This window comes from Solanum lycopersicum, chromosome 7 (assembly GCF_036512215.1).
Source record: "Solanum lycopersicum chromosome 7, SLM_r2.1".
NCBI lineage: Eukaryota > Viridiplantae > Streptophyta > Magnoliopsida > Solanales > Solanaceae > Solanum > Solanum lycopersicum.
The window spans coordinates 4,688,749-4,832,927 of NC_090806.1; the positions used below are offsets into that span (position 1 = coordinate 4,688,749).

Here is a 144,179-nt window from a genome sequence, read left to right on the forward strand (position 1 = left end):
AATTAAATTTATAGAAGGTGATATTCAAGAAATTTCAACTAAATCTAAAAAGATGGGAGATAAACAAAAAAAGAGAACTTACAATTAAAGAAAAAAATGACCGCAACAACACTTGAAGGTTTATTTTCACCTTAGGTTTTACTTTATAACTTATTATTGTATCCAATTTTGTTTTGAATAAGTAATAAAAAATTTGTAGTAGGTTTTATGTAGTATTCTAGTTCAATTGGGTTGTTTTAGCCTAATTTGAAACATACTGAGATTCGAACGCGAGTGCGTTGAGAAATACGAGAGCTTCATTCGCGGCATGAACCACACGGGCTACGACACTTTGTTGAACTAAGAGTGTCATTTATAATATTTATAAGACTTCTGTGTTTATTTTTCAAAATTATATATATATATATATATATATATGAATACTAAAAATTTCCAATGAAACTATGTCGGCTGACCCCCCTTGATATAAGGTGGATCCGCCCCTGTCTAGATTGATACCAACTACTTGCACGTCTAGACACACTTCATGAGATATATAATTGAACATGCACTTTAATTATTCCATTTTGATCGTGCTCAAGTTGGAATATTTTGATTCCAGGATATTTTTATAAACGTCTAACCTCGTGTTAACTTTGCTTTGTGTCTCGTCAATAAGTACTAGGTCATTTGTAAATAACATTCACCATAGCATCTCTCTTTGAATCTGTCATGTTAGTACGTTCATCGCCAATGCAAGTAATAATAAGTCAAGAGTGGGCTGCTGGTGCAGTTACATTATGACTAAAAAGTGTTATAAATCACCACCATCATTCTTGTATCGAGTCTTAGTGCTATCATATATGTCCTTAATCTAACTTCCCTCTCCTATCGTTATGGATAGGTCAATAGTGAAAGAAATCAAGTCAGGAATTTTTTGGATAGTGACAAAAATTCTAGGCCAGGACAAACTCAGACGCAATCTGCGCAAGATGATGTATATGGCAATCAAGGAATGGATTGAGGATAATGTCTAAGCTTGGGTTTAATTTTCTAGTAGCGAATACATTAAGAAATTCATAGGGCTTTTAGAAATTGAATTTAGGACAATTTTTCACTCATTTTTTTTGTCAAATTCTTCGGTAAAGATAATTTATTACTCATTTATCTCATAAATTGATTCTTAAACCTTAGAATCTAGGGTATTGCTCTTGGGAAGGGTCTCAACTCAAATTAATGGTGAAGAAAACTCTTATTTGGGTAGAATGGTCATGAATTGGCTTGGCTTAGAATTTGAGTGTACTTATATTTTTATATCATTAGTTATTGATTGTAGTGTTTTATTATTGTTTTAAACTAAGAACAAGACAAGACATTGAGAATAGGAAAAGCTCGGTTCTTTAGAGTTTTCAAGGGATGATTCGAGGTAGGTGATGGTTTCTGTGTTTTCTAAAGTATATAATGTGTGCTTGTTAACTGCCTTGGAGTATTATTTGTGCGATGTATGTAGAAGAAACTAAAAGGCTAATGTGAAGTGACTTGATTTGATAAACTCATACACTGAACCTTTTATTTACTTGTTTCAAGTTGGTTGTTCAATGTGAATGTGAGTATGCATGTTGTTTGTGATTGATGATTAGCTCGGATACCACACTGATACAGAATACTAATGGTTGCTTAGATACTATGTCTGATATGAATCATTTATGGTTGGCTCGAGTACCACACCAGTAGACTAATATAGCTTGTGTGTGGTTTTAATGAAAGGACCATGTATATGAATTTTGTGATCATCTGGAACATGTTTTATGTATGTACTGGTTAAATTAAAGTTGTCATTGAAAATCTGTATTATGTTATGACTGTTGGTATATGTGTTGGTATGTATTACTATAATGTAGTTAGTTGTGTACATTCACATTTTGGAACTACCATATGAACCTATCAGTACATTATATTTGTATACTGATACTACACTTGCTCTATTTTTGTTAAGTATATGACACATTTCAACGGTTGCTACGAAACCTTAGTTAAAGGACATTTGACCATTTAATCCAAAGTTGAGCTACTCTTTAATTTGGGCTGCCATGAATTTTTCTCCACTTCTTTGTCCATCTTTTCGGACACAAATTTTTTAGATTTCTAGGTTTATGTTTCTAGTTTTCGGGGTTGCATTCTCATTCTTGACTATTTAGAGTTTTGGCATCATGACCTTCAGGTTCTAGGAAATTTAATTTCGCATTGATTTTGTTAATTAACTGAGCTTATGGAAATTCAATCTTTTAGTGTTTTCAAATCGTTTTTCGAACATTTTATATCGTGACTTTGTTTCTTATAATGGTTTGATGAGTTTGGTTTGATAGTTGGTTCTCCCGTCAAAGGGTTTGTGTTGGTGCCACTGCCGGCGGGTTAGGATCGTGACACTTAATCATTCTAATGTAAGTTACAAGAATACCTCTAGCCTACAAACATTCCCATAGAACCTCTTTTAGGACTTTGTCGTATGTTTTTTCCCTAACTTCATGAACACCATATGCAAGTCTCTTTTCCTTTCCGTATATTACTCTATTAACCTCTTCACACGGTGAATGACTTTAATATTCAACCATACTGACATGAATTCAAATTAATTTTAAAATATAGACGTATCCTTCCTCATCGGCTCACTTCCATCACTTTCTCTCAAACTTTCATAGTATGACTTAACAACTTAATATCCACCCCTATAATATTGCAACTCTAAATATAACTTCTATTTTTGTACAAACAAAATCATCCAACACCACCTCTAATCTCTAGTCATCTTCATAGCCCTAAAAATAACATTAAAAATTTCCACGAGTTCTTCATGTCTTGTCTGTATTTTTCTAAAATTTTATCAATATTTTATCAGTATTTTATATCATACACTACATATTAGACGTGACACATATAGTATGTATCACATCCGTCAAAATTATTTCATTCTCATCTTTGATTCACTTCACTTGATTAGATCACGAATCTTCCACTAATTTACCTTGGCTAGTATGTACAATTTCTTATCCCCACCTTTGTCCCCATATTTAAATTCAACACCAATAGAAAAAAGAAAAAAGGACAAATAAAGGCAGGACCCTTGTCCTAACTCCCAACTCCAATCAAACTAACTCATTATAATTTAATGTTGTTTGTCCTGGATCCTCTTTCTCTTTCCTCAAAAGAAGGAGAAAAAAAAAAGAAAAGGAAAAGACCTACTTCATGCTTTGCATTCTTTGACTAAACAATGTGAAATCTCAATAATTGGCATTTCTTTACTTGACATGAGTTGTGTGGTCATTAAAGAATGAAGACTTTGAATACCAACCAACCTACATACATGTGAATGTATCACCAAGTCTTCTTTCTTTTAACTAACATTTTATTAGTAGTAAGAGCCAAATTAAAGGGTGTAGCCTTTACAAACTCTGAAAAGAGGCTAATTTAATTCAGACACGCATAATGAAACATAATATTATGGTGCAGTAGATAAGGTTGTTTCTCCTTTAACTAGAAGTCTTATGTTTGAATCTTAAGTACGACAAAGAAATCATTGATAGGGAGAGCACTTCCGATCCCCAGAATGAAACTCCATGCGTGCAAATCTGGATTAGTCAAGCTTTAATGAAAATATTATTTACATTTTTTATCGTTTTTGTCGTTATTTTCTGATGGTTTTTGGTTTTTGTCTTTTGATGCAAATAACTTTTTCTTCATGGAATATAAATTTTTATTTATTTTATAATATTCTACAAATCATTCTTTTGGCATAAAAAAACTTATGTTTCACTAGACATAATTTAAATGAAAAATAGGATAAAGTAAAATGAAACGGAAGGAGTATATAATTGTAACAATAAAGTAAAATTCGTAAAAGATATTTTTTAAAATATAAAATGTTGTATAGTATTTGATTTTGTGTTGTAATTTTTGATGGATACGAATTGTGCACCTACCCCCAAAACACCTAACTAAGATTAAATGGTGTGCTAAAAGGTGTTAAACATACTAAAATACAAAAATTGTAAATTTAATTATGTCCTTCCTAAACAACAACACAAACAAAATGATACATCACACTAAATAACAATTTTTAATTTCATGAAAACTTTCATTATTAGAAGAAAAAAAAACAAAATTGAATTCATACTTATTTTAAGAAAAAAAAATTATTGATATTATTTTGATGATAAATCTTTTAATTGTTAGAGGTTTTAAAGAATACAATGTAGACATACTTTTAATTTTAATAAAATTCAACCATTTTTGACTAATTCTATATTAGTATATTTAATAATATTTTTTTTTCCATTTGAAGCAGCTTTGATATACAATGAAAATGAGTCAACCCACTTGAATTGACTCAAACTTAGTCATAAAATCACATCCTTCATGTATTCAAAAATCACCTTCCATACAAATTAAAATACATGTACATATTTCTACCTTTTACAATTTTTCCTTTAAATACACATAATAAAATTACACAAATTCCTTAAATTAAAAGGAAAAAAAAATCCTAATTAAAACTACTCTCCACATGATGAGCACATGGACAACTCCTGCTCCTTTTTTCTTTAAAAAAAAAAAGCTATTTACGTTTTCATCGTGATTCGAGCATATCAATCATGAAATACACATGATCTCTTCACCTTTAATTAAAGGATCATGAATTTACATCTTAAAATAGAGAATCTTTTTTTCTAAAAAGCAGGTCCTCCTAAACTGATCATATACGACGCAAATTTTCAGAAAATCAAACGATTAAAAGAAAGTATGACTAAGTAATTTATACATAAATTAATTTGAATAATAATCGCGATACCCAAATGGATGGTTAATAGGAATAAGTGACCCGGTTGATGACCCGACCCTTGAGCATAGCATTGTAGAGGGCGGCCCGATTAGCGGGCATTTCTTCCACTTTCGCCCTCGTGTTTAATTCGTTTGAATTCGATTTTGAAAAAGCAGAGAAGACTTCGTTTTTATTTTCACGACGAAAATTATTATTATTAAAATGACGAAGCTTTCTATATTCTTCACTATTCCCACTTGGCTCCACCACATCTTCTGCAAATTTCACCCTTTTCTTCTTCTTCTCCTTCTTCTTTCTATCTAAAAAAATAAAAAATAAATTTAAAAAAAAAAATTATTAACATAAAAAATTACTACATATATTAATATATTTTAATCCCTTATAACAATTATCTCTCTCCTATCATTTCATATGACAATATTTAATTACACAAAAATTAATTTTACATAAATTGAAATCATTTTTGAAATTTGTGATTTTAAATATAATTTTCTACGATCATCAAAGTATTTTATACGGTATAAAATTAAGAAAAGAAAAAATCAATCACCCCCAATCCTCATTATTGACAAGACACATGACCTTGTGCTAAAGTTGTACATAACTTTGACATAACGAAACAGACTAAAAAGAAAAGCGTGTCATACCTGTAGATATGCAGGATCGAGGAGGGATATTCGAAATTGAATTGAAGGAGAATTCTTGAGTTTTTTGAAGACGAAAAGTGGCTAAAAGGATCATAGTGCCAGCAGATACAGCCATGGCTGTGGCAAATACAACACCTTGAGAAGTCAACAAAGAAGACATAATTGAAAAAGAAAAATTTTTGAAATTGAAGAAATAATGGTGAGGACTTTGTTGGAGTTATAAGTAAGAAGGATTAATCAAAGAAGACAATATATATATATATATATATATATAAATAGTATAAAGTTTGTGGAATTTTTTTATTTTTTTTGAATTTATTAATCTTCTAGATGAAATAAAGTAATGAGGAGGAAGGGTTCAATTATTATTGGTTTAAATTAATTGTTTTGTTGGTTAGACTTTAAGAAAAAATAAAATAAAATGTGGAAGTGAATTTGATGGTGTGGCAAAAAAAAGGATAAATGGAAATGAATATGTCAGCATAAATTTAAAGGCTTTTGGTTAGAAAGAGAGGGTACTAGACACTACCAAAAAATATTAATATTATTTTTCCACCTTTAAATATTTAAATACGTATATTTTGATTGAATCGATGAGAAAAGAAAAGTTAACGAAAAAAAATAGATTTTTTTATTGTTTCAATGAAAATTTATTTCCTCATGCATATTTTATAGAACGTTTTTACTGATTTGTGGTGAGAAAAACTTTAGTTTCTAATAATAGATTTACTATTTTATAAAAAAAAAAATTATATTTTCTTTTACTATATATATAAATTATGAATTATTTAATTTAGCTCATAAAAAATAGAGTCCACCCATAAGGGGTAGGCTAAAACCCAACGATTTTAGTAATTACTATAACCCAAGCAAAAAATTAATTTGATTAGATAATTTCCCCTTTTTTTCTTAAATATTTGTAAAGATAGATAAAATATTATTTGTTAAATTATGATGAACAATATTTAAAAACTAAAAAGTTTATAATATTTAATAAAATAAGTAAAATATTCTTTATTTGATCGTGCACATCACGGCAATACCACGTTTAAAACTACAGTGTGAACTCCGATGTCAATTCCTTGCTAACCAAACAGTTACGTATTTGACCGATCGAAGGAATTATGAATTTATATGAATATTAAAAAAATATTTTTATATATAAAATAAATATTTTAATATTATAAGTATATAATTTGAATTAAAATTATTGGATTCTGTTAACCAGAATTGTAAAGATTAGTTCCACCTCTCCAAAGTCTGAAATAACAATGGTCACATAACCAAGTAAGAAAATATGAAGTAAACTTCAAATTAAAGCTGTCAAAATGGATCGGTTCAGCTCATCCGACTCAATCCTTGCGGGTCAAGAAATTTGAAATGTTAGGGCAGGCGGGCCCTTCATTTGGAAGGGCTTGAAAATGCTCAACCCAAACCCTATCCTAGAAGGGTCGAAGGATGGGGCGGACTAACTTTTTTTTTTCAAACTTAAAATTCTATAACATCAAGAAAATGAAAAGATTTTTGAATCAAATATGACAAAAAACGATGTTGTTTTATAATAGCAAAAATCTAGTGCTGTTAGCATGTATTTCGCACACCGATACGCGATCAAGATAAGAGAATGACAAGTAGGATGAGAGGGAGGCGATCGAGGACGTGATATTTGTCTATGTATCCTAGTTACATGCGAAATTACTTGGATACAGTTTACCTAGAACAAATTAACCTAATTTTAAGTCCATATATTTCTAGATACATATATTTGGACGTACCAAAATTTGGTAAGATTTATAATATAACATACTGTGTATTTAAGTAATTAGATTATATATTAGTGAGATTATTGTATGCTACCTTTAATTAAAGGTTTTGGCCCATGACCGACCCGATCCGATCCAAATCAAACTTCAAAGGCCAAAAGCTTATATGAGCCAGACTTATAAATCCTAATTTTAAATAGACTTAAAAAATTATATCTTAACTTAATCCTACTAACAAATTAGATTAAACCGACATCATGAATTAAGCCCATTTTGATGGCTATAGTCCAAATATTCATACATGCTAATAGTGATTCTTGAAATTGACTTATATTTAAAGTTTGATTTAATTGAAAAAAGTGAAAGAAAAAAGAGAGCTTATAGTAAATGAGAAATAATTCTACTTAATTAACTAATCCATTTGGCAAGTAAACTTTATAATTCTTGAGAAGGTGCTGTGAAGTTTCCTTTCATATATTTTATATTTTATTTTCCACGTTCACCCCTTTTTATAAAAGGAAAAAAAAAAATTGGAAAAAATCGTATCTAGATTTGAGCAAGTCATATTTTTATTCTCCCTTTAGACGTGGTGTTTATTTAATTGTTTTTATTTTTTGGTAATAATTATAGACTTTATTTTTCCATGTGTTCCTATAACAAATTTCTACAATGACATGCCAAATTCAATAATCATTCTTTTATTAGTGAACTAGAAAACTAATTTTTTTTTTTCTTGTGATTGATTAGAAAGAGGAGGCACATTTAAGTAGAGATCTTGGTTCATATCTTTTCAAAATAATTCTCGACGTATAATTTAGATATATCTAGATACATGTATTTTAGAATATTTGATCAAAATTAGATGTGATCTGTTCGAATACATTCTGTTATAGTGGATTTATCTGTATGTGAGATACATAACAAATTTCGCTTGTATCCTCACCTCTCTCCCGTCTCGCTTGTCGCTCTCCTATGTAACTAATATCCATGTACATGTGAATCATACCAGATACATAAATATACTTATATTTAGTATGATTTGCATGTATCTGCGATAAACAACGAATCTCGCTCGCTTCTCTCTCTATTTTAGCGTATCTGGTAGCAAAATCACATGTATCTTAATGTATGATCTTCCTCGGTATATAAAAAAAAAAAAATTAGTGATAAGATGCTTACTATTTAAATACATAGATATAATAGTATGTGATTGTGGAGTATGTCAAATTATGTAATTTTTCCTTTAAATTAAGATAAATTCTTCTTCTTAAGAAATGAGAAACATATACTTATTTTTCCTCCTAAAATATATTGATTACAATTTACACATGCATTGACTTTAATGTTAGTCTCATTCCACTATAATAAAAATAATTTTCAACAACATTAAATATTGAAATTAATAAAGAGTATTAAGGTCTTTACCAGCATTAGTTAAGTGTTATTAGAATCAATTTCGCTAAGAACTTTAGGAACACATACAAAGAGTATCAATTGTCGCTAAAAATACATATTTAACGGCAATTAAGAAATAATTACTGCTAATGATCATTTTAGTTATAGTGTTCTCATAACCATATGGTTACTTACATTACCTTGGAAACCAATTGGAAACTCACAGTATTATACTATTGATATATTACTCGATTCATGTTGAAGTTACATTCCATTAAAAAAATTATTATAATTAAATGTCTATTTGACTAGTTTAATCTTATTAATGATGCTTTAATTTGGAGTTTGGACTCGGAAGTTGATAACTACTACTAATACTACTGTTTCTATAGTTATTTAATACGAAATATAATTTGAGAAAAAAGAATAAAACTCTTTTGATTCATGATTAAGCAATTAAAATGAAATATCTTTTTTGATTATATTTATAGAAGTCAATTTAAAAGAAATTGAAAGAATAATTAATGTTTATCTCAATAAATAATCTTAATCTTAATATAATATAAAGGAGAATCAAAGATAAGGTGATGTGGTATCTCTCTATATCTCCACGTGTGTTTATCTTTTTTCTCATTTTCTTGTTTTTTTTTCTTATTCAAATTAATTATTTATTACAACATTATTTAATTTATTACAATAAGTATTATATCAATTGAAAAACATGTACAAGAAAAACTCTTCACATGCCAACTTACAAAGAGTAATTATTCATAATTCATACTTCTCTAATTCTATAATTAAAAATAAAATATTTTTTAAAAATTTTTTGTCCTTCTTTTAATTACAATTACGAAAGAAAAATATTTTTAAAAATATTTTAAGTATTTTATGTTTATTATTTAATTTATATAAAATGTATATTACTATTTAATTTTTTCCTCTCTTTTTTGAGTTTTTTCATTCATGTTTTTTATTAATCAATTTATCAAAAAATTAATAAACACAATCATATTCATTACATATAATTATATCACATGAAAGTTACAAAAAAAAAAATAATAACAATCATCTATGGTGTTGTTGCATGTCCATTTCTATTTTCTACAACTTCATATTGTTAATATTTTGTTTTATTTTTCAGCTTTTATGAAGATTATGATATATTTTTTTAGAATTTCTTCTTGTGTTACAATAGCCAAGCAAAGTTTATCAAGATGAAGAAGAAAGTTTAAAGGTGGTGTAAGATTCGCCAAAAGAGACGATCAAAAATTAATTTGCTACAAGTCATCAAAATGAAGAAGAAAGTTTAAAGACAGTGGGAGATTCATCAAGAGTTGGTCACAGTAAAGTTTAAAAAAGTAGAAGTTTCAATCATTTACAAATATATAGATGCACTTATTGTTGTGTATATAATTTTTCATACTAATTATTTATCCATCAAGATATGTACCCCTTAAGAATAAGATTATATTACAAAGCACAATTTTTGTATCAAGGACAACATGATCTTCCACGGATTATTTTGTTGCTTAAAGAAAACTTTATATTTTCATTATATAAACTTTTGTCTTGTGCATATACAATCCATATTCTATATCGATATATATTATATATATTACATGTTAATATGACATAATTTCTCGATCAAGAATATTTTTATCATCTTTTATTTTGCTTTATCCGCTTCTTTTCATTCTAATTTAGATGATATAACACATTTCTTTCTTTTGTGGATTTTGAATAGACTAAAAAGGAGATGAGATCCCCTCCATTAAGTTTTTGTTTCGTATTTGTTAACACTTGTATAAAATTAGTTTATATATATATGATTGTGGGAGTCAAATTTCACAGAACATTTAATTCTTCTAATTTGATGAAATTTTCAAAATGAACCAAGTTTATTCTGTCAATATCCAATTACAATAAACATTTTCTTAAGTTATAGAGAAAATTGATATTTGTTTAAGTTATTATGAAACTGAAAAATGAGTTTACTCTCTTCATTAATTAATTTGTTTGGTAACTAAAAAAATTTATAATGTTTATTACAGCTAATTACATCTCATAAATTACAAAAATCTTTGTTTAATCAATTTTTCTACTAAATGACATATCTCCTCAACTCCTTTCTATGATTCTATTCATTATTTTTACATTTCGTTTTCCCAAAATATGATGAATTTAGATTTTAGTCTATCATTTGCACATAAACTATTCAAGTTTTGCACGTAGAACATTTCATGGAAGCATATGTTTTTTCTTTATTTGTGGTTGTAAACTTTTGGTAAAAAGACATACTCTATTTTTATTTAAAATTAATAAGGAAATACTACTATGTTGCTTTATTTTTTTAATTAGCGGGTTGATCCATCTCATGACTTGCATTTTTTTTTATCTTTTTATATTTTTTTGCTAAATAAACATGTCTCTGCAATTCATTTTTACTTAATTTTTTATCTCTCTTTTTAAGACTTCTTTTCATTTTTCTTTCATTTACATCATATATTAAATTTACTCAAAATTAAGTTATTTATCTATTTCATACATGAGCGCTTTAAATAACTTTAAAAACAAATGACTTATTGTCCCAATGATGTTATGTACATATTTTTTAGGCCTAAGTCATACATAACCCCCTAAACTTGTTCACATATTTAATTTAGACACCTCAATTCAACTGTATACCAATTGAACACTTATATTGTAAGAGATTTCTACCTATTAAACATTTTGTGCTGACATGGCAGCATGTGTGTAGTACACACATGAAAAGAGCGTGAAAGGGCATCATTTAACCAAAAAAAAAAATTTTAAAAAAAAATTAAAAAAAATTAGCATCTCTTCATCTTCTTCTTTGACTCAACCACCATTGGAACCACCTTCTCACCACCTCAATCACCAGTGTCCCACCATTAAAGTACATTCCATTTTTTCTCGAGCTGCAATCATTCTTCTTCTTTATGCCACCTTGTTTTTTAATTAAATATGCGTTACCATATCCACAATGCTCTTTTCCTTTATTTTTTCGGTCATCTTCTTCCCCTTGTTTTTTCAGACCATTATTTTCTTTCTCCTTTTTTACCAGCCATTGAACACCACCTCAATTTTTCTCCAAATTTATCATCGTCAATATTTTTTTTTATTTTTAGCTTTTCAAACAATCAATTACAAATTTTAATTTGTTCATTAGAAAACAATGCCACCAATCATCTTTTTCTTTATGCCAAATCAACTCAAACATGAATTGAATCTAAGCTTAAAAATAAAACATTAATTAGATAAAAAGAAGTAGAAAAAATTAGGTGATTTAAGTGTTTTTTTATTAAAAAAAAATGGAGGAAGAAGATGAAGTTGGGGTGGGGTGGGGGGAGGGGGAGCAGGTCTGAGCGGAGGCAGGAACATACATACTTTACGATTTTATTTTTTTAATTATAATTATTTTCAAGCACAAAAGACAGATTTAAGACACGTGGCTTTTTTTAATTAATTAGTTTGCCATGTCATGGCAAGTGCATCACACACACTTGATATTTTTTGTTGATTATCAAAATGTGTCTAATAGGAAAAATTTTATATAAGTAAAAGTGTTCAATAGGTAAAAGGTTAAATTGAGGTGTCTAAATGAATAATGAGGACAACTTAAAAGGGCCAGAGATGACTTTGGCCTATTTTTTATTTAAAAATTCATTTCTTTTATAATTGTTTAACATTGTAAATGAGGGCAAAAATGGAAGAATTTTTCAACATCTCTCTTAAACTTGGAACAATTCACTTATTTTGAACTATGAAAAAATACTCAATAATTTCACTTATTTTGAAATAGAGGGAGTATATATTATTTACTAAAACTTGAGATTTTTAAAGTTTTGTACTAAAATAATCAAAAAAATATTCTATCTTTTTTAGTAATTAAATAAAATAACCACAACAAAACATACAAAATACACAATAAAATAAATTGTAGTGAAATATATTGAGTAAATAAAGATAATTTTTTTTTGATTTGTGAGAAGATGAAAAAAAAATTATAAATAATTTCAATATGATATAGAAACAAACAATAACAGAAACTTCTATATACTAAAAGTCCTACTAATTCTTTTTCTCTCATTCTTTGTTTTTCTTTGTCATTATTTAAATTGTGATTTTCTCTAAATAATTATATATTTAGTGAGTATTGTAACTCCTCTAAGAGTTAAAATATTCACTATTTATTATTTGTATAATTATTCTTTGGTAATTAAAACAAATAAAAATGACTATAATTTTGTATCGAGTTGTTTATTGAAATATTAATATTGATTGCTTTTATTTTTTATTATTACGATTTTTTATAATTTTATATTATTTAATTAAAATAGTTAGTCTTTCTTTCCTTTGTATTACAATTGACATGCTTTTTGTTAATCTTCATATTTTAACTTGCACAATTTCTTTTAAAAATCAAAGATTACGTACCTAAGAAGTATATTGTTTTGTAAAATAAATCATATTAAAGGACCATATTTAAAAAAGTCTAAGTTCAGTGGTTCCTTATATAAAAATAAGTATCCATATTTTTAAAAAACGAGGAGGACAAATTATTTACGTTTCAATTGATGATCCACGACAAATAAAAAATTAAGCAGGAAATTAAGTTAGCATTTTTTTTTAATATATAAAACATGTTCTTTTCATCCTACAAAAGTAATATCTTATTAATTGAAACAATTATTATAAACATTTTATAGTTTTTACTAAGTATTGATCATATTTCTTCTTTTTTCATTACGTGCTAATTTATAAAAGAAATTATTTTTAAAATAGTTATTAGGATCGCGCGAACATGTTAACCCGTTGATAATAATTAAGAAAGAAAATCCACACACCTTATGATTCACATACGAAGTTACTCTATTATCGACACATTTGGGGATCAACCAAACGTGCACGTTATTTTTTTGTTTGACATTATAATGTCCAATAATTTTACTAAACTCTTAACTTCTAGTGAAATTGTAATAAGAAAGTTTGTAAAGATAAAAATATTCTCTTAGTAAATAAAAAAAATACTAATATAAAATACAATATCCATTTTTTAAAAAAATAAATAAAATAAAGATAAATAAATATATATTTTAATTTCTTTTTTTTTTCAACCACCCCTTTTTTTTCCTTGTTGCAATTGTCTAATATTATTGGTGAGACAATGTGAATAGAAGACGTAATTGGACATTTTTAATGCTTCACAGGAAGTTTGTACTGTTGCTTAAGGTCTTTTTCTTTTCTTTCACTTTCGAAAATTGTTTTGACTTGATTAATCTGAATTGATATCAAACAGATATATTAAAATGTTTTCTATATAATTCATATTCTTAGACTCAAACTTATAATTAATAACTCATAACCTAATGTATAAAGATTAAATTTTGAATTCGCCTTAACTATTAAAACGATCAAAGATTTGTTATATAATATTATATATGTAATTGAATGTGTATTTTGCTCAATTTTTATATATTCAAATACATATTTAGAATAATTCAGAATCTTAAACCATTGAAATTAAAATTTAATTTCAACTTTATTTTCAAACTGGCTAAAAATTTGGTATTTGTTTACATATTTCTCATTTATTTTTATTTTCATGAAAGAAATATGTTTTTCTTTTGCGTGTTTTTTTTGGGAACCATTTGTATATTATTTGGTTAATCAAATTTTCAACAATTATTTGTTTTTCTCTCTTTTGGGGTTTTTATTATTTGTATACTATTGATTCTTATGCTTTCATCATTTTTATTATGGAAAATCTTTTTTCTATCTTGGTCTTCAATAAATATCATGTTTTAAATTATGGTAAATAACAAATACACAATTGGTTATACAAGTTTTATAATAGATATACATTCTGAGATACATATATGAAGAACAAATTAGCTCATATCATGCTTAAATTCTGTTAAATAACTAATATATGATCATGTATACAAATTTTATAATAGATGTACATTCTAAGATACATGTATGAAGGACAAATTAGCTCATATCATGCTTAAATTCTGTTAAATAACTAATATATGATCATTTATACAAATTTTATAATAGATATACATGATGATATACATAGAATACAATGAGACATACACAAATCAAGTTTCTTGCCTTCTTTCTATGAGGGACAAGTGAATACCTCTTATTATCGTGTTTATTAGTAGTGGTATATATTATAATATACAATTTCTGTTTTCTGTTCGAGGAATATATAGAGTTTGTTACATCAACAAATTTTATTAGTCAAAATAGATTTACTTAAACTCATCGATGTATACAAACTCCTTTCATTTCCTATTCATCCCCATTTACACACACAAAAATAATAAATATATAACACTCAACATACATTTTGGTATAATTCAAACAATTTAATAGGTACTTATAAACAAGACATTCAAAAATCAAAACTACAAGATAGTATACAATTGCTAAACATACTTCTAGTAGCTACTATATGAACTTTATTTATTACTACTACTCTCACACATGTTGACATTAAAATAAAAGTAGACACAATTTGCTTACACTTATATATGATTGATGATGATTCAACAAAAGCATGAATAAGCCCAATGTGATTTCTTGGATATGTATGGAGAGACATAGTTGACAATAGAAGATGAAGTAGAATCCTTTTGTGTTGGATCAAGTACCTCTGTCTTACCAGAGGCAATTCTCTTTGCTACAACATTAGTGTAGAATAGATTGGAGATTGTTGGTACAAATACATCAGCTTGTGTGCATACTTGGAAGTCAATCACTTTCTCAAAATCAGAACTTTTTGTGATTTGGTACTTAGCCTTCTCATATGCTGGAATGATAGCATCCTGTTGCAATTGCATAACAAGAAGAGTGTTGTTCAATTAGTGACTCTCTCTTTATTACATTTTATATGACATATTAGTCTGTTTAAAAAGGAACGACACAATCTTCATTAGAAAAGTTTTTGATTTTATGTGTTGCATCATAAAAATGTTGTGACATGTTTAACACCTAGAGCACGAGTTCTCAAAATACTTTTGATATGTGTTAAAAGTCTGTCTTTCTTCTTATACTTAATTTTCAATCAAACATTGTCATATAAAAAAACTAAGAAAGGATAGTTTTGTGTATTCTTAGCTTTATTAGTTACTTTCTTTGTTCCATTTTATACGATACTCTTAATTTGATTGAATAAAAATGACATATTTATGTATTCAAAGACTTTCTTAACTTTAAACTTTTCGTCTAATCCTTAGTTCTCAAGCCCTTATAGATATAGAGATGTCATGTAACTATTTAAGATCTACACAAAAAGTTCTAAAGGTACATTTGGTATAAGTGAAAAGTCAGTTTTTTTTTTCTTAAACTCCGAGTTCAGTCAAACATCGTCAAATAAAATAAAGCCAAGAAAACAACTAATTCATAGACATAAATGTTACCTTGGTGAATGTGTTGGGGAAGATCTTTCTGAAATCATCAAGACTGCTATGCCATCCACTTTGAGTCAAGTAAATAGTAGTGTGCCTTTGATAACCAATCTTCTTCAAGAACTCACCAATGTCTTTGGCCTCAAAACAATCCTTTGTTTTAATCACATTCCCTTTGCACAATTTTCCCAATGATTCAACCTTTAAGTCCATAGCAACAAATTGTCCATTTGTTTTATAGCTCAAACTTCTTAATGTCCCAATCATTGAGCTAACCAATTGATTTAACTCTTGTTGTAACTCAAGGCTCCCAAATATTGCTAAACATGCATTAGGGTCCATCTTTATATTGTCTTTTCTAATGATCTCTTTAGCTTTTGACATAGTTGAAGGTGACAAGTTTGTTGTAAGCATTAAGTTTCCTTTGGCTTTGAATAGTGGCTTAATTTTGGATTCAATGAAGTCTTTGGTCACAATGAAAGGCACCTTTATGTTTGTGATGTTCACTTTTGATGCTTCCATTGGTGGATCTTTCACTACTTGAATTGTGCCATCTAAACTTGTCATGAATCTCTCTATGTCATAAATATCACCAAATTGCCTACAAATTTAGACAAAAAATAATAGAAAAATGACATGAGGATTGTATATTTAATTTAAGTTATTATAACTTGTGAATCAAAGGAGGGAAAAATATACCTTCATTCCTTTTCAACCAAGATTAGACTTTGAGTGAGATTCTTTTAAGTAGGGTGTGCTTATTAGGGAGGAACCTTACATAATTTTCAATTTTTTCATGTCTGATTGGTCAAATTTTTTGAAAAGCATTTTAGTTCGTAGTAAACAAATTCCTTAGAAATAGAAAAAACGACTTTCTAGATGGACATGAAAAAACAAATTCGGTAAGTGATATTCCAGTAACCATTGATTGTCTCCTTTTCAACCTCCAACACATTCCACCACCCTAGCCCCCACTGCCATACCGCATCCCTATTTTCTTAGATTAATTATTTCGAAAAAATATTTTCAACTTATCAAATATTAAACGAAAAAGGGTCTGTTATATCCCTCAACTTTGTCATTTGGAGCTGATATACCTCTCGTTATAAAAGTGGCTCATATATGCCATTACCGTTATACAAACGGCTCACATATACCCCTGTCATTACAAAATGGCTCACATATAACATTCATTTAACGGAAGTTAAAAAAAATAGTTTTAAATTTATATTTATTATTTCTAATTTTTTTAAAAAAATTATTTAGGGGTATATATGATTCTTCTATCAAAGTTCAAGGTATATTTTAAATTTTTTTCATACATAAATTATTTTTTGACTTCTTTTATTATAATTATTTGAGTTTCTTATTCTTATTTTGTTTTTTTTCCTTTCATTCCTTAGTTTAAAGGGGAAAAATTAAACTATTTTTTTGTGTATTGTAATTTAATTTCGTATTCGAAGAAAAAATTTGGTCATCTACAATAAGTTTTACAAGAATATTAGTGAAACATAATTAAATTTGATTATCAAAATATACTTATAAATTAGTCATTGAAACAAAAAAAAAGTCAAAAAAAATGTTTGACAAGGATTAAATTTACTCATATAAGATTATATTTTTTAGAAAAAAATAATAAAAATTTAGATTAAAATTATTATTTTTTCATTTCCGTTAGAGAAAAAGGGTATATGTGAGTCATTTGTTTACAAGTAGGGATATATATGAGCCACTTTCATAACAAAGGGTATATCAGCTCTAAATGACAAAGTTAAGGGGTATATCAGACCCTTTTTCCAATATTAAAACATATATAAGTAATTTATTTTTAAATTACTTTTTATGGAAATATTTTCTTCTATACCAAACACGCCATCTTTATCAACCACCTACTCTTGTTTTTAAAAGAAAAATCCTTAAAAAATCATTTAATTACAAAAATAAATAGTTGATTTGTAAAATTATAGATGGTATAGTATATAGCACTATACCTTATAAATAAGTTTTATTTTTCCTCTTTTTTTTCTCTCATGTTATTGAATTTGCTAAATAAATAGAATCATTTTCCACAAAAGAAAAAATGTAAATAACTAAAATTTACCTCTTATGCCCTGTTTGGCTTCCTTTTATTTCAGGAAGGACTAGAGTTGCCCCAACATATTTGGCCACAACTACTGCATTAGCAATCTGAGATGCATAATAACTAAAGTTATATCGAAATTTATTTATTTGATATAAACATCGACAAACATTTACCATTCAATAATAATAAATTTATTTTCTATCTTAGAAAAAAAAATAATTAAAACTATTCTTAAATTATTCAAAATACGACGATATTATGTCATTAATTTGCTTTTTGACACAAATATGTCAAGTGGTGCAAAATTTCATAAATCAAATAATGATTAAAAATATATAATATGTTTTTTTTAATTAATTTTTACTAACAAAAAATAAAGAAGAAAAATGATAAAAAATTAAAAAGACAGCAATGATGCCAGCTAGTTGACTCGTGGCAGCTTCTTGTAACTCCCACCCCCTTGCTTATTTTTGTCCTTTTGTTCCTTTTAAATATAATTATTTTTTTTAAAAAAAAAATAATTTTTCAATTTAGTGTTTAAAATGACATTTTAACGTGTTATAGTAAATAATTTATCTTATTTTATAAATTGTCAAATCATTAGTTATATTAAAGTGGTATAACTTTATAGGTGAATAATTAAGTACTTTATAAATATCGAACGTGAATAAATTTATATTCTTTGAGATTTTTGATAAATTTATATAAATTTTTTTGAATTATCAGTAAAAATAAATGAAATTTAATACCTGTGTAATATGATCTTCAGGGTTGTCTGTTAGATTAAAAAAGATGTAGCCTTTGCCCTGTTCTTCATTTGCTGAAAATTAATTAACAAAAAGTTAAAATTAAAAGGGAATTAATTTACTATCATTCAAACAATATTGACAAATGGTTAAACTTTATTTTATGAGTTTAACTATTTTTTGTTTTATTGAAATTTTTCAAAAATATTCTCTCTGCGGTAAAATTTACGTACATTCTATCTTTTCAAATAATGACAATAAATTTTATTAATCTTATATGTATCTAATATTCATTCAAGATATCTGAAATCATTGAATCACAATAACATATTATGTTAAAAATGTTCAAAATATGCTATTTAATTATTTTATTTGTATATACAATATTTTTTTCAAAAAAGTACATGTAGCTTCGCCTCTGCTACTAGAAACATAGATTTTTCTCGCTGTAAATTAATGAAAAATTTGTATTATAAAACATTATTTTCCTACTTAGTAAGTTATTTTCTACTGAACCATCTCATTGAGAAAGAAAAAATTGGAAAACGAATATAATTTTTTTTTCTTTTCTCACTAATTCAATCAAAATGTTCATAGAAATAGTCTCAAGAAAAATTTTTAGTAGAAAATTTCAATGATAAAATAGTAATTTTTTAGTAGCTTAGTTAGTAAAAAATAATTAAGGTGAACTTACTTGTTGATAATGGCTTCCTCCAACAAGGTTTAAGGGCAAAATTTTCCCTCCAAATCCCTCCTTTGTCTGAGAGTTTAACAAGACTTTGCTTTGAAACTTTTACCAAATCATATTGCACTGAAAGATTTTCCTATAACAAAAAAATAATTTAAAGTTTAACTTTTACGTACTGACATAATTAAAGAGAAAAAACAAATTATATTATCAGATCATCATAAAGAACAAAATAATCCATAAATTTGATTAATGCTAAGTAGTGTTCAATTGAATAATTTATTAGTGTGACTAATTAGAAGACTTGTTCATATACTTTTTCTTATTCTTTATTATTAATTAATACTTAGCTTTTGAAAAAAGTTTCCAATTATTATTATTTTTTTCATTTAATTCCAAGAAATTCTTCAGAAACTTTGGCCTTATAAAAGGAAAAAAAGAAGGAAAATTTCATGACTTAGAAAAAAGTCATGATGAAAAATGAGGGAAAAAGAACTATGTATTTCTTTTTAGAAAGTTAGCGTTATATTTACTTTTATAAAAAAATAAAAAAAAATTAACAAGCATAGTACGTTAAAGTAAAACTATTTATAATAAAATATGTAGAAAAAATTCCATTTAAATATCTTTCATTTTATTGGAATTTTTATGTGTGCATATGAAGATGATAAAAAGAAATACTAAAATCTTCCTAACTTATATCAAGTTCAAATTTTATTCACCAATAATATATATATAAATAAATATGTTATATGTTATAACAAATAAAAACAACTCGTTAGTATTAAATTAAATTATATTAGTAATGCATATAATGTATCTGTTTTTTTTTTTTAAAAAAAATTATTATTATTTTTTATATGATATCATGAACTTAGTTTGCCAACTAAAATTGGTGCACAAATTTTAACGGTTAACTGTTAAAAAAAAAAAAACAAACATCACCAAGTCAAAACTTTCTTTTCCTTCCATCGGGTGCGTTCTCTATTTCTGATTAATTTGAATTCACGTTATATCAAATAGAAAATATTTTCTATAAAGAATTTTTTTATTTTTTATAATCTCTATTAAAGATGAAGAAACTCTATCTACTGCAATATATAATGATGAAAAAAAATTAATAATTCATACACTTCACTTAAAGCCTAGTTTTCGAAACTCCTGAAAATCACCACCTCCTCATCATCATCATCATCATCATCGCAAAATAGAATTACAGTTTCAAAAAATCGTTTTATTCATTGCTAAGAAGTCTACCTACATTCGAGGTCTGTATATCTTCTCCACCCCACCCCCCAAAACAAATACTCATTTTCCAAAATGGAATTCACCTAAAACAAAGATCAAAATAGGAATATTGAGATTTGAGAACATAGTTTTTGATTATAACTAGATAATTTCTAAAGATAAATATAAATTCACCCCAAAGCAAAAAAAGGAAGAAGAACAACAAATTGAAGAAGATATTGTTTAATAATTAAAATAAGATTATAAAGATTTCATTATTCTTACCACATAAATAGGATCAAAATGATCTCTTTTAACCATATTGCAAAGCATTATAAGCATTGAACCTGTTAATAAACCAGCCACCACTTGCCTTACATCTCTTGCCATTTTTTTTTATTTTATTTTTTTTCAAATTTCTATAGTATATGTCCTCTTTTCTCTTTCTCTAGTAAGATTATATCATATATAAAGACATGTATATATATACATATTTAATACTTCCTAGGTCCCATTTTATATGGCCTTTTCTTTTTACTTTTTTAGGCTGTCCTAATATTTTAAAATAATTTAATTTTTTTTAAATTCTCAATGAGAGGATCTTACTTTAAAATAATATATTAAAGATTAGAAGCTTCAAAGATACTTTTAGCGTATAGTAAAGTTCTTAAATTTTTGTTAAGTCAAATACTATCATATAAAATAAAATAAAAAGGATATTAATTATTCTCTTGCAAGTTTGTATTAAATATAATAAAATTTGATCCAAATATAAGTGTCATTTTAGAAAATCAAAAGAATGTATTAATTCTAATACATTCTTTGATCTATATATGCTATACAATTTGCTAAGGTCTTTCCATGAACATTTATAGTAAAGAGGGAACACAATTTAGTTAAATAACTCTTATTAAAGTTCTATTATTAACGTACTAAAGCGACTCTTATTTTGAAATTAAAATTTAAATTTACAATATAAAATATGACTTCAGCCGAGCCTAGCAACTTCCACTCATCATATTCCAAATATATGCTAAGACTTCTATTTATATATACGTATCAAACACACTAACTCAAATAATTAATCGATTTAATCACATCTCAAAACACTCGTAAAATTCAAAAACTTTATGATATAAAATATGACTACAGTCGAGCCTAGTGACTTCCACTCATATTCCAAAGAGTTTTACAACAAAATCTCAAACATCACACTAACTCATATAATTAATTATTTTGATAACATTTTAAAACTGTAATCATAAAGTTCGACTTTTGAATCTACCTCGATAATATTATGTTGTGTGTGAGGAGGAAAAGACAAAAGTATACCGAAGAAAGTTAGGTAAGAGGATGGTGTAGAGAATAAGAAAAAGAAAACACACATATATATATATATCATCACTTCAATTAAAAGAGAAAATGACAAATTAAAGACAGCTATATAAAAAAAAATGCAATTCATGCACTCTATATAATTAGCATTGTGTCTTTTCATCTATATTGGATCAACATAGACCGCTCTATATATATATGAAAAGAAAAATTGTATAAACATAATTGACATCATCATTTAATTTAAAACTAATAAACAATATTGCTTGCACACATTATTCATTTCAATTTTGTTTTCTCCTTTTATAGGATACATAAGTTTTGAGTTAATTAAATTCTCAAGTAACTATTCAATTTTGTATTATATAGATTGACTTTTTTTTTGTTTTGGGGGGGGGGGGGGGGGGGAAGGCATTTGTGATTAGGCTTAGACATAGGTTTAATGTCTCACTTTGTTACTATACATGAGATACAAATGCATTTTTTTTTTTGTTAATTTTATTTTGCTAGACATAGAGAATTAGGTTAACTTGATAGACGCAAAATTGTTCGATAGAAAGTTATAAGTTTAACCATGTGAAATAAATTCAAATTCTCAACACAAACATTAATATGATTATTTAGAGTCAAATTATAGTAATATATATACCACCTATAGTTTTGAATTATAACTAAGGATAGAGATTATAAAAATGGAGATAAGAAGTTTAGACTTTGGAAAGAAGATGAGAGGAACGTACTGTTTCTTCATAATAACATAACTCTTCTATCTAACCCTAGACCTATTTAGGGAAAACTTATATAAATTTCACTAAATTAGGAGCTAATTACTTGAACACAATCTAGTTTGTAATATTATGTATTCTTATCAGATTTTGATGCCTCAAGTTACATCATCTAGATACATGTATCTCAGATATATTATGTCAAACATAGGCGTAATTTGTTTCAGATACTTTGTATTCAACTGGATTTACACTCGTGCACCACCTTTGCCTCTCGTATATATGGTATCCTAGATACATACAAATACAAGTGTGATTCATATGTACTTAAATACATATGAATCTCACTTGCAAAAATACATGTATTTAAATGTAAGATACGTATGAAACTCTTAATTGGTGATAAAATATATATTTTGAAAATATAGGTAATAATAGTATATGTGGTAAAGTATATCATATTATGTACTTTTTCTACTATTTTACCACAATTGGGCTTGGATCCTATATAAATCTCTCTAGTATTTTTTTCGAAGTAGACCAAGTGAGAACCAAAGCTCAACCACCACCAACAATTCTTATTAAGCACTAACTAATGTCAACCACTATACAATAAGATATTATCTATCGAGGGCAAAGTTAAGTAGGTGTTTAGAAAAATTCAATTGTTTTTTCATAGATTTTATATTTATATTAGAAAATTAAATAAAAATATATGTATTTTAATTTGTAAATCTCCTAACAAAATTGACTAATAGCTCAATAATAAGGAAAATGCTCCGCCTTTGTTCCAACAACCATTATCAATCAACACCATCTCAAATCGACATACAAATAATTTAACCACTTAGAATATTACTGAAATATAGACCCAATTAATTTATCTTTTACCTACCCGTAAAATGTATTTTTTCGCAATATTAAATCTAATAATAATTAACTAATATCGATAACTATTTTAACATATAGTGTTTATTTAGTGTATATACTTATTGTTATTTTTCTTATAGCGATTATAAATCCAATGATAAATTTGAAATTTATAAATTTTAATTCTAGCTCCGCTTCTAAAATGTGTTGAATACACTCTGCCATCTGTCATTTTGTTTTGTTGTACGTACAAAAAGACACATATTTTTGGGGTTTCCTATTTCCCTTTGTAGAAATTAAATGTGAAGCCATCAATTAACAGTTGTCTCCTCTAAAGGCTGACATACATGATTCCTCAACAAATTACTTTTTCAACAAAAGAATCCAAAACCTAAAATAACATTATTTTAATATATTTTATAAGAAAAAAAATCATAATTATTATTGTAATCATAATTGTTTTTTGAAATATATTATGTTTGTTTGGTAAAAATTTGACACATTATATTATAAATTTATTAAAATGTATGAAAAATGTATTATCCACCATTAAAATTCGCATTGTATGTGAATAATAAATTGTTCTTTGTAATATGTATTAAAATTGGATTATAAATGAATTAGAATTGTTCAAGTGAATTTTTTTTATTATTGCTATAAATGGTAAATATTTTTTTATTATAGTATATTTATGTAAATTTTCCATTATTATATTTTCATATTGGATGTCCATAATTATATAGTCTTTTTGAGTAATTTCGAAACAAATAATCTTAATGATACAATACAAATATTTCCCTGCTCAAGTCTCTTTTGCTTTTTGCTTTTTCTCGTTCTATACAAATTCAAATTGTATATGATTTCTCTTTTTCTCGTTTTATACAATTGGTTTTATACAATTCGCTTAAATTGTATATGTATAGCGAATTATACAAATATATATTTGTTATGGAGCGCAATTATGTAAATTTTACTATAACTTACAAATATAAATTTTGTATTTGTTATATGTGAAAATTGACATATAATATATCATTTATAATTTTGCAAATAATAGTTCAACATCCAGATGATAAACTTTTTAGCAACTGTAATTTTATATTTTTCAAAGTGTAAATTAGGTATATAGCATATTATGTAGTCATATTATCAAGTTATGGCACAAGATTTTGATTTTCATTCAATAACATATAATATATCAACTTATAGCATTTCTTTAAATTAAAATATATTAAATATTTATTCAGTTAAATTAGGAAGAAAAAAAAATTATTAATAAAAATTGGATAACTACCGTGAATGTAGTTACACTTTTTAACTGATAACCAAATTTGCACTTTTTAAGGGAATTTAAATATATTAATTAAAGATATGCTCCTTAATTAGCGAAATCCATTTTAATGGTAATTTTTTTTGATTTTTTATCCTAAAAAAATTCTATTCTGTTATCTTTCTTTCCATAAACGTGTTTTAATTTTTTTTTCCAGAAATTTGAGTATATTCATAAAACAATTAAAATTGAAGGTTGAAAAAGTTTAGATTTGATTTGATGGAGAAATTTGTTTCAATTTTAATTAAACATGGTGGCAAATGGAATTCATCAGGTTAGTTTTTTTTTTATATTTTAGTAATGTGTCTTTTTTTTCCTGTGTTATATTGCATATGTTAAATTGATATATTTTTTTTTGAAACATTAATTTAGTGTTTCTACTAATAAAAATTTCGTAATGTTAAATGTATTTTCATGTGTAATTAAAACGAAGAGTGATGGTAAATATGATTACCCGTTAAAATTTAATATTTTAAAGTTTTTGATAAATTTAGCAAATTTTTTGTTTTTGAAACATTAGAACATTATCTGACATTTTGTATTAACAATGTATACATTTTGTATTTTAATGTATATATATAAAGTATGAACAATATATACGAAAATCAATTGAGTATGAAATTGAATTAACTGTATATTATTTTTTATATTAAATTGGATAAATGACTATGAAATTGTATTTTAGATTGTATGTAGTAGTTAGTTGTGTAGTATGCATTATGTATAAAAATTGTTTTAATTTTGTATTGATTTAAATTTTTGTTATTGTATATATACGTGTCTTGTATATAATTTTGTGTGATTTGTGTATTAATTTTGTAGTAAACAATGTATTAATTGTGTATTAAATTATAATAGTGTACAAACAGTGTGGTAATTGTGTATCAAATTATGTATAAAGTGTGTATTATTTTTTGTACAAACTGTATAAAATGTGTGGTAAACATTGTATGATTTGTGTATTAATTTTGTATAAAATGGTATTAAGTGTGTAATAAACAATGTATTAATTGTTTAGTAAATTACAAAAGTGTATAAACAGTGTAGTAATTGAGTATTAAATTGTGTATGAAATGTGTATTATTTTTGTATGAAGTGTATGAATTGTGTGGAAAACAGTTACTTGTATATAAATTGTGTATGAAATTTGTGTTACCATGTGGAAGATTTCAACATTATGAGATACCATGTGGTCATGCAATTGCTGTTCTCCGGTACAGGAAGTTACATGAAGCAGATTTCTGTTCTGCTTTTTATAGCCTCAAGAATTTCAAAGATGCTTATGCCATTCCTGTCGAGCCTTCCCGTGCGAGAGTACATGGGATATACCAATTTCAGATCCTAAATTGATGCCGCCTGGTCCAAAAAGAGCAGCAGGAAACCCAAACTTGAACGGTGGAAGGGATTCGCAAATGTGAAGTTCAAGAAGACAAAAAACATATGTAGTAGATGTCATCAGGTTGGACAAAATAGGAAGACTTGTTCAAATTATCCTGTACAAAAAACAATGATGTCGTAATGTTAAATCTGTGTTATTGAGACATTACATTGTTATAAATGTGTTTTTTTATTGAATAATATTAATATTCATACAAATGTCATACAGTATTCATACAGTTTTCATACATTATTCATACCAGTAATATACATACAATTTGTTTGTGTTTGTATTTTGAAAAATATATTTTATAATTTGTCATAATTCATATATTTTTCATATATCATTTCTATGTACTATATATCAAATTTTAATATGACATTCATAATTCATATAATTTTCATACAGTTTCATATATGTTAAAGTGAGACACATTTAGTAATAATCAGTAATAATTTATATAAAATCATGAGTAGTCAAAATTAAAATAAAAACAGAAACAAATTGTATGTATATTAGTGGTATGAATAATGTATGTAAGATGTTGATACACATTTACTAATGTATAATTGTTGATATAATTCATACATTTTTCATACAGTATTCATACCAGTAATATAATTAATATAAGTTTCTGTTTGTATTTTGAAAGTGTATAGTATTCAATCAAAACAAATTTCAATATTACTATGTACTATATATCAAATTTTAATATGACATTCATAATTCATATGATTTTCATACATGATTCATACAGTGTTCATATATGTTAAAACTGAGACACATTTAGTAATAATCAGTAATAATTTATATAAAACCATCAAAGTATTCATAATAAAAAAACTGGGAAAATACATAAATTGTTCATAAATTAAAAAAAAAAGTCTTTCAAATAAATTATCTATGTGCCATGAAGATTTCTACTTCCTGATACGGAATTTTGGAGTAGGATAATTGGTGGTGTCCATAACTTGTTCTTTATGAGTTCGAGGTCCACCCTTCTTGCTAGCAACTGTTCCTGTAACTTCACTTTCACTGATTGCGCCTTCATCATTCTTTGATTTTCCATAATGCCAAAGTAATGTTGCATATCTTTGACGATGATATGTTGAATCAATATCAATATGTGACATATCAAAAACACCATTGCTCATGTATTCGGCAAATAGAGATGTGTATAAACCACAATCAAAGTAAAGAAATTGAAAAAAAAAATTGTAATGAATATTAGCAATTTCAATTTAAAATGAATAAAAAATAATGTAAGAAATATACATACTTTGAACTTTCTTCTTGTTGAGGAACATGTGTAACATTCTTGATACTTAGAGGTTCAGAGTGAGATTTCTGTTAATAATCAGGGAGATTATTCGCATACAAATCAAGCCTTTTGCCATAAAACCGTGTGCTTGATAAAAAAAATATATATAATATAATGAAAAACAGTACCCAAAAACTTGATAAAAAAAATTCATACACATCTTATATATACAGTGAATCATACAGTGAATCATACAAAATTCATATAGTGAATCATACACAATTTATACAGTTACCATACACAATTCATACGGTGAATCATACATAAAAAAAAACATTATTTATTTAAACAGAAATTTCATATAGGGAATCATACACAATTCATAGATTATTTATTTTACACAAAAATTGTATTTTAACTATTTTATAGCCAAATAAAAGAAAAAAAATAACAGAATATAAAAAAATATTAAAAAATTAACTTTTACTAACCTGTCACGACCCAAATCGGGCCGCGACTGGCACCCATATTTTACCCTCCTATGTGAGCGAACCAACCAATCTAAACCTTAACATTTCAATATAATATCAACAGAAAGTAATGCGGAAGACTTAACTCATTAATAAAATCAATAACTATTATTATCCCCAAAATCTGGAAGTCATCACCACAAGAACATCTATGATCAAATGACTAAACTAAGAGTATTCTAAAAGCTAAAAATACATAAGAAGCTAGTCCATGCCGGAAGTTCAAGGCATCAAGACTTGAAGAAGAAGATCCAGTCCAAGCTAGAAGCATTAGCTCACCCTGAATTTCCGATGTAGTAAGACTGGCTTGAATTACTGTTGAGTCGAAGACAACGGCACGTTTGCTGCACTCCACAAATAAACAAGAAGAAAACATAAAAGTAGGGGTCAGTACAAAACACGGGTACTGAGTAGATATCATCGGCCAACTCAAAATAGAAAACAGTATATATTAAGCAATATCATAAAATCAACTAATATCCTTAGCATGCAGCATTTACAGTTACCATAACCCTTGGTTGCAACACCAAGCACATCGATGAGGACTCACGCCTCCTCATCATACTCATTTGGGAATTAGGTTCATTAGATTTGAATATATTATCATCTTTCAAGATTCATTATCTTTATTCCCCTCGTGTCGGTACATGACACTCCGCTCCTCATATACTATCCTGGTGTCGGAACGTGACACTCCGATCCTCATTCTATCCTGGTGTCGGAACGTGACACCCGATCCATATTCTATCCTGGTACCGGAACGTGGCACCCGATCCATATACTATCCTGGTGTCGGAACGTGACACTCCGATCCTCATTCTATCCTGGTGTCGGAACGTGACACCCGATCCATATTCTATCCTGGTACCGGAACGTGGCACCCGATCCATATACTATCCTGGTGTCGGAACGTGACACTCCGATCCTCATATTCTATCCTGGTACCGGAACGTGGCACCCGATCCATATACTATCCTGGTGTCGGAACGTGACACTCCGATCCTCATATTCTATCCTGGTACCGAAACGTGGCACCCGATCCATATACTATCCTGGTGTCGGAACGTGACACTCCGATCCTCATATACTATCCTGGTACCGGAACGTGGCACCCGATCCCCTAATCTCACTACTTTCGTTCATCAAGCCTTCTTTTATACCAAGGCATCATCATTAACAAAGTAGATTAGGGTTTCTTTTCAAGATTCAGGATTCAATAGCTTCATCATGCTTATTATATCATAATTACATAATCACATTCATGCAAGCATACAATTAAGCATATAGAAGGGTTTACAATACTACCAATACATATCATTCGCTATTAAGAGTTTACTACGAATAGCATAAAAATAACCATAACCTACCTCCACCGAAGAATTGAAATCAAGCAAGTTAATCCTCAAAGCTGCTTCGTTCCTCTCTCTCTTGATCGATTCTCCCTCTCTTTGTTCTTTCAAATTTTCTTATTCAAAACCCTCTTTCTCTTACCCTAATTAGTATATAATTAGGTATAAAAGATGGAAATAGTAGTCCACTAATTAACTCAAAATTACCTCTTTTATCCCCCAAGAAACTGAGTTATTAATGTTAACCCACAAAATTTATAATTATAGCAGGAATAGTCCAAAACGCCCCTTTAAAACTTAACCAGAAATCCGACTCCGCCTGGGATTACGCAACCTGTGACGGTCCGTCGTGCCTGTGACGGTCCGTCGTGCCTGCGACGGTCCGTCACGCAGGTTCGTCATGGACTAAATTTTCTTAACAAGTCTGTGACGGCCCGTCGTATCTACGACGGTCCGTCCTGCACTTCCGTCACGACGTTCAGAGAATCGTTCCCTGTACCAACTTTTCAAGAGTTGAAGTGTTTTGAAACGAGAGCTCACGAAGGTCCGTCACGCCTGTGACGGTCCGTCCTGCCATTTCGTCACGAAGTTCAAAGAGTCGATTTTCAGTACCCAATTTCAGAATTTCTAAGTGTTTTGGAACGAGACACCCTCGACGGTCCGTCGTGCCTATGACGTTCCGTCGTGGGGTCCGTCGCTTCTGCCAGTTTTTCCAGAATTGAAGTCTGCTACTCAAAACGACTAAACAGGTCGTTACATAACCTTTGAACTTTTTTTGGGTTTATCAATTTCTTCTTCTTCTGCTCTTGGTTTTTTGGATTTTGATTTTATCAACTCTTCCACAAAATCAGATTCAGACTCTGATGATTCCTTGATTTCTTTTCCTTTCCTTTTCTTTCCTCTTTCTTTAGTCGTTTTCTCGGATTCATCTTCTCTTTTGTTTTCTTTCCCTTTTCTCTTCTTCTCATTTTCTTTGGATTTTGTGTTTGTGATAAAATTTTGAAAGATGGAGCATGAAAATCGTCTGAACTTGCTTCTTCATTCAATCTTCTACTTTTTCTTGGGGTTTCGTTGCTTCTTTTAGACATTGTACGGTTTGTTTATTGCAAGATTTAAAGATTTGAGTGCTAAAAATTAAGATTTGAATGGAACTATTTGAGAATTCTTGAAGAATAGTGTTAAGAGAGATGGAATTTTGAGAGAGGAATTAGGCGTGCTAAGATGGTGAAAGCGTGTGAAAATGTTGAAAGGTTTTGAGAGGCGTGCGATTGTAATGATTTTGAAAATAAATGGGGAAGAACAAAAATTTTGGGTAATATAAATATTTTTTTTTTAGATACTGTTTTACAGTTTTAAAACTGTAATTTTTTAAATTTTGATAAAAACCCTATAATTTTGTAGTTATCTTAAAAAAGATAACTAAATAATATTTAATTTAAATAACTTTAATTAAGTGTTTTGTTTAAAAAAGGTAACTTAAAATAATAAGTGTCATTAACTACATTGGTTTAAATATGGTAATTGAATTATTAAAATAAGTTAATTATTATTTTAAAAAATTAATGATAATAATATAATATTTCTTAATATGCTATAACTTGATAATAATATGCTATAAGTAGTTTAATATTGAAAAATTTGTTTATAACTTGATATTTAACATCTTAAAGGTGTGTGTAGTGTTATTTTTATTATTTTTATTTAGCTATTTATACTTTTATTTGAAATCAAACTTAATAAATATTATAAGATAATTTTATTTGTGGATTTGATTAATAAGTGGCAACACTTATTTCATGTAATATTATTTTGTCGATATGTATGATAATAACTTTAAATTATAATTTGATTTAATAAATATATATTTTTTTAAAATGAATTAACCCGACAAAGCTCGTAGGCTTACATATTTATGAGTTGAGCTGGTCATTTTCTGACCCACAAAAAAATAGGTCAGCTCAACCTAGTCCGTCAAGTTTCAAAACATGTGTAAATTAGCTCGAATAAAATAGTCGAGCTCATATTAACAATTTTAGTCATTTTATTTGAAACTCTAATTATGATATTCTCTCCTAGTCACACCTCGAAAAACGCTATCAAATCTTTCTGACTCAAAATGATTCGAAATGTTTTCAAAATAATATTTTTTTTATAATATAAAAATTATCATTCAATCAATTCATATATTAGAATGAGATGGACTCGTAATTTTGGAAACAAATTAAGAGAGGAACGTAAACAAGAAAATCGTGGGACGCTTTAAGTTTTCCATAAATTTTCTTAATCGTCAAATATCATTGAAAAAGAAATACGAAATACGTTAAATTATAAACAAATAGTTATCTTAAAATAATTATCTCACCTTCAATATGAAATTTGGAACACTTCATAATTTTATCTTAACCAATTACTCCCTCCGTGTCACGTGATACATTTCGTTTTCTAGAGTTAACAGTTCAAATATTTTAAAATGAAATTTATATATTAATAAATTACGTAAAAAGTATTATAAGTCATAGTAATTGATTATTCAAAATATTTAATATATTTGATCAAACAACCATTGTTTTAAAAGGCGAGGCCTTTTATACAGTATAGGGCGAGGCGTGTTATAGTTTTAATACTAAAATAAGTAAAAGTAAATATTTTAATGATTTATAATTTTTATTTGAGACAAGTATTAATAATCAATAACAAAGAAAAAAATATTATAATTATTATTTGAAAAATATCGTTATATCGATAATAAAATTCAAAAGCAAAAGAAAATGAAAAAGTAAATTTAAAATGCCTCGACGTACATTTTTACGCCCATAACTTACATTTTTATACTCAAAGCTTACGCCTCAAATTTTAGGACTTACGTTTTGTGAATTACAATCTTTTATTTAGATAGGTAGTAGTGACAACATTTTTCATTCATTTGTATCATGGCAATGGTGCAGAACTTGAGTTCCTTCATTCAATCCATAAAAATAACTCCACTAAAGATTCACATTTTCACTTGTTCTGTAAAAACCAAAAGACATTATCATTCATCTCAAATCTCATGTAATTATAATCAAAAATTGGTTTTAGAATTTGATCCCAAAATCCCTATTGAAGAAGCTATCACCCCACCAAGTTCTTGGTACACTGATTCTTGTTTTTACACTCATGAACTCAATCAAGTCTTCTTCAAAGGCTGGCAATCTGTTGGTATAACATTACTTTTTTGTTCAAAGATTAATATCTTTGGATAGTATTTTCTTGATTTTCCTGAATCTATGTGTGTGTGTTTTTTATTAGATTTATTAGTATACTGTAGCATTTCCATGTTATTGTACTTTTCACTTTTGATATCTATTATCGTTACCATCTATACTCTGTTTGGATCATTGTTACTCATTGTTTCATCAATGTACTGTATTGTATTATACTCTATTGTATTGTATGGTATGGTAGATACAATGTTTGGCTGGATCGTATTGTTTCTCGTAATCTTTGCATTATTTTGTGTAAAGATTAATACTTTGGATAGTATTTTCATGATTTTCCTGAATCTGTGTGTGTGTGTTTTTTCTCTATCCTTCAGTTTTTTGAACTGTAATTATTAGATTTATTAGTATACTGTAGCATTTCCATGTTATTGTACTTTTCGCTTTTGATATCTATTATCGTTACCATTTACATTCTGTTTGGATCATTGTTAGTTTCTCGTAAGCTTTGCATTATTTTGTTTGCTAGTTGCTATTATGTTTTCTATACTATTTTCTTATTCTTTGTACTTGAATTTGCTGCTCTTGAGGCAAGTGGTGTTTCGTCAAATAGATCTACCTCAATGAGGTAGTGATAAGGTTTACGTATAGGGTGGAAAAATCACTGTAGTTGGCATAGATGTTGGTATTTCAGTCTTGTAATATAGCTATTCTGTTCTACGAATGTGAATTTTCTTCAATTTCAGGCTACGCTGGACAGATCAAAGATCCCGGGCAATATTTCACTGGAAGGTACTGATATGACACAATTTCATTAGATTATACTCATTGATATATGTGAGTTGCAAGTGATTCATATCCAAAGCTTTCATCACTTAAATGCCTCGTTCGTGTTATTCTTGATATGTACTTAGATGCCTATCTGTTCTGTTCAAGTAGCTAATCGTTGAAATACAGATTGGGAAACGTTGAGTATGTTGTATGTCGAGATGATGCTGGAAACATACGTGCTTTTCATAATGTATGTCGCCATCGTGCCTCTCCTCTTGCTTCAGCAAGTGGGAAAAAATCTTGCTTTGTTTGTCCATACCATGTAAGTTTTTCATTACACTCAGTTTTCGAGCTTTCTTGATCCTTTATGTACTTCGACATTAGCCTCGTTGATATAGAGGAGGAAGTACCATCCGTTATGCTTCATTTTTATCGTAGGGATGGACGTATGGATTGGATGGAGCACTTCAAAAGGCAACTCGAATAACAGGAATCAAGAACTTCAGAGTGAATGTATTATAAATATATGTTATATAACCACATTCTTCGTTCATTGTCTATACGTAAAACGTTAAGGTGTTTTGATCTTCTATATATTTCTGTATGAAGGATAGGAGATGGGACTAGTCCCAGTGAGAGTAGCTGTATGGGGACCATTCATACTTCTCAACTTCGAAAATGGAGTTTTGCCCGAAAATGAAGCTGATTTTGACTTGGTTGGAAATGAATGGCTAGGTAATTCATCCCAAATCTTGACTGATGGTGGAGTAGATTCTTCATTGAGTTTTCTATGCAGACGTGAATACACCGTTGAGTGTAACTGGAAGGTTAGTTCTTTTCTAATCTTCGGCTTGGTAAAAAAGCATTTTACTATCTCATCGATTACTGATAATGATGATACGCTCAGCTAAACTTTCGAACTTGAATCAATTCTAAAGTTTCAGACAAGTCTGTTCTATTGCAGGTCTACTGTGACAACTACTTGGATGGTGGTTATCATGTACCGTATGTTCATAAAAGCTATGCTTCGGTTTTGAAACTCGACTCCTACTCCACCACTGTATGCCTAACACCATCTTTGTCATTTGAAATGAAATCATCTTATTCCAATATCCGCTTTAAACGTTTACTCCTCCTACTAATGAATCAGATACTTGAGAAAGTCAGCATCCAACGATGTGATGCAGAAAACGACCTAGATTTTGATCGAATTGGATCAAAACCAGCGTTATATGCATTCGTGTATCCCAACTTCATAATAAGTAGGTATGGTCCTTGGATGGACACGAATCTTGTACTGCCTCAAGGACCTCGAAAATGTCTAGTGATATTCGACTACTTTCTTGATTCATCTCACAAGGTACGTAAACATAGTACACAATATATGCTATCTTACTCTTTAAGATAGTAAATTTCATCTTCTTTGCTTAACAGAGTGATGAGAGTTTTATCGCACAGAGTCTCGAGGATAGTGAGACAGTGCAGGTACAGTTTCAACTTTTGTCATTGACACGTACATTTCTCGCGTATATGTAATCTGTATGTACGTATTCATACGCGTAAAGCTCATTACATTTGACAGATTGAGGATATGAAGTTATGTGAAGGTGTTCAAAGAGGCCTTGAATCACCTGCATACTGCTCTGGCCGTTATGTGCCACAAGTTGAGAAGGCCGTGCATCATTTTCACAGCCTTTTATATGAAAGTCTTTCTAATTGATCTACTTCTTTGCATTGATAAGATACTATTATCTGAAAATTATCGAGGTTTATGTGTTTGGAAGTATGACAATCACGAGCTATAGTGCCCTTTTCATCCTTCCTTTTTGATTCATTTGTATCCAGAAGAGAATTTTGTTCTTGTGTGTTTGGGAGTATTGACAATCACGTGCTATAGTGCTCTTTTCATCCTTTCTTTTTTGATTTATTTATATCCAGAAGAGAATTTCGTTCTTGACCATACTTGTGTGTTCGGGAGTGTGGCAATCACGTGCTATAGAGCTCTTTTTATTCTTCCTTTTTGATGTACTTATATCCAGAAGAAAATTTCATTCTTGACCATACTTGTGTGTTCGGGAGTATGTCAATCAAGTGTTATAGTGTTCTTTTCATCCTTCATTTTTGATTTATTTATATCCAGAAAAAGATTTCGTTCTTCACCATAATCTTAATTATTACATCCGTTAAAAGACACAACTCTTTGTGTTTACTCGAGTATTATAAAATCAAAATTGCGGAAATGAAAAAGAATAATAGTGTTATTTAGCATAAAAAAATAAATGAAAGAAAAGAAGAGAACATAAAAAGGGTTTGAAATTCATTCAATTAATTTCAAACATTCAGATACTATTTAAATTATTTTGCGTTGTTAAAAAATGTATTATATTTGTGAAAATATAACAACCATCGAATTTATAATAATATATAATATTGAATTTGAATTGTACTATACGTATCGTTTATATTTAATATTACTTTTTTCAAAGCTTGACCTCTTCTTCTCTGTTGAATTACCACTGTCTGACTAGTGACGGAGCCACATACAATTGATACAATTGAAAGGTGTGGATCAACATCCCTTCGCGCATCAGATTAGTATATTTTGCGTGTTAAATTAATGTATCATGTATAAAATATACATTAGATTTGTGTATCTTGTGTAAAATATTATGTATCTTACTTAACTATTAATGTATCTCGCACTTCAGATTAATTTATCAGCATTTATATTATTGTATCAGTTTGAGGAATTCTGTAATCATAAATTTATAAAGGACAAAAAATAACTTTACCTTAAAAATATGTGATTTTTGTCCTTTGTCCAAAAATATATTTATGTACATATATTATACATTAACACTCCTCGACTTCTACATAATTTAATTTTTTTATATTTTCACTTTTGGTAGAAGAAAAGAATATATATGATTAATTTGTATAATCATATATAAAAGTCAAGTTTCGAAATGACAAAATTAAAGGGTAATCCAATAATTTTCGCATATTAAACTAATTTTGTCCTTAAGCTAAAGGACTAAAACTAGTATATTATCTTTTCATATTTCAATAATAAAAATCTCAAATCAGTAGCAAAATTTAAGATCATGTTACTATTGTTTGGCCTGCAAAATACACAAATAATTTGAGCCTAAAACATATCCAAAAAAAAAAAAAACATGGTAGTGCTACAAAAATTCACTTCTTTTCATCAATTCAACAAACACAAATTATCTTCTATTCAATTTTTCACTTGTCCTGTAAAACCCAAAAAACATCATTTTTCATTTAAAATTTCATGTAATTATAATCAAAAATTGGTTTTAGAATTTAATCCCAAAATCCCAATTGAAGAAGCCATCACCCCACCAAGTTCTTGGTATACTGATTCTTGTTTTTACACTCATGAACTCAATCAAGTCTTCTTCAAAGGCTGGCAATCTGTTGGTATGACATCTTTTCTTACGGTTCATTTTTACTTGTTCAGTATATTATTTCGATATGTCGAATTAATTTATAAAATCAATGAGTAATTTAACATGTTAAGGTCTATTTTACCCTTGCTATTTAGATGACTTGTATTTAATACGAATGATTTGATAAAATTACTCAGTTATCAATTACTGTGTCGAAGTCAATAGTGAATAACTATGGTTGGACGGACAATATCTTTGAAATTTTGTGTAAAGATTGATACTTTGGATAGTATTTTGTTCTTGCTTTGTCTTAATTTTTGTTTGAAAATTGATACTTTGGATAGTATTTATTCTTAGCAGCTCTTTAATTATAATTTTTCGTGTGTCATGTTTACGATTATAAGATTATAAGACATTTTTGATACATTCTACCTATCTAGTTTAAGGCCACAAAATTCAAAAGTGTTAAACTTGACAAACAAATTGTAACGGAGAGAGTACTATTATACATGGGAGGGAAGGTAATACTTGTTGTTGGTGTGTGTGTTCTTTTTCTTTGTGTTTGTGTAATTTTTCGTTTGTAAGTGTATTTCTGTGATGGGAATAGAGAAAAATTTAGTGTAACGTTGTTGAAGTGTTTTGTGTATACTGTTACGAGAGCTCTTTTAAGGCATATTTGAGTGCAATCTGCTATATCTTAGACGCGATGGTAAGACACCTGATAACGGGGAACGAAAAACTAAGTCTCATCGTAAGCAATCTTAAACACACATAGTTATTATAGTGTCACAACACTTGCATCAAAATAAACTTATAGTCTATAACAAAGTATTAAAAACCATGTCCTCGAACATATGAGGACATACCAAGCGGCTTGAGAGAAATCTACCTCCTAAGCTTCAACTATGTGGTAGGTGTATTGACAACAGGACATGTAAAAAGAGAGTATTGAGTGTTATTCTGCTCTCTGATTTTGTGAATTTTCTGCAATTTCAGGATACACTGAACAGATCAAAGAGCCTAGGCAATATTTTACTGGAAGGTGCAAACTCTCGTTCGTGTTATTCTTGAGGTGAACTTATATTGCCTTATTTGTTTTGTTCAAGTAGCTAATCGTTGAAATACAGATTGGGGAATGTCGAGTATGTTGTATGTCGAGATGATGGTGGAAAAATACATGCTTTTCACAATGTTTGTCGGCATCATGCCTCTCTTCTTGCCTCAGGAAGTGGGAAAAGCTCTTGCTTTGTTTGTCCATACCATGTAAGCTTTTTATTACTCAGTTTTAGAGCTATCTTGATCCTTTTAGCTGATTCCGTTTTCCTTGCTTCAGAAAATGTGAGTGAACTAGCAGATATTGGCTGTAAATCTAAACTCGTTCTACTCCACTAGTCATCATGTAATGTCATTTACTAGAAGAAGAGACTATTGGGGTAAAACGAGTTCAGATTTACAGCCAATATTGTTTTGCTTGCACCGCATTTTGGTTACTGGTACGACCAGCATGTATAAGTTCATTTACCATTTAATACAGCAAGTAAAAATTAAGAGTTTCGACTTTGCGAGGTCCTTCATGTGTTAAGCTTGCAAATGAAATACGGTACTACAGTCAATCCTATTACAAAAGATATGCTAATTATTAGAGTATATGAGTTTGTATTGTTGTCTTGTGATATTATTTAACAGAAAATTTAAGACCTATTCTTTTAAATCCGATGTCGTTCAATGTATGATCTGAGTAAAGTAGATATCAAGGTTACAACAATAACATACCCACTCTAATCCCACAAATGGGGTCTCGGGAGGGTGTTATGTATGTAATCTTACCCCTTAATACCTTGTGAAGGTAGAAAGGTTGTTTCTGATACTCCTTTCGCAGGGATGGACTTATGGATTGGATGGCGCACTTCTAAAGGCAACACGAATAACAGGAATCAAGAACTTCAAAGTGAATGTATGTAATAAATTATATGTTATATTCTCAGTTCATAGTCGTTATGTATAATGTCGGGCTGATTTGATCTTCTATATTTTTCTATATGAAGGATAGGAAATGGGACTAATCCCAATGAGAGTAGCTGTATGGGGACCATTCATACTTCTCAATTTCGAAAACGGAGTTTTGCCTGAACAAGAATCCGATTTTGACTTGGTTGGAAACGAATGGTTGGGTAGTTCATCCCAAATCTTGGCCGATGGTGGAGTGGATGCTTCATTGAGCTTTTTATGCAGACGTGAATACGCCATTGACTGTAACTGGAAGGTTAGTTCTCACCTTATGTTTTCTCCTTTTATTAGCTATGCATTTTAGTGTAAACTCTTGTCGAGAAAGGTATTTTGACGTCTCTATTCTTACTATGATGATTAGCGTTTCATCCCAGAATTTCGAACTTGAATCAATTCAAATTTCCAAACCAGAATGTTATCTTGCAGGTCTTTTGTGACAATTATTTGGATGGTGGTTATCATGTACCATACGCTCATAAAGGTCTAGCTTCGGGTCTGACACTTGACTCGTACTCAACCACTGTATGTCCAACGTCAGCTTTGTCATTCTATATGGTTAACGTTTAATTCTATCGTTGCATTTAACTCCTAATAATGAATCAGATATTTGAGAAAGTCAGCATCCAACGATGTGAAACTGGTAGTTCGGGGAAGGACCAAGATTTTGATCGACTTGGATCAAAAGCTTTATATGCATTTGTGTATCCCAACTTCATGATCAATAGGTTTGTGCTTCATTAACATATAGATAAACCTCATGACCTGCAACACTTGTAAAACTGAACTCTTTAAACTTCACGAGGAGAATTTAGGTACGGTCCTTGGATGGACACGAATCTCGTACTGCCTCAAGGGCCTCGGAAATGTCTAGTGATATTCGACTACTTTCTTGATTCATCTGTCAAGGTAAACGTTTGTTTTTCTTATCTCAACGATAAATGTATTAGTTTGAGCAATTTCATCTTCTCTGTTCACAGGGTGATGAGAGTTTTATTGCCCAGAGTCTCAAGGATAGTGAGACAGTACAGGTACAGTAAAAACGTGCATGATTTGATCGTCACATCAATTGCATATATACGATACAATTTTTGTATGTTTTCATACGCGCTCACTCATTATAACGTTGCTGATTACAATGAACAGATGGAGGATATAAAGTTATGTGAAGGTGTTCAAAGAGGGCTTGAATCACCGGCTTACTGCTCTGGCCGCTACGCGCCACAAGTTGAGAAGGCTATGCATCATTTTCACAGCCTTCTATATGAAAACCTTTCAGATTGATGTATGTTGTGAGATTTCCAGAAATTTTTCATGTTATATTGACAGCAATTGTACTGTAAATGGGGTTATGTTATAGTTGTTTAATTCCTCATCACTTGCTACAACATGTAATGTTTTATAAATAACAAGCTTTGAGGAGTTTGAAATTCAATCAGAACAACACTGGGTGGGTAAGATGTAGGATTCTTGTCTAATGGATCTATGGTTTCAAGTCCACTCGTTGATTTCGAGAAAACCGAATCAATTGGCTTTTTTGCTCAAATCGTTCATTCTCCCTCTCAAGTGGCTTTTGAAAGCTCGACAAGGAAGAACAAAGAAATAAGTCACAACACTATTCCCAAACATGGGAGGCAAAATAGGGGGCCCAATACTATACGTCGTGCTCCCTTGGAACTACACATTACATCATTCATTCCTCCTTTTCAATGGCTTTTGAAAGCTCGACATGAAAGAGTAGACTATGGTCTAACACTATACCCTAACTTGAAATCCATCAAAGACTTTAGAGACAAAATATAAGGGCCCACACTGTACATCATGGAGCCTTATGACTACTACACATCACATCGTTCATTCTCCCTTCCTAATGGCTTTTGAAAGCTCGATATGAAATAATAAACAACTAAATCACGATATTGTTCCCAACTAGAAATCCATAAAGGACTTTGGAGACTATAGAGGGCCCCAACTACACATCGTGGAGCCCCATGACGACTATACATTAAATCAATCAATTCTTCCTCTCCAATGACTTTTGACATGAAAGAATAAAGAAATAAACCACAGCCTTGTGACGAGTGCACGTTACATCGTTCATTTTCCTTCCCCGGTGGCATTTTGAAAGCTCGACATGAAAGAACAGAGAAACAAACCCTAGAAATCCATAAAGGACTTTGGAGGCAAAATAGAGGACCTTATACTATACATCTTGCACATTACATCGTTCATTCTCCCTCCCCAATGGCCTTTGAAAGCTCGACATGATCCTATACTAAACATCCTACTGCCTTAAGAGTGACTGCACATTACATCGTTCATTCTCCCTCCCCAATGGCCTTTGAAAGCTCGACATGATCCTATACTAAACATCCTACTGCCTTAAGAGTGACTGCACATTACATCGTTCATTCTGCCCAATGGCCTTTGAAAGCTCGGCATAGCCCTATACTAAACATCCTACTGCCTTAAGAGTGACTGCACATTACATCGTTCATTCGACATGAACGAAAAAAGAAATAAGCCACAAAACTATTCCCGACTCGAAATCCATAAAACAACTTTGGAGACAATAACGAAGCCTGTACTATATACATCTACATCATAGCAGCACAACCGATGTTTTAATCACCTAACACTATTTCAGTGGAATAACAATAAACAGAAATGATGTGTACTGTGTAATCGCCACTATCAAAATTGGCGAAAAACATCTCCACCTTCTCATTGCAGAGGCAAAATAATGTTTTAATCAACAGTGCACATACAAATGGCATTAGCACAAGGAAAATTTTTAAGTAATACAAAGCGGTAATGAAGAAGTTCCATCTTTATATGAAGAGCACAAAACGGCTTCCTCGACAAGAACATGAGAGTAGAAAAGAGTTGCAGGAAAACTAACATCTGCTGCAAAAGGTTGACTGCATCCCCAAAACTTAAAAGACGCATATTCAAGATATATAATTATACTGATTCTACTACATCCACAAAATGAAATATTAGCGGCATATTCCTGTACAGCAGCGAAAGAAACACCACTCTCACAAAGCACGGCATACTTTTGGTTAGTTAAGTTTTGTGTATGTGTAGATGTCTATGAACACTCCTGTCGATTTCTTCGTTTTGGTAATTTCTTGGAAAAATATTCACTAAATGGCTTCTCAGGGACAGGTATCAACTTGCCAAGAACAGCAAGGGGCCAGCTGTTGAGCAAAAACTAACTTCACTTAGTACCGGAAAAAATTAAAGATCAATTATAATGCAGAGGAGAAAACCAGACTGACCTTATTACTCCAATGACAATGGAAACTAGCCATAATTGCCAACTCAATCTCACAGTAGAAGTGAATTTTCCAAGGAAGAATATAATGATAACCTAAGCAATAAAAAGATGTTATTATAAAAAGGTCGATGTTCAGTGCCAAAGAGAAGGATAGGGATGATGTATATTACCTGAAGCACCACTGTGAGGCCGACGATTGAAACAAATAGACGGTTTTTGAGGACTCCTTTGAACACATTCATCTCATCTGGCTTCCGAGCATTGAATTCATTGAACACCTGCGGTTTTAAGTGTCATTAGCAGGGATTAAATACACAACCAACATCCTAAAAAGGGAAGAGATCAAATACCCCGTCCATCCAAACTTGGTCGCCCACTTTTAATTTAATAAGGGAAGAGTAGAAAAATATGAATTGTTAAAATCTGTCGAGTAAACAGATGGAACATGTTTTGATGTTTTTATTGGTGAATGAAGGAGAAAATTATAACAAGGTGGAGAAGAACGGAGGCTAAAGTTATAGTGATGTTTCAAACATATTAGACTTAAGAAAGTGGACAACCACAATCCAAAAGCATAAGTAGGACAAATATCCTGGGATAGCAGACATGCTTGAGTTTGCACCAAGTACCCACAATAGATAATCTTTCTCATGGAAGGAAAAAGACAATATGGAGAGTGCAAAAGTCAATCATAGGATAGTTTTTATCAGTTATATTCTTACTTGGCAGAAGACAAAAGCGTTGAAAATCAAGGTGTTCTTCACTTCAATAGCCCGAGCGCTCGTCTCATGATCCAAATGCAGAATTTGTTTACCTCGGAAATTGAGAACCAGGAGAACTGAAACTTGATACAGAGCCTGCAGATGTTCAACCAGGAGTATTAACCTCAAAAAATAAACCTCAAAAAATATAGAAAAAATGTTTCTAATCTTGGAACATCGCTGTTAAATTTATTTTACCTGTATTAATAGGTTTCTCCACATGATATTGGTGACTAGAGGTTCCCTGAGATAGAATTAAACAAAACAATCAATTGATCATGCGCCCGTGAAACATTATAACTATAGGAACATCAGCTAGTAATAAAGAAAGAAGCTGAAAATAAGTTGATCCGATTGGAAAATCATTGCCTGGAGTTGCAAAATAGTTTCACCACTAGACGTGTTTAATACAAGATGGATGTACAAAAGTACCAAAGCATGAAGCGTCCTAATGGTGAAAATTAAAGTAGGAGGAGAATCATGAGGTCTCAAGTTAAAATCCAGCGGAGACAAAAGCACTGGGTGATTTCTTCCCTTCTGCCCTCTTAGCCTTAGTGGACAAAGTAATTGTTGCTGGTGGGAGGTAGCATGTATCCCATGGGAACTAGTCAAAGTGTGTGCAAGCTTGCCAGACCACCATCGTTATCCAAAAAAAGTACCAAAGCATTAAAATGAATGGCTGAAGGTATTTGAGAATTATAGAAGTCCCTACAATATAGTAACACAAGTGGAAAGAGTCGGAAATGTATAGAATCCAGCTTACACTATAATCACATGAATGTTGAGAATGTAGTGAGATTATTTAAACCCACTGCAACAAGAATATGCAGAAGAATGGTTTTCCTTTTTTTTTTGAGCAAGGAAGAATGGTTTTCCTTTAGGGAGGTTTTCGCTCATTTCAGCACATCATAGGGCCAGATGTTAAATAGGTCATGCTATTTAATATATGGGCAGCATCCAAAATCTAAATAGGCATGGTGCGATAACAAAATATGGATAAGAGTAGAACGATTATATTATAACATTGATGGGCAGGCCAGATTGTGCGCACCCCAACTATTCCATCGGATAACTGCTATCTCTTACCTCCCACCGGCAGAGGTACCAGGTAACACTGCAACCACCTAGTATTTTTTGTCTTTGTTCGATTTGAACCCTAGTCTCAAGGCTTGAGTCCACTTAATTTTTTAATGAAGCAACATGGTAGGCCACTAGGTCACATCACTCACACATCACTCATACAAATCTTCTTCCAACATTTATGCAAAAGAAGAAATTCCAACAAACCATCGTGCATAAAGGCTTCCTAATAGGAAACCAAGTGCAGAGCCACACGACAGATTAGTTATCTTTAAAAACCTAGCTCATCTGTAATACTACAAATAGGCAGATAAAAGTAGAGAGTCAAGCTAAAGTAACTTGACGTCACAAACACAATATCCTTGCAATTAAAATGTTGAAGCAAGCTACTTTTTTCAGAAGATTAATCTACAAACTAACCTTCGACCAACAGGTTCTCGGTGCATAAGGTGATCAGTTGGTGGTTCTGTGGCCAGTGCAAGCGCCCCCAAGGTGTCCATAATAAGGTTTACCCAAAGTAGCTGCACAGGTGAACGGGAAAACGTCAAGGATCAACATCAGAATGTAATGTAGAACACTAGGAGTGCATTTGCTAATCACACTGATCGATGATATAAGGGCAGATAAACAAAACCTGAACAGCATTCAATGGGACATCACCAGCAGTAACCGCAGCAACAACATTAATTATAAGAGCAGCAACGTTAACAGTGAGCTGAAACTGGATGAATTTCTGGATGTTAGCATACACGGATCTGCCCCATCGGACAACCTGCATTTGGTGAGATAAAAACAATAGAAATAATTATACCGCGAACTGGTTTGAAAATTTAGAACTTCAATCAAAGCTAATAGAAAAAAATACAAATGGTTTTGCAGAATACATCAGCTAAAATAGATTTGACTTCAGAACTGCTGAAGGCACTTTAAATTTTCATAGAGAAAACATGCATTCTGAAATCGGGAACTTGGTAACACTAAAACATTTAGGGGAAGTTCTCATAAAGTAAGAGATGACTAGCACTTCTGTCATAAAGTAAACTTATCCTTAGCAGCATCTTGTTTTAGGTTCAAACTATATAAACACGACTCTTCGGTATACCTTCAAAGCAGTTTAGTCAAACATGAGAGTCAAGTTAATCTTTTACAGTTTTACTCTAGAAAAAAGCCTGATAACTTCCTTGATAAACTAACCTTCACAACAGAAGCAAAATTGTCATCCAGTATGATGATATCTGAACTTTCTTTGGCGACTTCAGTTCCAGCAATTCCCATAGCAAGACCAATATCAGCCTACAAGACAGCAATGAAGGAAATTTTATTAGCAACTATGGTGGTTAGTTTTGAAGGTAAAACTGCTATCCCATGAAAGAATCACAGAGAGCAGACAAGAACGTTTGATCAACAAAAAAAAACAGAACGAATTAAGTGGGCAACTGACGTATCCAGCCACGATAAATGCATTTTAGATATTCATCCCAAGGCCCTATGTGTGTGTATCACCACAAGTAACTAGAGCAGAGACTTCAAATATCACAGGTCCGGCAAATTACCACATAGCAACAGAAGGAAAATCCTCGGGCCGAAGGAACAGCAAACAGGATAAAATGATTCAGAAAGAAAAAATACACCTAGCAGACCTCATGTTTTCTATAATCACATAAGTACTTTCTCAACCAGCCAAGAAGAGCACCTCGTGTAATGCAGGAGCATCATTAGTACCATCTCCAGTTACAGCAACAACATGGCCATTGCTCCTTAGTGCTTGAACAAGCAAGAGTTTGTCATTGGGCGACGATCTTCCCATAACCTAGACATGGTGTTGAATTTAAAGTGAGGAAGAGCTTTGTTGAACGACTAAAAACAATCTAGTTTCATTCCATACCGATATTTTATCTGCCACGTTCTTTCTTTCCTCATCAGACATAGCTCTAAACCTCTTTCCTTCAATCAGATTTGGCTCAGTTGCATCAGCATCAGATCTAAGTATCCCACATTCCAAAGCTATTGCCCTTGCAGTTTGTAAGTTGTCACCAGTAACCATCCTTACCTGTGAATTTGACGGAATACAGTTATATGCAATCACATATTGTGGAAGGTATGGCAGCTAATATTATTTAAAAAGATTTGGAAGAAAAAGATACAACAGTACATCCTATAGTGATGGACATCCTACACTACAAGCATATAACACAGCTCCCCATGCTGGGACTTACTAAGTTCAAATATGAAAAGGGTTAGATCATATACAAGTATGGCCACACTCGAAGCTTTTCGGGGATTAGTCAATCATTTCAGAAATCACTATGCATGCAAGAGGAACACAGCTTGTCAAGGAAAAACATTCTATAATACACTCCTAGAACAGTCGGTCTGGTGACACAAGACAAGAACTTTACAACAAAATCACAAATTAACAAGTAGCTGAGGTGCCTAATTTGTTTTAGTGCCATGTGAAAAGATCTCTAAGCAAGTGTACCAATAACAGGAAACACTATTTCAATTCTTTATAGTCAAGGCATCACACTATCCGTTCGAAACCACAACTACAATGAAACCAGTGAAAACCAATGTTTATGCATTACAAAATACAAGTATCACAGACTCCCTACCAAGAACAGCCACTTAGTCATGGAGTTTGCAACTTTCCACATTGTTTCTTTATGTCACCAGAAACCCAGTACTGCATTATATTTAACTCTCAAGTATCTTCCATTGGATTAACTGTATTGAAAACTGACAATCTGACGCTTTAACAAAACGCCATAGACAAACACAAGCAGGACAGTGAATAGAATAGAAAATAAAATACAGATATACATAGAAGCAACAAAAGATATTTATCTTAATAAGAAATACACAAATAGGCTTACGACAATACATATATATATATAGGCAAATTCCCAGTATTAAAAAAACACAAAGGCTTTCTTCACGATTTCTCCTATGAAATTAATAGCACCAGCACATCAATGTAACACTCAAAACCCATGAAATTCCATGTTTGGAAATAGAACACAATTTCTACAGAAACCAAAAGAAACTAGAATAGAAGAACCATTTTTAAAGTAAAAACAGAGATGCGAGCATCATTGAGCTAATAACAGAATACATGACAAATCAAAAAACTAAGGCAGGATTACATCCATTACAATTTTATATTTCAAAGAACTAAATGCAAATGCATCATTCTAATTACCTTCACACCAGCATCAATACATAACTGAACTGCATCTCTTACCCCTGGTCGGCATGGATCCTATAATACAAATATAAAGAGTTAAATTACATGTGATAAGAACAAAGTAAATGATACTTCGGCATTATATATTCTTAAAATGGAAATGAAATGTAGATAGAGCAGGAAGTCAAATAAATTGTAACTGCAGAAAAGGCTATGACACAGTAAGTAGAAAAACTGAGCACACAGTTCCTCTAATTATCCAGGCTAAAAGATAAAGCTGTCACTTTGTTAGGCTTATTCCTTTCTCATCAGAAGGCAAGCTTGCTTTTATTCACTTTTCTGATGTTGTGCATTACAAATATTTAGAGAGGAAACATAGTGCTTGTCCAGTGGCCCCTAACCACCCCTCCTCCTATCTCTCCCTCCATCCTCAAACTTCCTAGCCACCACCACTACTGTTGCTCCATAGCATAGTTATAGGTTTCACTAACCACCATTGACTGCCATACTATTGTGCATTGCAGCTGGAAAACATAGATTAATTTGGAAGATCTCATGAAATCAATGTCAACAAAACTTTGATCTATCATCTCCAACCTCGACCTTTGGGATTTGCATTCATAGACATACTATGTATGGCTAAAAAGTTTTTTCAGGTAAGATAAAGCCAAACTGAAAATTAGGATTTCTGTTGCAGTCTTGATAGTCAAATTCCAAAGTTGTTTTATCTGTCTGCCACCCTAGATCAGCCTTGCACACAATCTCAAGTTCATAAATCATCCCCATTGTATGAGCTCAAACCTCAATTTTCAGTCAGCCAAACACAAAAAACAGTTCGGACAAGGATCAGTTCAAGATGGCCCATAAATATCTCAGCTTGGTTTTGACTTGGCTCAAATATTTACACCCTTTAAACAGACAACCAATATAATTAAATAACTTGCGAGTTCCGTAACATTTCCATCTGTGTGCTGCAGAAAAAATCCCCTTGGAGCATAGAAGAGAAAAAGACGTCAACATATAAATGAAGGGGGCAGAAGAGTTTACGAGTACCTTAATGCCAACAATTGCAAGCAATATTAGGTCACCCTCAGGTATTTCCCAGTGATCTATTTCTTCCTCAGTAGGTACTTTTTCCACCTCATATGGCCGGTATGCAATAGCAACACATCTCAAACTTGAAGCAGCCATGTTGCTAATTGCTTCCTTGAGAAGTGACATCTGTGGACCGTAAATAAACTTATACTCAGAACTAAAGCCAAAAATTTATAAAATAATGCCAAATCATTTTGAATCGGTAAAATTATGCAATCTCCGGCAAAAAATAACATGCAGATAATAATGGGCAATCTCTTTAAGTGCCCATTTCAGATGCAGTGGTTCATATGACAATTTTCCCCGAGTGATAATTGACAGATATTCCTCAATATGAGAAAGAGAACATCACCCTTTTAAAATAGGATAAAATGCTAGTGATTGATTAGTTTCTAGCTATTAAACAGATCAACTGCTTGATCAGACAAACAGTTCCACAAACCTTATCATCGCCCAGAGGAACTACCGACCCATTCTCATCAATGAAACTTGTACAACAAGAGAGAACAATTTCAGCAGCTCCTTTCCAGTGCAAGTGAACCTCAGAATCCTGCAAAACAGCAAACCAAACACGAAGGGTCACCACATTTCGTATCAAGAAGCACAGCATTGGTATCACCTGAGGCATCATCCAGATACAAATCCCTATTTTATAAGGTGCTTTTTCCATGACCAGAAATCTCTAAGATCTAATTTAAAACATCCGACCTTCCAGATAGCTTCAGATATTTTCCTATCAGGAGAAAATCTTATAGCATCCATAGAAGAGGTAGGACTTTGTTTTTGGACAAGTAAGGAGAGATGGACATAGAAGCAAATGTTTTTGTTTGAGTCATCTGGATACCAAATAACAGATTTTCTGAAAATCACCTAAGCAACTTATGGTCTTTAGCTAACCATCATGTAGAAAAAAGATACAGCGAGTCAAGTTCCAGAATGATTAAAACTGAAAGCACAGACAACTTTTACATTATAAGCCTGACTCTTCAAGATGATGCGGAAATTGCTCTTCACAAGCTGGTTGGAGAAAGAAAATTGGAAGAAAAGAAACAGCACATGGCTACTATTCAGAAGCAAGGATAAAATGGGAATTGTATGTCACTTTTCTCTTAGTTTGCTTTACCTGTGAAGTCCTCAAGTAAAAGGTATAATCACACAAAATCTATGTTGCTCCGACTTCCAAAAATGCCATCCGTGTGTGTCGAATCCTCCAAAAGTGGTGTATTCTTTGGAAGATTGGACACTGGTATGGCAACATTTTTTGGGAGTCGGAGCAACATAGCTAAAAGTAAGTCCTATTATATGATAACAAAAGAAGCTTCAGAATTGAGCATTGCATTACCAGCTTCACAGCAACGCCACCTCTTTTTTTCTCTGAGTTGAATGGGAAAGCATGGATTATAGATGCTTCTGATCGTACTGCATCAAAATTCATCCCTAGCTATAGAAGAAAATACCAGTTTACTTCAGAGAATTCAGGGATCAATTACTATAAGCACAAAGCATAGCGTAATTACATTGAGACCCCATTGGAGGATAGCTTTCTCTGTCGGCGATCCAGAAATCTCAACAGCACCACCACCCTATCAGAAAATGAAGAAGCACATGATTTTCGATTGCAGTATGTTCTCTATCAAAATGCATAAACGTAATCCTCACAAAGTGAAAAAGTAAAACCGGTAAGACCACCCCTTAACTGATTAACACGAACTCACACCATAAGGAACCAAAGGACTCCAAGGTTCTTCAGTTTGATTAGAAAAATCACTCTCATAACAATCTGTTCTTTTCTTTGATAAGTACAACATCTATACACAAGCATCACCAGCACATGCCCTACGGAACCATGTTGGACAAACATATCAAGCAGTATCTCACCCAACAAAAAGGATTTAATCTGAAGAAAACAGTACCTATGCCTCCACTTAATTGTACTATTCGATAAGCCACCATTTTATTTAACCATTGATAATTTCCATCCATACGGCAGTTCATTTTCCTCTTACTATCTAAAAAAACCTAGTGTGAACCCCTGTCAACTTGCAAGTAAGCTTCCACTAATTGAAACGCTATATTTCAAGGCAACAGGTTCATGTCAAAACTGCCAACACCACTTCTAGAAAGACCACAAGGACAACACCAACATACAGCTCAAACATATCAACTACCTTATAAAATCTGGAAAAGCTATCAATATAAGCAAGGAAAACATTTTCTGCAATAATAATGGAAGAGCATATTAACAACCATTCAGAGTTAATAGAACACAAACATCAATAATTCCTCAAACGTAGAGAGTATGTGTCAACATCGCATTGTCAAGGAACAAGTGCAACCAAGAACTCTTCTCCATTCACCATAATCAAGAAGCAAGAGACAGGTGTTGGTGTAACTTGATTTTACTTTACCAAAAGAGTGAGTTTTTCAAAGTACGGACAAATAAACACCCATTCAAAAAACATTGCTACTAACTGAGACCATCAGCAGGGACCAGCAAGTGTTAAGCCAAAAACTAAAAAGGAATGTAAGAATAATCAAAAATGTCATTAAAATTAGAGCATTGCCACTAAAACATCTTATTACCCAAATTATATCAACTTCTAATAAAAAAGATAGATATCAAATAAAGGCTCCAACTAGACAAAGCAGACAATTTTTTATTAACTTGCCTGTGGTACAAAAACGCTGCCAGTTGTATTCAGTCCCACTCCTTCATGAAGCAGAGACAACACAGTTGGGGGCACTTCAGATCTATCATCAGGTGGATCAATCTTTTTACCAGAGATGTAGGCCTCAACCACAGTCATCTACAAAAAAAAAAAGGTGGGAGGTGGCAGGTGGGGGTCAGAATTGAAGCTAGGCAGCATCTTAAAGCAAAGTTGTATACAGTATAAATTGGCTCTTCCAGTGTTATCAAAGACGAAAAGCGTAAAAAAGCTCTGAAGTCAGTGGGGGCTTTAAGCGCAAATAAAGTGTAGGCTTTAACGAAAAAAGGAGCAAAAGTAGAAAATAACAAATATACATGTTTAGTCCAAGACTACTAATTATAAACATGAATGACAAATATATGACTAAAGAAATTGAAGAAAAATTATGATTAAGTGAAATATCAATTATTTAGCTTCACTTATTCATAAGAGGCTCATTGGCAAGGAAATATTTGTCTTATAGCCTTGATGATTACACTAAAGCTCACAAATAGCAAGGCAAAGCGCTCAACACGTTTTGAGCCTCGCTTCAGGGCTTAAGCATGCTTAAAGCGCGCCTTTGATAACACTGGGCTCATCATCCACAACATCAGCACTAAAGCCATCCAAAACCAAGGGGAATGAAAAGAGGAAATGGGAAAAGTAAAATACAATATGATTTTGTATATTCAACCTGATTTAAAGTCAAGGTTCCTGTTTTATCACTGCAAATTGTAGTTGCAGAGCCCATGGTCTCACAAGCAGAAAGCCTTCTCACCTACAGTTAAATATTGTTTAGAACACAGTAATCTTGAGAAAAGAATCAGAGAAAGATGACTTATCCTACCAAAGCCTTATCTGCCATCATTTTCCTCATAGAATAGGCAAGCCTGCAAGACAAGTCAGACACTACTTCAAAATACCAGTTGTGTAACAGAGAATTATATTGATACAAAGTCCAATAGTAACGCAAGTTGATGAAGAACAGAAGGACCAAACTGATCAATCACTTGGAGATCTCCAGCAATACACGTGACCTTCACAACCATACTCAAATTTGTCTTTAACAACCAAGGAATCTAAAAGATAGGCAAGAACTGAAAGACCAAACTTACGTTAAAGTAACTGCCAAAGGAAGCCCTTCAGGCACTGCCACAACCACAATTGTAACCTACATTTCCACAGGTCACTGGTGAGATGACAAAACAATTAGAGAACATAAAGGTCATTATAAAAATACACATACAGCAATAGTGAAGATTTTTATAGCTCCATCTACAGCCTTGCCAACTTTTGTTTTCCCAGCTTTAAATTGAGGAGATCCGTCCGGGTTATAAGTATGACCAGTAAAGAATCTGTACATACATTCTTAAACTAAGACTCCTGGAGCAAAAGAGGTAAAGTGAAGGATAAAACAGCATCAATTAAATTCTGCCACTACCTGATCATTAGGACAATCAGAACAAGTAAAGCTACAGTGAGCCCAACTATGCCAATGAAGGTTGCCACCCCATTCAGACGAACCTAAAATGAAATACGCAAACAAATTGAAGTCATAAAAATGTAATTCTTTCAGCATAATCATAACATTTCACACTCAAATAACCTGCAATGGTGTTTCCTCTCCATTATCCTCTGTAATGCTTGCCATCAGCAATCCCCATTCTGTGTTTATTCCAACACCTACCACCTGTACATGACGTGTATAAAATCATTTGCAAATCAATCAATAAATCAAGCATGCCTCGGTCTCAAAAAAAGTTTGGGTAAACTATATGAACTCCTTGAATCATTCATCTCAATTCAGGCCCTAATTCCAATGTTTTGCTCATGTAACCATGTCTTATTACAGCAAATCAGGGATCTCTAAAGCCATTTGAATATCTGAAATTAAAGTTTAACAGGAAACGACCAAAGTAGGCCCTTCTAACACAGAGACATCATGCAGAAAAAGAGCATACCAGCATCATTCCGTACCCATCAGCTACTTTGCATCCAGACATTAGGAAAGGAGATTTAGAATCCTTGTGAACCTGGACAACAAAAGTAATACCAGTTAACAAGGAAGTTGCAGCTGGTGCGACCTAAGAGATTACTAGAAACACTCACAATCTTGCTCTCTCCCGTCATGCTTGATTCATCAAGTGCGAGAGATTGACCCGAGATTAATATTCCATCTGCAGGTACCTGCAATCAATGTAGAGAAAAGAGGTTCATAGAAAAGATGGCATACTTACAACATAAATTAAAGGAAGAAGAAAGGGAAACTGACCTGGTCACCTATTTTCAGAGGTACAACATCACCAACAACTACATCAAATATTGAAACAGGAATTCTTCGCCCACCTCTAACGACCTGTGTTAAGATTAGACTCTCTCAGAATGTTCTAACAAAAATAAAAAGGAAGGGAAGGGAAGGACGAAAAACGGAGAATGCCATAAGCAATACCAGGAAACAGTAGAAGACAAACCTCAATTTGTATGTTCTGCTTCTCTTCATTGAGATTTTGGAATTGAAGTGATTGTTTATAGTCACTAACAGCTGCAAATGCATACCGGAGACTTGTGAGTTACCAACAGGAGAGCACAAAATGAACTTTAAGGCTTTATTCATTTGTTAGATATAATCCAAATGCTAAAATAGTTTTTATGCAATGGCTTGCATAAATAAATAGACAAGTAAATGCATATCAAAATTGGATATCTTTTTTAATCAGTTATTATGACGTAACTGAAACTACATTTGCTCCGAACTCATTCGATAATTTCTTGTACAATTCATTCGTCTAACTAGGCAGAGATCACAGATTTGACAACATCTACATCCTTATTACAAGATACCGTGATAATGCTTTAAGTAATTTGGCATCGGAACTGAGCATAGAGTTGTCGTTTACCCTATAAGTTGATTGCAAATTGGACATAGTACTTAACATAAACCTAAATGAAAAAAAACAGATACTGGAACTGTTAATATTTGTAAAAGCATTGGTCGCTAAGAGAAGAAATCAAGCTTCCGAAACTTGTAGGGAGAAATGTTTATTCCAGTGCAGGATATTCATCCAGAGCTCGAGTCTAAAGGTACCACGAAACTCTCGTCTCTCTTCTACATCATTTCTAGTATAGTGTGCAAAAATAGTGATCTCATCATATCCCATCTGACATACCAAATGACTCCTAATTGGACTCTACTATGTAAAAAGCCTCTAGGTACCATTTGAGTATGCCAAATTACAATGATCAGTATAATTATCGATCAACTCTCAATCTTTCCCCTTTATATTAAATGCAGCTAACCTAATCAGCCTGAGTCTTCCCCATTTTAAATCAAATCTCAACTAACCTTATAGTTCCAACGTTTGACATGAAATTCGAAGACTATCAACTGGACAATCGAATAGCCTGTTTGGCTTCTAGGATGTTAGAAGTGCTTATTTTAGAGAATTTGAGATGTTTGGTCGAAGCTTTTAGAAACAAAATAAATGTTTTTGAGTAGCAGAAAAAGCTGTTTTTCAGAAGCTAAATGAAGTAGCTCTTCTCCAAAAGCACTTTTGGAAGCACATGTTAATGCTCTAATATTATGGCAAAAGTGCTTTTGAAATTGATTAGTCAAACACAAACTGCTACTCTACAAAAGTTCTTTTTGAAAAGCACATCCCAGAGTAAGTGGCTAAACGGGCTATAAATTACGAACCCATGTTTTTGATAATTGTTCAGTGTTGATAATTGAGGGACATTGCACATTGCTTCATTCTAGCCAAACTAAACACAAGTTCAACATCAAGAGCTCTATTGAAATAAAATCGCTGCAGAATCATTCTACCTGTCACAACTATGACAATAATCACTGCCAAGGCAATGCTTCCTCCATCATACCATCCTTCTTTTATACCCTAACAGAGAAAGCTTAAATTAGAGCACGAGAAGAGACTCGCAAGCAGATATTAAACACTTGTTTGAAGATGAAACATACTGGAAAAGCCAAGACATAATAGGCCCAAAAGAATGTTGGGAAAAAAGAATAAAGATGTTCACGGCCAAAAATTGGTGGATATTGGTGCATTATTCTCTATGTATAGTTATATGCTCCCTCCGTTCACTTATACTTGTCACTTATGAATTAGGCACACCCATTAAGAAAACAATAATTAACATGGCTATTTTACCACACTACCCCTAGTGATTAATGTTTAGTATTAAGTATTGAAAAATGATTTAGAGAATAAGTAATTAATGCTAAGGGTAAGACATGGAAGAAAATAGTTGACTTTTTTATATGTAAAAGTGGACAAGTAAAAGTGAAAATCTATCTTGGGAACAATGGACAAGTAAAAATGATCAGCGGGACTACTTTGCATATGTGAAAGTCCCATAAAAGACAAAATACTTGAGAGCCTTTACTGATAGGTATGAACATAGGAGATTGTATTAACACAAATGTGTTTTTTAAGATCTATTAAGACTACGCCATTCTCACCCCCAGCCACAGTTGTGTCTTCTAACTATATTTCCACTCAATATCAACAAAGAAAGACAGGACAGGAACTCTTTCTACTGAAATTTCAATAAATAGTTCTCCAATGCAGAATTTATATCCTAAAATGGTGACCAGAAGTTAGCATGTGTTCAACAAACCTCAGTCTTTATGCCCAGCGCCAATGATGCAGCTGCGGCTACCATCAAAATTATCAGGGTTGTATCACAGCAAGCTTCCCAAACAAACCTCTACAGCGGAGAACAAACGAAAAGGGTAAATATGTTTGATGACAAATAATGTGACATTTATTCTCAACAGTAAATCACGGCATTAAATGATGTAATAACTGTAGCACGTACCCAGAAACTCCTTCCTTTCTTCCGAGGATATGTGTTGGATCCATATGCATTCTTTCGCTTCAGCAGATCTACTTCATCTCCATCAATTCCTTTATCTAAATTTGTTTTCAACTTCTCGGAGACCCCTTTAACCTGATGTTACACCATTGCACAATAGAAATAGCAAAGATAAGACTTTTACTTCATCAAGCAATCGTATGACTATAAGAAAAAAAAAATTAAGGCTTATGAAGGTGAACTTGCCCCTCCACAATTCTGCAAAGCAGTAACATCATGCTCTCTAGACATAAAAGTCAACTCCTCCTGGCTGATATCAAACTCGCCAAGAGAGGGAGTAGTTGGAGGCAACCTTTGAAGAGACCCATCCCCTAAAACATAAAAAATGTAAGACAAAATAGTACTATACCATTTGAAAGTACGACTAGAAATTCTAGGCTCAAAGTTTCACCTATAGAAAACCTTTCAAACTATGTTGCTCGGACTCCTCAAAGATGCCCATGGGGATGTGTCTGATCCTCCAAAAGTAGTGCATTTGTGGAGAATCGACACAGACGCGAAAACACTTTTGGAGAGTCTAAGCAACATAATTCAAGACTAAAATGGAAGAGCCTAATGGTTAAGACTCCCCTTTAAACACAAACCAACTCACTGATACCTCCAGCATAAATTATCAGCAAAGATGTAACTATTGCAGTTAAAAAGTAACTAAAGAAAAAGGTCCAACTTCATTGGACTATTGTCCTACATTCTGTGATAAATTCTTCGCAACAACAACTACCCGTCAGTAATTAAATCTGCTTCTGTATTTGTGATTTGCACCAAACAAGGAAACAAGAACTTTACTTCGTCTTCTTGAACTATTTCATTTAACCATAAAGCAAATTCGAAAGGTATCTGACGGATATCTGTCGCCACCTTCAGCCGGTTACCACACCAACTTAAAAGACGAGATATTACATATTAATTCCCTCCACCAGAAAAGGCTGATTAGCATTCCAAACATACAAAGGGAGAACATAAACTTCCAATATATTGGTTCAAGCTTGTTGGTTCAAGTGATGTAACAAACAAATAACCATGAGATATTTTTAGCTATCATCACCCACTTTCTCTCACCTACTTCAGTATTACAGTATTTAGACATGGATATGATTTTTTTAGGCTAAACAGTTAGAGCTGTCACAACATAGTTTTCACTCAATGACTTAAAGTAGCATCAGGAAGTGTTTACCATTGACTGCTTTCCCTGCTTCTTGAAAAAGAACAGCCGCCTGATTTAATGCAAAGAAAAAAGGAACAAAGAATATTTACTTCCATTTAATGCACAATAGGGTAATGTGAAATATTCTAGAGTAATGTTTACCCGAATGACTTGTGCATGGGTTCTTATCTTAGCAATCAATTGCTTTCTTTCTTCTTCCTTTTTTAAGTCCAATGTATATCGAAATCGACGAGAAGCATTAAGGACAAGTGCAGCTTGCTGAGAAAAGATAACTCAGGTCAGCAAAAGTTTATACCCGTCCCAAACCACAGAAAGAATCACAGTTTGCAAAGGCTTTTTTTAATAAATAAATTAAACTTATAAACAGAAAAGGCACGCACGCAGCAATTGTCAAACTAGCAAAGAAGCAAGAATGCTAACACACACTTCTCCAACACATAAACAAATCACATAACCAGGAACCAAACTTTTCTCTGCTATTTTATTAAAAAGAACTAATACTCTTCCTGCAGGCATAGGTGTCATTTTGGGAAGGCTTTATTATGGTCCAACCACTGTGGTCGTGTCCATCCATTTTACAATAAAGAATATATCACCCTTGAAGTAAGTTAAGAACATAACACTGTTATATAGAAAGTGGACACTGATAGCTACATTGCATTGGGTAACAGAAAACGTTAGTACTCCACATTGCATCTGTTTATTGATGTTGTAATTTGCTCCCTTTGTGACTCGAAACCACAACCTTAAGGTTGGAGGTGGAGGTGCTTCCACTTGAGCTACCTCTCTTATCCGTCAATACTCCACATTATATCCCCTTGGTAATAAAAATTTGGATTCAGTGTAACCGTCATGAAGACCATACCATAACCACTTGGGTTTTGGCAACAGTTGCAAACCGAACTTCTTTGTTTTGGCATATAAGGAATTCATTGCTAGATTTCCTTTTTTATGTTTATCAGTTAACTCACAGGATTGGAATCCGAAGACCAATTTTCCAGTGCATCATGTCAGATGTAAACTAAATCGTTCATGATAGGCTAATAAAAACGTTATATTTAGAAAAATCTCAAACATAAAAATGAGGACCGAAGACGGAAAATCAATCTCTCTAACAGTGACACGTATAATAAGTTCAATCCCATCTCAAACTTCTCCCTCCAGTCAATTCCTTAACTGTTGTCAACAGGATGATTCAAGTAGGCCATATTTTCCAAAAAAAAAAAATATGAACGAAAAAACGTGAATATAGAAAGAATGGAAGTTGGGAGACACCTATCCTTTTATGACGAGCCAGTATCAAATTCAAAATTCACCGACATTTAACCCAAATGAAAAACTATAATCCATTTCCCCATAAATCTTGACCAATGCAAATTATTACTCTCCACGGTTCATTTAAGCCCCTGCTAAACACGACAACTCCCTCACGACTCGACCAATAGAAAACCAACACCCAATCCTTCTAATAAAAGAAACAATATACGAAAACTAATAACACCGTAAACAAAGAACAAGCCAAAAGCATGGATCCTTAAACCAATCAACACACAAAAACACAAGTCCAATTAAAAGGGGAAAAAGAAAAATCAATGGATAAACACCCACATGAGCATCCAAAAAATCACAAAACATTACAGCAAAAATAAAACAAGTAAAAATAAGCCCAATGTACACAACAACATATCAAGTGTAATCCCGCAAGTGAGTCTGGGGCTCTGGGCAAAGTAGAGTGTACGCAAACCTTAGTCGCTCCAAATCGGCTCAAGTGCAGCAAATCAAAGTATTCCGTACTCACCAAAAACGGAATATGACGGTGAATAAAACATGTCAATTAATAAGAAATCGTAACGGCGAAATAAAACGAATACCTAAACAAGATTTCACTCAAAAATACCAAAAAATTCACCAATTACGAATGATGCAATTCAATATACATATCAACAATAATTATAAGAAATCAAAAAAACACTTACCCTCCACCTTTTCAACCGATCAATAGGTGCACTCTTAGTCCTTGGAATATCAAAAGGACTTCCACAATCATCATCAATAGACTTGCTACTACTTCCAGCTTCCAAATCCTCATTCTGATGCCGCCTATACGGCGACCCTTTCACATTCTCTTCACTCATCGTTTCCACTTCCAAAATTCCTCTACTGTCGCAGGAGAGATGACACCAGATTTGACAATAATTTTTTTCTCAGATTTTCTCTGTAATATTTCAAACATAAAAAAACAAACCCAAAACATATAAATCTAAATAAAAAATCAAACCCAGTTTCATAAAATCTCAAATTTTCACTAGGGTTTATCGCCTTCATCACCGACCATATACTATCATATTTACAATACCAATAAAAAACATCAAAACTATCAATATTCAACCAAAATCACCATTTTCAACTCGAACTATGTGCAGATAAACAAACATATATATAAATAATATACTATACTTTATTGTATTCACTGTAAATAAACATTTACTGAAATATTTTTTTATACTAAACCAATAAAAAAAATGAAAAAGTTCTATAGAATTTACCTATATTCGAAGAAACCGACAGAATTTGGGAGATTTGAGAAAAATAGTTGCAGATGCTACATAGAAAAGGCGAAATTGCGATGCATTGCTGAGGAAAGTGTTGGGAAACTTCGTTTATTTTATTTTTTCTTATTATATACTTTTCTGTTATGATTTTGACAGTGTAAATATTAGTGGGGTGTAGCATAGTAGTTTTCAAAAAAAATATATTAAGATTTTATAATTCCCTTTTTTATAAATAAAATCTCAATTAATTCAGATTCACCGTGAGCAAAGGAAGCGCTCTTTTAACAGATTCGTATTTCGGGATTTAAAGTTCTAAGTTTTAATTTAGCTATAGATTTTGAAGTCATATTGTAGAATTTAAAATTGTTATATTCATTGTATTATAATTCTTGTCGATTTTTTTTAGGTGTTTGGTAACTTCATTGATAGATAAAGAAAATGAATATTTGAACTTAAGTTAAAAATAAGATATTGAGAAGTTAAAATTTATGAAAATATACTTGAAATTTTGTGAATAAAAAGTTTGAAACTTTTTATATATGTATTTCAAGTTTGTTGTTGAAATAATGAATTTTTTTAATATAATAAAGAAATACGTTGTAAAGTATTAGATGTAGATTCAAATATAGCAAGGAGAGAATCATTACATAAGATATAGCACATCTTCGTATTATCGAAGATACAATTCTGCATAAGAAGGGACAACAAACACATAATGGTAAAAAGATGATAGAATTATACAGAAAAAGTGTTGTCTTAACCTACGAAGGTGATATATTTTCCTCTTTCTTTTTATCCGAATTTGATATATTTGAATTGGAGATCTTTCATAACAGTCTCTTTACTAAAAAAAATAATTTAAAATTCGAATATTACATACGCATTTATTTTTTTGGAGAAGAAGCAATTTAATTAAACCATCAAATTATTAACCTACCCTAACCCTCCTGCCCTATAATTTCTTTATCCCATTAATTAAATGCGACGCCACTGCAATTATTTTACTTTAAATAAAAAAGAGGATTTTCACATGAAAAATATTTATCTTAAAGTTTTACCTAATTTAGTTGGCTTAAAACAACTTCAACTAATTTTGTTAATTAAATCCATTTCACAAAATTCAAATTCAAAATCATAACTAAAAAAAAAAAACTATCATTATTTACTTATAAATACGTTCTATCTAAGTAAATATCATTCACTGGTAAAATAAATTGCGCGAGTTATAAGTAATAAATAATAAAGTAATAGTAATTTTTTAAGATAATAAAAATAACAATAAATAAGTTAAAAGTGGGGCCATGAAATGTCTTAAAAGAAGAACACGAGTAACTTCACTTGTACTGAATTAGTAGGACCATAGAAATCAAATATTCTTAATTTTTGAATTCAAATATTTAATCAATTAAATTATTAAATTTTTTGATTTAGATTAATTTTTTAAAAAAAATAAATAAATAAAAAAACGCGTCATTTACTTTTTTTTTTTAAGTTAAAAGAAGTCCTAAAATGGAGGCACGTTGAAGACTACGTGGTATCCCAATCTTTAAGGAACTAACTACTCATCCATAACAATTATTAAAAAATAAAAACTATAGTATAAAAATATAAATATACTTTTTATTAAAGTTTAAATAAAACGAAAATGCCGTGACTATTATAACTTTCTTTTTTTTTCTTAATTAATATTTACTGATTCAATTAATTTAATATATTTTTCAAATTATTATAAATGATATACACACTCACCATCATATTTTTGAGATATTAATGCTCCTGTCATCCATAAATCAAAGTATATATGTCATTTACTCTAACAGAAGACTATTTCATTCGTCAATCAATATCGGATCGATAGATAAGATTACGACATATCTATTTCCATTAGTATAAAGAGAATAAATGCTCTAATTTTTAAACTACAGAGGTATTAATATCTCGAAAGTATAATTGATGGTATTTACATATCCTTTATGATAGTTTGGGGATATATTTATCTTTTTTTCTTTATTTAATTTATGTACACTTTTTCAAAAACTCAACGCGTATTCATTTCGAAAAGACTTCTATATGACGTATAAAATTAAATACTATTTTTATAAACAGATTAAATAACGATATCAAAATAAATCGTTCCGTCACAAAAATAGTGATATAAATTGTCGATAGGGACAAATGGGTCACATGCAGAGACGCAAAAATATAAAGGACTTGTATTTTGTCCCCCACATGAATATGACCTTTAATATATAAGTTTTTTTTAATTTAAATGTTAATTTCCCCTTTTTGGGGGGTTAATTACGTGTCTAGAAGAGGAATTTTATATATATTTATATTTTAGTATTAGTTGTGTAGATAAATTAATTAAGTTAATTAACTGAAAATGACAACCTAAAAAAAGTGTATCTAATTTTTTTCTTCAAAAGTATTATTTGTTTATTTTGTGTGATGATTAGGTGGCATTTTTTGTAGTTAGTTGAGATGATTTGAGTCTTTTTTCTATTTCAATTAATTATAAATTATTTAACAATAATTTAACTAAAGGATGATTTGATAAATTTCATCACTAATTTCACATTATTTTAATTTATATTGAGAATATTTAAAACTTACACGAAATTAACATGCACGATTAAAAAAAATCCAAATATAAATTGTTTTATTTCTATCGACAATACTTTTACGATATATATATATATATATAAATCGTAAAAGTACTTACGTATAATACATTTTTTTTATATCATTTGCCTAATTATCAATCAATGTTCTTATTAGATTAAATTATTTTGAAATTATCTTATAATACATTTTTTTATATCATTTGCGTAATTATCAATCAATGTTCTTATTAGATTAAATTATTTTTAAATTATCTTTTAAATAATCTGATGAGGTGACATTATATTATATTATAGTGCAGAATAAAACCAAATATACATAGCATTCTCCACCATGAACATATAGTATTAATATTTTTCGAAAATTCTGTGAAATCTATGTTTCATTTTTATTTTCTATTTTAAAATATTCATATATGTACAACTATTGACCCAATAACAAAAAGAAAATCAAACTAACTCCGTTCAAATCCTAACAAATAAAATTATTTAATATCTATGAAAATAACAATAATATATTTGATATAATTCTAGGTCAAAATATGAGAATAGTGTCTCGTACCAATGTACTCGACCTTGTGAAGAATATAAAAATTCTAATTTATTTTACGTCTATTTGATATTTGACGATTGATAAAAGATAATAAATATTATTCAATATTATTCTATACAAGCGTAGTCCGTAGAAGACTATAATAGATATGCTATCAATTGATTTGACTTTGTGAAAGGTATAGAAAACCTAACTTCCCTCACCCTAATTTGATACGAATGATACCATGAAAAATAACAGATATCTCGTGAAAATAGTTTGATATATAAATTTAGACACTCAATTTTTTTTAAAAATAAATAAAATAAATGATATGGTACGTACCACCTCTTAGAATTGCTTCTCCTTCTTCTTCAACTTCTAAAAATTGCTAAATTATATAGCTGCAAATTTATAGATTGAAACAAATATATGAATGTTTATTTCAAACTCTTCAAGTCAATCATATAATAAATAAAATATTAAAAGAAAAAAATATAATTACTTCAAATATTTGACCAAATCTAACATTATCATTCCCACACACACAAAAAAAGAGATAGAAGTATGAAACTTTGAAAATTAATTGTTCACTTCCACAATAATCATCAATGACCCTTTTATATCTTTTGTTTAACACAAATATATAATAAATAAATATGTCTTACTTTATTATTTTTATAATAATGTTTTGTTCCTCTTTAGTGATGCTTCATTAGAAAGAAAAGAATTTCTAAGAATGCCAAATGTTTATATTCTGAAATCACTAGATGCAGGCCCTTTAAAAATAGTAGTAAGTTTATATTCTCCCTCCTTTTACTTTTTATTTTTAAATTTTTTTCTAAAATTAGTTACAATAAAGTGTTCTAAATTTTTTTTTAAAAAAAAGTAAACTTATCTGTATCAGGTGTTTATATCAAGTCAATACATGTATATTGTGTTGTTGAAACTTATTATTTATTTTATTTTTATTAAATCATATAATAATGAATATTGTATTTGCTTGATGTAAACATTTTTACGCGGATAATTTTTTTTTATAAAACTAATGAACATGTATTCTTTTTGTTCCAGCTATAAAACAACTCATGATAATATATATTCCAAAGCAAGAGAAAATCTAGCCAAGATATGATAAAATTGTATATATTGTCACACTATAATGATTAAGTTGTTTAGATATTAAACATATTTTTATTTATTTAATCTTTTTTTTTCAATATTTTGTAATTTCAACTCTCAAGTAGTAATAAAGTCAAAAAAAAATAAAAATTATCAAACGAATTTAAAATGTAAAAAAATAAATATATAAAATTTTGAAATTGAAATTTTAAATACGTACGAACAAACAAAAAGTCAACAAAAAAAGCTCAAACATCGTTAGATCCTACTTGACTCTATCCTTTATTTCAAACGACTTGAAATAATAAAAGATAAAATTAAAATTTGAAATTTATTAATATTTATAAAATGATCTCGTAATAATATATGTTATTTAAGAATCATATTTTAAAAAATTATACAAGTTTAAATTATGTGAATCATGTTATAATAGTTATTTAAGTGTCTTATTTATCATAATTCCTTCACTTGATTTTATATATATATATTAAGTGTTTAAATTTATAATTTACTTTATTCAATTTTAATTAATTAATATATATTTTACTTTATTAATTCATGTAATAATAGATTTTGATATAAACATTCGATGAAAATAATTTATTTTATACAAAAATAATATTCTTATTATTTTTTTTTCCATTGTGTAAAATTTTCTAAGAAAAGTGTAGAAATGCAAGGTGTGAATGTGTGGTGAGTCATGACTGACAGTTTTACACGTTTAGCGCCTGTCAAGGGTATGAAAGCCAGCACACCAAATTTATAAAGCTTTGCACCAAAAACAAGCAAAGAAGAAAGCGATTTGGTTCGGATGATAAGTATTTTTTATTTTTGATTTAAATAAAAATATGAATGAATCGCTAAAAAAAATACGTTTATATTTTTCATAAATATCGTAAGTACTGGAGAATAGTAATACATTAGTTAGTTAACTACCTAAAATCTTAAGATAAAGCGATAAAATGTAGTCGAATTCTTCTTGAGTACCAAATACCAATCCATAAAGTCATTTTATTGAGATTAAAGGCTCGTTTGAAAAGTCACCCTGATAATTATATTGTCTATTCTGTTTAATTGGTCATATAATTACAGTTTAACTGTGAGTGTAATTGTACTTTCCACTTCATAAAGGGAGACTGTGAATTACTGATAATTATATGTCAGATTACTTTTTAACCTCTTCCTATTAATATTTGTAGTTTTTTAGTTATAATAGTATCTCTTTTATTATTTAAATTCATAGATATTCATATTATTATAATATTTTTTCTAAGAAAATGAATTTTAATTAAGATATACTAAATTAAACAATATAAAATCTATTATTATTATTATTTATAATATTAGTTAAGTATGTTTATTAATTAATATATTTTTATATAGATACGTGTGTGGAAATTTTTAATTCAATATAATTTATAAAGCCTTGTCTAATATAAATTTTTAATTGTAAATAATTAATTTTTAATTTTAAAATTCAATGTTACTTATGGTTAGACTTGTTTAACCAAATAGTACATATGTTATTATAGTATAATTACACCACAATTATCTGATGGCTTTTCAATTAGATTCTAAATAAATTTATAATCGAGAACGGTATAATTAAAAATTATTTTTAAAAAATCAAAAAATAAATATATTTGCACGAATAATTTTAATATATAATATGATTGTAGTACAATTTTTATAAGAAAATTATGTGGTAAACAAATATCTTTTTCAAAATATTCTTTGACGTGGGCGGCAAGGAATAACAAAGTCTGGAAAATGAAAGGCTTTGTGTAGATACGCAAAAAAATGAATTTTATAATATGAAATCTAACGTTTTTTAAATTTTGAAATTTTAAATTATAAATTATGAACATGTAGGACCCACCATTTTGATCATAATTATTCACTTTTTTTTGTATCTTATTTGAATATTAGTAATTGATGATAATTTTTGAAAATAATAGACTATAATTTATTTTTATCTCTTTTTTCAAATTTTATTTAAATACGTTAAAAACATAAATATTATTTTAAAAAAAAATATTAAACTAAATGATTTTATTTTTAATTCTAATCAAAAACCAAACGCATACATGATTTCAGGAAGCTTTATTGAATTACTCTTCGTGGTTTAATTTATTTTTTCTAATTTTGATTTGACATAATATTTAAAAGTACTAAATCAAAAAATATATAGAGAGAGAGTTTAAACAAAAGATTTAAATTTTATGCTCTTAAATATGAATAGTTGAAATTCGAAAATTGTCAAAAATAAAATTATAATTTTAAATATATAAAAAGGAAAATAGTTAGGGAGAAGCAAATTCCAATGGCTAAAAAAGGTGTTTGGTCATGAAATTTTTTTACTTTATTTTAATATAAAATTACAAAATACATTTTTATCATAAAAATTCAAAGTTAATTGAATTCCATAATTTTAAAGAAATTGGAAAAAATAACAAAATAAAATTTAATTTACTTTTTTTACTCTAAAATTCTTACAAAAGAAAATCTCTTACCAAAGAAATAAATAAATAAAACAACTTCAGTTTGTAACTTTGTATGCAAATATCATTCTTTACTTTAAATTTTACAATTAGATGTTATCAATTATACCATGTTCCGAACAAAGTAATTTTAAATATGCATAGATTTACTCATATTGATGAAAATAAAAATCAAAAAGAGAAAATAAAATTAATTATTTATTTAGACTCAACAACTAATTCGAAATTATTAAATCATATAAAGTTGTTGAATTATGTATTTTAAAACAAACGAAGTTAAAACTATATTGTTAAAAATTGATAAAAAAAAAAGATTATAGAATAATAAATTTAAATTTCTTTTGAAAGAAAAGATATGTACGTTCATATAAAAAGCCAATTTGAGACTGAATCAATAATATTTCAAGTTAAACATGTGCTTTAATATTAGTAATTTATATTTTATACTATAGTTAGGGGGATCAATTGTTGATGTTAAAAAGTATAGTCACTTTCCATTTTGTACTTGTCTTTGACTTGTCACTTCAAGTTAGTATTCCCTCTTTGTATATGAAAAAAAAAAAACAACCTTTGAATTATTGTACGTGATGTAAAAATAATTTTCGTCATATTTTTGAAATATTAATATTTTTATTATTTAAAATAGAGTATATATTTTTTATACTAATAATTATACATGGGTCATAATTATATTCATGATCTGATATTTATTAATATTGAATCAACAGATGATATTGTATTACATGTTCCTATTAAGTATTGTGTTAAAGTAAAAGAGATAGTTTTGAGAGGTCGGGGAAGGGGGATGAAGTAAAAATAAAATAAAATATAGGTAGGAATACGGTAAGAAAAAGTTAGATATTAGATAATGGAACGTGATAAGAAAAATATTTTGTATTTTATTTTATGAAAGAATATTATTACTTTGGAATATTTCTTTATATATATATATATATATACACACACGTCGTTTATTAATTAATTAAAGAAAATAAAAAAAATTATGTTTAATTAAACAAAGTCACATGAAAAAAAATAAAGAAAAGGATTTAAAAAATACATCAATTTTGACCAAAATTATTGTTACGATATCAAACTTTATGGAAAATTTTATATCCCTGTACTATTTAATATTTGTATTTTAATGATATATATACATATATCAATGTGCACACATCATACATTTAAAATACACTATTAAATAGTGTAGCAATAAAAAAACCTTTTCAAATTTAATATCGTTACAATTTTTAAATTAAAACTCAAATATATTTCAAACTTTTTCCCGACTTTACGCATAATTTACAGGCAGTAGAGACTAATTAATTATAATGATTTTACTCTAATAATTTATTTAAAGAGGAAATTTTATTCGATGGGCTAAAACAGACGTGCATGCACTTTAAGAATTGTAATTACATATTTTAGATAGGATTAATTAGGAACGTTGTTTAATTATCTTAATTTGTGGACGGTGGGTATTGTTCTTATTATCTCTCCTTGGAAGAAAAAAATTATTTTCTTTTTTACTTTTGCTTCTGCTTTTTTTAAGAAACAGAAATTTTTATTTTTTTTTAAACGTAAAAAAACGGTTTCTATCTCTGTTCAATAATATTTTTTTCGTCCCTTTTTATATGTCACTTTAAAATAATTGATATATAATACAATCAATGTATAAATTAATATATTCTTTCTTTTTTTACCCTGGAGAGTTATTAACCTTGAAAATATATATTTGATCAACTTTCTACAAAAAGGAATCCCAAACACCAACAAAAGAATTCGTTAGTAAATTAATTGGCAAATTGAGTTACCAATCAAATGTCAACTTATATTAATCCGTTGCTAAAATGTTTGTGGGTAAACATTACCAACCGATTTTAGTTTGTTGGTAAACTTACCTACCAAGAATCAATTGGTAAAACACGACACTGTTACAAAATTTTGAAACTTAGTTATTCAATTTCATTGGTTGGCGATTTTAGTAATGAAAATTTATGTTGGTAATTTACCAATAATTTTTATTTATTTTTTTGATTTCCCATCCGATGCCATGCCGGGAAGTCCCACATTGGGGGCTAAAGCGCTCCCTAACAAATTTGACTCTGTACCCAAGAGAAATCTAACCCGAGACCTCTTGGTTAAGGATAAAAGAGTATTTACCACTCCATGACAACCATTGTTAATAAGGATGAATGAGTACTTACCAACTATTTAATGATGTTAGAGATTTATTAACTACAATCTTTATTCGTCGGGAAAATTTCCAACTAATTGGATATTGGTTGGCAAGTTTATCAACAAATTACATTTTGTTACTAATTTACCAACACATTTATATTTGGTTGGTAAATTTAGCAACACAATCTTGTCGTTGATAAATGTTTGGTTAGTAATTCATTGGTAATATGTTAATAAATTATATAAACAATTTTTTTGTCATATTATCAACCTATTTATACTTCGTTGACAATATTACCAACAAAAGGTGTGTGTTAGTAATATTCAGTTGGTAATCCATTGATAGAATGTTGCTAAATTTGGCGTCACTTTTTCCGCCGTATTTACCAACTAAATACTTAAGTTAGTAAGTTTTTGGTTGGTAATCTGTGCGTTTTAAAATTTAATCCAGTCAGAAATATGTTGGTAATTTTTAGTAGAATACTAACCAACGTAAATTTTAATAAAATCTGTTGGCAATTTTAAATTTTTTTAGTGTTAGAAAAGCTAAGTAAATAAATTCATGTCTATTTGTTAAATTAATTAAAATAAATAAATTTAATCATATTCATTGATCGAAAACTTGAGTTTCAAAAAAAAAAGATCAAAAGGGTAAAGTTACATCATTTCTTAATATAAATACAAAATAAAAGGATGACATATAAAATAAGACGGATGGAGTATTCATTATTCCCATGAAATGAATAATGATTTTTTTTTCCTGTTACTTTTTATATATCGAATATAAGCACAATGAGAGTAATGTTTTCAATTATGTCAACATTTACTATACTAATTGTAGACTTTGATTTTTTATCATATGCATGCATGAGAAAAGTGGACTTAATTTGCACTATAGGCTAAGTTATAAAGAGTTGTTGAATCGATTAATTTTAAGTGTTTTTAAATTAAAATAAATTTTAATATTTTTAAAGTGTATTGAATAACATAAAAGAATAATTTAAATTATTTATTTTAAAGTTAAAATGATAAAATAAATCAAAAATTAGAATTTCTAATTTATTTGTGTTTTTAGTTTAGGTCAAGTCTCCCACTAAAGTCAAAGTAAGACTTATTGCATTGTCGTACCATAAAATGTATGTCCTTTTCCCCTTTTCTCCCTCACTTTTTCCATAGTAATATTAGATCACATCGTTTCAGTATGATGTACGAAGGATTTTTACTTTTACGTAAAATTTAAAAAGTTATATAGAATCTATTGCGACTATATAAAAAGGAAACTCTTTTGGTGTAAAAATAAATAATAATAATAATAAAAACAGTATATGAAAAGAATCAAATAATATACGATTATATTCATATAAAGTGATATATACTTGCCTTGAGTGATTTGTGAATAACCTAAAGATGAAGTTAAAGTCCACCAGAATCATTAAGTCCTATATACACAGTAAGAGACAAAGAATAAAAAAAATATATAATAAGGTTAAGAATAATATATTTAATAAAGAATCTCAAAGATATATTGAAAGATTTTAAAAAAATGAATGCGCGTTAAATTTAAAAAATAAAAAGAATAAAGGAAAAAAGAGGACTATACTTTAATTTAAAGAAAAAAAAATGTCTTGTTATTTTTAGATGGAGTTTCACCCTAAGATTTTGGAAGAAATATATAAGTGTTTTTTAAAAAAAAATATAATTTATATTCATAAATTTTAAAAATAACTAAAAATACGTAAGTTTGTATTGTCATTTAATAATGATTTTTTCCCGTAAAAATCCATTACTATGAACATAATCGATGTGAATTTTTGACCCAAAAAAAAGGAACATATCGTTGATTTGTATACGAGAAACTACTGCTACTATTTGAATTGGAAGTGACTTCAAATAACAAGCTCGGATAAAAAATGTATATAACATTATAAAATTTTTGTACAATAAACTAAGAATGAAATTTAGTTCAAAACTATAGATGACGAGTGTTTTTATAAAATAAAAAAAATATTGGGAAATACTATAATATGGCCCAAGTTCTTGTTTTTTCTAGTACTTAGAAACTTGAGATATTTTTGAAATATATTTGTCAAAAGTAATGATAAGTTATATGTTCAAACACTAATTTTTAAATTTTTTCGAAATATATTTATGGTCAAACGAGTTGCATATAATTTCATTCGATACTAAAAGTAGCTTATTTGATTAAGCTTTTAAACAGTCAATATTTCACCTAACTTTTTAAGTATTTTTGTGTAGTAACCTAAGCTATTTTTTCAAAAATTAAATAGTAATTTTTCTTATTTTTAAAAACTTCATCAAACACAATTGGTGTTTTATATATATTGAGAAAAACACTTTGAAAGCCTAACACAATTTTTTACTTTTCAAAGGTACTTCTTTTAAAAAGCACTTTTCATAAAATTAAAAAGAAAGACATTTCAAATTTATAGATATTCTCTGATAAATGATAAATAATCTTTTATAACGAGTTAAATTATCGCGATAACACACAAATTCAAAAAAATAGTGTAAATTTTAAGAGTAACTTACCACACTAATTTCTTTTCTTTGATTCTCTTACTCAAAGGAATCACTTAAGTTCAAAGTGGGAAAAAAGGCAATAGATTATTCAAAATAAAACTAATCCTCTTTTCCTTTTATGTTTTTGTTTATTAGTTGAGAAGTCTTGGTCATATTTTACTTTAAGAAATTTCTAAGAAATTTCTTGGATGACCCCATCAAGACTTAAATTCAAGAAACATGGATATTTTATTTTTATTTTTTCCATAAAAGATTAAAAGTTGATTATGCAAATTAATAAATTAAACTTCAAGAGTTGGTTTTTAATCTTAGTTTATAAGATGTATTGATCATGGATTAGGTTTTTTGTGCACTTCTCTAGTTAATTAATTTTAGTCCTATGATGTGCATTCTTATGTGTTTGTGTATCAATCTTGTAGTATTTTATAAGTTTACTTTTAATTATATGTTATAAGATATACTCAAATTTTATACGTAAGAGATTTGAAATAATCATTTCGTTTGTTTATATATGTATGTGGTTAGGTTAAATAGAAGCTACAATTATCGATTCTATTTTTTGTTTTTTTCCCTATTGTCTATTACTCACCTTATTGTTGATAACCAGTTTTTCTTTTAGTTGTTTATCGACTCATGATCGCTAAGTGATATCTTCTATTTGGTTAATGGAGGTTATTTTAATATTATTTTTGTTTTTTTAATCATATTAGTGACAAATCAACATTCTTTTTGTTCGATGAAAGTTATTTTTATCTCTTTACTGAATTTATTGTTTGATCGATAGAAATAGTCTGTACAATTTTTAAATAAAAAAAGAAAGGGGGGGGGGGGAGGGAGGTTTCATTTCCTTAATTTAAGACTTAGGATTATAATTAAAATAAGGTTGGTATTTCCCATCATTAATCTAGTCTTCCCAACCATAATCAAACTTCAATTGTAATTCAACTTTCTTCCATTTAATAATCATAATGTATCGACTAGTTTATCTTCATCTTTACTAATTTCACTTGATATCTGTTATTTCTTTTTAACAACAGATATGAGGTAACTATGTCTATCAAGATTCAAAGAATATTTAATAGTAGGATATTTTACGCATTTGCTAGGAACAACAATTCATATATAAAATCATGTAAATTAAACTTATGTTTGGAGGATCCAAAGGTTATTAGACTTTGATCACTACCAAGGGGTGCGGTAAAATGGATGTGAATTAGCTCTTCAACCTTAATCAAAGGTTTCGACTAAATTTATGTCTTGTAATAAAAAAAATTCTACTAACAAAACGTTTTTTTGTCTTGTAAGAATAAAAGACAAATCTAAATCAGATAAGTCGATAGACTCGATACTAGATAATTTTTAATCCTCCTTTTACTAAATTATGCTTCCGTATAGAAATTTTCTTATTGTACTTATATGTGGCGATTTTCATGCATGTAATATCATGTATTTTATTTAGTAGACCATGCTTTGGTAGGTAAAGACTTTTTTTTGGATAATCAAAACAAAAAGTAATATTTTTAATATGGAAAATAATTGAAAATACATAGCATTTCTTTGTTAACAAGTTTTAAAACTCTCTTGGTCTTTCTATTTTTAAATTTTAGTGGAAAGAATTATATGATATTCATGTATGAAAGTCGTTGTTATAGTTACAATATGATAGAATTTTGATTTAAATTTTATGTTATCACCTAATATGTTAAAATAGACAAAAATCCCTTCAAACTATTTGTCAATATATTTTTAACTATACACATATTCTATACGAGCGTTTTATCATCCACCTGAACTATTTAAATAGTAATAATCACCTCACTAAAAAGGCATAACCAATTTTATGTCAAAGTTGTATAGCACACTCGAATCACTGTACATAGGGGTGTACAAAATCGAACCAAATCGCAAATCGAGTCAAATCGGAAAAAAAATTCGACTAGTGATTTGGTTTGACTTGATTTGGTGTTGGAAATAAAACCCAACTATATTTGGGTTGGTTTGGTTTCAACTAAAAAAAATCAACCCGACATCATATATATAATTTTGAAATTTTATTTTATACATAAAAAATACTTACTTTGATATAATTTTTAAATATCTCTTATATTTGTTCAGAGTTTTTATCTTTTAATATGTTTATTTAACATTTGGAAGTTAGAATTCTTAAAGATATAATAAAGATTATAGTCCATACATGTTGGTAATTATAACAAAGTTTATACAAAAATCAAATTAATACTAATGTAAAAAGAAAATCAATTCAACACTAAGAATGACAATAATATTGAATATTTCTTTTTAGTTTTACGTAGATTTAGACAATTAAAATACATGATCTAATTTTACTTTCTTTTAATATTTAGTCATGTAACTAATACTTAACTAAATTTATTTTAGCATGATTTAGTACTTTAAATTATGATCAATTTCATTATGGCTTATTAATTTGCAACATTTATTTTACGCGATTTTATTATTATTTTTTTGTTGGATATTTTAGTGTCATTCATCATATCATATTTTTTTTGTTATTTTCTTGATAAATAATTTAGATAATTGAAATTTGGTAGGACTAAAGAAATATTTGAAGTATAAATAAATTATATGTTCGTATGAAAATTTTATCAAAAAAGCCCGAAAATCCAAAGAAACCCGAAGTTAAAACACCCGAGTTTTATTGGTTTGGTGTGGTTTATCAATTCAAAAGTCTGACACAAATGATTTGATTTAATATTTGGAAAACCCCAATCAACCCGGTTCATGTACACTCCTAATTGTACATTCAGTTTATTTTTTTGAATCTTTTTCTTTTTTTTCCCCCCGTAAATCATAAGCCTAATCAAAATAATAATCTAATTATCCCTCCTAAAATTATGTAAAGTTTCTATTTCTATCAAACCTAGAAATTAAAATTTACGAAAAATGCTTTCAAATAAAGATTGTTTTACAAATGTAGGAGTGAAAAACAAATTTGGTAAGAATGAAAGTAATTTCAAATTCATCATTGTTGGTTCATCGTGATTTGACTTTTTTTTTACTTTTTTTTTGCTGAAATTACGAAGAAAAAACTTGAACCCCATTTTTGAGCTTCATATATGAAAGTTTTTTATGACTTAGGTGATTGTTGTTGCTAAAAATGGTTGATGTATGATTAACTAAGCATAAATTAGTAGTTAGAAACTGATTTGGAGCTCCTAGCGACGAAATTTAGAAGACCACCATTGAAGGACTTTGAAAAAAACTTGAAGAAATCATGAAATGGGTATCGGAAAATGCTCAACTACCCTCTAGACTCTGACTGAAATTCCAAAGAAACGTCTTAACTAAACTAAGGTCCTATTATCCCCTGAACTTATTTTTTTTATAATGTTGTGCATCATTTAGCTTACTCGGAATCCAAATATTTTCCATGCGCTTCAATTGCGTGGAGTCGAGGAGTGTGCTACGTAAGACAAAAGGTGTACAAAATTACAAAAAAAAAATAAAAATTCAGGGGGTAATAGGACCTTAGTTTAGTTAAGGTGTGTCTCTAGAATTTCGGTTATAGTTTAGGGGGATATCTGTGCATTTTCCCAATGGGTATAACAATTTTGTGATATTAGGGAAAGAATTTTAAAAATGAAATACTTATATAATCTTTAATGAGATACCGCCACATGGATTATTTAGTTCAATTTTGTTAAATTCTTACGCGCCTACAAAAGGTGTATTCACCTTCTTGGACATGACAACGTTTAAGGGTCACAAAATATCAAAAATAAAAAATTCAGAAGATAATAGAATCCCTGCAAAATATAAATGTATAGTTGAGAATTAACTAATAGATTAGTGTTATTTGACCATTTTCTCTTTATTTAAAATCTAACAAGAAAAAGAACTATGGTACCACACTCATAAATTGTAAAACCTAATTTCATTTATGTCAGTAGCTATGGTTGTGACAGGTGATAATTAAAACCTACTCCCTGACTTTCTCCGTCCAACAATAGTTTTGAACTAATGATTTAACACATACCTTAAGAAATAATGATGTAATATTTTTATATTATCCTTTGATAATATTAAATTTAATGTTTCGTGAAGAGAAAATGCATAAGTACCCTCCAACTTATGCCCGAAATCTCAGAGACACACTTATACTATACTAAGGTTCTATTATCCTCCTAAACTTATTTTATAAATAATTTTCTATCCCTTTTCAACATACGTGACACTAGCTTGAAAAAAAATGTCAACATACGCTGAGCCCACAAGATAGTACCGCGTAGGCCGAAAAGGGGTAGAAAACTATTTATAAAATAAGTTCAGGGGGGTAATAGGACTTTAGTATAGTTTAAGTGTGTCTCTGAGATTTTGGACATAGGTTAAGGGGGTATTTGTGCATTTTCCCTTTTGTGAAACGTATTAGATATTGAATAATATTTAACAACAAGGATAAAATAGACATGAAAGGTATATTATCTCTTAATTTTCCAAACTGAATAAATATTATCGGACAACTATTTTTAACATAGTAAACACATAAAAAGAAATAACAAGAATATAAAAGTAATCAATAGGGGCGAAGTTAGCGCGTAGAAAGCGAATTTGTCTAAACACCACTATTATCCTATTTCTTTTTTTAAAAAGAAGTTAAAGAGAGAAGTTTAAACAAATCTAGGGCACACATGTTGTACATTTTATTAATTTTTTCCCTTTCTCATGTGTTTTTAAGTTTTAACTAAAGGTATTTTGGATTTTCATGGAGAAAAATATTGATTCGATTCCAAGAAACATAAGATGAGTGACTTTCACCGTTCATTGCATTATTTTTCTTTTTTATCGACGGAATGGAGTTAGGTAGAGTTAAAAGGATTTGGACGAAAAATTATACTATTTATATATATATAATTAAAATTATTTTTCATGTATATATAATATACATTGAACCCTTTCAGCTCCGTCTAAACAAACGTACCCCAAGCCCTACGTAATAGCTTTTATTTCAAATATGTGTTGTAGTACAATAGTGAGGATGTTTTACCCTTAACCAGGTCTCATGTTCAACTCCTGAATACGAAGAAAAATCTTGTTGAAAACAACACCCTTAAATGACCCTTTCAGTCTGCGATTTGAATTTACTCGGAGCTCTTACGCGGAGGGTGGAAAAAAAAATTGTACTAGTAAAATTGGTAGAAAAGCTTATAAAATTTCCAATGGCCTGATTCTTGCTTAATTTTTTTTTTTGTAAGCAATTGAATTTATTTTTTTTGAAAAAACAAAGCTGATTTAAATAATGGATGATGATACCATTCACACTCACAAGACCAAAACACCAATTTCAAATGATGTAAACCAATCAATGGTTTTTTTTTTCTTATTAATGTGAGAAAAAAAGGGTCATTTTTTTTGTACTGATTAATACAGGTCAACTAAATAATTTAAACAACACTACTGTATGGACTTTTTTTTTAAAAAGAAAAAAAAAAAGAAGAGAAATTCAAGATTTTCCTAGAAACTCATTTGAGAAATATTTATACTTGTCTGGTAATTTTCAACATAATCTTTAAGGGCAGGGTCCAATGAAGGGTCGTACCTGGTGTGGTGTAAGCAACCTACCCTAGTGGCTTCATCACTTATAAACCACATAGAAACGACGGTTATTTTAAAGGTTTGCTTCACTTCAAAGGGTCGTTTGATAACCAAAGGCATATAGCTACATGGTCGTCAAAGTGTCCTTCCTCGGTAAAAAATATTATGTATATAAATAAAATGACACACAAAATAATTAATTAACATATTTTGAATACCTTTAATACAGCAAATTGTCATAACCTAGTGGCTTCAGATGCTTGAAATGAAATAATGCTAATGTGTTCAAATCTCACTCGCAATATTTAAAAAGAGCTTTTTGTTATGCCATTCCTGTGAACGCCCTTAGTGAAATTGCGGACTCCGCCACAATTTGGAACAAGTTGTCTTCAGTATTCACTAATTTAATACTTCTAAGTTAGCTAGCATAGATCAGCAAGTTTTAGAATCCAAAAAAATATAAATTTTATTGTTGAAGAGAAGAGATATATAATTAATTCATACATACACATCACATGTCACCTTTGCCACAACATAATGGCCCATGGAGCTCATTAATTGTTCACAACAAGCTATTTGAACTTCAAAAGGCACAAATACTATAATTTGGCCTTTCAATTTTTTGATTAATTGACTCAATAATGAAGATTTAAGTTCAAAAGAAAAATAAGAATCTCAGCTCTCATGTTGAGAGATCAAGACACTAGGTTGATTAAGCTAACGTTTGGCCATAGAATTTCAAATATTCTTGGCAAATATTATTTGAGTGAAAATTTGGATGAAATTTCACCATGTGTTTGGCCATAAAATTTGGGAAATATATTTCACCTTTTTTGAAAAATATGATTTATACACACAAGTTTTATAAACTATCAAAACTAACTAAAAGTTTGTATTACAAGTCAATTGAATGTTAGTTACAACAATAACAAATAATGTCCATGTCACTGAAGCAATGTGGTAATTTGGAGTGAGTGCAACAAGAATTATTCCATACATCGTGAAGTAGATAAAGTACATGACTTTGTTACCTAAAGCCAATTTTTAATAATTTTCATCAACAATCATATCATTATTTAATATTCACTAAATATTTCATCACTATTTTGGTGTTCACGTAAAAAATGATGTAATACAACGCAAGCAAATACTAGAGAGGGTGTTTTTGTAAAAGATAAAAGATTAGGATAAAATTTTAATTTTTAAAATATCTCAAATAATGATATTTGGCCCAAATACTAGAAAAAACTAGTATTTGGAAATTTGCCAAAAATATTTGCCAAAAATATTTGCCAAATAATGACAAATTGTATGGACAAACATTATTTGCCAAATTTTTCCCAAATATTATTTGAAAAATTTATGGCCAAACGGGCCCTAATATTTAAATACAATTCATGAATTGACACAATTTCTGGGCTCAAAAACAACTTGAAGAAACTAACAAGAAAATGCTGAGGTCTTTCTAGCATAGGTATCAACTTCAAGTTCAACGAAATCTTTATCGTTCTCTGCTTAAATAATCAAAAACCCCACAACGGCGAAAAATAATTCTATCTTCTTTGTAAAAAGGATGAAGAGGCTCTCCCTGAAAATAGGGTTGAAACAGGCTACTCCTCATCTGAGTAGTTGAACTTGACGGAGTGTGATTGCAAGTCAATTATCCCTCCTCTGTAACTGCCTCGCTTCTTTTTGGTTTTCTCATGTCGGAAATCCCTAGAAAATAGCATGATAATTAAGCTTTGCCAATTCGACAAAAGTAGAACCTATGAAGACCATCAGCACGCTCAAGGTTCTCACTAGAGAGCATAGCACTTAATAGTTTCAATAACCTCCACGCACCCACCCACCAGAAAAAAGAGAAACACTGTAACATGCCCTTCGTTTAACTACCAGGAAAAGAACTAGTGATCTTTTCATCCCAATTTACGTGTCACTTTGACTGGGCGCAAAGTTAAAAATATGAAGGATGACTTGAATCTTGGGGTCTTAAACTAAAGAAGTGTGCCTTAACTTGCCAGGTAGGATGTTGAAATTGGAAACTTACAAAAAACAAAAAGAAACACTCTTTTTGGGAAAAACCAGAAAAAGAGAGAAAGACACTAATTGGGACGAAAGGAGAAATACTTAACAGAAAGATGAGAAGAGGGGATGGAAGAAGGGAACAATAGTAAAAACGTTGGTGCAAAATGAAATTTCGTGCTACGGAATCTTGATTAGTATACTTGTAAAGACAATTTGTAATTTTTCTAGGCATTGCAGCATTAACAAATGTAAGCAATCTAGTATTTTTCCCTACTTCCCCTTGACATCTGACTTCAGAAATTTATAGTGTACCTCACGCGAGAAGAGCTGTCAACTAGGTAACCTCTATTTATACATTAATTTATCTTTGTCAAGAGTAAATTCAAGTTCGTTAAACTTCTGGATAGAACTAAAGAGAAAATATACCTTCCTTTCACCTGGCCCAAAACCTCCTGTGCCTTTGCACCATAGCCAATGTCTGCACCATCCTGCAACAGTCGTACGTGGAGAAGTGGAAAAGTTAGTCGAATGGTAAATGATGAATACCCAACATATGCTTAATGAACATAAAAGTGGGAAGACGAGAATCTGATCATACCTTTGCCCAATAAGAATTATCTTTAAGTCTATCATCTTTAAACTCCACTTGATCAATTTTCACTCTTTGAAAGGCATTTACGGTTTTTGGCTGCAATAGCAATCAAAATGCATTTTTAGAACATCAGTAATAATATAACAAGCACATTCATAATTCTTCCCAACAACAACAACCATATAAATCATCTTTTTTTAAAAAAAACTGACCACCACATAAATCATCTGTTAGCCAATGTAACATAGCCACACAAAATTATGCAGGAACGACAGGACATGAAACCAAGTAAAAGAACAGTGTACGACAAGCTGCAATCATCAATTTTCATATGAAAGAACAAAAAAAATACTATGTCAGGATGACAGGAAAGCTTCCCTCCACCCCTTTCTATAATCAAAGATAAAGAATCCCCATCAATTTTGCCTCAAATATGAAAAATTCCAATAAAGTTCATTGTGTCGGCAAAAGTGGAAAGCTACCCATGCAGTGGAAAGACTGCAAGGTTGGGCCTTAACTAGGTAAACATGACTATGTTTTGTTTCACTGTACTTTTGGCTGTTGTGAGTCTCAAACTTACAGTGGTACAGTTCTCTTCCTCAAGATTGATACTTTCACACTATCTAACTTGAAAAGAGGCAACTAAATATGTCTGGCCTAATATTCCAATTAAACTATATTGTCTGAATGGTCAAAATAGATACTCTCTTTGTTTTAATTTATGTGGCTTGATTCGGAGGAGGGTCAAACTAACTGAAGTTTGGTGTGAATTCAAAAATAGATCATCATTTTTTTAAGAACATATTGAGAAACTACATGAAAAGTATTATAAGTCACAATATCTAACAATTCAAAATATTTGAAAAAACTATTGTCAAGAAAACATCCTTTGACTCTCCAAATAATAACTAAGACACATAAATGGTGGAGGATTTAACAAGACTTATCTTTTGTGTTAAAACAAAGGAAAAGAATATGATGAGGAGAATTATGAGCTAAAGTTGATTTAGAAAGAGAGAGGAAATGAGAGAAACTAAAGGAGAGCTCATATGTTACATGAACAAAAGCTTAAGTTCCTTCCGCCCAAAACTATGAGGAGATTGTTATCCCTCATTGTCCATCTATTAAAATGATAGCTAGCCTCATCCTTCTTCAGACTGTTCCGTGATTTCTCACAATCTGGTTGAACTAAAATCCTCACAATCTGGACCTTTTTCTTTTCTTTTCTATTAATAAATCCTTGTATCAAATCATATTATGATGTCTCATTATCCATAATCTGCAGCATTAAGTCCATAAACCAATAATAAAAATAATGCCCATTTAATCCTTCCACACAAGGACATATAAATACTCTGGAAATGCCCAAGTTTACTTGCTGAAGTCCCAAAGATCAAACAATTGAAATTAACTCAAGCATGCTTCAAGATTATTTATTAAAACTTTACACAAACATGACGGGAAGTAATTTTGAAAGATTCGAGATTATTCTGCAATTAGGAATTCTTTTAGATCAATTTTCCTTGGTACATAACACACAATTTAAAGAATTGTAATTTGAGAAACTGTCAGGTAATCACCATTTCAAGAGATGTACTACGACATTAAAATGTGAATTACGAACCTCACTTGTTAAAACGTTGGTACAAATTGACAATCCAAGGCCAAAAAGATAATAGCAAAAGGACGCGAACATACCTCTGCTGACCCATTAAAGTCTTTCCTTGATGATTTCTGCTTAGCAGAGTTGTTCAACTCATCCTTATTATTACCATTAGAGTTTGTTTCAACAACTTCACCATTTTGTTCAATTCCATTGTCCGTGCAAAGAGCCTTCGTTTCTTCCAAGACTTCGGTCTTTCTGCGCTTTGATTCTTCGGTTTCAACCCCATCAACTCCTTGATTTGCATTTTCATCAGAAGCTAATCTTTTTCTCTTCTTGGAATCCTTAGAATCAGTAGCTCCACTCTTTTCCTTGGACTTCTTCTTTTTATCCTTTTTAGTTGTTTCCGCAGTAAGATCATTATTATCGTTGTCGATAGGGTCTACACTTTCTGGGTTCTCCTCAGTTTTCTTCTTTTTCTTCTCCTTTTGCTTCTTCAAGGGCAGGTCAGCCTATAATGGAAAAAGAGTATCATCAGCACTCTTCTTATGCTTTAGTTTTTCTCATGATAGCTATCTAAGTCGCTCGTATTTTTTTACATGTGAATTTGATTGCTAACCTTATCAACTGCTAAAACCTCTTGAGCAGCAGCACCATTTTTCATGGGTTTATCAACACTTTCAAGATGAGACACATCTGGAACAGCAATATCATTGTCTTCACTTCTCTTTTTCTTCTTTTTCTTGCTAACTTTTTCCTGAGAGTCTGCATCATTGCTACTTATGTTGTTTCCCTTCATGCCGTCTTCACATAGCACTGCAGACCAAATTGTGAAAGATAAAATCAAGTTAGAATATCACCTGTAACATCACAAATACAAGCCTCATGAAAGAAACTAAGTTTTAGATGAATAAAGATATACGATAAATTACCTGGCTCTTTGTCGCCCTTTGATATTGTATCATTATCAGTGCTGCATATTTGAGGAAGGTCAAGTAGCATGAGAGAAGGAACTGGAAAGTAAAATTACTATAAACAACTGCACAGACAAAGTAACATCCCACATACAAGAAATGTCATATTCATTGTGTTGGACACAACTTACCCACCACCCACCCCAAACAAAAAATAAAATAAAAAAATCTTGCTTGAGAATCATTATAGTTGTGTAGATAAGATTATGCTAGTTAAGAGATTACTTCTCAACATACCTGTTGCTTACATACTTGCCATATAAATCCTCCAAACTAAGGGAGCAAGACTTCCAACTGTCACCCTGCACCAAAAATTCAAAAAGCAGAAAGACATGAATGACTGTACCAACATCCAAGCATATAGCAAGTTGTAGATTCAACAGAGACATCACAGATCAAGCTTTATCAATCAAAATGAAGTAATCAACCAGAAAGTACATATGAATTTTCCAACAAACCTTTACACACTAAAGGAGACCTAGGACATTCATCAATCCATGAAACAGAATGCCAGAAGTGAAGAGGTTTCTTCAACATAGTAACACTACCAGAAGTACAGAGACCTTCAATTCTTTCTTTTTTTCTTCTTCATGAAACAAAAACAATTTTCATCTTTGACTATAAAACACTGTCATGCAAAATACGATTGAGAACACAATTAACAAGTTAAAACAACAAGCTCCTTATTGAACATTTCCATGCCATGGGATAACACACAAGACAAAATCAAAGAAAAAGTGCTCTCTAGTTTATGAGAAAATTATTGTTTTGGCAACCTCGTAGTTTAACTTATTATTTTCCTAACCCTTACTTCACATCTCTCTTCCCTCACTTGTTCCTATGAGTTGATAAAACATATTCAGATTCTACCAAGACTTCTCGCCATACACTCAACTTCTTCCAAACAAAACAAACTATCCTCCTTCCCTTTTTTGGTTAGATAAGGGAAACCAACCATCCAACTTAAATCAACAAAATGCAACTCATCAAAGATAAGACATATAGTATAAACAAAGCTAAAAAGTGCAGTTTATACAGCAAACCACAAGCTCGAGCAAACCAGAGTTATATTTTATATCCCTAATTCTCAATTACCCATGAATTATACTCCCTTGCTCCATATTCCTACGACATTGCTACTATTTTTATTTGATAAGTGTTACTTCTAACTATAAAAATCATGTGACTTGTAATACTTCTCAGAAGCTTTTGTTTACATAAATCTTATTGCAAAGTTAGAAATATACAAAACATTAAAAGCCAGAGGGGTAGCTGAAAAAGGTAAGCTCCCTCCACCTTCACCTTCACCTCCACCTCAAACCTTAAGGTTACACGTTCGAGTCACCAATTCAGTAAAAAGGATGGAACTTCCTAGGCAGAGGCAACAAAAAAAGCTTAAATAATTCCACCCATCAGCTCCAAACAACAGTAACAATCACATAACATAAAAAAGTTCTAAAAATCTTGGATAAAAATCACATTTTTACAAAAGAAAAAAAAGAAGGGGGTTATTAAAAAAACAAACCTCAGTTTGAGTTTCTTTGAGAAAATATTTGAGGGTTTTGGAGAAACCATTGAGGTGAAGATAATGAAGTATAGATTGTTGTAAACCAGACTTGTTTTCTTGATTCTGCTCCTTCTTAGCCATAACAAGATTGGATTTTGATGACTCTGCTAGAACTACCTGCCTAGGTTTGAAGGCTAGTAACAGAGCAGCAGCTGCTGCTGTTGAGGATGATGAGGTACTAGGGTTTTGCTGCTGTCTGGTTTTTGTTTCTAGCATATATTAAGGAAGGAAGAAAAAGGGGTTTTAGGGCAACGGATAAAAAATCATTCTTGCCTCGCAAATATAAATATTTGGCTCGAATTATCAAAATACCATCTTTATATTTTTACCTTTATTAGAAGAACACTTAAATTTATGATTTTTAATTGATCGAACTTATATGTTATTTAAATACATATTTATTGTCTGAATTAATAATTAAATTTTAAGACGAATTAAAATATAAAATAAAAGAGAAGTAATTCACTATCTTTAACACTTGTGTTCTGTAGTATTCATGTGATTGAAGTGGACAAAATTTGATGACAAAAATCGCAAACTACAGTTTGATGAGCAACTAAAGTTGATGACATTGTGGTGGATCCACTGATATTGTGGTCTCGAAAGACAATCCTCTCCCCTCCCCCCCGCCTTTTTTAAGATGGATCGAAAGCTCAAATATTGTTAAACTTACTATATGGGATCAGAGAATTCAATTGACATGTATAGTATTTTTATGAAAAAAATTAGATTGTGAGTATTAACGGATATAAGATGAGACAGTCATTATAAATATATGTGAACATTATCGATGAATTAGTTATGATTGTAATTTAATTATATCAATATCATAGTGTGAATAGAGTGACAAGTAATATAGAATAGATCGTGTGGTATAATAAATAATGGCTTCATAGGAGTACAATGAGATTGAAGCAAAAAAAAAAAGGTTAATTTGAATCGTAAGAAAAGATTGTGATTTAACTATATCAATTTCCAATTTTTTTTTTTTTTTAATTTGATATATATAGTTTCCAAGGTAATTAACAAGACATGGTTATTGTCGGTTCATTTTGAAGAATTTGACACAAAAAAAATAATAAATCAAATTAGTACAAAAATAATCTATCAAAGGTAGAAACTTAATTAAAAGTATTCGAACACTAAATTTAAATATTTTATTCAAATAAATTGTCAAAAATTTTCCTAATCTACGTATTTTACTCTTTATAACAATAATTTTTAGTAATTACAAAATATATTAAAAATTCTATAATTTTATAACACGTATAAAAAATTACGAAACATATAAAGTACAGATATCGGCGGCTATCCCCAGCGTTGTTAGGGCTGAAGTGTCTATTACAGCCGTGTCACCCACACTCCTTTCTCTCTCTTAGGGTATAATTTACTTTCTCTCTCTAACAAATCTGCAATTTTTCCATTCAATTTCAGTTTTTTCCCCAATATTTTTGGGTGAAATTTTGGGATTTGGGATTCAGATCGGTGAAATTGAGGCATCATGTCGGACAGATTGACACGTATCGCCATCGTTAGCGACGACAAGTGCAAGCCGAAGAAGTGCCGCCAAGAATGCAAGAAGAGCTGCCCAGTTGTTAAAACTGGTATACTCTTCGATTTCCTAATGTTAAATCTTTGTTTTTGGTTTGTTCTGAAAATTTTCAGTGTTTTTTGTGCTAAAAGTTGTCTTTTTTGGTGTTTTGTTTGTGTATTTTGGGCTATGTATATAACAAGACTCTGTTTTTCTATGTGAATTTATTGGTTAAAGTTGTATCATGTATGTCTTTTTTAACCCTTCTCTAGGAATTCCAAGTTTTACTTCCTTGGTGAGTCGAATGCACAACCTTAAGGTTAGAGGTTTTAGCCAGATGTAGTAGCTATTCTATACAAAATCAAGTAACACAGTTATTATAAACAACCCATTAACACATTCGAGCCATATCGGCAACATGTTAGCTAGGATCGGATCCTTTTTAAACATAAAACATATGTCCCTTTCTACTTTTACTCCCTTTTAATGTCCACAAGTTAAACATATAATGGACATATACTAGATGAGCTACCCCTCTTGTCTGTATCATGTATATTGCTATTGGTATTTTTGCGGGTAAACCAATGATTTTTTTCTTCTTGGATTAAGTGTGTATATTTTGCTGTTTACCCATTTAATGTTTTGAGCTTTGAATGATTTGAGTAAAAAAGGATATGTATTTACTACTCTTTGCATATATGATTAAGGAGTATATGATTGATATGAGCTATTGGGCTTAAAAAGAGGTTTTGTCGTGGAAGTTGATGACTTTTTAAGTAGTATTTCTGACTTAAGTATATATTGTCGTTTGGACTATAGATTTTAGCTTTATGTTTACAATGAATTCAGCCTAGTGGAGCGGACAGTTCTGTTAATATGTTCAGTGAATTCTGAGGTCTTTTCGTATTTTATTGAACCTTTATTCTTGAATTTTGCATATAGCTATTATTATATCTATAAGTAGATGTCCTACCATGTAGTTTTCTGTGGATAGGCATGCATTACAGTTGCCCCTTAATACCAATAAACCTAGAGAAAAGGTAAAAAGAAACAAGGGCGCTGAAAAGCTTCCTCTGTTACTCTGAGGTTGTGCTGGAGTCATTGTTGGGGAAATTAGGATGTGGCAGCGAAGACTTGGTGAATGGATATTCGAGAAGTATATGTGGAGTTCCCATCATGACTAGGTAGCTATGGATGGAATCTCCTTCTTGTTTGTGAGGACGAGGATAAATTGTTTTTTAAACCAAGGGGTTGTATCCCCTGATGTGCAGTAGCAGAACTATTAGCTCTCAGGAAAAACAGGAGCAAGAATTTTGGTGTATGGGGTCTTTATAGGTATGCACAAGATCAACCATGGCTATATTGGCGAAATTCCAAATGAATCTACTGTTCCCCATCTATTCATTATTGTTGTAACAGAGTACAAATAGACTATTATGTTGGGTGGTAAACTGTTCTTTATTTTCTTCATTTATTTCATTCTTTCTTGATAATTAAAGTATTAATAGTGGGTGAGGCTCTCTGAATCAATGTGTTTTGTTGAAGAATAGAACAGAGGAAGCATGTGCCCGTTTAGATTATACCAGCTTATAGTAATGAAGGTTTAGTCCTTGTTCTTACATTTACACTAGGGTCTTTTTAGTTGAATCAAATACTTGTACATCATTTAGGGATGTGTGTAAGATAAGAGAACTTCTGGTCACGGAAAGTTATCTAGAATTTGAATTAAATGGGTCCGAGTGGAGTGGGGTTGCGGAAGACTCATGTAGTCGACCTGTATTTAGGACTGAAGTGTAGTTGTGTTTCAATCCCTGAGATTGAGGTGTAGTTGATTGACCGACAAATCAAATAATCAATTTGTGGAGTATGTAATAACTGATCGTATATCACGGAAATATGTTTGCATATTTTCATTTTATGGTAACGTTAATATATGTTTTCTTAAGTCAATTAAGCTTTGGTTTTGCAGGTAAGTTATGTATAGAGGTCACTGTAGGCTCGAAGATTGCTTTCATCTCAGAGGAGCTGTGTATTGGATGTGGTATTTGTGTAAAGGTTTGTATATATCACAAATGTGGGGATACATTTTGCTGCAGATTGATCATTCTGCTTGCTGACTGATATTTTATTTGTTAATACAGAAATGCCCATTTGAAGCAATTCAGATCATCAATCTGCCAAAAGATCTAGACAAGGATACAACCCATCGTTATGGTCCCAACACTTTCAAATTGCACAGGTATGTTTAAGCTGCAGCTCTTCTGGAGAAGTCTTTTGCTAACCAAATATCTGTTTGTAAAGTTATTTTTGAAACATTGTTGCAGGTTACCTGTCCCTAGGCCAGGACAGGTTCTTGGTCTGGTTGGCACAAATGGTATTGGAAAGTCAACTGCCCTGAAAGTTTTGGCTGGAAAATTGAAACCAAACTTGGGACGCTTCACTGTACTACTCTTTTGCCATCACTAGTCAATTCATGTCTATACTACTTGCTTATGCTTTCTTTAATCTTTCTGTGGCAGAACCCTCCTGATTGGCAAGAGATCTTGACTCACTTTCGAGGATCCGAATTGCAGAACTACTTCACTCGCATTCTGGAAGATAACTTGAAGGTGACTTCTGATTCAGTGTTTCAGCTCTTCTAAATGCCCAGTCTTTGAGTTGGTTTCTATGCGAGTATCACTCACCTTTGGATATACATAATGCCTCTTGCTCCTTTTAATCGTGGGGTACCTGCGTAATGTTTGAAATAAACAAAACATCTACAACACAATGGATTTAGTTTTCTGACTTGGAGGGCATGGTATATCTCCAGAAAAGGTTTTTCTTTTTCTGTACCATTGTGATTGGTCAAATCATTACTAGTTATTCACCTAACTCTAGGTCCCAACTGTACCTGTTATGATTTTTCATTGTTCCAATGGTAGTACGGCGGTGTCCGTAACTTGTGTAGAATTCTGGAATATCCTTTTTTCTACTAGGGAGCAGCAAGACACCCGGTACACCTGAATAAAATATTCAGTAGGTCATTGCCGGAATAATAAAGGATGCTCAACTGCTCATGATTGAATGAATCATTCAAAGAATTGTTGAGCAACTTGAATTTTAAAATTCATCACACCATTCTATAGATAACCTTTTTCTTACTGGTTACCTTATTTTTTAAAAAGAGCTGTCTTTTTTTCTTTACCCGTTATTTGTTGCGTCTAATCACCTTTGCTTTTGACCATGTAGTATTTTACTCATTTGTAATTTGAACCTTTCTTCAAACAGGCAATTATCAAGCCTCAGTATGTTGACCATATTCCAAAGGCAGTTCAAGGAAATGTTGGACAAGTGCTTGACCAAAAAGATGAGAGAGACGTGAAGGAAAAACTCTGTGTTGATCTAGAGCTGAATCAGGTTTTGGATCGTAATGTAGGTGATCTATCTGGTGGAGAGCTTCAGAGGTTTGCTATTGCTGTTGTTGCCATACAAAATGCAGAGATATACATGTTTGATGAGCCTTCAAGTTACCTTGATGTGAAGCAAAGGCTTAAAGCTGCCCAAGTTGTCAGATCCTTGCTTCGGCCAAATAGGTTCTAGTCCATTCTCTTCTGACTTTTCAACAATCAAGATTTTTATTTATTAGACCACGTAATGAAATAATCTTCAATGTTTCAGCTATGTCATCGTTGTGGAGCATGATCTTAGTGTGCTTGATTATTTGTCGGATTTCATTTGCTGCTTATATGGAAAGCCCGGTGCGTACGGAGTTGTGACCCTACCCTTCTCAGTCAGGGAAGGAATTAATATATTTTTGGCTGGGTTTGTGCCTACAGAAAATCTACGTTTTCGTGACGAGTCTCTTACTTTTAAGGTAGGACTCAGATTTTTTTATTACTCACATGTCATGGCAAAAATATTATCTGAACGATATCATTTTTCCATAGGTTGCTGAGACCCCACAAGAGGCTGCTGAGGAAATTGAATCATATGCACGTTACAGATATCCTACCATGACTAAGACTCAGGGTAATTTCAAGCTTAAGGTTTCTGAGGGTGAATTTACTGATTCACAGATTGTTGTGATGCTTGGTGAGAATGGGACTGGGAAGACAACCTTCATTCGTATGCTGGTATGTTTGCTTCACAAATATGTCATGTCTGAAATTGCTGCTGTTTTCAGTCTTCTGTGTTATAAAGACTCTTCCACTTGTGTTTCTGTATATTGCAGGCTGGTCTATTGAAGCCTGACGTGGTGGAAGGATCTGATATTGAGATGCCAGAGTTCAATGTTTCATACAAGCCCCAGAAAATTAGTCCAAAATTTCAATCCACCGTGAGACATTTGCTACATCAAAAAATACGTGATTCTTATCAACACCCCCAGTTTTGTTCAGATGTGATGAAGCCTCTCCAAATTGAGCAATTGATGGACCAAGAAGTTGTGAATCTTTCTGGTGGTGAGTTGCAAAGAGTTGCCTTAGCCCTGTGCCTTGGAAAGGTAATCCTCTCCCATTCTGTAGAACTGCTGCTTTGGTTGTTTTATACATTGATTCGGTAGATGTCTTGGTCCAAACAGTCCTTTTTTTTTTAAGAAGAACTGGTAATGTTGTATTACTCAGCATTCCTCCAAAAAGGTGGCAACCAGCTAAAACAAGAAAGTAATTGTAGTAATCCTAAAAGATCTTCTAACTGTTCAACATTTGTGCACAATGTTCTGTACACCAAAAGTAGATAATTGCAGTAGTCTTCCTTCTTTTTTCTTTTTTGGCTCTATATGACAGATTTTGGGCCTCCTTTCCGTTGGTATTTCTTTTTTTTCCTTCTCTTCATTTTACTTTATTGTATCCTACTTTTGCGGAATGGCCTTGCAAATATTAGCTATCAGGCCCTAATTTGGATGTTTTGGATATATTAGAGGTGGAACTGTAACAGCCTTGTCAAAGTTTTTTTCTGTATTTTGCAGTACCTTCTTGGTACTCTATTAATGAAATTTCCTCAAGTTACAAAAAAAGTTAAGATCTTATGGCAATGTAACGGTATCTGATCCAAGAATGTGAATGGTCTCTCCATCTGTTTGTTTGATGTTCTAGCATTTTTATAGGTTTGTTGTTTTATCTCTTCCCTAGTCTACGGTGTCATGTTCAGGGTTTTGCCAAGTTAATTGACAAAACCAGCTAGAAATTTCTATTTCATCGTGGATTGCGTTGGCTAGTTAATATCCGTATTGCATCTTGCTGCTTCTCTGCCTCCATTTTGTTATTTATAAAAAAGTCTAAACATATGCTTTAATATCATTAAATATCTGTGTTTCTTACTGCACAGTTATAATTATGTTGCTAAAAATATGTTTTTATCACGTTACTCTAAAGCCATTTAGATAGGGGTACTATTTATAGTGAAGTGTAGATGAAGAGGAAAGTTTGTCTGCAATAGCAGCATATGAAGACTATTGCACTCATCTTTCTTACTCTAATGATGTATTTATAAATTGTAACCTAACTTACTCACTTAACTCTGTGCAGCCCGCTGATATATATCTGATCGATGAGCCAAGTGCCTATCTTGATTCTGAGCAGCGTATTGTAGCTTCTAAAGTCATCAAGAGATTCATTCTTCACGCGAAGAAGACTGCATTTGTTGTAGAGCATGACTTTATAATGGCAACTTACCTGGCAGATAGAGTCATTGTATACGAGGGGACGCCTTCCATAGATTGTGTTGCAAATGCACCTCAATCACTGTTGACTGGAATGAACTTATTTTTATCAGTAAGCCTTCTGCATATATCTTGCCTCATTACTTGAAAGTTCTATTACTAACATATTCGTTACTCCAAGATTCATCTCGTCGTGTAGCTCATATTTTCTCAATCAAAACAAATGTTGTTTAGACTACTGCATTAGCTTTTATATTCTGGTATGTTGATTGGATTTGTGTTCTTATTGATGTGTGTGCTATCCAAATTGTGTGCAGCATCTGAACATTACGTTTCGAAGGGACCCAACTAATTACCGTCCAAGGATCAACAAACTAGAATCAACCAAGGATAGGGAGCAGAAGTCAGCTGGATCTTACTATTATTTGGATGATTAACCAGAACAGGTTGTGCATCCATGATCCTTGCTTACCTCTTTTAATTGGCACCTTGATGTTAACAGAAGCTCCACTCTTCCTTAGGTGCTAATTGATGATCACGAGCAGCCTCTGGGCATTTTTATACCATAGACGTCTGACGTGATTATTAAGAGGTTCACACAGATGATTGGAATATCGCCTTTTGTTTTCGTCGTTGATTTAGTAATTATTACTGGTATTCTGTACTCATAAATGTAGTTTTATTCACCAATTTTGACAGCAGATGGAGTAGTTGATTTCCATTTTGTATGTTTTATCTACTGGCACATGAATGAGGTGTTTGATTGGGTTGATGAAAAACTGGATTGGCATTTATGCAGTAAGCCACTCTTTATTTTTTAATCTCTCATTGGGCTAAGTTATTCAAGCGTTTGGTGGTTGTTCAAGAGCTTTTTATTTTTTATTTTTTATTTTTAAAACGTTAGTTGTTTTTTCTCCAAAAAACTGATTTCTGTCATAACTAAAGGTGTACATAAATCAGATACATTGTATTCAAATGGATTAGTATTCAAATGGATTAATATGTATTTGAGAAAATAACAAATCTCGCTCGACTCTTCGCTTCTCTCCCATCTCGCTCTTCACTCTCCTTTGTATCTAGTATCCTAGATATATGCAAATAACACGAGATACATACATATACATGTATCTAGTGTGATTCACATGTATATGTTATGAGATATATAACAAAATCTTGTTCACCTCCCTGGCTATCTTGCTCACGTCTCTTTCTATTTTAGTGTTTATGGTAGCATACATACAAGTATATCTTTTTCAATATATGTTAAAAAAAACTCATGATTAGTGGTATGATTCGTAATATTTTGAGAATTATAGTATATATGAGAGTGAAGTATGTTTAATCAGGGCGTATACAACATGGGGTCACCAAATTCACGTGAACTCATGCCTCCTCCCGAAATTATATATAGTAGTGTTGTATTTTTAAATATAGATGTGTGAACCCACATTTGAAGTATCATATTAGCGATAAGAATCTAAATATCAAACCGATCAAACTTATATCTTAGATCCACTTTTCCGTAATAGTGCATCCATGATCTCAAAATTCTGAATACACCAATCTAATTATGTTGTTTTCCAATGAACTATTGTATATTAATATTTAAAAACTATGTTTTATAAATAATATGTTTTAATATAATGTTATAACTTGGTGTCTTACTAAACGCAATATGCATATACCCCTTTTTTGGAAAAATTTCTTAATTACACATCATTTGTTATCATATTTTCTTATATTCCCTATTATTTCAAAAAATATCAAAAATCCCTTCTTTTTCTTTCAGCATCTTCTTTTCCTGATACATTAACTTGAAATCTCATACCCATGATTTTCTTGCCTTTTTTCATGCCACAAATCTCTCTATAATTACATCAATTAATATATTTTTGAATTTTAAATCTTTTTATTTCCAATTAATAATTTCAAATTATTCAGTAGGTAGATTTCTTTCCATCTCTTCAATCTCCGATTTCTTTTATTATTATTTTTTACCTTTTCATCTTAAAAAACAAAAACAAAATTATCTCCTCCCCTTGACCCCATTGAAATCTTATTGAACCTTTGTAATTTTAGTTAATCATATCGTCGTTGAAATTTTTTCTTGAAAAATATTTATTTTCTTTTAATGTATCTACATTTAAAAACGTCAAAAAAATTGTTGAATTTGCCATTGCACGCCATCACTGTCAAAGATACATAATTTAAATGTATCTCATTTATTTAGAGTCTTAAATTAGTCTTAGTGTTATCATTGATCTGATACAGTGCTACAATAATATTTGTTGTATGCAATGTATCATGTTCATATATAAGGTAGATACATAACTCTAATATTGTTGAATCTTCAATTAGTGTTTATCATGTTCAATATAAATGTACTTGATACATAAAATTTGTGTTATGTATCACATACAAAAAGGAAGCTAATTTGATACAAATACATGTATAATGTATTTTTTTTAATTTTAAATTATAGAATTTCTCAAACAAAATAAAATACATAAATAATAATGTATCATGTACTAATTTTTTTAGCTTTGATATATAAATTTGAATTTATACTAAATGTATATGATACATAACAATTGCCAAACAATAATGTATCGATCTCAAATCTAAAATCTTATGAACAACACTTTCTTATTTAATGTATCTAGTAAAAAAACGACACTTATTTGGATCAGTACAAAGAAAGTGAAATATAAGAATAAAGAATCAACAGAAAGATGGTCAAGAAATAACTGTTCCCAATGACTACAAACTGAGAAAACAAAGTCTACAGCAAAAATAAGAGTTTTTTGCTACATAGGTTCTTTTCGAAATTTCTTAACAGGAAACAAAGTAACTAAATAGAGATTTTTCGTGCTTTAACTTTCAAAAACACAGACGTTCTTTTTGCCAATTCCCTCAATTATGGACAAACCTTCTAATTAAATATCTTTACAACTTATTTTCTCTTGATTTTGAAAGGATCTTCATGATGTATCTCCTCAAATTTTTCGATATTATGAATAAAAATTTGAAAGGATCTTGAATGAACTGGAGATGAATTTTGAATCTCAAAATTTTCGGCAATCTTGTATCAAAATCGAAAGAATATTCGATGAACTTGAAGATTCACAAAAGAAATCATTTGTCCAAAAACAATTTCATCACTTTTGTATCCTTCATAACTCACCCTGCTTATCCAAAAATTTGACAAAAGTTTTTATGAAACAGAGAAAACGATTAACAAGAAGAAATTTAATTTTTGATTTTTTTGGATAGTTACACTATATGATTGAATTCTTGACAATATGGAAGGGAATAACGTAATTTATGGGACTTATATTATTTTCAACTTTTTCCCCCTTAATCAGTGTAACAGATGGATAAGATCGTAATTTGATTTTTCAATTTTTTTTCCTTAATAAGTGCAACAGATTGATACAGAATGTATCAACATTAATCCTGATCCTTTATTATGTATCAAAAATACCTAAAAAACATGGGATTTATGTAATTAGAAAAATAATAGGGATAGAAGGTAATTAAAATCTTACACTATGGGATTTAGGTAAGTTATACTATAATTTTTTCATTTTAAAAGCAACCCAACCTATATACACCAACTTGGGCTCAATCATCATATTTTAGACCCAAGCCCAAGGTCCAAATATGAGGAAATGATTAGATTAGAATGACAAATCTACCCCTCAGGTATTGAAGAGACAGAGTTAAGAGGTTTAAGCTAAGGTTCAGTCATTTTCTTCTGCACAACCCAAATCTCGACGGCGATTTCTGGGTCTCTGTCGAGAATCAGAAAGGTTAGTGAAAACCTATTTCTCTCTCTCCGTTTCTCTGTTTTTGGGTTTTTTCTTTTGTTTTTTTGGTTTCAAAGATTTAATTTTTTCTTTGATACTTACTGTTAATTTTGAAAATTGAAAAAAAAATAAAAATTAATCCAAATGGTTCGGGTTTATACAGAATCTGTTAGTTGTATTTGATTGTTTTGTATGTGGGTTGAGGTGGGTCGGTGTTAGTTTTGGGTTTTGGGTGGTTGATTGAGAGTTGATTGCATTGACTTCTAAGGGGGATTACTGTTTTTGCTGCTTTTAGGTTGTTAAATGATTGAAATGCCACTTATTTAGTTTTACTAGTAATGTCTATGTACTTGTTCTGGAAAGGAAGAAAAATGTACGGAATGTACTTGATCTGGAAAGGTTAAAAAATGTATGGAGTTTGAATTGGGGGTTTAATTAGATTGCTGTTTGAGTAATAGTAGCTTATATAGTCAAAGAAATGTATTAGGCCTTAATTAATTTGTGGGGTTGGGTTTCAGTTATGGTTTTCTTTGGATTGCATTGACTTCCAATAGTTTACTGTTTTGATATATTTAGGTAGTCGAATTATTGAAAAGCCACTTATAGTAATATCAACAAAATGGGGTTTACAGTAGACAATCTTGTTTGAAGTTTCACCAGTAATAATTTCAATGTACTTGTTCTGGAAAGGAAGAAAAGTACATGGAGATTGGGATTAATCTGTCTATTTGTGTATTATTTTGCTTTGATAGTCAAAAGAATATATATTAGGCTCATAGTATTCATGGGGAAAATGATACCAAGATAGACATTGCTGACCGTGGAGAAGTATTTGTGAATTTGAAAACTATGAGGAACTTATCAGGAGAAATTTCAAGTCCTTCTATCAATTTAGAAAAAAGAAAATAAATTTCAGTTTTATACTATTATAACTCAATCTTTCATTTCAGGCCCGAAGTTGTTTACAAGTTTAAATATGTTAAGTGTTGTTAAAATTGGAACAGAATAATTTCATTTAGTCTTCTTCTGGATACCTTATGATTCTGTTTTCATCGAGAATGAGCTTGTATATGGTTAATGTTTGTAGATATTCTTCTAGGATTGTTCTTCGTGTGAACGAGCAAGGGTATACAACTAGTTGAAGAAAGGCCGTATTATTAAGATTAGAAAACAAAGAAACAATTTCGATTAGAAAACAAAGAAACGATTTCACTTAACTTGTTGATGGTCCAAATTTGTCTACTGCAAATACAAAATTTCATGTTGCTTGATTCTGGTTATGGTTTATGCATACTGGGAGAAAAGTGGTATTTCTTCCATAACTAACTGTGTTTCTTTCGATCATGCGGGCATAATTAATTGGATGCTCATTGTTCATCAGTATTGATCAGGGTGATTTCATTTGAAGAAGAGATGGAGCAGAGCCCGGCACCATTTTCCGAAATCGGCAGGCGGGCAAGAGGTAATGATTCACCATCAATTTAATGGAGTACTGATGCTTCTAATACCTATTAGGAAGGTAAAATGAATTAAGGAAAACATTTTCATGTACTAATACAATTATTAAACTTGATCTGCAAAACCAATTGGAAGAACCAAAAAATTTCTCCTTCCTATGCTGTTTAGGTAATTGAACCTGTCAAAAGTCAGCCAGCACAAACTAAGTACCCTACCATGCAGGAGGGTTCTCTTGATTTTAGCCCCATGATATTGTATATTTAGGGTCTCAGCTTCAATTCCCAATGGAAGCAATAATACTAGGTGATTTCTTTCCATCTGCCCAAGCCTTGGTTGTTAGAGTTTAAGAGGCATAGTTTGCTATGTTCAAGTTCTTTCTGCATATGAGCTGATGTGGGAGATAGTAGGTACCTCGTGGAATCATTCGAGGTGTGCACAAGCTAGTCCGGTTACCATGGTTATAAAAAGGAGATACTGTCTATTTTCTATTTGGAACTTCACATTTACTGGAGAGTTTCCAAGTGTATACCAGTACCATTTTGAGCCAATTCACATCAATGTTTTGGTTCTTTGGCCTTACCTACTCTACACTCTCCTCTTGGAATCAGTTACATGTTTCCTCCCCTATTAAATACGTGATTGTACTGTATAAGTTATAGCACATGTATTAACACTAATTATCAAGAGTACAGTAAGTTTATTCTTCTGTAGGTCTTCTATTTTCTGGTATACTGTTTGTATATGGGTGAGTTTGGCCCAAGCTTCAAGCCTTCAACACAAGTTATTTACCTTGTGTAATATGTGCTTTGAGAAGATTCTGTGCTCAAGTACTCAAAGGGAAAAGGGAAGACTTTATGGTCAATTTAGTGTACAGATTGCACTTTCACCATCACTAAGAAAATATGCCAAATACATATTTATATGTGTATGTGTGTGTGTATATATATATATATATTATTTTTTTTTTATTTTTTTTTTAAATTTTTTTTTTTTAAGTATGCCGATTTATAGGCCTTTCAAGCTGGGTTTGCTCAAACTCGCCTCCCAAACTTGTTGAAATAGGTTATACGAAGCCTTGAATAAGAGTAAGTCAGGCTGAATGAGCTTGCTTCAGGTCACTACAAAGCTTGCTGAGATTGCAGCAGGGAGAGCGGAGCTCAAACTTTAACCATTTTGCTTATATAGCCTGCAAATAACCTATTTGTTTCATACTGATTTTTTCCACCTAGATTGTTATAACAACTTAACATGGTGAAGTATATAGTTTTGAATTTTGACTGTTCGATTATCATCAAAATTCCTTGAATAGATTTGTATTTGCTCATTTAAAGATCTAGTCATTTAACAATTTTAACAACTTTTATCCATCTCTTAAGATAATCTTTTCTGGTAGAGGGCTTGCATTTTTTTGCTATATGAGAACTATCTAATGGTCTGTGCAATGCTTACATTCATGCAGATCTACTGACCAAAGATTACAGTTATGATCAGAAGTTCACCTTCTCTATTCCGAGCTCCAGTGGGATGGTACTAGCTTATTCTCTCATTTACTGTTACTCATTAAGATTATTTAAGCTGTTGAATCTTCTATTTGGGCTTCAGAAGGCTGCCAAAATTTTCCACCTGCACACGTTATTGTAAATTATTTATTATCTTGATATTGGAAATATGTACTTTAAGTTGCTAAATCATTTGATTCATTCTGAAATATATTATTATGTGTCTTCAAGTCTGATATCTGTCCTTCGTACTAGATTTTTTTTTAAAATTTTTTATGAAAAGGGTGTTTGGGCCAATTTGCACACCTCGACTTATCCACTGAGTACCTATTACCATACAAGTACAGGGTATTCTGCCCATCAAGGCTTAAGCCAATGGGATAAAATCACCTACTGCTCCCATTCTAGCAGTACTGGGTTGACAAATTACACCCCATCTAAACATGGAAGGTCCTTTTTCTGAAAGGAGAATAGGATAAAGTAAAATAAAGCAAAATAGAAAGGAAAGATTTAACTGTGTGCACGTATACACACCCACACGCTGACACACAAGTTTTTCTGTAAAATTTATATGAGGTTTTGAAACTTCTGTACTTTTACAACATTGTTACGGGATACTGACTTTATTCCTAATAGCCTAATTTTGAGGTAAGACATCCTTTATTCCACATGTGGCTGACACAGTTGTAATTGCTGCATTTGCAAATTGATAACTAAAGTCAATTCATATTAAAACCTGGTCACATCCACTTCTATATAATTATTATTTTTGGTCCTGAAGTACATGCAAGGCTTGTAAGAACTTAATTTGGTTTTGAAAATTACCAATCCGCTATTTTCCCTTTTGAGGGTACAAATAATATTTTCTTACTGTTCTTGTACTGTGTCCGAGTACTGGTTTTATAGGATGATCATTCTTCTTTTATTTATTTATTGAGAAGGAATTCCGTAACATTATTCAGTGTCGTGAGCTTACGTAATGTTTGGTTACAACTCAAGGAAATCCTTTGAGAATGAAATATAAATGGAAGAAAGATGTTCATAAGAACATTTGTGTTCTTGATTCTTTAGAAAATGTACTTGCATCCTTTGGTTTTGGGAGAAATGGAAATTGTCCTCTACTTTAGTCATGATTGGCGACTTTACCCTGCTATATAGTTTGCAAGGAGAAGAGGTATTCGGACCTCACCTGATCTCACTTGCATTGTCTAAAATAACAGTTTGCATGTGCTAATATCTCTTGATTCCACTTGATTATGGTGTTCCATTTTGTATATCCCTTGAAATTGATCTAGAAATGTTTCATGTCTTGCATAAGTTTGCAATTTGTTTGAAAGTGACGTTGGTGAATTTTATCGGCAATCATACTTGGTATGCTTCCATTTATTGTGACTATAGAACCTTCCCCAAATCCCAACAGATGGTGTTGGTATGCTGTAAAATCTGGTGTTTCTGACGTTTATCATTGCTATGTACTGGGCAATTTTTTCTGGAAGTTTTTAATTTAGAGTTATATCTGAATCCGATCCTTACTTCTGTCATTTTCTCATATTAGGGAATAACAGCTACTGGTGTGAAGAAAGATCAAATTTTTATTGGTGATATAAGTACTCAATATAAGCTTGGAAGTACAGTTGTTGATATCAAAGTTGATACCTATTCCAATGTAAGAGCAGATAGCCTGTCACTTGCACCAGCAATTGCTTGTCCTCTTGATAATCTACTTTGTGATCCTGAGATATATTTAAACTCTTGGATCTCTTATTTGTAAGTGCAACGAATTTCTTATGTGATGTTTATATGTTACCTTATATGCAGGTCTCAACAAAAGTTACACTGGTTGATGTTTTCCGATCCACGAAACTGTCCTTAGGCTTCAACATACCTGATCACAAGTCTGGCAAGGTTAATAGTTGTGCTTTCTCAAGTACTGGTCTAAAGAATCTCTGGTCTGTCTGATACACATCAACTCATGTATGAGCCAAAGAAATAAATTAGTGCTTGTCATGCTACCACAGATATTATGGGCGAAGAGACAAAATAGAGGATAAACGATAGCTCATTTTTAAATTGATTATTTCCAGTTATGTCTTTGTTTCATTGGTAGTACTGGTACACACAGATAATGATTTGTGAGACTTTGTGAAAGCGTCACTGGCTGCTAAGTGAACTATAATTAATGTGCTACCTACTAAGTATTATTCTTAAAAAATTTCTGTAGATGCAAGTAATTCATATAGGTCTATATCATATATTATCACCAATTACATTTTCACCTTATCCCATAGCATCCTCTATTCCCTGAGCATCATCATCTTAGGTAATGTTAATTATCATGCAGTGCAATGTTGAACCTTAGAGTTGGACACATGGACTTGAAACATTTAATGAATTTTCATTAATTTATTTTTACTTCAATTCTGACTTGTTTTTGGGGGATAATGTGCTAATTCCAGACTCCTTTATTCACACAACTCAAAATTTGAAATCTTATGAAAGATACACATGTGAAGACGGGTCTATTTGTTAAGTTGTCTTTGAAAATGGGAGTCAATGCTTTACTTTTTATCCCTATGGGCATGCACTTAGTGATGACAATTTGTGGGTCATCTAGATTACTGGTTCTATTATTTTCAATAATCAGATGATGCTAAATTGAAGTTGTGAACGGTATAAAAATCTCAGTTTATTTCTATTACATTCTCTTTTCCAGCAGTTAAGTGGAGTGGAAAGAAAGTAATTGAACCTATCGTGTCAATTAGACGAGCAAGCTACCTGTTATAAAATAGTGTCTAAGCAATATCTAGATTTTGATAGAACTACCTTACCTCATAAGGAAAAATAGTGTGACACGTTTTTTCCAATGTCCTATGATTTCAAGCTGTTTCTAAGTAGGAACAGTCTGTATATTATTTGGTTTGTGAATTCAATATCAATCTCTGAATCATTTATTTTGTATTTTCAGCTCGATGTTCAGTACCTTCATCAGCATGCTGCTATCAATTCCAGTATTGGCTTAAATCCCTCCCCTCTATTGGAGCTCTCGGTTGCTATTGGCAACAAGGATTTAGCCCTTGGTGGTGAAATAGGATTTAATACTGCTTCATCTTCTTTTACGAAGTGCAATGCTGGGCTTAGTTTTAACAAACCGGATTTTTCTGCTGCACTTATGTTGTAAGTATTCTAACGTCTTTTTCTGCTTAATATACTCTTGGTGCTTCTGAGTTCTTCAAATGTTTTCCTGTTAGCTAAGTAAAGGTGGGATGGTTAATCCAACTATGCAACATGCAGTTATATGCTTTTTATTTATTATGTCAATTGCAGAAATAAAAATAAGTTCTACATCTGTAATCTACTAATTTGACTGTGAATAAATCCTTATATTGTTTTATATAAAAGAAAAAGTAGTTTTCTTGACATTCTCAAGGGAAGGAAATGGAGAGAAATCTTGTGTGAGGGAATGCATGTAGTACTAGTTTTAGGAAAAAATTAGCTTTGCTGGTTTGGTTTAAACTACATAAATTTTCCAACCAAATTTTCACCAATTTGAAAGTTAAAGAAGTATATTAGAAACCAATCTCTCTACCCAACAAAGTTAGGGCTTTAGGGGTAAGGTCCGCATATTCCTCACCCTCCCCAGAACCCACTTGTGACTCTGGGTATGTTGTTGTTTAAAAGTTCAAGAAGTGATGTTGTTGAAGCTCTGCAAAATTCAACTAGAATTATTTGAGAAAAAATCTGCCAGAGTTAATGGATGCAATATAATCTTTAGAAAGAACATGACAGTAATATCTAATTTTTTGCAGCATGTGTTCAAAGCAAAGTTTGAAAAATAGGCACTCAAATAGGTATAGGAAAGTGGAAACTAGGTTATCTTTCGAATTTTATTAGCAGTATTTAGGAAAGCGAAGCGATGCGAGCCTTCTACGCTTCACAGACTAGAATGAGTGTGCGAGCGCTTCATCGCTTAAAGCGAGCGCTTCATCGCTTGAAGTGTGAAGCGGGGCCTTATCGTTTTTTTCTGCTTCACGCTTCCCTGAACACTGTTCATTAGTTGGAATCCCAGATCTGAGCTTTAGTCTCTTTATGATCTATCTTTGAAGGGCATAGATATAGTTGGTAAATCGATAGGTTGAAAGTTTAGAAGTGATATGAAGAAATTGTTAGTGATTAGTATTAAGAAATTAAAACTTTGGTACAAGATGCTAGCTTCAAAAAACATAAAACAACTTATTTTGATACTTAACCTTATTAAAAAAAAATAACTATTTTTCATCTAAATCAAGAAAATTAAAATTTGGTATTATGCCCGTGTATTTACATAATATATGAATTGAAATAGTGAAATATGGTCATTGAGGGTTCATATAGCCGACCCCCAACTTAGTTGGAACTGGTGTTGTTATTTGCACACAAAGGCCAAATAAATTCTTAGCACTTTCTGGTTTTGACCTAAGTTGCGGACTCTTCACTTTTGATGCCGCACCCATATCGGAATCTCCAAAAATACACTACAGTTGGAGAATCCAACACACACATGTTGACATTTTGAAACTTTTGGGGAAGCCACTATGAAATGAATTACAATAATTTGTCTCAATCCCAAACTAGTTGGGGGCGCAACTATGACATGAATTACAAAAAGTTCGATTTCTGAAGGTTCTTTTCCGGAGCTAAAAGGGAAGATTTTGTTACAAAAATGCCAAAAGGGCAAACTAATTCAGAAAAAAACCAAATGCACATGGCCTCACATGCCCCCTTTGTCCCTTAACGGCCAACTAGTAAATGTCAAAGGCAAGGCACATGACCACATGCCTTATAAGGCGCAGGGGCCGTGCGCTTTACACCTATTGGTGGCCCCCAAAGGAAACCACAAATTTACCCTAGTTAGGAAATAATTAGGGAAGGTTGAAGAAAAAATAAAATAAAAGTCAAAACAACAACGAAAACATTATCTTTATTCCATTTTGGTAAAAGTATTTTTAAAAAATCAGTAATTGTATTTTGCGAAAAATACAGTTTGACACAAATATTTTTCCTTATTAAGAACATTTTTTTTAAAAAAACCCTTATTAGCTGTTTATATGAACATTTTATAGAATCAATTTGCCCTTCCTCTCTTCTTTTCGCCCCGTGGTTCCCTTCTCTTTCTCTAGATTTTTTCCTCCCAACTCTTTTCCTACATTTATAAAGTACTATGTTGCTTTATATGAAGAGACAGAAATTGCTTGAGTTTTATATCAGAAAATTCACTTTGGGTATGACATACTCTATTTAATTTATTTATCTTGTTTCTTTTACTCATAGAAATTGTTTTAAATAAATTTACTCATTATGTGTATTTCATTTGTTGTGGTCATGTGATTTTCCTAGTTTACTAGGTTTTCTGGCGACTGAAAGCAGGAACACCGGAAGGAAAGGAAATATTAGAAGTATTTGAATTGGGGAGGGGGGGGGGGGGCTTTGTTTTAAGGCGTGTGGGGCAATGCGGCCCTTTTGGCTCCGGACTCTTGAATTCTGCATGTCTGGGATATAGCTCTCTATATGGTGTAAGGCCTGTGCGCCTTACACCTTATTGGTGAGCCCCAAAGGAAACCACAACTTTTACCCTAGTTAGTAAATAATTAGAAAAGGTTGAAGAAATAACAAAAGAAAAGTCAAAACAACAATGAAAACGTAATATTTATTTCATTTTTGGTAAAAGTACTTAGAACAAAATCAGTTATTGTATTTTTCAAAAATACATTTTGACATGATAGTTTTCCATATTAAGAACAACTTTTTTTTTGAAAAAAAATCCTTTATCACTGTTTATGTGAACATTTTATATAATCAAATTGCCCCTTCTCTTTTTCTGCCTGTGTTTCCCTTCTCTTTCTCTCTCTAGATTTTTTTTTCCCCCCAACTCTTTTTCCTACATTAATAAAAATACTACATTGCTTAATTTAAGAGAAAGAAATTGACGATACTTTAGTTTTATATCAGAAAATTTACTTTGGATATCACACTCTATTTAATTTACTTATCTTGTTTCTTTACTAATATAAATTATTTTAACTCATTATGTGTATTTCATTCTGTTGTGATCATGTCATTTTCCTAGTTTACTCAGTTTTCTGGTGACTTATCAAAGGTCACAAAAAGTTGATGAGAGCAGTGAGCACCGAAATTGCAAGGAAATATTAGAAGTAATTTGATTTTTTTTGGGGGGTGGGAGTCTTTGGGAAAGAAGGGAATTGTCCCACCAATAAGGTGTGGGGCGATGTGCCTTGCCCTTTTGGCTCCGGACTCTTGAAATCTGCATGTCTGGGATATAGCTCGCGCTATATGGTGCTTTGCAATGAGGGTTTGTAATTGTAACTTAATTCCATTTCTCAGTTGTTTCTTGAGCGCATAAAAAGTTGGTCTAGATTAAGTGTATGATCGAGAACTCATACGATGGCTGAAACACTTCAATTTTTATTTTCCTAATTGATGATGTACATTAGCTTTATTCATCCTGTCAAAAGCATCTCAAGTATCTAATCTGCACTTTTTGTTGCTATCCATGTAGAACGGATAGGGGACAAGCTGTGAAGGCATCATATGTACACTTGGTAGATCCAACAAATGGAACTGAAGTAGGTGCAGAGATGATACACAGATTATCTACCTACGAGAACAGCTTCAGCATCGGGAGTGCTCACAAGGTCGACTCATTAACATCGTTGAAGACTAGATTTTCTGACAATGGGAAAGTTGCAATGCTTTACCAGCGGGAATGGAGGCCAAAGTCACTTGTTACTTTCTCAGCCGAGTACGACACAAAGGCAAAGAGTTCAGTACCCAAGTTAGGTCTTGCCCTTGCTTTGAAGCCATAAAAACTGCACTCTCTCTAATTCATCCAATTTTACTTTGATAGCTTGACTTTGTTAAAAATTCTTTCAAAAGGCCACAAGTGTTGTTGCCCTTTACATCTTACATCATTTTTTTTTTTGGTTTGTTTGTTAAGATATCATATAATGATGATAAATTTGAAAGAATATGTTGTTACAGTAGGCATTGTTGCATAAGCTTTTTCAAGGTTTACTGACTTTCTATTACCTTGAAACTATTGATAATACCATGTATTTTTTTGGAGAATGAAATATTTTCTGATGCTTCGCGCTTTTCGCAACATTTTGTTGGGAGCTTAATCTTGCTTCCAACTTCTTATGATATGGATTTTTGTGTATCATGAGCTATATACTCTTTAATTATCTGCAGAAAAATTAGGTGATGAGTAATATTAAATCAAGTAAGCTTTATTTTCAACCTTATGGTTGTATTTTTGGTATATAATGATATGTATCATCCATGAAAATAGTGGTTGGTTATGATAGAAATGAACTTTGTAGTTAACGTCCATAATGACATATAGTGATGTTTAGTGAAGGCCTCAACTAGCTTCACATTAAATTTATGGCATGTAATGTTTTTGAGCTGTCGAGAATTGTTTTTCTATCTTATAACGATAGATATAAGATTCGTTTACATATTTTCGGACCATGCCATGATACGATATAAATTTCAATTAATCGAATATTTTAGAATTTAGAGTATATAAAACACTACATCTATGTATGAAAGGAAATAGACAAATACCTTAATTAGTAGCTCAAGAATAAATGACTAAATTATTGTTTTAAGATAACATTTGACAAAGAAAAAGGAAAGAAATTAATTGGAAAACAAAACCAAAAAAGGGAAAGAATATTCAATATTCGCTTAGTCTCGTATTAGTTATGAACATTAATAAAATATCAATTCCAAAATATTTATCGATTTACAAAATCAAAATTAGTTAATTATATTTTTTTTTTCAATTTTCCTTAAAATCAATTATTTTAAAAGTAAAATATATTAATTATATTGTTAAGAGTTAAGAGTAAATTGCTAAATACATTTCTTGTTTATGATTTTTTTATAAGTCATGTGAAATCAAAAAGAAATATTATGATTGTGAAACTTTTGGAGCTCACAACACTAAATATATGTAAGTTAACAAAGAAAACAAAGCATGCAAACAAATACTCCCTCCGATCGGTATTATTTGTCATTTTGCATTTTCCGAAAGTTAATTTGACTAATTTTCAAAGTTAAATTAGATCACATTAAGTTGATATTTTAATCAAAAAATTAGATATTCTAAAACTATATAGAAAGTACTATAAATTACAATTTTTTGCATATTAATATTGATGACCAAATACATTTTAAAAAATGTTAGTCAAAATTTTTATAGTTAGACTCTAAAAATAGAAACCATGACAAACAATACCGGACGGAGGGAATATATATTAACTATTTTAGTATGAAAGTAGGTAATTAAGCTGTACCAATTTGTTACATTGTGTATAGACTTATTTCAAAGTTTTGACCTAGCCAGATTTAATTTTCTTTCATATACAAATAAATTATTATTAGTATATTATTAACAATATATGTTAGTGTATTAATTTAAGTTATGTTTTTGACTAGTCATTATGTTAGGTGAACATGTACATACACTTCTGCTAACGTAATATTTCCACATGAATCTTTATACTTGATAGATTAAATTATATTGATAGTATCGATATTTTAATCGTCCAAAATTGAATTACGAAAAATCGTTATTTTCACTGACATATTGATTTTAAAAAAACACAATTCAATTTGTACCCTCTATCATTACTGTAAATTATTGTATATAATAAGTAATATTTTAAGTTTTGTAATATGAACACTACAAAAGTTATACACATAATAATAGTTTATTTATTAGGTATTTATAGCTAAATATCTTTATAGCATTAGTAATTACGTAGTCTCATTCTTTTACGTGTGTTTTACAATTTGTAGCTTTATTTTGCAATTTGTTTTTTGATATTTCATTGCCTTTTTTTAAAAAAAATCCTTCTATGAATAGCTTTTTTTAAAATCAAAGGGTCTATCAAAATAACGCTCTGATCTCTACGCCATAAAAATAAGAATAAAATTTATGTTCATCTCATTCTTACCAGATTCATTGTATGAGAATACACCAGATATATATAACTGTAATTATAACACGTAATATATTACTAAAATACAAACTCATATCTTAAATGCATAAAAATAATGAGCTGGCCAAGGTAGCTAATCCACTTTTTCTTAATATATATATATATATATATATATATATATATATATATATATATATATATATATATATATACTTTTGTAAACCATTTTATTAACAAACTCCAAAACAATCTATTAATTTACTTGACCCCTCTACCATCACCTAATTAATCCTCTTGCCTTTGTCTATAACTTACCAATTCCCAAACAAACCAAAGATAAATATAAAGATCATTCATCTAAGTTATACCTATAAGTCACCTTCTATTTTCTCTCTTTCTCCAAAAGCAAAAACAAAAGATTATGGAAAAAATGATCAACAAATTAGAAATTAATTATCATGATCATAATCATGATCATGATCAATATATTTTTAGATCAAAACTTCCTAATATTTACATCCCAAATCATTTACCTCTTCACAAATATTGCTTTGAAAACATCTCTAAATTTAGTTCACGCACTTGTTTAATCAATAGTGCCACGGGTGTGACATACACTTATTCCGATGTTGATCTTGCTGCCAAAAGAATCGCCCTAGGGCTCCACAAACTCGGTATCGAACAAAGAGATGTCATCATGATCTTACTTCCAAACTCGCCCGAATTCGTGTTCTCGTTCCTCGGGGCATCGTTCCGAGGCGCGATAAGCACGACCGCGAACCCGTTCTACACTCCATCCGAAATTACGAAGCAAGCGAAAGCATCGAATGCGAAGCTCATCGTAACGCAATCGTGCTACGTCGATAAAATCAAGCTTTACGCCGAGGAAAATAGAGTTAAAATCGTGTGCGTGGACGATTCCTTGCCGTTGCCTGATGAATGTCTTAATTTCGCTGAGTTATTATTAACTACCACTCATCCATCGGACGAAAACAATTCTAATGATGACAACATCATTTTATCTGATAGTGTAAAAATTCTTCCTGATGATGTGGTGGCATTACCTTATTCGTCCGGTACGACGGGGTTACCAAAAGGAGTGATGCTTACACATAAAGGACTTGTTACAAGTGTGGCACAACAAGTTGATGGTGAAAACCCTAATCTTTATTTGCATAGTGAAGATGTGATCATGTGTGTTTTGCCATTGTTTCATATTTATTCTCTCAATTCAATTTTGCTTTGTGGATTGAGAGTTGGTGCAACTATTTTGATAATGCAAAAATTTGAGATAAAAAGTTTAATGGAATTAGTGGAAAAATATAAAGTAACAATTGCACCATTTGTGCCACCTATTGTATTGGCTATTGCAAAAAGTCCATTGGTAGATAAATATGATTTGTCATCTATAAGGATGATAATGTCAGGGGCAGCACCAATGGGAAAAGAGCTTGAAGATACTGTTAGAGCTAAATTGCCTAATGCCATACTAGGACAGGTAAAATCCTATTTTATTTAATTTTTTTTTGTATAATTTATAAAAAAAATATTTTATAAGTTTTAATTTCTAGTGTTAGAGTAGTAGGATATTTGCACTCAACTATATAAGTAGCCGGCCTAGTGATTGGGATGGACAAGAGAATTATAAGTAATTTCGTCCGATATATTTGAAAGACAGATTTACGTAATATCTATATTTGTATGAGTTATTAGGATGTAGTTAATGTGAAATAGTTGAGGATATGCGTGAGAGTCATGACTTGAACACCGTCATCATGATTAAAAGAACAAAATATTTCTTTTACGGTATAAAAACATAATCTATAATAAGTTGAAGCACACTAGTGGTATATACTTTTGTCCCGTTTCAATTTGTTTGTTTGAATTTAACTTGACACAAAGCTTAAAAAGGTAGAAATCGACTTTTGGATCTTGTGATTAAACTTATGATATGTACAATATACCAGAATATTTTTTGATCTTCTTGCTTGAAACATGTCATGGTAGAATTAAAGAGTTGTCAAAAAAAGAAAGAAATATTTTTATTGAAAGGGACAATAAAGAGTGAGTGTATATATATATATATATGTATTTTATATAACATCGTATATAAGTTAAGCTTTACAACTAAATAGATCTGGTTTGCGAGGAGAAAACAATGACAGGAGGCGATCTATTCATTATTTCCATGTATATTCTTTTATCTTTAAACTGTCTAAAAAAAAAATGATACATTTAGTTTGATTTTCACCTTTTTATTTTCCAAAGTTATAAATCTCATTTTTATGGATCATTATAATTTTCATTTAGATGACATGATAGTACTACTATTGTCAGTATTTTATTACATCAAATGTCAATTTTAACTTAACAAAACGGCATTTATTGCAAAAGACATATATAGAGCTAGAAAAAAAAAAAACAAATCATGTACAATTTGGGCTAAAGTCTATAAACTAATGTTGTATCTTATTGTGATATACACATTAAATTGAATAGGGATATGGCATGACTGAAGCAGGCCCAGTTTTATCAATGTGTTTAGCATTTGCAAAACAACAGTTTGATGTCAAATCAGGGTCCTGCGGGACAGTTGTTCGTAACGCCGAGATGAAGATCATCGATACCAACACCGGAACACTCCTTCCCCGGAATCACGCCGGAGAAATTTGCATTAGAGGTGATCAGATCATGAAAGGTAATTTACGTGTTCCCGTTAATTCTAAATATTATGTATATCGAGAGAGATCATAGTCAAGCCCAATAATGTTAATGGCCCAAATAATACACTTTATTGCTGTGTTTTGATCCAAGTATAATGAAACTTAAGAAGTTTTCTGGCCCATTAAAATACAATATATGGGCTTCAACAAATGTTTAGCCCATATTTATTGGCTCAAATATGAAATGTTTCTTTTCCAAATTCCTTTTAATGGAGGGGACTTTCATAAATCCCACTAGTTTAGGAGCTAATTACTTGCATACATTTTAATTTACAATTTGATATATTTTACTAGATTTTAGTGCTTTCAAATACATATATCTCAGATACATAAGGTCAGATTTAGGTGTAATTTGTTCTGGATACATTGTATACAAGTGGATTCGTATGTAACTGAGATACATCTAAAATTTCGCTCGCCTCCCTCACCGCTCTCCCATCTTGCTCGTCACTCTCACATGTATCTGGTATACTAGATACACACACACACATATATATATAGTGTATATCTAGTATGATGCACATGTATCAGGATACATACGAATCTCACTTGCCTCCCTCCCTAATTCCGCTCGCCTCTTCCCCTATTTTCATGTATCTGCTAGCAAAAATACATGTCTCTAAATGTAAGATATATGTAGAGAATTCTTAATTAGTGGTAAGATACGTAATACTATGAAAGTATAAGTAATAATGACATATGATAGTGACATATGTCTAGTTATGTTTACGGATCAAACTTTTATATACAACAGTACATTCCACATACTCTCTTCTTATTTTCGTTGCATATAAGTTTATACCGAATTAAAATAAATTCGAATTTTGAATATGGATAGGATATTTGAATAATCCAAAAGCAACTGAGGAAACAATAGACAAAGAAGGATGGTTACATACAGGTGACATTGGATACATAGATGATGATGATCAAGTGTTCATAATCGATAGACTAAAAGAATTAATAAAATACAAAGGATATCAAGTGGCTCCTGCTGAATTAGAAGCTATGCTTATTTCTCATCCAAATATTATTGATGCTGCTGTTATACCGTAAGTCGTTACGATAAAATTAATTTATGAAAATATTATATTTTTTAAAATATCGAATTAATGATCTGTCCATTTTATTATAGGATGAAAGATGAAGTAGCTGGAGAAGTTCCTATTGCATTTGTAGTGAAAGCAAATGGTAGTAATATTAATGAGGAAGAAATTAAACAATATGTATCGCAACAGGTAAATATTATTTTTTTATTAGTTCGTTTAAAAAAGATAATTTTTTTATATTTAGAAACAATTTAATTTAATTATACGTGACAAAAAATAATTATGATGCGTACAGGTTATATTTTACAAGCGATTAAATCGAGTATTTTTCATAGAAGAAATTCCAAAAGCTCCATCAGGGAAAATACTTCGAAAAGATTTAAAAGCTAAGCTTGCAGCAGATTTAGCTAGTTGAATTTTATTATAGAAAAAAAAAGGTATTCTATATGTTTTTTTTCTTTTAATTATTTCATCATAATATAGGAATTTGTAAAAAAAAAATATGAACCAAATTTATGATATGCTTATAATTGTTTGATTTGTATATTGAACCAATGGAATCACTTTTGGCTATATTTACTATGGTGTATTTTTTTTTTTTTTATTTACATTCCTCTTCCCCTTATCTCCCTCCACAAATGTAATTATTTATTTATGTTTTAATATATAATTAGTTTTTTTTAAAAAAATTTGTCATGATATTTACTTAGATACTGGAATTAAGTCTTGTACCTTTTCAATTCATTCGTATATTATATAATTAAATTAAACATATAAAATATGTCATCTTCTTTAAGTATAAGCATTAACTTCAAGAAAAAAACGCATAAAATTTTATTGGCTAATTGAAGTGAATGTATATAACCCGAAAGAAAATGACATAGTACTTTATATAGTTAACTTAACTATCTCATAGACGGATAAGAATACACAATTTTTAAATAAAAATATCCTAGCAAATTTATGAAATTGTTTATGTATTAAAGTTTTTTTTGAAAAGCTATACCTATAGGATATACAATTTGCATATTGCATACTTAAGTAAAATACTGTGATTCAACTATATTTACAATTTTAATACTATGTTAGTCCTTCCATTTTAATTTTCTTTACCTATTTTGACTTGACACAAAGTTTAACAAAAGTAAAGAAGATTTTTGAATCTTATAATATAAAATTAATGAAAGAAAAAAAAATATACCCTTGAGTTTTCAAAAATAATACACATATACCCTTGGTTATACTTCTGAGGTTGTATATACCCTACCCGTCATTCTTTTGGGGCATATCCTTGTACCAAACAGAGAAACATGTGACAACATCTTAACAATTTACCCAACTTTTAGGTAAAAAATAAAATAAAATAGGGTATATTATTAAAATGTCGCCACATGTTTCTCCATTTGGTGTAAGGATATATAAGACTCAAAAGTATTACGATAAGGTTATATATAACCTCAAAAGATAACAGAGGATATATGCATACTATTTTTAAAAGTTCAGGGGTTATATTTGACCTTTTTTTTTCCGTAAAATTAAAAGTAAGTGTAAAGTATCAAAATGAACTTTAATTTCATGGTCTTAAACATACCATATAAAATGGGAAAAAAAGACAAATATACGCTGAACTATCGTAAATGGTATGCAGATACCCTCCGTAATATTTTTGGGACATAGGTGTCCTTACCGTCCAAAAACTAGAGCATATACACCGTTTATACTAACGGATATATATGTGTCATAACCCGTCGAATAAGATTGCACCACGTGTCTCTATTTAATCTTTCGTTAGAGTGAAGGATATATATCCTCTAGTTTTTGGATTAGAAGGATACGAATGTTTCAAAAATATGACGAAGGTATCTGCATATCATTTACGATTGTTCGAGAATATATTTGTACTTTGTCCCTATAAAATGACATAAAATGGATAATTTTGAATGTTGGAACTAAATTTGGGCCTGATTAATTGGGCCACATAGAGGCCCAAAACTAAGAACTTATTCTCCAAAAACCCTACTACATAAATCAAATGAACTTAACCTCAGCAAGTTCAGAGAAGGAAGAACTCTGCAGAGAAGAGACGCCGCCGCAGAAATCCATAGGGTAATCAAATTCTCATCTTCGCTTTATGTTTCTCTTATGAATTTATCAATCTTCTGAGCATTTCACAAAAAAAAAAATCATCTTTTTTGAGCTAAAGGTAAAGATACTAGGCTTAGGCGTTTTGGAATGAGCTTGTTGTGTATAAAGTTTGAGCATTTGATCGATTCGTTGATTTGGGTTTTAGATAATAGCCTTAGTTTTTGATTTGTTGAAATGGGTTTGTGTCAAAAGCTTCAATTTGTTTGATTCTTGAAATTTTTGTGTGTATGTGTGTGGGAGGAGGAGTGGGGGGTGGGTGTTATCTGTTTTTTTCTGTTCAGAGTATTTCTGTTTCTCTAAAGTTGTATTTTGGTGCTGTAGATTAGAGATATGGGTGAGGGAGGTGTAGTAGTTCCAGAGTCTGTATTGAAGAAGCAGAAGAGGAATGAGGAGTGGGCTCTTGTAAAGAAGCAAGAGCTTGCAGTTGCCAAGAAAAAGAGTGTTGAGAATCGTAAACTTATCTATAACAGAGCTAAACAGTATGCTAAGGAGTACTCAGAGCAGGTGATTTATAAACTCAATGTCTCAGAAAATGATGCTGTTTTTTTCCCTTTGTTATTGAGGTATTTAAGAGTTTCTGTTTATGCATTTAGGAGAAGGAGTTGATCCGTTTGAAGCGCGAGGCACGATTGAAGGGAGGATTCTATGTTGATCCAGAGGCTAAGTTGCTCTTCATCATCAGAATCCGTGGGTAAGATGTTGCTGGATTGTTTAAATCTGGGATTTGATGAATTGATTCCTGTTTATCGACTTATCATTTTGAATTTTCAGGATTAACGCAATGCCTCCTCAGACTAAAAAGATTCTGCAGCTTCTCAGATTGCGACAGGTGAGTTTTTGATGTTTCCTGTTTAATATGTATATAAATATGTAAGAAGATGCTGGTTCGAGTTTTGGACGTCACAAAAATATGATGATCAAATTTATGTATTATTGGATTATGTTTTCCTTTCTCTAGTTTCCTTGCCGCTCTGTAACTTTAAGTGATTCAATCTGCTCAACTTGGCTGCAGATTGCAGCATTATTAGGTCAGTTACGTGTTGTTTTTAATCCAAAAGCTTTAGAGTAGCATTTAAGCTTCCAATTTCATCTTTTACATCCATGCCAAGATAACCTTTGACATTCAACTTTGATGGAGGAGTTGATTCATTCATTTCATTTTCTAACATCTAGGCTTTACATTATTTAGTCGATTCGTTCATTACACTTTCTTATCATGTAACTTTGCGCATAGTTTTATCTTTTACCCTGTGATAGTACATGATTGGACTGCCATTTTACTTGGTACATAATTTTACTTTTTGTGGTTACTTCATGATTTCTACTAGTGAGTTGTTACGAAGACTAAGTTGTGTTGCGGAAGGACATACCAATCTCTGTCCCGGCATTACAGCTATGCTCTTGTTTTAGACTGCCAGTTACTCTTTTCTTTAGATCTTTTCTGAAGATGTGATAACTTGCTATTGAATTGCATTTAAACTTTTGCACTTTGGATTTATGTTTGTTTTTCTTTATTTAAGTCTCTTATTGTTCTTGTTTTAGTACTTACCCAGCTCATTTTTGTCTGTCTAATGAGATGACTCTTTGCTATATGACAGATCTTCAACGGTGTCTTCTTGAAAGTTAACAAGGCCACCGTGAACATGCTGCATAGGGTTGAGCCATATGTTACATACGGGTATCATTCTATTCTTGTTTTAATGCGTTGTATCCTTCTGAGGTTAATTTTGATTTTGGAGTTCCTCTATCTGTTATTGATTGATGAATCTCTTCAATTTTCCCAGCTATCCCAACTTAAAGAGTATCAAGGAATTGATCTACAAACGAGGTTATGGAAAGGTAGACAAGCAGAGAATTGCTTTGACCGACAATGCTGTCGTTGAGCAGGTTGGTCCAAAGTATATTTGAAATTCATTCATAGTGTCCCGACAAACCGCTCTTTAACATTATTCGTCTGGATATTTCTTTGGCTATAATATATAATATAAAACATAACATAAATTCAAGAATCCCCTAAGCTTCAAACGAAAGGATACCCTAATCTCTACAGCTTTTTCATCACAATGCGCTCCCATGTTGTAGGTGTTGGGCAAACATGGAATCATTTGCATCGAAGATCTCGTTCACGAGATCATCACTGTAGGACCACACTTCAAGGAGGCTAACAACTTTCTATGGCCTTTCCAACTCAAGGCACCTCTTGGTGGACTAAAAAAGAAGAGAAACCACTACGTTGAAGGCGGTGATGCTGGAAATCGCGAGAATTTCATCAATGAGCTCATCAGGAGGATGAACTAAAACATCTCTCACTAAGCAACAGTTTTGTTTCTTTAGAAGTTTGTTTTTGGTGTTTTGAACTGTTTGTAATATTGAATTAGACACATTTCTGCCTGAGGTTAAAAATTGGTCTTTGGATTAAGTATGCTAATTGCCTCTGGTTTTTTCATTGTTCAATATTAAAATGGAAGTGTGCTTTGTTCAGTTTATATTATGGTTTCTGCCATTGGGCTATGAACATTGATATTTCTTTCCTCCGTTTCAATTTGTTTTTTGTTTATTGATTTATTTTAAGTACTCTATTATCTAAATGAAAAATAATGATGGGATTACAATGTAAGTAATGTTGAATCATAGATATTTATCAAAATAATTATGATCCGCTGATTCAAACAAATAAAGATTGAGAAGTTTGATATATTTAAAAATAATTATAATTGGTCATTATTTTATAAGAAATGTATCCATACTTTAATGTATGAATTTGAAACAGATCAATATGCACACTATTATCTTGAGAAGTACTAATGAGTGACTTAATCATTGTCGCTCTTAAAGTTGTTTGTATATTTTACTTAGACATTTTAATTCAGTTTTGTACCTATTAAATACATAAATCTTTAACAAATATAAACCTGTTTGACATATTAGTTTGAAAAATAAATATGTGGATATTTTAGACACTTATAAATAACAAACATACCAATAAAATAATGACACATGTCTGACATTGGATCCAACTTTCTTAAAAACTCTATTTAAATAATTTAAAATGATTTTTTCAAAAATAAAAATCTATTGTTTTGAATTACCCTCCCATGCCGCCTTTTCTTCTTTGCGACCCATTTTAATAGTTTTACGCGCCAAAAGAGAGTGTAGCACACAATTTTTGACATATTAGTATTTTGTATTTTATAGGAATGACTTTTGAACAAATACAATGTTCAATTGGCACAAAGATAAGTTAAAGTGTTCAAATGAAATTGCAGATAAATTTAAAGAGTTGTATATCACTTAAGCCGATAAAAAATATTTTACAATAATGACATACATTAAATTTGATAGGTTTTAATGAAGTATTATTTATTAATTATAGTTCATATATATATATATATATATATACTAGGTAATTGTTTCGCGCTTTGCGTGGTTATAAATAATAATTGCATTGAACTTGCAAATAATTTTTTATTAATATCCATATATTAAAAATAATGGAAATAGGTTCTTAAAAAATATTAGAAATATTCTAGCATGAATTTGATTATTTGTCATTATCACATAACTCATGAACCTCTAATGAATGAATTATTCACTAAATAATAAATCACACTCTTTAATCTCATTAAAAGAAAAATAAAGAAGAAAATAATAATATATACACAAAGGCATTTCGGTAATAAAAAGAAACATTTAATTTGTATAGATTATATAATTGTGACATATGTGTTAGGTTAAGATTCAAAAAATTGTTAACATACTAAAAACATAAATTACATGAAAGCAATTATAACTTTTGAACTTGCCTGATGAATTTCTTCAATAAATAAGTGAGAAATTTCATATCTATGTAAAATAGATCAATATGTAAGCTTACATATAGTACTTTTAAGTTAGATAATTTTATATAGAATATCAAAATATAAATTTTTGGAACTGAGTATAATAATTATTTTCTACACAATGAATATACGTACTATATGTGTATACGTTTAATGTAATCGGAGAGAGTAACTTTGCAGAAACATAATAACAAAGTTTAAAATATGTACTCAAAAACAACAATTAATATCATAAGCATAAATTAATGAGTGCAAAATAAATAAATATCAGAATATGTAAAAAAAAAAGAACAAAATAGAAAGGAAAAAATCGAGTCCACTAAATGCACAATGTCCCTTAAGAAAACTATTCTCCTCAAATACCAGAGGTTTAAAGAATTTCATCCTCTCACGATGAAACAATTTTATTCACCAACTTATTGATACAAAAATAGTGATGTCAGTAAGTCATTTAACAGGAGTAAATACACGAATATTTAATTTTGCGGAAGCAGAAGAAGAAGATCAGAATTTTTGTTTCTATTTAGAGACAACTAAGGGTAGTGTGAACAAATGTTTATTGTGCCTTATCGGAAAGGTTACAACTATTTTGAAAAGTTGCAATCCTTCAAAAAGTTCATAACCATTCATAAAAATCGCAATTCTTCATTAAAGTCAAAATTTTTCATAAAAGTCGCAACTCTTCATTAAAGTCGCAAATTTTCATCAAAAGTCACATCTTTTCATGAAAGAGGAAGGCTATTTTTGAAAAAAAAATGAATTTAAAAGGAAATTCTTGCTTGTGGTGACGCCACATAAGCGGGCCTAGAGTTTTCATATATATATATATATATATATATATATATATAATAACATAGTGTTAAACATGTTATTTTACCATTTTAACTAAATTCTGACCAAATTTTTTGATTAAAACGATTTTTCATATATATATATATATATATATATATATATATGAAAAATCGTTTTAATCAAAAAATTTGGTCAGAATTTAGTTAAAATGGTAAAATAACATGTTTAACACTATGTTATTATACTTTTTTAAAAAAACATTTTTACCCTTTTAAATTTAGTATCTTTAATTAAAAACGAAAAAGGATCAATTGATTTTAAAATAGAAAGAATATTGTAGACTATATTTAATATCTTTTAATTAAAAATGAAAGAATATATATATATATATATATATATATATATATATATATATATATATATATATATATATAAAATCGTTTAGTCAACGACATATATAAGTCAACATAATTGCTAGGACCAATATGAAAATTTCATTATGAGATAATCAATTTGTTTTTATATTTCATTAAATAATTCTCAAGTTCCTTACCTTTTTTTTATGAAGGAAAGAAAACAAAGTCAAAGATAGTAAAGGATGGAAACAATTTACTTAAGTATATGTATATAAACATGGTATATCTTATAATTTAGTCAATGATATATATAAGTCAACATAATATTGTGTATACTTTCATAATAAATTGTCAATATGATCACAATCTCCAATTGCTTGGACCAATATGGAAATTTCAATATGAGATAAATCATTTTTTTAAAATTTTTTATTAAATAATTGTCAAGTTCCTTTCCTTTTTTCTTATAATGGAAAGATAATAAACATTATTTCTTTTTAAGCTAGCAATAAATGGAAACAATTTAATTAAGTATATATTCTTTTTTAATATTAAAGTCAAAGATCCTTAACTATTTCTCACTATATAAATAACACCATCTCCATCTCACTTATCACAACAAATATACACATCAACTCTCAAATATTTCTACTATATAATATTATAAGCATGGCCATCAAGAGTATTTCAGTTCTTGTTTTCATGCTACTTATACTTTTCATTGGTATTTTAAACTATTGTTATTATTATTTTTTATCTCAAATAATTTTCAATTCTCACATATTTTGGCATTTTAATATTGGACCTATTTATTTTAAAATTTCAATTGTTTACAATGATAAAAATCTAAAATATCAAATTGATGAATTGTATCTTAGATTATTTTTTTCATGATTGTGAATCTATCATCTCAAAATTTGAAATACGTCTCTGTTTGTAGGTCGCAATATTGATGCAGATCAAAAGTGTTGTAAGGATCACCCAGATATAAGTCCATGTATAGCGGGGAAAGATGATAATCCAGAATTGGATGGCAAATGTTGGAGATATTGCAATGATGAACCTGAATCATGTGAGCGTGGAGGAGCTTGTAAATCAGTTGGGGAAAAGACTTTATGTCATTGCACTTGTTCTTAGTTTAATTTCTGCAAAAATTGAAATTTGAAATTTATATTTAATCTCATTCATTAAAGGGCACTTTCGTCCTTTTCGATGAATCATAGTGAATGTTTTAATTCTATAAAATATATGTTTCTTTTTAATAGTATGAAGTTAAATGATTTTCTTTTGAAATAAATTAAATTTATTACTCTTTAAGGTAATTATGAGAGGAGTTAGGAATTTAGTCATTAGTATTAGAGCCTGTTTGGCTCAGCTTAAAAGCTGGTCAAACTGACTTAAAAGCTGATTTTTGACTTATTTAGCTGTTTGACAATCCTCAAAATAACTTATTTTAAGTTAAAAAAAACTTATTTTAAGCCAAAAGTTAAAAGCTGGGGTAGGGGTGCTTTTTTTTTTCCAGCTTATAAGCTGTTTTAAGTTGACCACATTTTTACCTTTTTACCCTTAATATTTTTATACAATCTCCAAATTACCCACATAACCCTAACATCTCTTTCTTCTATTTTTCCCTTTTCACGTGTGGATGATAGACAATTACTATTACTAATGAATGACAATAACATAAATCCTAAATCTTTCAAGTGATCTATTCAAATTATATATTATTAAAATGTAAAATAAGTTGCACATATAACTTAAAGGGATAATGCCCAAGTACCCCCTCAACCTATGCCCGAAATCTCAGAGACACACTTATACTATACTAAGGTCCTATTACCCCCTGAACTTATTTTATTAATAATTTTTTACCCCTTTTCGGCCTACGTGGCACTATCTTGTGGGCCCAACGATGGTTGACTTTTTTTTCCAAACCAGTGCCACGTAGGCTAAAAAAGGGTAGAAAATTACTTATAAAATAAGTTCAGGGGGGTAATAGGACCTTAGTATAGTATAAGTGTGTCTCTGAGATTTCGGGCATAGGTTGAGGGGGTACTTGTGCATTATCCCTAACTTAAATAAAAATTTATATTCCTCTTATAAATAATTTGTGATAATAAAGAAATATGTGAATGATAGACTATTATTATTACCTATGGATGAAACTAAAATAAAATCTTAAATCGTTCTTTGATTTATTCAAATTATATATCTTTAAAATCTATAATAAGTTTATATTTCTCTTATAAATAATTTGTGATGAGAAAGAAATATGTGAATGATAGCAAAATATAATTATTTATGGTTGTAAAATATAAATTAGTTAAAAAGCTGTTTATCAACACTTATTTGCCAAACACATCAACAACTTTTTTTTAACTTCAGCACTTTTTCAAACTCATAACTGCTTATTTTAAAAATAAGTTTCGACACTTTCAAAAGTACTTTTTTAAAGCTGCTTTTATTAAGCCCATCCAAACGGACCCTTAGTTCAATTTGTTCCAAAATAATCATTCAACTAAAAAAAATAAAAAATAAACATATGGTCTATTGAATAAATTATCCTTTCTAAGTATTCATTTTTATTTAAATTTTTGTGGTATATATTATAAAATATGTGGAAATAATCATATACACAATAGTTATATGAGAAAAATACATTGATAATTAATTCTTCAATGCTTCCAAAATATTACTAGAAATACTCGAACATGTTCGTAAAGAGTAATCCTCTAATAAAATAATTTGTAATAATTGTCTGTACTAAAATGAACATTATTTTCTCATATGAATTTAGAATGTGACATTTCTTTTTGATATAATTTCAAAATTACGATATGATAGAATAGTTCAATTGACTATAAAATATGTTTAAGACATGTCTGAATAATCAAGTCACTCATTCGAGATTGTTTGTTTTTTGATATAGTGTTGATCGTTGTCAACTCTAAGCTCTGAGAAATTTAGAATTTTATCTAATGATTCACAACACCCTCAATGTTCCAGGAATCACACCAATCATTCAAGATTTTAAAATCACCCTTGACATGTCACGACCCAAATCGGATCGCGACTGGCACCCACACTTACCCTCCTATGTGAGCGAACCAATCCATCTAAACCTTAACATTTCAATATAATATCAACAGAAAGTAATGCGGAAGACTTAACTCATTAATAAAAACCAATTCAATAACTTCTAAAATCCAACATCTATTATTCCCCAAAATCTGGAAGTCATCACCACAAGAACATCTATAAATCAAATGACTAAACTAAGAGTATTCTAAAAGCTAAAACAAGTAAAAGCTAGTCCATGCCGGAACATCAAGGCATCAAGACGTGAAGAGGAAGATCCAGTCCAAGCTAGAAGCATTAGCTCACCCTGATATCTGGAGTAATGAAGACTGGCTAGAGTTACTGTTGAGTCGAAGATGACGGCACGTTTGCTGCATTCCACAAATAAACAAGAAGAAAACGTAAAAGTAGGGGTCAGTACAAAACACGGGTACTGAGTAGATATCATCGGCCAACTCAAAATAGAAATCAATATATACCAAGTAATATCATAAATCAACTATGATACTCAACATGTAGCAACAACAAGTACTATATCATTAACAATTACCGTCAAGTTCACACATGAGGACTCAAGCCTCAATACATACTCATTTGGGAATTAGATTCATTAAATTGAACATATTAACATCTTTCCAGATTCATTATCTTTATTCCTCTTGTGTCGGTACGTGACACTCCGCTCCCTTACTACTATGTGTCGGAACGTGACACTCAGATCCCCTAATTCTACGTGTTGGTTCGTGACACCCGATCCCCTAAATCTACGTGTCGATTCGTGACACCCGATCCCCTAAATCTACGTGTCGATTCGTGAGTATCATCCTTGAGAAGGAAAGAGAAACGATAGAGAGAGGATCGAACGAGAGGAAAAACACAAAGCTTGGGAAATCGCTTGCTTGATCACGAATCTTCGGTGGAGGTAGGTTATGGTTTATGCTTTCATAGTAAACTCTTAATAGAGAATGATATGTATTGGGTAGTATTGTAAACCCTTCTGTGTGCTTAATTGTATGCATGCATGAATGTGATTATATGATTGTGATGAAACAAGCATGATGAAGCTATTGAATCCCAAATCTTGATAAAAACCCAATCTCTTGTTAATGATGATGCCTTAGTATAAAAGAAGGCTTAGTGAACTAAAGTAATGAGAGTAATGATGCCTTGGTATAAAAGAAGGCTTGATGAACTAAAGTAATGATATTGATGATGCCTTGGTATAAGAGAAGGCTTGATGAATTGATAGAATGAGTTTAGGGGATCGGGTGTCACGAACCGACACGTAGATTTAGGGGATCGGGTGTCACGAACCGACACGTAGATTTAGGGGATCGGGTGTCACGAACCGACACGTAGATTTAGGGGATCGGGTGTCACGAACCGACACGTAGATTTAGGGGATCGGGTGTCACGAACCGACACGTAGATTTAGGGGATCGGTTGTCACGAACCGACACGTAGATTTAGGGGATCGGGAGTCACGAACCGACACGTAGAATTAGGGGATCAGAGTGTCACGTTCCGACACATAGTGGTAAGGGATCGGAATGTCACGTACCGACACAAGAGGAATAAAGATAATGAATCTTGAAAGACGTTAATATACTCAATCTAATAAATCTAATTTCCAAATGAGTATGGTATTGAGGCTTGAGTCCTCATGTGTGAACTTGACGGTAATTGTTAATGATATAATACTTGTTGTTGCTACATGTTGAGTATTATAGTTGATTTTATGATATTACTTGGTATATACTGTTTTCTATTTTGAGTTGGCCGATGATATCTACTCAGTACCCGTGTTTTGTACTGACCCCTACTTTTATGTTTTCTTCTTGTTATTTGTGGAGTGCAGCAAACGTGCCGTCGTCTTCAACTCAACCGTAATTCTAGCCAGTCTTCAATTACACCGGATTTCAGGGTGAGCTAATGCTTCTAGCTTGGACTGGGTCTTCCTCTTCACGTCTTGATGCCTTGAAGTTCCGGCATGGACTAGCTTTTACTTGTTTTAGCTTTTTAGAATACTCTTAGTTTAGTAATTTGATCATAGATGTTCTTGTGGTGATGACTTCCAGATTTTGGGGATAATAATAGTTGTTGAGTTTTTAGAAGTTATTGAATTGGTTTTTATTAAGGAGTTTAAGTCTTCCGCATTACTTTCTGTTGATATTATATTGAAATGTTAAGGTTTAGATTGGTTGGTTCGCTCACATAGGAGGGTAAGTGTGGGTGCCAGTCGCGGCCCGATTTGGGTCGTGACATTTAGAATTTCATCTATTGATTCAGAACACCCCCAAATGACTCAAGAATGACACCAATCATTCAAGAAATTAAAATCACCTTCAATATTAAATAGATTTGTTAGAAATGAGACTCAACTTTGTTAATTCAAAATGTTGGCTTTGGTTAATTTTTTCAAATTTCTAGCTTTCAAAAATTGAAATCTCCACCAAACGTCACTCTATCACCTTAACGAGTCGTATCATACTTTCTCCCAAATCATAGGTATTATATAAAACCATTTACAAAAGACTGAATCCGTAAACATAGTCTAAATAAGTACATGACATGTTAAAAATGTATAATTTACACATGAAAATAAGGAAGTTGTTCTATGAAGCTTCACTGAACTTGCACCCAAACTACGACACGTGAAATAACAAGATTAGTATCTCGAGAACTTAAATTCTTCAATTTTTTTAGAGTGAAATCACGCTGAAAATAATATGTTTGAGTGTGTGAGTGAACAAACCCAACACTATGGAAACTTACATATCGCTTAGGGATCATTAGACCCATGACGAAATTCTGCAACAAGACGCAAGAATCTCGACGAACGCTTGATCCTCTCCTTTTTTCTCTTCTCGAATTCTCAACTAAAATCCTAGGCATATATTAGGATTATTAAACTGAACCTAATAGGATTACACTCATAAAATATTACTAAAAACGAATTAAATCTGATTGAGATAGGAAAGACCAAAATACCCCTCACCATCTTCGGCTAACTTTATTTAACTGGACAACCTAACATTAAAAGACCATATCTTACCAAACTTGACACGTAGCGAACGCGGCGGCATTGGAAAAATAATTCAAAGATCTTTCTTAAGGTGTCTTTTAGCACACACTAACTCATCAGGTACTAGTAGTTATTGTCGTTTGAAGTTAACTAAAAATTCATACTTAGCTTAACCCTCCAAATTTCAGATTTTTTTGTTATTTCCAATTTAGTTCCTTGAGAACTCAAGGTGCTACATCTAGGGATCTTAACACTCAATTTTTTTTAATTCCTTGGTAAAATCTAATTCACTATGAAGAAAGGTTCGAGACTTGGTTTAAATTTTTGTAGGGGTGTTACAATTACAATCTACGGATCGAAAAATAAATTTAGGGAGTGAAAACCTTACATGTAGCCTCATGAATGGTGGGAAAATGTCAAGAAAATACCTCGGTTATTTCCTTAGCTCTCAAGTTTGAAAATTACAGAATAAAATGTTATTGGGCTTTATTTGCAACTTTATATCAAGTTTGTCCTGCCATAGCAGTACTCACCCCGCTATAACGGCCCTGCCTTGGCTGCGAAAATTCCGCCATAGCGGCTTGCACAAAAACAGTGAGCAATGATAAGAATTTCAAACCTCTATTTCACAATACACCTTCAACCAACGACACTCAAAAACTATCCGTTCACACTAAGGTCGATTTTGGGAGTTCTACTTGCTCAAATTTAATTTCGTAATGTCGTACACTTTTCTTAACGAATTATCTATCTAATCATGTGATCAAATTCATGATTAAATCACCCAATTGCTAATATATTTCCCTACACCTCACAGATTGTGATTTCATCCAAATCTAAACGAGGTTGGAAAATCCCAAGTTACTGTGAGAATTTTTTCGGCCCAAATTTTTTCTCTGTGGACTTTTATATAACGATGAAACTCAATCATTATAAAACTTTAATTTATGAATTTTAAAAGATCAATACATACAATCAATGATGTTATCATGTAGATAGAGTGATTCAACACGTTAGCATTAGTTCATCTTGAGAAGTAGTAACGAGGGGCTTAATCTCTTAAAGTTGTCTGAATATTTCACCTAGTCACCTTAATTCAATTTGTACGTATTGATACTTAAATCATAATAAATTTATACCTATTTGATACAAAATCACAATCAGATACAAAAATGCGTGTATTTAAAATTTTGTGCATTAAAAACATATCAATAATATGATGACACATGATATATATCCAACTTTTTTAAAAATCTATCTAAATAATCCAAAATGAATTTTAGGAAAATAAAAATCTATTGTTTTGAATAACCCACTCACACTGAGTCTTCTTCTTCGAGACCTATATCCATAGCCATTCTTGTAGTAGAAAATATCATTTTCAATAGTTTTACGTGTCTAAAGAGAGTGTAGTACACATTTTTTACATGCCAGTATTTTTGTCTTATTGAAATGACTTTTGAACAAATAGAGTGTCTCTAATAGATACAAAAATAGGTGTAGGTGTTTAAATAAAATATGCGAACATTTTTAAGATACCGCATATGACTTAAGTCTAACAAAAATATTTTAGGATAATGATATACATTGAATTTGATATGTTAAAATGAAAATTGTAGTTCATATTTTTAATTCTACTACCGATCTTTTAAGATCATATATATTAGTGTATTGTACAGCAGGTTAACGTGTATATATATATATATATGTATATATATATATAAACATGGTATACCTTATTGTTTAGTCAATGACATATATAAGTTAACATAATTTTTTGTATGATTTCATAATGAATAATAATTATCATCATAATCTCCAATTGCTAGGACCAATATGGATATTTCCTTATGAGAGAATCATTTTTTTATTTTTCATTAAATAATTATCAATTCCTTACATTTTTTCTTTAAATAGAAAGATACTCAACATTATTCCTATTTAAGCTAAGCAATAGATGGAAAATTTTTAATCAAGTATAATTTTTTTTAATATTAGAGACAAAGATCCTTAACTATTTCTCACTATATAAATAACACCATCACCATCTCACTTATCACAACGAATATACACATTAACTCTCAAATATTTCTACTATAATAGTATAAGCATGGCCATCAAGAGTGTTTCAGTTCTTCTTTTTACCCTCCTTATACTTCTCATAGGTATTTTTAACCTACATTAATTAATTATTTCATGTTATCTCAAATCATTTTCAATTCTCACATATTTTGGCATTTTAATTTTGAACCTATTATTTTAAAATTTCAATTATTTTTCATGATAAAAATCTAGGAGACAAATCGATCAAATTTGTATCTTAGATCCATCTTTCATAATTATGCATCTATTGAAATTTGTATCTTAGATCCATCTTTCATATATTGAAATTCTGTATACATCTCTATTTGTAGGTTGTAATAGTATAGTCGATGCAGCTGGAAAGTGTTGTATGGATCACAAAAATATAAGTCCATGTATAGCAGGGAAAGATGATGATCCAGAAAACGATGGCAAATGTTGGAAATATTGCATTGATTCATGTGAGCGTGGAGGAGTATGTAAAAAAGTTGGGCAAAAGACTTTATGTCATTGCACATGTTCTTAGTTGAATTTCTACAAAAATTTAAAATGAAACTTATATTTACATTTATTCATTAAAGAGCATTTTTGTCCTTTTCGATGAATCATAGTGAATGTTTTATCTCTATTAAATATGTTTCTTTTTAATAGTATCAAGTTCAATGATTTTCTTTTGAAATAAATTAATTTTATTCCTCTTAAGGTAATTATGAGAGGAGTTAGGAATTTGGTAATTAAAATTTGTTCAATTTGTTCCAAAAATAATCATTCAACTTAAAAAAAAGAGAAAAATATGGTCTATTGAATAAATTATCCTAAGTATTCTATTTTATTTAATATTTTGTGGTATTATAAAATATGTTTAAGATATGTGGGAATATGTAACGACCCTCTAGAAAAATGATTAGAAGAAGAAATACCATGTAGAAAAATAAGAAGAAGATACAGTGAAGACCAACAAGGGGGGAAATTTTCTCTGATTTCTGACTTAATTTTCATCGAACAAGAAGCAACTATTTGACCAACAAAGGGGAAAATTTTCTCTGATTTCTGACTTAATTTTCATCGAACAAGAAGCAACTATTTGACCAACAAGGGGGAAAATTTTCTCTGATTTCTGACTTAATTTTCATCGAACAAGAAGCAACTATTTGACCAACAAGGGGGAAAATTTTCTCTGATTTCTGACTTAATTTTCATCGAACAAGAAGCAACTATTTGACCAACAAGGGGGAAAATTTTCTCTGATTTCTGACTTAATTTTCATCGAACAAGAAGCAACTATTTGACCAACAAGGGGGGAAATTTTCTCTGATTTCTGACTTAATTTTCATCGAACAAGAAGCAACTATTTGACCAACAAGGGGGAAAATTTTCTCTGATTTCTGACTTAATTTTCATTGAACAAGAAGCAACTATTTAACCTATTACAAAATAACAGAAATGGTAAATTAATTTAAGAGATAACAAACTTCTAACAAACTTTGCCCACCTATATAAATTCTAGAAGAAACATCTAATAAGAGAATCTTATGTTATGTACAAAAAGATGATAAAATGTAATGGGATATCAGTGAATGGGCTTTCTTGACTGATAATGTTGATATGAATGTTGGGTCGAATTTGATTTAGGAACACGTCCTGCGACCTGTTTCTCTTTATTCTTCAAATGAGACTTGTCTTTATATGAGACTTGACTTAGGGTACAGGTCCAGCGACCTGTTTCTCTTCATTCTTCATATGAGACCTGAATTTAGGGATTAAGACCAGGGCCTGGTTTTATGACTGCAGCCTGACCTGGTTTTCATGACTGAGCCCGGACTTTATGATATTTCTCTTCTCCTTGTCTGAGGCTTCTTAGAGATTTGTGAGGTAGTTGTTTGTCGTCTCAGCTGACTTTCTTTCTCCTTAGTTATGACCTTGTTATATTCTAGAAACAAGTTCATTTGAGACTAGCGTTTCTTTTAAATAATTTGAAATACTTTAGAGACTTGTGTACGTGACAACCAGATGTTTTGAATTGATTTTGAGATTTTCACATTTATTGTAATGATTGAGTTTTAGACTAATTTTTATTGGTGGGATAAGACGAGTGTCATCACATTCATCTTTGGGTCATGACAGGATATACCCAATAGCTATCCGAGAAAAATACAATAATAATTAGTTCAATCGAAGCTTCCATGCTCCCAAAATATTAGAAATATAAAATATTTGGGATTCATTTATTTAAACATTGTCTAAGCGACTTTTTTTTGTTGTTGAAAGCCACCCCATATGTGAAGAACAAATATCAATAGTATAAATTAATTATAGGATATGTTTAAGATATATTTGAATAATCAAGTCACTCATCGGAGATTGATGGTCTTGATAGAGTGTTGATCGTTGTCAACTCTAAACTCTAAAAAATTTAGAATTTCATTTAATGATTAAGAACACCACCAAATGACCCAAGAATGACACCGATCATTCAAGAAATTAAAATCACCCTCAATACAAATTAGATTTGTTAAAACTGAAACACAATTTTGTTAATTCAAAATGTTGGCTTTGGTGAAACTTTTCAAATTTCAAGCTTTCAAAAATTGAAATCTCCATCAAACGTCACCCTATCACCTCAAGAGTCGTATCATACTTTCTCAAATCATAGGTATTATATATAACCATTTACAAAAGACCGAATCCGCAAACATAGTCTAAATAGGTACATGACATGTTAAAAATGTACAATTTATACATTAAAATAAAGAAGTTTTTCTACGAAGCATCGCTATACTCACTCCCAAACTACGACACGTGACATTACAAGATTAGTATCAGTACAAATACACATAGACATTATCGATCAATCCAAACCTACGACATATTAAAAATAGACATACAATATGAAAAATTCCACCACCCCAGTCCTTAACCACTTGCTTTTACCATCCCTACCTCATTCCACTCCCTACTCCACACTTTGACATTCAACCCTCCAAATCATCTTCCAAGTAATCCACCACCCAAGGATCCAACACAGGTATATCACATAATAAAACGTGAATTCTATTCACTCATGGAACCACAAATACACACCCAATCCTCTCAAGGGATCCAAACCTAGACTATTAATATACCAACGCGATACTCGAGCCAATAAGTATTAGTGTTTATATCAAACATGACATCTAAGTCAATCGTTAGTATTTCTGTATCGACGTGATACCCAAGCCAACCAACAATCACAAATAATCATGCACAAACACTATTACAATGAACAATGACACTTTAAATCCACAAGTAAAATGAAACAAGTTCATTACATGAGATTATCAACATAATGTCATTACAAATCATTTCCTATGATTTCCCTAACATGCATAACAAAAGTTATACCATGAAGCAGTAAATATGCTTACATACATATATTAGACAACATACAACTATCAACTGTATCTCAACAACTTGATAGAAAACTATCTTACAATTACATAAATACCGTCTCAACAATAAAACTCAAGGTTAACAATCAAGAACTAGAGAACCATTCTCCCTAGTCATTGTCTTTTTCCTCCACAACAACAATAAACAACAATCTTTAGCCATCCAATTTTACTAAAAATAATTATTGTCATCTAAATAAAAATTAATAGCGGAATTACAACATAATTAATGTTGCACTATAAACATTTATCAAAATAATTATGATCCGCCAGTTCAAATGAATACAAATGAAAGAGTTGGTTTGGTTGTTGTGGAATCAAACTAAATGGAAGATGAATTAAACATGAATATTTGGTAGGAAGATATTTAGTACAAAATAAAAGTCAAAGATAGTATTTTGGTAGGTGAAGTTTAGGGAACTATAAAATGGTTTCATATTTTTAACCTTGACATTTTTGACATATATTGATGTCATTGATGACATCAATAGGATGAATTTATTCCTATAAATAAATAGCTCTTAATTCATTTTCAAATCATCCTCTCACTTGCCTCTCACCTTCTAAGGCATTTGTGTTCTCTCTCGTAGTATTTCACTTGTATTCTTTGTAGAGTGAAATAAATATTGATGCAGTTGTTCTTTGGTGGACATATAATCAATTTGATCCAAACCACGTAAAATATTGTTGTTCTTCCTTGTTCTTTAACTTCACGTTTCCACTAACAACAAATTTGAAAAATTCATAAATATGAAAATAATTATAATTCATGTAACATCGTGTCATTATTTTACAAGAAATGTATTTAAACTTTAATGTATTGAAAAAAAAAACATATACACAATCAATGAAGTTATCATGTAATAGAGTCATTCAAATAACTCACATATATTTTTAAATACAAATAACTCACATATATTTTTTTATATAATAGAAATGAACAAATCAATAATTTGTAGTTTATTAAAAGAAAACGTTTATATCGGCGTATATTTAATTCTTCTCCCATATATTTTCTTTTTGCTTCATTATAGAAACGTCATTTTGAATTTATTATTTTAAAAGTCAATTTTTATTTTTTCACTTACTTTCATGTAAAATTTATCATCTATGCCCAAGCCTTTGGTTTTTATATACACAAAAAATAAATTACAACATAGTCGGCAAAAATATTTTTACCATTTTTTCTCACCTTTTTCTTTTTTATTTTATTTCTCATATCTAAAACTAAAGAATAAAATTGAAAAGAATAAGAATAAAAAACTCCAATAATGATACTCAGAGCAATAAACAAAAAACATAATGTGAAAAGGATCAAATACACCATTACATGAACTTTTATATTAAAAAAAATTAACTCAAATTTAATTTTCATTTCTATTAGATAATAAAGATATATATATATGAATTATTTTTGTGACATATAATTATATGTAAGCTATCTTTATATGAAAGATATATAAAAGAATCAAACGGATATAAGTTGTAGTATTCAAAGAGACTTGCACTATAATAAAAATAATTTTTAGCGGTATTAAATATTGACATTAATAAAAAGTGTTAAAATTTTTACCGATATTAATTAATTGTCAATTAAATCAATATTGCTAAAGATTTTAAAAATATATACAAAAAATAACAATTCTTATAAAAAATACATATATAATAATAATTAAAAATTAAATACCTCTAGGCTTTTTATTGTATTGTTAAAAGTTGAGTAGGCATTTTGATACCAGTCCTCTGTAATAATATTTTAGTATATGACTATACCATGTGAATGTCATTGAGGCTCAGGGAATGTTCTTTTTGATGAAATAAAATTCGGAGAAACATTCACATATAGTCACTATAATTTGTGTATTAGTCACTATAATTTGTGTATTTATAAGTTAATAGACATAATTTAAATTGTTATATTCATATAATTTATAAATTTGTATAATTTGTGGTATATTTATATAATTTAATTATTTTATATAAATTTACAATAATAAATTTATATAATTATATATATAAAAAGTGTAATAATTATATAAATTTTAAATTATACAAAAAATTATATAAATTATATTATACAAACATGTGAATTATGTAAAACTAAAAAGTTGAGCCATATTATTATAGTTAAAAGCCGTGGCGGAGCCACATGTAGAGAAGGGATGTCGACTAACACCCCTTCGTCAGAAAATTACATTATATAGCTAGAATAAATTTTTATATATATATATATATATATATATATATATATATATATATATATATATATATATATATATATTGATACTCCTTCACTTTTACATAATTTTATTTCTTTAGATTTTGACACCCGTTAAACAAAATTTTAACTCCATCATTGATTAAAAGTAAATAGAGAATTATAATTAAAATAAACTATAATTATATTAACTAATTAACTAATATATATATATATTCGCTTATACGCAATTTTTCCGTAAATAGAATATACCCTTTATGATGTGCTGTTTTTTCCAAGATACGTGTATACATTTATCTTGCTACACGCAAATACATATATATTAGATCTTTATCTACTTTTCTTTTCTTTTTTTAACTAAAAATACTATATAATATAAATCAACATAAAGTTTTCATCATATTTATATGATAGCAAACATAAGAAAGTTTATCATAGTGAGAAAAAAAAAATCAATGGAAGCAACAAAAGAGAGGAAAGAGCAAATGGAAAAAAAAGAAGATCCTATGGCCAAAACTAGAGAAATAATTAGAGAAGCTATTATTAGTGATGGTCAAAATTATCCAAACACTAATAATATTGTTAAGAAGAAAGAAGGTGTTGAAGAACTTGAAGATGTTCTTGTTTTTTCAAGGACTGTCCAGAAAAAGGACTCTTCACTTGAGTGAAAGTATTAATTTTTACATGTCTCGATTAATTTAACGAGATATCTTTCATTTTTTACTAGTTCCTTTTTTTCTAAATTTATGTTATATTTTCCTTGTTAAGAGAGAGCTTTAATTTGTGTTTATAGTTTGTAGCTCGATGAAATAAAAATAAAATAAAAATGATCATATTTCTATTCCTTCTTATTCTTCCTCTAAATTATATTTAGCATTCATTTGTAGATACTCCATTAGGTTTTCCTATAGGAAAGGGTTTAAGAATATTTTGAGGTCAAAAGGGTAAACGAAAGGTGTCTTCATACCAATTTCAAATATTTTGTGGATATCTTATGCCCTTCACACGTGTTTTATGTTTGTAGATTATAATCTTCAAGAATAATTAATACTATAAAGATAAATAAATAAAAAATTATTAATTGTCTTAATTAAATTTTTTAGAATAACGATAATCTAAGACAAACTCATCATATAAATCACGATAGATAATTTTATTACACTAAATTGAGCGGAACACACCAAAGCAATAAAGGTAGAACATTATTGAACATAAATATTATGATGTCCAAATAATAGCAATGCTTAATATGAGTTTTCTCCTACCCAATTTTAACTATGAAAATATTTCAATCACTGAATTTGCTTATGCTATCCTTTGATCGAGCGTTATTTCGTAATAAAGCTTTATTCAAGTACAACAAAAATCTTAAAATGTCTACTCATCAAAAATGAAAGACACTACATCTTTGTCACATCCAAACATGTCCATGTATTCTTTCTTCAAATCTACTTGAAGAACAATTCCACTCCCACATTGTGTATCATACAACCAAAACATATCACTACGTCTCAATCCAAAACTTAGCAAACAAGGTTTACCCCAACCAAAATCAGCTTCATTAATAGGGAACCTACATAAACTTGATGCCATGCACACATCCACTTGGTCATCTTCTTCCCATTCTTGTATTTCTTTATGAAACTTGGTTGCTAGGGTATATATGTCATCACTTGATTTCGCAAATGAAATGTTAGTTTTTTGTATAACGTCCTTGATCAATAGTAAAATGTCTTTTAACTCCATTCCTGTTTCTCCCGGAATGAATTTGACCGGGACTTCAATAGCAAAATTTCCAAAGGAGTTTTCGTATCTTGGAAAGTCAATTTTACCACGTAAGTTCACAGGGACGCTCAATAAACAAGGTCTCATACGTCCATTATTTTTACGTTGAAAAATATTGATCAGAGCCCTCCATAGAAAAGCAATCACCAATTCAACTCGTGATGGTCTGATATGAACCACTCCAACATGTTCCCTAAGTTTTGATATCCCGAATTCATTTATGACAAACTTCCTCGCTACCATTTCAGGAAAATCATGATTAGGATCATCTCTAGGAGACTCGACTCTTTTTAACAAATGATTATCACTACTTGGTGGGAAAATGGTACCAAAATCATCAAAAGTGAAGCAATTGATCTTATTAATTCCCATTTTACTCACTTTAGACCACTCGTAAACAAATTTCAATGCTGTGAATCCGTCAACAACCGCGTGTTCAGCGCTCAGAGATAAAGCTAGCCCCTTACCACAAGCAAACTCCGTCACTTGCACTACAACTAGTGGAGTGATAGACAAATTCGAATCGTTACGATTGATTTTAGGGCAAAAATTCAATGCTAGGTCGATATCTTTTTGTGCATCCTTGAGGAAATCACAAAATTGAGAATCAACTTTTGCCTTTATATACAAAACACCTTCATCATGACAATTGATAGATTGACCATCACATGAAAATCTACCTGATGCTGGATAAACATGAGTTAAAAGCTTGGACAATGATTGTTGAAGTTGTTCATGTATAATGGAAATTTTAGGGGAGGTGGAATATTTGAGTGGATAGAAAAGAACACAAGGGACATGCATTTGGAGAGCAATTTGATCAAAGAAAGATAATTTGTAATTATTGGGGTGATCAACATCATTAACATGATTTGATTTTATGATATTTTTGGAAAGGATTTGAATCTTTGTAAGAGACTTAGACTCCATATTATTTGATTTTGGGGTGTTTGTTATAATATCTCCAAATTATGCCACTAATATATAGAGCCATACCAATTACCATGCCTCGAGATTGGATTTTACGCATTTAGTGCATTTTTTTATTGCCAACAACTAAGGTCAAAAGTGCTAATCAATACCTTCCTTCTATTCCAAGTTTCCAAGTCATAAACCATGTGTATATTTAGAATGATGGTTGGAATATTCTTCTCCTACTGTCCAACGATAGTTATTCTCTGTCAGACATGACATATAAATTAAGAAATGATAAATAATACGAGTAATATGATCATATTTCCCTTTAAATTGAATATGATCAATAGGTTGTATGTAGCAAAGTTAATTCTATATAAATAATAGTTTTTAAAAAAATATGTTTTATAAATAATATATTAATTATGTTCAACCACGTTTTACGTGATCGATTTCCAATATTTATCCTTATTAATACTTTCTCTTTTATCAATATTTTTGTATCACATAATTTTTTGTGCCGCCCACCCTCCTCCCCGCAAATCCCTTCTAATTTAAAATCTTTTTACATGATTCTAGGAGCAATTTGTGTGATTTAAATTCATTGAGTATTTTCTAATTGAATTTTCCTCTCATTTCTATGCAAATTATATTTGTATATACATCTATATTTTCATTTTTTTAAATTGGGTTTCGATTAAAGAATTTGCAAATTATGTTAGATGTTAAAGGGTGCTGTATATGAAGTAGCATAAGAGTTTTCTTTCAGAGTTAGAATAACAAAGAGTGTAGAGAGAGTTTTGATGTTTGTCACATTTGTATAAGTAGAATATTTATATATGTACATGCTTATATTGTACTATCAACACAAATTAAAATGGTCATTTGTAAATATAAGTTTATCTGGATTCATAGGTATTTTATTCAATTTGAAAGGTTGATTAGACAATACAAATATAGTTGGATACATTAATATTATATTTTTTCAAATAAATATCACCAAAACTCAAGTATTACAGAAAAAATTTAATCAAAAAAGATTGGCGTTTGTTGGTGTTTAAATTTTTTATACAACACAATACTTACAAACTTTGATATCTACACATTTTTTATTTTTCACTTTTCTTGTTTAACATTGATGTATTCATTTTTTATTTAATAATAATGTATTCATTTTTCAAATTATCGTGTTCATATGTTAAATTGCTATACTTTATCTTATTTGATGTATTAATACATTAAGTTTTAATAAATACTTATATTCTTGTATATTAATACTTTAAGTTTTATAAATAGAAATACCAATTTAAATTCAAAGTATTCATATGCTAATTATATCAATAAGACATTGTCTTTATTAATTACTGTAATTAAAATTGAATCAATGTCTAAATAGAAAAACAAAAACTATATACAAGAATAAAGTGTAAGAATAAAACATAAATTATAGTCATTTTCTTTGTAAATAACATATGTATAGCTATAAATTTCAATAGCACTATAAATATAGTTATTTTTGTAAGTTACTTTGAAAAATTTATTAGGTACTAAATGAAACTAAAAAATTATTGTCAAAGATAAAATAGATAGTAAGATGAATTATCTCTTAAATTTTTAATATTAAACAAATATTAATAAATAATTATTTTTAATATATTGAACAAATAAAAATGAACTGAAAAAGTAATTTTAATTGACATTTTTTTATCCGCATCGAGTATTCACATTAAATTAATTTAATATTCATTATTATGTGATATTAATAAAATAAAACACATATTAATTAATTAAAATTAAGTGAAAATAAATTATACGTTTAAACAAATAATATACGTTGAATTGATACAAACACTTCATATAAATAAATTTTTACCCATAATAATAACTATAGTAAATAGTAACCATGTGCCCTATTTAATAGGACAGTTGTAATAACTTTAAAACGACGGTAACTTCTAACCATTTGCCATTATTTAATTGAGTTGTATTAAATTGTTGCACAAGTTTTGGCAAATATAGACAATATTATACACACGTATTCAATATTTGTTATTTTTTATTTTATTTTATGTGACAGGAGTTAATTAAATTATGATAAATTTTAAATACTTTAAGTTATTAATTATTATAATTTATAATATTTTATGTAATTTTAAATAATATATGTTATTTTCCTTGTCCCAATATATATGACACAAATAAAATTTCAAGAGTCAATATGTTGTCAATTATCGCGTGGAACCACACATGTGAAGCAGACATATTGGTTGTCTCTTGTGTTGTTAACATGGAACAAATAAAATATGAATAAAATATATTTACGTATACGAAATGTCAAAAGCCTCAAATTAATAAATAAGCTGAAATTAATCAAAGACCTCTACTAATTAAGATACAAATTTTCAAGGTGAAAATCTCGTATATCAATAAGTAGATGTAGAGTTCTTTAATTATCGAAATAATACTCCCTCCATTCACTATTAATTGTCATACTTTCCATTTTTAAAGTCAAATCATAAAAATTTTGACTAACATTTTACAATATATTTTTTCATCATATTGATATGCAAAAAATTGCAATATAGTTTTGAATATCTAAATTTTTTGGTTAGATATCAAATTGATGTGATCTAATTTAACTTTGAAAATTAGTCGAATTGACTTTCGAAAAACATAATATAACAAATTAAAAGTAAACAAAAAAAAACTGAAATTAAAACAAATATAAAAAATGATATTGGCAAAGTTTGAACCCCAAACCTTGGGATTGAAATATGAACGCTACTTTGTAAGCCAAATAGCTAGGTATGTAAATAAGCACACAGCTGAAGTAGACATTTTGACCTTCAACTGTGTGTTTATTGCCACTTATATATAAGTTGTAGATATTAGTGATGATTATATAACTTTTTGAGTCCAAGTAGCACGTTATAAGAAAAATGACCTTTAGCGAAAAAAAAATTTGTTAATTGGAAGTTTAAATTTAGTCATTAAAAAGTTATAGTGATTGAATAAAAAATAATCATCATCTATCGTTACTTATTGTTTAAAGATTTAGCGACCAAATTACATATTCTATTGTTACGTATTATTTTGTGACCATAAGTATCGATCGATACATTTACAACGATAAAATTCATCTTTGTTAATACTCGTTTAGTTATTTAAATATTATATTAAATCAATAAATTTCAATCATTATAAGTATTAGCAACTGCACTTTATTAATATAAAAAAAAAATCCTCTTTTTTAAGAGAAAAAAAAGCTACGTTTTACCTTTTCTTCCTATTGGTAAACTTTTAACATCTAAAAAAATAGTAATTACTTTTTATCATCTAAAAATAGTACTTAGTTATTTTTCATATGATATCAAGCACATATAGATATTCGTAAGACATACGCACAATCATTGTTCATCTAAAATCTGAGAGTGGAGTTAAAAGGATAAAAAAAATTATCAAAAATTCTAAAAGGGCATATCAATTTTTTTTTAAAACCAAAACGGTAAAATCGCTCACGATGTAGCGACTTTTGCCTCCTGAAAAAGCGAAATTGCAGCGATTTCTTAAATTTGCTTTTTTAAAAAAAAAAATTAAAAATTATACAAAATAAAAAAAAGAATTTGTATAAGTCGCTGCTTCTGCAGCGACTTCCATCAATTTTTTATTTTTTTATTTTTTGGTTTATTTAAAAAAAATTGATTCAATTTTTTTTTTAAAAAAAAATCATTGGCAGCGATTTTTAATTAGTTTTTTTAAAAAAATAATCAAATCGCTGTAAAGGCAGCGATTTACACTTAATTTTTTTTTTGGAAATTTAATTAAATTGCTCTAAAAAAAAATTAACCGATTAAATTAAGTTTTCAGAAAAAGAAATTCTTAATCAACACATTTTTTGGGACTGATCTTTATATGTGTTTATGTTATGAATTCTTAATTAACACATTTTTTGTTTTACACTTAAATTTTTATTTTTTTTTGAAAACTTAATTTAATCGGCTAATTTTTTTTGCAGCGATTTAATTAAATTTTTTTAAAAAGAACATAAATTAAGTGTAAATCGCTGCTTTACAGCGATTTGATTTTTTTTTAAAAAAAACTAATTAAAAATCGCTGTCAATGATTTATTTTTTTTAAAAAAAATTTGAATCAATTTTTTTAAATAAAGCAAAAAATAAAATAAATAAAATAAAAATTGATGGAAGTCGCCGCAGAAGCAGAGACTTATACAATTTTTTTTATTATTAGTTTTAAAATCGCATCTTGTGGAGCGATTTGTTTAATTTTTTATTATTATTATTTTTTAAAAAAAACAAATTTAAGAAATCGCTGCTATTGCAGCGATTTCGCTTTTTCAGAATGCAAAAGTCGCTACATCGTGAGCGATTTTACCGTTTTGGTTTTAAAAAAAATTGATATACCCTTTTGGAATTTTTGACAATTTTTTTTACCCTTTTAACTCCGCACTCTCTACAATCTCATAGTCAAATAATTACAAAAAAAAAAAAGTATCACATTTAAAAACAAAACTATTCATTAAATATTATATAATGTGCATACCATGATAATATTATTCGAGGATAAGGTAGAAGGTTTGATTGAAATATATCTATAATCAATAAATGTAATTTATACTCCTTCCACGACAAAAAAAGAATCTTATTTAGTTACCTTTGACTTCAAATATTATGATTTGATTATTATGATATATAGTATTTTTTACGTTATTTAATTTATTTAGTACATTATATTTCATGCTAAAAAAACTCTTATTTAGTTTTTTGTTCATTATTATGATTTATAATATTTTTTATGTTATTTTTTAATAATATATATTTATCAGCTAATCCAATTTATGTGACTTCAATATAATTTTGAGAGTCAATTAATTTTTTTTATATAACTTTTTAATTTTATATTGTTAATTATTGTAATTTGATATTATTGTGTAACTTTCAAATATATCACAAGCTGAAAAAGAAAAATAAATTAAAACATAAAAATTATCACGAACTACTAAGTATAGTAATAATAAAGTAGGAAACGTGTGTTTAACGCCCACGTTATATTGTAACGTATGTTATTGTTTGTTGTATGCTTAACGGTTCAATTTTTAACTACTTCTTTATTAATTCTCAATGTACTATATTTTGCATGTAAAATTATTTAATACGTGTATTTGGTTGAGATATGTATGATTAGATTTTACATTGATAAAGAAGCTAATTAATTGTTTAAGTTACCGACTTTTTTTCTAGTAGAAAATATTTTTAATTAGAGTTTAACATAATTCAATTTGTAATCTGCTAGTTTTAAGAGTAGGGTTGAGAAAAATATGAATATAACAAGGGAAAAGGGTTTGATATACCCCTCAACTTTGTCATTTAGAGCTGATATACCTCTCGTTATAAAAGTGACTCATATATACCCCTACATGTAAACAAATGGCTCACATATACCCTTTTCCTCTAACGGAATTGAAAATAATAATAATTTTAATCTAAATTTTTATTATGTTTTTCTAAAAAATATAATCCCATATGAGTAAATTTAATCCTTGTCAAACATTTTTTTTTGTTTTAATGACTAATTTATAATTATTATTTTGATAATCAAATTTATTTATGTTTCATTAATATTCTTGTAAAACTTATTATAGATGACCAATTTTTTTCTTCGAATACGAAACTAAATTACAATACACACAAAAAAAATAGTTTAAATTTTTTTTCTTGAAACTAAGGAATGAAAGAAAAAACAAAATAAGAATAAGAAACTCAAATAATTATAATAAAAGAAGTCAAAAAATAATTTATGTATGAAAAAAATTAAAATATACCTTGAACTTTGATAAAAGAATCATATATACCACTAAATAATTTTTTTAAAAAAATTAGAATTAACAAATATAAATTTAAAACTAATTTTTTAATTTCCATTAAATGAAGGGTATATGTGAGCCATTTTGTAACGGCAGAGGATATATGTGAGCCGTTTGTATAACAGTAAGGGCATATATGGGCCACTTTAATAACGAAGGGTATATCAGCTCTAAATGACAAAGTTGAGGGGTATATCAAATCCGTTTCCCATATAACAAATGGAGATCTTCATTGAAGATAAACCCGAATTTGAGCTCTTATATTGATACATATTTGTGATTATTGTCTTTTTTTCTCTATCTTTTTTACCATTAAACAGCGTCTAGCGTCCTTTATTAAAAATAAAAAAATATCAATAGGAACAACTACAAATAAGAAAGCTAGGCCGTATCTTATGAAGTACCTAATATTTACGACCTAACAAACTAAAAAAAACTAAATATTCTCTGATCATTACAAAGTTTATAAGATATTTAATTTAAATTATATAATTCTGAAATGTCTTTATTGCATATGCTATTTTTTTAACAATTTCATGCGATAATAATGCTTATGCAAGACTACGACGTCCAAATATTACATATATAGTAATAAAACTTTATTCAATACCACAACAAAACATGATGCCTACTCACAAGTGAGAGACAATAAATCTTTGTCACATCCAAACATGTCCATGTAGTCTTTCTTCAAATCTACTTGAACAATAATTCCATTACCACATGGTGTATCATACAACCAAAACATATCACTACGTCTCAGTCCCAAACTAAGCAAACAAGGTTTACCCCAACCAAAATCAGCTTCATTAATAGGAAACCTACATAAACTTGAGGCCATGCACACATCCACTTGTTCATTTTCTTCCCATTCTTGTATTTCTTTATGAAACTTGGATGCTAGGGTATATATGTCATCACTTGATTTCGCAAATGAAACGTTAATTTTTTGTATAACGTCCTTGATCAATAGTAAAATGTCTTTTACCTCCATTCTTGTTTCTTCCGGTATGAATTTGACTGGAACTTCAATAGCAAAATTCCCAAAGGAATTTTCGTATCTTGGGAAGTCAATTTTACCCCGTAAGTTCACAGGGACGCTCAATAAACAAGGTCTCATACGTCCATTATTTTTACGTCGATAAACATTGATTAGAACTCTCCATAGAAAAGCAATCACCAATTCAACTCGTGATGGTCTGAAACAAATCAGACCAACATTTTCCCTAAGTTTTGATATCACTGATTGATTTATGACGAACCTCCTTGCTACCATTTCAGGAAAATCATGATTATGATCATCTCTAGGAGACTTGACTCTTTTTAACGAATGACTATCACTTGTTGGTGGAAAAATGGTACCAAAATCATCAAAAGTGAAGCAATTGATCTTATTAATTTCCATTTTACTCACTTTAGACCACTCGTAAACAAATTTCAATGCTGTGAATCCATCAATAACCGCATGTTCAGAGCTCACACATAAAGCTAGACCCTTACCACAAGCAAACTCCGTCACTTGCACTACAACTAGTGGTGTGATAGACAAATTCGAATCGTTACGATCGATTTTAGGGCAAAATTTCAATGCTAGGTCGATATCTTTTTGTGCATCCTTGAGGAAATCACAAAATTGAGAATCAACTTTTGCCTTTATATACAAAACACCTTCATCATGACAATTGATAGATTGACCATCACATGAAAATCTACCTGATGCTGGATAAACATGACTTAAAATCTTAGACAATGATTGTTGAAATTGTTCATGTATAATAGGAATTTTAGTAAATGTGGGATTTTTGAGTGGATAAAAAAGAACACAAGGGACATGCATTTGGAGAGCAAATTGATCAAAGAAAGATAATTTGTAAATTTTGGGGTGATCAACATTATTATCATGATTTGATTTTATGATATTTTTGGAAAGGATTTGAATCTTTGTAAGAACCTTAGACTCCATTATTCTATTTTGATTTGAAGGTGATGTCTATAATAACTCCAAATCATGCCATCAATATATAGCCTTCATGTCTCGATCCATTTCTCATAACATTTTAAAAAGAAATTAAAGGAGGCTAAAATCGACCTTAACAACACGGTCAATATAATTTCATAAGTAAAATATATATAAAAAAAAATATGTCTATATATTAGATTTACATCATAAAAATTAAAAAGTTATTTTCGACACACCCTTAATTAGCATAATGTCTTCTATATCGTCTGATAAAAGAGGATATGAACTAAAATTTTTTCTAACTACTTAAACTACAAACAAATAAGATCTTTAACATTTTGGACTTTTAGAAAGATCAAAATAATTTTTAAATTATACAAAATAAATTAATTATTTTTTTCGTTATATTTTGAAATCAAAAAAATCTTTTTAACATTAGCTTAAGAGACCTTAAAAATTAACACTAATATAGTACGCAACATAACAATAATTTCGATACCTAAGCTTATGAACTAGAATATTAACCAAATTTTAATTCAAATATTAATTATTTTTTTTGTAGACACGACACATTAAAATGAAGAGACAAACTTGTCACCATTAAACGTGTCCATTTCTCCCTTTCTCTACAAAACAAACCTATTTCCAATATTCCCATAATTAATTTTATGTCTATATTTATTATAAAAAAAAAAAAGAATAGATTCATTTAATATCTTTATATCGCTGACATACTGATCTTCATGTCTAAAAAAAAAAAAAAAAAAAAGAGGATGATGGTGGAATTTGTGGTACGTAACGTGTCATTATCTTTGTTACTAAATTCTTGAGCGTATTTATAACCTAAAATAATCATAGAAATATTTTTTATCTCAAAATATAAATAATATATTTTGCATAATTAATATTCAAGTAAGTTTTTAAAACCTGATATTACTAATTATAAATTGCATAATAAAATATCTATATCAATAATAATTTTATTGATACGTATATTAAATTAAATAATAATAAATAAAATTAAACGGAGTGAGTAAAAAAATAAAGAAAGAACGAGTAGTGACCAAATAGGAAAGTAACAGACACGTGTATCGAATTGCATACACGTGTATTGAACTGCATAAGCGGTGTTTTAGCATTAATTATTATTTTATTAATTTTTAAAGATTAATATTAAATATCATTTAATAATTTTTTTAATAAAATATTCATCTAATACCTCCTTTCTTTCCAATAATAGAAGTCATGAAACGCACGTCACATTTAATACGATTTAATACTTTTAGTTTTAGTTTCATTTTATATTTCATATTCTAATTAAAAAATAATGGAAATTTACTGTTTTATTCTTATATTATTTTTTAAAGTTAATTTTATGATAGAATGATGATTACATTTTTAAAATTTATTAATTATTTTATTAAAGATATAATATGTAAAATATAGTAATGTATGCATAAATTCTATAACAAGAAAAATATCGTAGTTCAATTATTTATAAAAAGAGATGATATATAATATATGGTATAGGGAGTAATGATTTACTACTATTATAGACTTATTTAATGGAGTAACTTTCACATTTAGCAAACAAAAAATTTATATTTGTATGTTATAGTAAAAATTGCATAATTGTGCTTCATAACAAACATAAATATGTATAATTCGTTATGCATATATGAAGAAATCAATTGTATAATTTGATATACATATACAAAAGAAAACAATTGTATTATAATCAGCTGTATAATTTGTGTATATATAAAATGAGAAAGAGAGAAAGACAAAAGAAAATTAGGCAGAAAAATATTATTGTATAACTATAAGTGTATAGGACGAAGATATATATATATATATATATATATATATATATATATATATATATATATATATATATTTGTATGTGTATATGTAGTTTTATCTCGTTTTACACAAACAGAAACACAATTTATGCATTTCGTTTCTATTTGTATAAGCGACAGAGTCGAGGTGGTGAGCGAGATCTGGAGAGAGGGGAGAAAGGCGAACGAATATATATATATACACACACAATTTTTCTCGCTTTATACGAACAAAAACACATTTTATACACTTGTGTTTGTATGAAAGTAAGAGAGAGACTGAGCCAGAGATGGAGCGAGAGAGGGAGAGTGGTGAGCGAGAGTTTGACAGAGAAAGGTGCTGACAAACCGTTTGCTAAAGGCACAACTAAATCAAAGAACATTTAATTTAATTTAATTTATTAGTTAGCCATTATATATAATTTCTCATTTAATATTATCATCATCCACTTTTATTTGTCTGAGTTTCCATTTTAAGAATCAAAATATGAGACTTTGACGGCTCCTTTCCTCCACAATTGTTTGACAAATATATAAAAAGATAAAATTGTATATAATGGTAAACTAATAAACCAAATTAATTGCTATAAATACATTTTGATTTAACTGTGCCCCGTAG

General features: G+C 30.2%; 12 protein-coding genes and 1 non-coding gene across 25 annotated transcripts; 7 read left to right on the top strand and 6 right to left on the bottom strand.

Annotated features, from left to right (window-relative positions):
- Window positions 1-4,837: 4,837 nt before the first annotated feature.
- LOC101249561 (uncharacterized) lies at window positions 4,838-5,623 on the bottom strand. The gene is made up of 2 exons (XM_004242736.5): window positions 5,464-5,623; window positions 4,838-5,115 (listed from the first exon to the last, which is right to left on the bottom strand). The coding sequence occupies exons 1-2, from the start codon at window positions 5,621-5,623 to the stop codon at window positions 4,838-4,840; spliced, it is 438 nt and encodes a 145-aa protein (XP_004242784.2).
- Window positions 5,624-14,958: 9,335 nt separating this feature from the next.
- Window positions 14,959-21,268, bottom strand: LOC101261246 (protein MANNAN SYNTHESIS-RELATED 1-like). Its single transcript, XM_004242985.5, has 6 exons — window positions 21,093-21,268; window positions 19,587-19,716; window positions 18,896-18,966; window positions 18,165-18,250; window positions 16,076-16,664; window positions 14,959-15,481 (listed from the first exon to the last, which is right to left on the bottom strand). The coding sequence occupies exons 1-6, from the start codon at window positions 21,195-21,197 to the stop codon at window positions 15,203-15,205; spliced, it is 1,260 nt and encodes a 419-aa protein (XP_004243033.2). The 5' UTR covers window positions 21,198-21,268; the 3' UTR covers window positions 14,959-15,202.
- An 11,140-nt stretch (window positions 21,269-32,408) lies between these two features.
- LOC101261534 (choline monooxygenase, chloroplastic-like) lies at window positions 32,409-35,509 on the top strand. The gene is made up of 9 exons (XM_004242986.5): window positions 32,409-32,783; window positions 33,529-33,574; window positions 33,740-33,875; window positions 33,992-34,066; window positions 34,168-34,380; window positions 34,518-34,613; window positions 34,704-34,913; window positions 34,988-35,038; window positions 35,136-35,509. The coding sequence occupies exons 1-9, from the start codon at window positions 32,516-32,518 to the stop codon at window positions 35,271-35,273; spliced, it is 1,233 nt and encodes a 410-aa protein (XP_004243034.2). The 5' UTR covers window positions 32,409-32,515; the 3' UTR covers window positions 35,274-35,509.
- Window positions 35,510-36,559: 1,050 nt separating this feature from the next.
- LOC101249833 (choline monooxygenase, chloroplastic-like) lies at window positions 36,560-40,405 on the top strand. 2 transcript variants are annotated; one of them, XM_004242737.4, is made up of 10 exons: window positions 36,560-36,997; window positions 37,963-38,008; window positions 38,094-38,229; window positions 38,846-38,920; window positions 39,017-39,229; window positions 39,400-39,495; window positions 39,577-39,698; window positions 39,786-39,879; window positions 39,951-40,001; window positions 40,117-40,405. In XM_004242737.4, exons 1-10 carry the CDS (start codon window positions 36,730-36,732, stop codon window positions 40,252-40,254), a joined length of 1,239 nt encoding a protein of 412 aa, XP_004242785.2. In that variant the 5' UTR covers window positions 36,560-36,729; the 3' UTR covers window positions 40,255-40,405. The 2 variants fall into 2 exon arrangements, with proteins under 2 accessions (XP_004242785.2, XP_069142782.1); XM_069286681.1 differs by having other exon boundaries at window positions 36,628-36,997; window positions 39,385-39,495.
- On the top strand, window positions 38,315-38,433 carry MIR9473 (microRNA MIR9473). Its single transcript, NR_130093.1, is given in 1 exon segment — window positions 38,315-38,433. It is a non-coding gene; the product is annotated as a microRNA MIR9473 (primary transcript).
- A 1,311-nt stretch (window positions 40,406-41,716) lies between the features above and the next one.
- On the bottom strand, window positions 41,717-71,260 carry ACA10 (auto-inhibited Ca2 -transporting ATPase 10). 10 transcript variants are annotated; one of them, XM_069299783.1, is made up of 36 exons: window positions 71,178-71,260; window positions 70,008-70,066; window positions 63,169-63,227; window positions 59,095-59,278; window positions 57,260-57,376; window positions 57,128-57,167; window positions 56,140-56,264; window positions 55,897-56,028; window positions 55,696-55,785; window positions 54,884-54,953; window positions 53,532-53,602; window positions 53,333-53,416; window positions 53,170-53,247; window positions 53,022-53,093; window positions 52,667-52,750; window positions 52,502-52,584; window positions 52,307-52,415; window positions 52,176-52,231; window positions 51,908-51,950; window positions 51,755-51,838; window positions 51,043-51,180; window positions 49,891-49,956; window positions 49,716-49,814; window positions 48,816-48,923; window positions 48,332-48,499; window positions 47,294-47,353; window positions 45,980-46,144; window positions 45,788-45,904; window positions 45,289-45,387; window positions 44,729-44,866; window positions 44,515-44,615; window positions 43,213-43,258; window positions 42,976-43,110; window positions 42,424-42,531; window positions 42,255-42,346; window positions 41,717-42,173 (listed from the first exon to the last, which is right to left on the bottom strand). In XM_069299783.1, exons 4-36 carry the CDS (start codon window positions 59,251-59,253, stop codon window positions 42,065-42,067), a joined length of 3,246 nt encoding a protein of 1,081 aa, XP_069155884.1. In that variant the 5' UTR covers window positions 59,254-59,278; window positions 63,169-63,227; window positions 70,008-70,066; window positions 71,178-71,260; the 3' UTR covers window positions 41,717-42,064.
- Window positions 71,261-78,117: 6,857 nt separating this feature from the next.
- LOC101250131 (suppressor protein SRP40) lies at window positions 78,118-83,800 on the bottom strand. Its single transcript, XM_004242738.5, has 8 exons — window positions 83,459-83,800; window positions 82,171-82,235; window positions 81,892-81,932; window positions 81,579-81,775; window positions 81,055-81,471; window positions 79,363-79,452; window positions 79,191-79,252; window positions 78,118-78,455 (listed from the first exon to the last, which is right to left on the bottom strand). The coding sequence occupies exons 1-8, from the start codon at window positions 83,714-83,716 to the stop codon at window positions 78,350-78,352; spliced, it is 1,236 nt and encodes a 411-aa protein (XP_004242786.2). The 5' UTR covers window positions 83,717-83,800; the 3' UTR covers window positions 78,118-78,349.
- A 954-nt stretch (window positions 83,801-84,754) lies between these two features.
- ABCE1 (ABC transporter E family member 1) lies at window positions 84,755-91,537 on the top strand. Of its 2 annotated transcripts, NM_001346863.1 has the most exon segments (12): window positions 84,755-85,104; window positions 87,001-87,086; window positions 87,173-87,270; window positions 87,356-87,473; window positions 87,551-87,640; window positions 88,302-88,606; window positions 88,692-88,887; window positions 88,961-89,146; window positions 89,245-89,514; window positions 90,539-90,784; window positions 90,990-91,118; window positions 91,194-91,537. In NM_001346863.1, coding segments are annotated over 11 exon segments (1,818 nt in total). In that variant the 5' UTR covers window positions 84,755-85,001; the 3' UTR covers window positions 91,110-91,118; window positions 91,194-91,537.
- A 2,858-nt stretch (window positions 91,538-94,395) lies between these two features.
- Window positions 94,396-104,594, top strand: LOC101250902 (voltage-dependent anion channel protein). 2 transcript variants are annotated; one of them, XM_026031807.2, is made up of 7 exons: window positions 94,396-94,484; window positions 95,873-95,943; window positions 97,399-97,466; window positions 98,994-99,104; window positions 99,257-99,343; window positions 100,404-100,612; window positions 103,992-104,594. In XM_026031807.2, the coding sequence occupies exons 2-7, from the start codon at window positions 95,895-95,897 to the stop codon at window positions 104,296-104,298; spliced, it is 831 nt and encodes a 276-aa protein (XP_025887592.1). In that variant the 5' UTR covers window positions 94,396-94,484; window positions 95,873-95,894; the 3' UTR covers window positions 104,299-104,594.
- A 2,066-nt stretch (window positions 104,595-106,660) lies between these two features.
- On the top strand, window positions 106,661-110,813 carry LOC101251197 (4-coumarate--CoA ligase). Its single transcript, XM_004242742.4, has 5 exons — window positions 106,661-107,941; window positions 108,943-109,141; window positions 110,005-110,218; window positions 110,302-110,404; window positions 110,511-110,813. Exons 1-5 carry the CDS (start codon window positions 106,865-106,867, stop codon window positions 110,628-110,630), a joined length of 1,713 nt encoding a protein of 570 aa, XP_004242790.2. The 5' UTR covers window positions 106,661-106,864; the 3' UTR covers window positions 110,631-110,813.
- Window positions 110,814-112,255: 1,442 nt separating this feature from the next.
- LOC101251486 (ribosomal protein L30/L7 family protein) lies at window positions 112,256-114,846 on the top strand. Its single transcript, NM_001346851.1, is given in 7 exon segments — window positions 112,256-112,321; window positions 112,682-112,864; window positions 112,954-113,051; window positions 113,132-113,189; window positions 113,959-114,038; window positions 114,145-114,247; window positions 114,443-114,846. Coding segments are annotated over 6 exon segments (729 nt in total). The 5' UTR covers window positions 112,256-112,321; window positions 112,682-112,690; the 3' UTR covers window positions 114,659-114,846.
- A 17,709-nt stretch (window positions 114,847-132,555) lies between these two features.
- Window positions 132,556-133,893, bottom strand: LOC138337177 (stemmadenine O-acetyltransferase-like). The gene has a single exon (XM_069286808.1). It carries the CDS (start codon window positions 133,891-133,893, stop codon window positions 132,556-132,558), a length of 1,338 nt encoding a protein of 445 aa, XP_069142909.1.
- A 6,494-nt stretch (window positions 133,894-140,387) lies between these two features.
- LOC104648161 (salutaridinol 7-O-acetyltransferase-like) lies at window positions 140,388-141,722 on the bottom strand. The gene has a single exon (XM_010325016.3). The coding sequence runs from the start codon at window positions 141,720-141,722 to the stop codon at window positions 140,388-140,390; it is 1,335 nt and encodes a 444-aa protein (XP_010323318.2).
- Between the last annotated feature and the right edge of the window lie 2,457 nt (window positions 141,723-144,179).

Coding starts and splice junctions, on each gene's coding strand:
- LOC101249561 (XM_004242736.5), bottom strand. CDS start 5,623: ATGTCTTCTTTGTTGACTTCTCAAGGTGTTGTATTTGCCACAGCCATG. Junction 5,116..5,463: donor TCGATCCTGCATATCTACAG/GTATGACACGCT, acceptor TTATTTTTTTAG/ATAGAAAGAAGAAGGAGAAG.
- LOC101261246 (XM_004242985.5), bottom strand. CDS start 21,197: ATGGCAAGAGATGTAAGGCAAGTGGTGGCTGGTTTATTAACAGGTTCA. Junction 19,717..21,092: donor ATTTTGATCCTATTTATGTG/GTAAGAATAATG, acceptor TTTTTGTTATAG/GAAAATCTTTCAGTGCAATA. Junction 18,251..18,895: donor CTGAAGATCATATTACACAG/GTATTAAATTTC, acceptor TATGCATCTCAG/ATTGCTAATGCAGTAGTTGT.
- LOC101261534 (XM_004242986.5), top strand. CDS start 32,516: ATGGCAATGGTGCAGAACTTGAGTTCCTTCATTCAATCCATAAAAATA. Junction 32,784..33,528: donor CAAAGGCTGGCAATCTGTTG/GTATAACATTAC, acceptor CTTCAATTTCAG/GCTACGCTGGACAGATCAAA. Junction 34,614..34,703: donor TCGACTCCTACTCCACCACT/GTATGCCTAACA, acceptor CTAATGAATCAG/ATACTTGAGAAAGTCAGCAT.
- LOC101249833 (XM_069286681.1), top strand. CDS start 36,730: ATGGTAGTGCTACAAAAATTCACTTCTTTTCATCAATTCAACAAACAC. Junction 36,998..37,962: donor CAAAGGCTGGCAATCTGTTG/GTATGACATCTT, acceptor CTGCAATTTCAG/GATACACTGAACAGATCAAA. Junction 39,699..39,785: donor CCCAACTTCATGATCAATAG/GTTTGTGCTTCA, acceptor AGGAGAATTTAG/GTACGGTCCTTGGATGGACA.
- ACA10 (XM_069299783.1), bottom strand. CDS start 59,253: ATGAGTGAAGAGAATGTGAAAGGGTCGCCGTATAGGCGGCATCAGAAT. Junction 57,377..59,094: donor ATCGGTTGAAAAGGTGGAGG/GTAAGTGTTTTT, acceptor ATCTTTTCTCAG/CAAGCTGCACTTGTCCTTAA. Junction 52,585..52,666: donor GAGAGGAAACACCATTGCAG/GTTATTTGAGTG, acceptor ATTTCATTTTAG/GTTCGTCTGAATGGGGTGGC.
- LOC101250131 (XM_004242738.5), bottom strand. CDS start 83,716: ATGCTAGAAACAAAAACCAGACAGCAGCAAAACCCTAGTACCTCATCA. Junction 79,453..81,054: donor ACTTTAATGGGTCAGCAGAG/GTATGTTCGCGT, acceptor TTGCTATTGCAG/CCAAAAACCGTAAATGCCTT. Junction 79,253..79,362: donor ATAATTCTTATTGGGCAAAG/GTATGATCAGAT, acceptor CGACTGTTGCAG/GATGGTGCAGACATTGGCTA.
- LOC101250902 (XM_026031807.2), top strand. CDS start 95,895: ATGGAGCAGAGCCCGGCACCATTTTCCGAAATCGGCAGGCGGGCAAGA. Junction 95,944..97,398: donor AATCGGCAGGCGGGCAAGAG/GTAATGATTCAC, acceptor ACATTCATGCAG/ATCTACTGACCAAAGATTAC. Junction 97,467..98,993: donor TTCCGAGCTCCAGTGGGATG/GTACTAGCTTAT, acceptor TTCTCATATTAG/GGAATAACAGCTACTGGTGT.
- LOC101251197 (XM_004242742.4), top strand. CDS start 106,865: ATGGAAAAAATGATCAACAAATTAGAAATTAATTATCATGATCATAAT. Junction 107,942..108,942: donor CTAATGCCATACTAGGACAG/GTAAAATCCTAT, acceptor TAAATTGAATAG/GGATATGGCATGACTGAAGC. Junction 110,219..110,301: donor ATTGATGCTGCTGTTATACC/GTAAGTCGTTAC, acceptor ATTTTATTATAG/GATGAAAGATGAAGTAGCTG.
- LOC138337177 (XM_069286808.1), bottom strand. CDS start 133,893: ATGGAGTCTAAGTCTCTTACAAAGATTCAAATCCTTTCCAAAAATATC.
- LOC104648161 (XM_010325016.3), bottom strand. CDS start 141,722: ATGGAGTCTAAGGTTCTTACAAAGATTCAAATCCTTTCCAAAAATATC.